This window comes from Tasmannia lanceolata, unplaced genomic scaffold (genome assembly GCF_043159265.1).
Source record: "Tasmannia lanceolata isolate RefF3 unplaced genomic scaffold, GAP_Taslan_0.1 ptg000015l, whole genome shotgun sequence".
Taxonomy (NCBI): Eukaryota; Viridiplantae; Streptophyta; class Magnoliopsida; order Canellales; family Winteraceae; genus Tasmannia; species Tasmannia lanceolata.
Genome location: NW_027518692.1, coordinates 39775315 through 39919493, shown reverse-complemented (window position 1 = coordinate 39919493; position 144179 = coordinate 39775315). Strand labels below are relative to the sequence as shown.

The 144179-nt window shown below is 38.6% G+C and overlaps 7 protein-coding genes and 1 pseudogene across 14 annotated transcripts; 2 read left to right on the top strand and 6 right to left on the bottom strand.

Moving 5' to 3' along the window:
* Positions 1–77, top strand: part of LOC143845468 (pentatricopeptide repeat-containing protein At1g08070, chloroplastic pseudogene) — a 2521-nt pseudogene extending 2444 nt beyond the window's left edge.
* Positions 78–17840: 17763 nt separating this feature from the next.
* Positions 17841–22119, bottom strand: LOC143847224 (inorganic phosphate transporter 2-1, chloroplastic-like). The gene is made up of 3 exons (XM_077355978.1): positions 21207–22119; positions 19130–19321; positions 17841–18844 (listed from the first exon to the last, which is right to left on the bottom strand). Exons 1-3 carry the CDS (start codon positions 21912–21914, stop codon positions 18026–18028), a joined length of 1719 nt encoding a protein of 572 aa, XP_077212093.1. The 5' UTR covers positions 21915–22119; the 3' UTR covers positions 17841–18025.
* Positions 22120–33718: 11599 nt separating this feature from the next.
* LOC143847223 (uncharacterized) lies at positions 33719–39801 on the bottom strand. 2 transcript variants are annotated; one of them, XM_077355976.1, is made up of 3 exons: positions 39547–39801; positions 39305–39421; positions 33719–34049 (listed from the first exon to the last, which is right to left on the bottom strand). In XM_077355976.1, the coding sequence occupies exons 1-3, from the start codon at positions 39580–39582 to the stop codon at positions 33870–33872; spliced, it is 333 nt and encodes a 110-aa protein (XP_077212091.1). In that variant the 5' UTR covers positions 39583–39801; the 3' UTR covers positions 33719–33869. The 2 variants fall into 2 exon arrangements, with proteins under 2 accessions (XP_077212091.1, XP_077212092.1); XM_077355977.1 differs by having other exon boundaries at positions 39522–39796.
* A 12771-nt stretch (positions 39802–52572) lies between these two features.
* On the top strand, positions 52573–54007 carry LOC143847222 (RAF-like serine/threonine-protein kinase PRAF). The gene is made up of 2 exons (XM_077355975.1): positions 52573–52877; positions 53413–54007. The coding sequence occupies exons 1-2, from the start codon at positions 52706–52708 to the stop codon at positions 53841–53843; spliced, it is 603 nt and encodes a 200-aa protein (XP_077212090.1). The 5' UTR covers positions 52573–52705; the 3' UTR covers positions 53844–54007.
* A 3042-nt stretch (positions 54008–57049) lies between these two features.
* Positions 57050–87672, bottom strand: LOC143847221 (cyclin-like protein). 2 transcript variants are annotated; one of them, XM_077355972.1, is made up of 12 exons: positions 87322–87672; positions 86389–86437; positions 76223–76669; positions 67472–67860; positions 67026–67223; positions 66737–66940; positions 64204–64278; positions 64043–64109; positions 62820–63933; positions 62666–62722; positions 57765–57836; positions 57050–57586 (listed from the first exon to the last, which is right to left on the bottom strand). In XM_077355972.1, the coding sequence occupies exons 1-12, from the start codon at positions 87646–87648 to the stop codon at positions 57553–57555; spliced, it is 3033 nt and encodes a 1010-aa protein (XP_077212087.1). In that variant the 5' UTR covers positions 87649–87672; the 3' UTR covers positions 57050–57552. The 2 variants fall into 2 exon arrangements, with proteins under 2 accessions (XP_077212087.1, XP_077212088.1); XM_077355973.1 differs by lacking the exon at positions 57765–57836.
* Positions 87673–96773: 9101 nt separating this feature from the next.
* On the bottom strand, positions 96774–97638 carry LOC143845544 (uncharacterized). Its single transcript, XM_077353922.1, has one exon. It carries the CDS (start codon positions 97440–97442, stop codon positions 96960–96962), a length of 483 nt encoding a protein of 160 aa, XP_077210037.1. The 5' UTR covers positions 97443–97638; the 3' UTR covers positions 96774–96959.
* Positions 97639–102203: 4565 nt separating this feature from the next.
* On the bottom strand, positions 102204–117037 carry LOC143847220 (AT-hook motif nuclear-localized protein 14-like). 5 transcript variants are annotated; one of them, XM_077355966.1, is made up of 8 exons: positions 116555–117037; positions 111489–111541; positions 108682–108748; positions 107231–107313; positions 106268–106399; positions 105350–105511; positions 104942–105233; positions 102204–102678 (listed from the first exon to the last, which is right to left on the bottom strand). In XM_077355966.1, the coding sequence occupies exons 1-7, from the start codon at positions 116937–116939 to the stop codon at positions 104949–104951; spliced, it is 1167 nt and encodes a 388-aa protein (XP_077212081.1). In that variant the 5' UTR covers positions 116940–117037; the 3' UTR covers positions 102204–102678; positions 104942–104948. The 5 variants fall into 5 exon arrangements, with proteins under 5 accessions (XP_077212081.1, XP_077212082.1, XP_077212083.1 ...); XM_077355967.1 differs by lacking the exon at positions 108682–108748 and adding an exon at positions 107904–107967; XM_077355968.1 differs by lacking the exon at positions 108682–108748 and adding an exon at positions 107904–107967 and having other exon boundaries at positions 107231–107292; positions 116555–117036.
* Positions 117038–120730: 3693 nt separating this feature from the next.
* LOC143845731 (BTB/POZ domain-containing protein At1g67900-like) lies at positions 120731–125959 on the bottom strand. 2 transcript variants are annotated; one of them, XM_077354141.1, is made up of 6 exons: positions 125849–125959; positions 125167–125370; positions 124455–124524; positions 122780–124021; positions 121609–122028; positions 120731–120959 (listed from the first exon to the last, which is right to left on the bottom strand). In XM_077354141.1, exons 2-6 carry the CDS (start codon positions 125223–125225, stop codon positions 120933–120935), a joined length of 1818 nt encoding a protein of 605 aa, XP_077210256.1. In that variant the 5' UTR covers positions 125226–125370; positions 125849–125959; the 3' UTR covers positions 120731–120932. The 2 variants fall into 2 exon arrangements, with proteins under 2 accessions (XP_077210256.1, XP_077210255.1); XM_077354140.1 differs by having other exon boundaries at positions 125786–125952.
* Positions 125960–144179: the final 18220 nt, after the last annotated feature.

Here is a 144179-nt window from a genome sequence, read left to right as displayed (position 1 = left end):
ATGCATCCTGAATTAGAGCAAAAGAGATAGGATTGTTCTTGAAGATAAATATGAAATTTCAATAAACCATTTTGATAGATTTTTCCACTTACGTGGGGAGTGTCTAACTATTTTGGTTGTCTAAAATTGATCCTTTTAAATACAAAGGGATCAATGTCAAGTGAATGTAAGCCATGAAATTTGAGTCTGAATATGTAATCCAATAGGATCTAAACTGTGGAGATACACATGAAGAAATTACACCCATAGCATGAAAGTGAGTCTGTAAGAGAAACGAAGAATTTGATTGTAACGTCGAGAATTACAATGAAAAGTGGCGGTGGAGAGGGTGTAATAAAAAAGTTGTCATTGATTATGAAGAGACATTTTCTTTTGTAGCCTTACTAAATTCTTTTTTTTTTACCTTACTAAAGTCTACAAGAATTCTTCTGTAGATAGTTGCACATTATGATTCTGAGATTTGTCAGATGGATATTAAAACTATCTTCTTAGATGGTTATGAAGAAGATCTCTATATAGACCCCTCAGAGGATTTTGAACCCATTGAATATGATAATAAGAAGGTATCGAAGTCATTGAGATTAGGAAATTAATATGGAGACCGAGAGTACCACTGAGCATGGGACCTGCAATGAGAAAATGCCATTTGTACAAGAAAAGTTTTACGTTTTCCTGATTTTCCTAAATCTAAAGGCTTGTTCACGTCACTTGGCATGTTGTGCCAATAATCAATTCGTTCGGACCCCTTTTAGGTCCTACTCTCGGTTTCCCTCGCATTACTCGTGAGATTAATATAAAATAAGCTTCTTGCTGTTAAAAATTCCATTTTGATGAAGCAAATCATTTGGTCTCTTACAAATTTTGGATATGCGTACAAAAAGATCAATATGGGTATAGTCACTTCTCTAATCATAAGTTGGTGAGAGACTACTCAATAAGGGTCTGTTCACTTGTTTTCTCGGGAAAGGAAAAGAAAAGGTTTCCCGAGAATCTGACGTGGCAAAAGGAAAAGAAATCCCGAGAAACTGTGAAGGAAAAGGTTTTCCACGCCTGTTCACTTGTGCAGGAAAATGTTTCCCATGCCTGTTCACTTGCCAATTAAACATTGGTAGGAAACCTAAACATAAAAAATCATTTTAAACATTTTAATCATTTTTGAAAGATACATGTTCTCATTTTCCTTCCTACTTTTCCATAGATTGTTGAAGAATTAACGCATATAAACCAATATTTTTCAAAATTACGTTACACCACGGATGATCCAAACCGTCCATTTGGATTACAACATAAATAGGAGGTTTCCCAAAAGTCATTTCCATGGCATGATCCTAACCCTCCGGTCTATAGAGGGACTGGACGTTGTGAGTCTGTTCTAGATTAGAGGGCTAGGATCATCCTGTCCAAACATTTTTGGGGATAAAAAGGGTCACATTTCTAACTCTACGGTTTGAGAATAAAAAGGGTGGTTCCCACCAAATATCACCCTTGATATTTGATCCAACGGCAGCCTCTTAAAAAGTGTGCTGCTGTTGGAACAACTATCATGGGTGGTACCCTTTCAAGGTACTTGATGGTTGGGCGCACCATATAAAAAATCGGTTTTTCTAACTCATCCCATCTTTTGTCTCCATAACAGAGTTTACAAAGGGGTGTTTTGTGTCATTTTAACACTTCTTGTACAGATGTTTTGAAGAATATGAGGAATCCCTAATGTGGTTCAAACTAGCATCTTCATACACTTGCCCCAAACTATTGCTTTGAGGCTTCTTATAAATCCGGGGAGCACTTTGCACCTAGAAGTAAAGAAATCATATCAGCCATCATCATTGACATTTCTATAAACATAAACCCAAGGGGGCATGCCATTATTTTAGTACATAAAATGCTTTAAAATGGTTACTGCAAGAACAACTTTCAGCGCTAAGATTTCAAGGCAACAAAGTAATTTTTTTTTTGGTAGGCAACAAAGTAATATTTCTATACACTAAATGGTGTTCAGGTACAATCATAAAAAGCAAGTGGTTTCTCATGATACCATCTCTCATTTCAGTTCTTGCTTTTCATCTCATTCACCACTAAATATTTCATTCATATGTCACAACGGCAACACTGGTCAAAACATTTGATGGTCAACATTTGTCAGCATAAGCTAACCTCCAAAACATAGACGTAAAAAAACAGACTTGTGTACTCCCTACATACACGAGTTAGCACTGAAGCATATTAGCCCACAACGAAAACTAACTACATGATGAACCCGTCACATCAGAACTTGTCGAGGAGTAGCTACAGGGGGAATCTGTCGGCCATATCGTCAAGCCCCACTGGGTCGCTGGAAGGAAAAGTACCCAACTCATCCTGGGAAGGGGCATGGCTGTCATCAATAAACTCTCCTGTAGCATGATCCTCCCCAAACACATACTTCCATTCTTCATAAAGGGGGCAACAGGTGTTAAAGAACCGAAGGTGTCCGGGAGTACTCTGGAAAAAAATGGTGTTATTGTAAGTAATGAGTGGAAACTGATTACAGAGAAAAACAAATCAACCACAAAAGTATTGGAGATTACCTGCAGGTAATCATTCTTCACTTCATCCTCAACACTTATTCTGCATTGTATTGTATCCCAACCAAAACCGCTGCGACTGAGGATAGTGTGAACAATCCTGTAATTGGTTTTCAGTCTTCATTCTGTTCCTCACATGATCTTTCGTGATATCCCTTCCAATTCTAATGGTAACATCCTGTGCCACTGCGTTTAATGCAAGCTCTTTAAACCCGTTAGCAATCTTGTTGCCCTCGGCAACCTGATGAGCTAAGCTTGTAACAAGTAGTCTATCCTCATCCTCTCCCCAGTGATTTTTTTTTCCTCCCCTTCGACACCCCTGAAGTAGACGCCATCTTACCTGTGACATTGTTCATGTAGGAAACATGATACCATCAAATAGAAGACGCAAAAGTAGTACTAAAAGCAAATACACATTCATCCCAAAGACAAAGTAATAAAAGCAAAGTGTAATAAGAGCAAAGTATTTGCGAGTGAACATAGTTACAACCCAAAGACAGATAATATAATGTAATACTAAACAACAGATCATCCTAAGTATGACCACGGCGTGCCTGGAAATCATGCCACAAATGATCCATAATGCCTGTACGGATCAGTCCTCCTGCTCTCACATCCTCGGCCCTAGAAATAGGGGGCAAAGGAACAGGTGGCGGAATCTCCTCCGGAGGGGCTACTGCCAACTCACGGTCAACCACTTCAATGTACCCATCATTTGGCATCTCCCTCCTGATGTGATTGTGGACCTAACACAATGTCCACCTGCCGTTTTAAAGGATACATGGGTGGTGAATTTATTATGGTGAATCGCTTCTTCAGGACCCCAAATGTTCGCTCGATTACATTCCTAACCCCGCCTCGGATTATGTCTAAGTTTCATAAACTAAAGGTAAGGTAAGGTGTAAAAAATAAAGTCTTAAGTACCGGGTGGACTCGGAATGGGTTACGCGAGTGATAAAGAGGATGCCAAGACCCGTGAGTTTGATGCCGACCCCTCCCACCCAGCTAACACGTAAGTGAACTTCATGTCGAAGTCACATGCAACGAGCACATTCTGAGATGGGTATCCCTTACGACACCAAAATCTGTCATTCAACTCTGCACTTACTCTTGCATGTATGTGAGTCCCGTCGATTGCACCAATGCAATCCTATAATGTACACATTTAACATCAGGATACGTCAGCATATGAACCTAAGGCCCTAATCAGTTACTAACAAATACAAAGGTAATGCTTGCTACCTTAAAGTAGGGCATCCAGTTCTGATTTCCAGCAATTTGATGTAGTGTCTCCGTTGAAAGAGGTAAGATGAACAAGTGCCGGATTTTTAGCACGGCATCCAAAACCTTGTTAAAATACTTCGAAACCGTCGCCCCTGACCGTCTAATTACTGCCCTAACACGGCGTTCCCATCGCTGTGACCAAGTATTTGTAAGAAAATTGCCACTTGTTCCTCGACACAACAGTGGATTGTGTCTTCGAGTAGGGCCATGTTTCTTAAGATGGCCACAAAAGTGCGGAAGCAGCGAACATTCATAGGAAGCACAGCGACACAGTGATTCTCTGCATGTGTGATACATGTAACATATTCCCTGTGGGTTAGGTACCCTGATTCGTAAGGGGCTCTTGTCCTGCGCTGAAGGTTTCGTCTAATCCTAAATAACAATGCAGACGCCGTAGCTATAACTACCGCGGCTGCTCGAACAATCATCATCCTCCTATTTACTGCTTCTCGCGGCATGATGGTAGCCCTACAACACCCACAATCCCCTTTGAGACAAAACATCCAAGCTCCCAACCACCAAAGACCCACAACCACCCATTCAAACATAGGCACCACATAGAAAGCAATCCCAAGCATAGATAATAAGAAGCCCCAAACACGACATGGAATGGGGCTTATAGGAGAAAAGATACCTCAAGATTCGAACAGTAGTAGTAGGAGTGAAAGAGGGAGGGAGAACAAAAACGCCGTTCGGTGCAGGAGAGAAGAGTCTACCAAAAAAAAAAAAAAAGATGTATGAGAAGGGACTTTTGAAACAACACAACACATATGAAAGTAATAAACAAATTGCTATCAAACAATATATAATTTTAAACTATCAAACATCATAACCAAAAGGAAAACAATATGACTGGTGATAATCACTATGCAGGCGACTACTGTTAAAGGAAAACTGGTGATAACCAAAAGGAAAACAACACTTCGAATTTGATTTACACTATCACTACTGTTAAAGCAGTTCCACAACTAGGAATGAGACAGCCTTTCACAGGACTTTAGACAAACACTATGCAGGCGACTTCCATTCACTAGTAAAAACTTCAAATCCTATCTAAAATACTAAATGGATCTACCTCAAAAATATAAGGGTGCAGTAACTGACCTAAATCAGTTCCACAGCTAGCATATACAAGCCATTAGCTATGGTTGGTTCTCATTTTATAATAGAATCATGGTTGCAATTTCTTTATAAATTCATGGTTTTACACAAACCAGTGAGCATATACAAGCCATGGGTTGAATTTCACTATAAATTCATGGTTTTACACAAACCAGTGAGCAATAACAAAGCCATGTCATTTAATTTTAGTATAAATTCATAGGTTTTACACAAAGCAGTGAGTATATACAAACCAGTGAGCATACACAAAGCAGTGAGCATATCCAACAAACTTAGCAAACCCTAGTTCACCCGATCCATAGCTAAAACCCACAAAACCCACAAAAATCCATAGCTAAAACGCCCACAAAATCCATAGCTAAAATCCATATCTAAAACCCACAAAAAATCCATAGCTAAAACCCAAAAATTCCATAGCTAAAACCCACAAAATATCCATAGCAAAAACCCAGAAAATCCATAGCTAAAACCCACAAAAAATCCATAGCTAAAACCCAGAAAATCCATAGCTAAAACCCACAAAAAATCCGTAGCTAAAACCCACAAAATCCATAGCTAAAACCCACACAAAATCCATAGCTAAAACCCACACAAAATCCGTAGCTAAAACCCACACAAAATCCGTAGCTAAAACCCACAAAATCCATAGCTAAAACCCACAAAATCCATATGGCTATACATCTTTCTCTACCAAAACCCAAAAAAAAAAAAGGAGAGGAAGAAGACGATGGACAGAGATAGAGCAGGGAGAGGATGGCCTACCTGATGCAAGCTGCGTGTAGGATCTCACCAAACTGAGAGAGAGAGAGAGCTTCATGGAAGGAGCGAAGACGATAGGGTTTATGCGTCTGGGTTGGTAGAAAGAAGACGAGAGTTTTGTGTTTTTACTTCTCTCACCAAACGGCTTTACTGTCTCACTCAACGATTTTAATTTTCTCGGGAAAACGAATCGCACCAATTTTATCGGATTTGGTTTCCCACTATTGTGAGAAAAGGTTTCCCTACACGTCATTTTTTGAATTTCCATGTCATTTTTTACTTTTTCCACCTAGGCACTATTACTTTCTCAGGAAAACAAGTGAACACCGCTATTTTAGCTTTCTCGGGAAAAAAAGGAGTGTTTTCCCGGAATTCGATTTCCCGAGAACTCAAGTGAACAGAGCCTAAGAGTAATGTAGGATTTTTATAAATAGTCAAAATATAATTATCAAATTATTTTCCTATAGAGGACCTTGGTGAGGCATCAAATGTTCAAGTCTCAAGCTTTACAAAGATGAAGAGAATCGAATGTTAGGGACTCTTAACATATGAATGACATTGATGAGATATTAGCTATGTTCAGTATGCAGGATTCTAAATTCAGTCTAATGTTATGACAAAAAGTCATTCCCTGGTTACATCTTTATTTTGGGCAAAGAAAAAATTAGTTAGAGAACTTTTAAGTAAGATAGGTCAAATATTTCCACATTGGAAATATTATTTTGCCTATTCAAAAAGATTCCTCCCATTCTGTGTTTTCCCACCCAAATTCAAATTTTTGATGAGTGCTCTTTACCTCCCAAAAGTTTAGTTCCACATTGAAAAGTGAAAGAAACTTTTGCATCCATATAAGAGGAAGTGGAGAGGGAAAGGCTTGGGCCTTTCAAGAGGCATTGGATTTGTTTGGGTGTGAGCTTTTTACAGACTTAAAATAAAAGGACACATGCATGCTGAGACGGGCTAGGTCGGGGCTTGGATGCGGGTGCAGGGTTTTTTTTTCTAAACCTATTTTTTCATTTTATTTTTTTTTGGACCATTGGATTTCCTAAAGTCATGTATGTTCATTTTCTTCCTCAATCCAACCCTTGAGAGCGTTTTTAATAACGTTTAGAAAATGGCTATCCTCTAATGGGGGTTTTTGAGGGGTGTCTTTATGGTTTAAAGAGAGATCGTGAACAAACAATTTTCTCTTATAAAAACAGAGCCATACCTGTGTTTTTTACACAGAAAAAATGAACATAAACTTTCTCTGGCTCTCTGGTTTTCTGTCTGTTACGATTACTGTTTTCATTCTTCTTCCTTCTCGTTTTTTATATTTTCGTAGGTAATCGGAGTGCTCCAGTGCATGGTTGGATCTATTCGATCATGCAGTTCAGATAGATATCGATGGTGCGTAGAGCTGTTGTATCCTGGGGGTGATTTTATTCGGAACTACTGCACCAGAGGTTCTGTCGCTGAGGCGCAAATTCACCTTAAAGAGAGCAACCTAGTTCGTGCCTCACCTCGAATAATTGAAAAGGTTTCTTTAACATCATCTACTTTCTATTTTTTTTACAGAATTTGGAGGAAAATTCTTCAACAGAAAGATACTATGAAACCACAAAGAAAACTCTATATGGTTTAGGTGATATATATATATATATATATATATATATATATATATAAAGCATAACTGGTGGCCGATTATATGGGATAGAACGATCAGGAGTAAACCCCAGCCAAAGTGGAAAGCACCGCCTTCGGGGTGGGTCAAATTGAACTTTGATGGAAGCTCAATTAGAAATCCAGGGAAAGCAAGAATTGGTGGGTTAAGCAATTCAAAGGGTCTCTGGAGGATTCAAGGATTAATTGCGGAAATTTTGGACTTAATAAGATTATTGGAGCCAAGGATTGAGCATCGTAGGAGGTCGGCTAATGAGGCGGCAGATATTCTAGCAAAGGAAGGGAGCCCTTTGGGGGTCCATGTTAGTCTTGTCGCCGGTTATCTCACCTATCTAACAGGCTTTGTAATGGGTCTGCAAACCACTTTTATGTATCATGTGTGGGATGTCTTGTCCCCGCCCAATACTTTTTAATAATAAATCAATATCAATTTTCACAAAAAATATATATATATATATATATATATATATATATATATATATATATATATATAGAGAGAGAGAGAGAGAGAGAGAGAGAGAGAAAAGGGTTCCTAAGGGTGCCCTCATATAGCTTATATGAGGTGGCTCTTTAAAAACATAGGGGCCCCACATTGTTAGGATGATCCGAAGCATTCATTTGAAAGGCCACATCATAGATATGGTGTGTACAAAAAATCAGCTCCATTGGATCATCCTAACACCTCCAAAAGTAGGGGCAAAAATGGATAGACACATTTTGTCCACAAATCTGCCCATTTTTGCCCCCACTTTTGGAGGGGTTAGGATGATCCAATGGAGCTGATTTGTTGTACACACCCTATCTATGATGTGGCCTTTCAAATGAATGCTTCAGATCATCCTAACAATGTGGGGCCCCTATGTTTTTAAAGAGCCACCGCAGCTAAGCTTAGCTGAGGGCACCCGCAGGAACTGCAAGCTCATATATATATATATATATATATATATATATATATATATATATATATATATATATATATATATATATATATATATATATATATATATAGAGAGAGAGAGAGAGAGAGAGAGAGAGAGAGAGAGAGAACATTTCCTACACACTTGTGTAGGTAAGTTACCTACACACTAGCTTAAAATACAGTGGGGGCCCACATTGTTTGGGTGATCCAAACAATTCATTTGAATGATCCTCACATAGATAGGGTGTCCACAAAAAATCAGATCCATAGGATCATCCTAACCATTCAAACTATGGAGGCAAAAAATGGACTAATTTGTGAAGGTTTATACACGTCCATTTTACCTCCACAAATCGTAGGGTTGGGATGATCCTATGGATCTGATTTTTTGTGGACACCCTATCTATGTGAGGACCATTCAAATGAATTGTTTGGATCACCCAAACAATGTGGGCCCCCACTGTATTTTAAGCTAGTGCGTAGGTAACTTACCTACACAAGTGTGTAGGAAATGTTCTCTCATATATATATATCTTGAACTTGGTCTGGCCTCTATCGAGGTACCAATTACTTTACATTGTGACAATAATAGAGCGATTTCTTGAGCATATGAACATTGGTTTTGTCAGAACCCCAAGCATAACGAGCAGGTATTTCATATGACACATAATATCATTAATAGAGGGAACATTGTGAGAGGGAACATTGTGATTACCAAAATTACAAAATATGTAATGTGGTGAATCCATTGACCACCACTTTGACCTAGAAGCTGTCTACAAAACATCTAGAGAAGATGAGGATTGAGGATCATGTACATGTATGATTGGCTTTAAGTGCAAGCTAAAAAGTGCAAGTGTAATGTGCTCTCTTGAGCAGAACAGTTGAAAATTTTCCTTTTATTTATTTGATATATTATTATTTGGCATTTCTTATTATTCAAAACGATGAGTATTTATAAGTATTTTAATTATAACATCACATATATTGTTGGCATATGGTTTCTTAGGTAATATTGTAGATATAACATGCTTATAATTAAGGAATCCATTGCAGGAGATATGGTATTTCACTCTCTTCGTGGACTTAATAATGTTCTCAAAGAATGAATATCTCTTTCAATTATGGCTGACAGATGTTATGTTGCTGTTTGATAGATAGAATGAATTATCTCGGTTATTTGGGGAGTGTGAAGCAACCAATTACTCCAAAAGCTTTAGTTTATACCTCAACTCTCCCACTCTTTTTTGGGTTGGCCGTACATGTGGCACATGCAGCCAGGACCTGCTGTGAGACTATAGCTATGATACAACAGTGGTTTAGTATTTTACCGTGGTAGTCGCGTATAATATCAAGGAGATGTTGTAGCCCCTTGACCACGTTCACAATTGGTAACCACGGTAGTCGCCTCTTCACGACAACATCAAGGATCAGTGGTGCACTCCGATGCCATTTCAGTGCAGCGGAAGAAGAAAGTAGCAAATCCTAAATATAACCCGCATTCTAACCTCTTCAATCTACGACTTTATGTAGCAGTAACATAAAAGAAAAGGAGAAATATTTCAAAACGTAAAATATTCTTGGGCGATGATAAATTTGCACCCCCTTAGGATAATTCGCACCCCTTTAAAGGAGGGTATGTGGCAGACTTTAACGTTTTTTGACGTCAATTCATGTTAAAGGAGTGCGAATTATCCTACAGGGGGTGCGAATTTATCATTACCCAAATTCTCTTTTTCCATCTCCTCAATCATCCAATATATACATTTTACAAAACAATACCAAAGAATATATTATTCCTAAACACTAACCTTAACCCTTCTTTATTTAACTCCCACTAAAAGCAAAACTCCAAAATCCAAAAAAGCTTGGAATCTTAAGATAAAGGTCAAATATTAGGAAACAGGTCGTTTCCTATCTTAAGCTGATTTTCGGCACGTCTTGCAAATCTTATAAGGATGCGCCTGATTCGTCAAGCTAGCTTAAAATCTCCTAAAGATCACTTAAAATCTTAAGATAAAGATAAAATGTTAGGCAACAAATCTTGAAGATGAGGTTTCTTATCTTAAGCTGAGTTTTTGGCACGTCTTGCAAATCTTCAAAGGATGAGCTACATCATCAAGATTTCTAGACAAAAAGAAAAGAAAATTCTCTGTACCACACAAAATTTAAGCACATCACACCACATCACACCATACCACACCACATCAGTCTCTATTATTCCATTTATTTCTTACTTAAAGGACACAACTAACATAGGTCATTCCTAATTTTTAACTTTTAAGGATTCTGTCCCAAGAAAATAACCTAACTTATTCCCAATCTGCCACAGCCCATTGAATACTTCATAAGAAAAGTTTCCCACCATAAAATAGGGAAGTGATATTTACGACCCTTTTGATCACCAGGGACACCCAACGTCAGTGTATCAATGGCAAAAAGGGAGATGATGTACTTTATGTCAAAAACATCCGGTGGCTTTGATTGCAAAGTACACTGGCAAATGGGTGTCCCCAGTGATGAAAGGGGCGTAAATATCATTTCCCATAAAATATTCACAACATGAAAAGCAAAGTAGCAATCCCAATGTCCAATAGAAAAAGGGGGAAATGGTATCAGCACAACCATATTTTAATAATTGCACAACCCCACCTTGTCATTTCCTTTTTTAATCGGCAGGAGCTTTTTGGGAACTGTAATAACCGTTGACATCTCTTTGAATACTAAAAGACAAGATGAGTTAGTGAAACTATCAATACATGGTTGTGCTAATATCATTTCACTAAAAACACATCACCAATGCCTACATGTGAACTCTATATTCTATAAGCCCATACTTTAATTCAGCCAATGTACATTGACTGACTCCAAACTCTTGGTTCATGGCCCCTATAAAAATGGCAGTTTCGAGTCTCTTCTTAGCAGCAAAGCAAAGAGAAAAACCAAAGATCAAGTAAGAAATAATGGAGTATGTGAGGAAAGCGGGAATTATACTGCTGGTTTTGATGGTGGTTTTGGGCATGAAGTTGTGGGTTCCAAAGCACAAGGCCCGTGTAACATGACAGAAGATGGTCTGGATGCTTGCAAGCCTTCAGTCACTAGTTACGACCCAGTTGAACCCTCGGAGGAATGCTGCTCAGCTCTTTCCAATGCCGACTTGGCTTGCCTTTGCTCTTATAAGTACTCTCCAATCTTGCCTGCTATTGGGCTAGATCCCACACTTGCAATGCAGCTCCCTGCCAAGTGCAATCTGCCCCTCCCACCAGCTGGAAGGAATTTTTCTTCTATCTCCTTTTCTTTCCTTCTTTTTTTTTAATACATCATCTTTGTTTGGCTGCCCATAGTGGCATTCTCAAAATTTGCTTTGGTATTTCAAAAAGGAACTGATATTCACATTCCCGTGAGACATAGGGATGCAACTCGGACCGGTTTGGGTTGCCTTAAACCCAACCCCAGATAGCATTCCCTCACCCCTAATGTGACTCAAATCTGAGCCTCGGGTTGAGGATGGTCAACCCTAAGTCCCTAACCCAACCTTCCTCTCAATCTCTCAGCCATAACCCAACTTGTCTAACCCATTTTTTGCCGTATTGGGATGAGTTGGATACTGGTTAGCCTAGGGCACAACTAGAATAAAATACCAAAAAAAAAAAAGAGCAGAGACCTAATATTTTGAAAATCACATTCAAATTAGATGGAGGTGACTTTCGGGTTGGCTAGGTTGCCCAAGGCCTCAGCCCTAACCCAACCTAAAATTAAACCGCGTTGGCTTTTCCTAACCCAACCCAACCTGAGGAAATGCTAATGGAACCCGTGCGGTGACTATGTTTAGTTGCACAAAATTCTGGCACCCGAGCTGGCATGTCTCCTAAGTACTTATTACATGTCTCTTGAAGTGGAATTCTTGTCCCTTGCTAATAGGTTTCAAACCAAATTCTCCCAAAAAAGTAGAATTTTGCTTGAATAAACTTTGGGAATGGTGCTCTTTCTCTCTCTATACTGGTAATGATGCCCCTACTAATTGCTCTACTCTTCGAGCCTATGTTGCGCAACCAAACACTAGTGTGTAAGTATTCTCCGAGGTAATTCTAAGCAAATCCAATTCTTTTCTACTCTCTTTTGACTTCCTATTCCACTACTCTCCGAGTTATTACCACGCATCCAAACAGGCCCAGGTTTGGGTTGAGCTCGACCCAAGTTGCACCAGAGAGAGAGAGAGAGAGAGAGAGAGAGAGAGAGAGCTTGCTAAAATGAGAGTTAAAATAATTCTGGTGATGTTTGCTTGTGCTAGGCAAATGAAAATATCTATTATGTCTTTTGTTTGTTCTATGTTGTTTTTGTCGTTTATGGTTGTTGTTATATGTTGTTAGCCCGTGGCTGCATAGAGTCATGTCTTTATTTTTAAACTTTTACCAGTCAGTATCCGCCCCTTTGGATTACTTGGAACACCAACAGCAGGGTACGTGGCAATCAGGCCCATTAAATCCATCTGACGTGACGTGAAGTACATCAACGCTCTGCAGTCATTGATACTCTGTTGCTGGGTGTCTCAAGTAATTAAAGGGGCGGATATATCACGACCTGTAATATGGCATTGCCATATTCCGATTCTTTATAATATGCGCGCATCGAATTATCTGAATGTCAAAATTTCAATAGCTTCCAGCGAATTAACAATGCATCACAGTTGCACATGGCCTTGTTTGGATTGTGGGAAATTTCTGAAAAAGTTTGGAAAGGAAAATATTTCTAAAATTTCCAACTTTTTTTTACATATAAAAGAGATAACTTGAGCCAATCCTATTCAATTTTTACTTAAAGGGGCCTCCAATTTATGATCTAATCACTCTAAATTAACCATAATCATATCAGTTTCCTCTGACTTGTGGAAAGAATAAATTTTCCAAAGAAAAAAATTTCCGTTAGAAATGTTATTCTTGCAATCCAAACAGGGCCATATGGTGCATCTATACAGAGAGGGAAAAAAAAAAGAGTCAAAATCTTTTGAGCCGACACGGTGAGGAAGAGAGATTGAGAGAGAGCTTTAGCAGTGATGTACCGGTTGTAGCCTAGAAGGGGGGATGGGGATGATATCACTGCCCTTATTTTTCCCCTGTTTTTCTAGCCACTTTTCACCCTATCCCCATTTATGCCCTCTCTCTACAACATGAAGCATTAGTGGGGCCCAACAATTAATTTGTTGAAATCTTTGAACAAGGTAGGCCCCACTTATATTTTTCAAAGTGAGCTGTACGGCTCACACTATAGGATGATCCAAACCGTCCATTTGATGGGCCACAATGTAAATAGGTTGCACCGCAAAAATATCATTTCCATAAGATGATCGTAGCCCTCTGATCTAAAGAGATATTGAGACCTCTATAGATTGGATGGTTGCGATCATCCTATATAGATGATTTTTGGGGCACAACCTATTTAGATTGTGGCCCACCAAATGAATGTTTTGGATCATCCTATGGTGTAGGTCATACAATAATATTAAGGCCCAATTGTAGGCCCCACCCATATTTTTCAAAATGAAGTGTACGATCCACGCCATATGATGGTCCAAGCCATCCATTTGATGGGCAACAATGTAAATAGGTTGTACAATGCCCCTTCACACACCTGCTGCTAGTCCGTCATCGTTGTACAGGGTCCCATCTCCCACTAACCGTCTAAGTGTCACCGTCTGGGCCCATACCAAGTCCCAACGCCTAGGATTGTCACCATCATGGACAATACACTAGCCTGTGAGACATGGAACCTCTACCTATGAAAGGGAACCCTCCAGTCCATTTCAAAGGTAATGGCTAATCGCTCCCCCAAGTGAGCACACCCGACACCCCACTCGGACAAGCGAGAACACTCTCTCGTCCTTTGTGCTTAGTTCTCATTCTATTGCCTCTGTCAATCTTATTTGTCAAAGGGTTTCCCCGGAGTTCCAACTCCGGATGTCCTTAACCTTCTGTTTGTTAGCGCAGGGCACAAAGGTCAATCGTCTACTCATCGTCTACTCACAGTCCGACCATGCCTTTACTGACAGCTGAGGGTGGGACCCGAGAGAGCACGACAGCCAGATTTGAGCAGCAACAGAATTGATGGAAGCAATACATTGTTTATCTAAGAACGTAAAAGTATGTAACATGGTTGGCTCATGTGAATAGATTTTTAAACAAATGAGAAGACAATAGGAAATTGGTGATACCACCCATAAAAGTAGGCATTTCACACTGAGTTTGTATTGTTCCATTTCTTTTACTTTTTACACATAGGACAACTAATATGGGGCCTGATAGCGTCTGAATTCGGGTCTGCAATCGCGCGGTCGGTAGAGGGCCTCCGCGGGGTCTGCAATCACAAACAAAGGGGGTCAGGGGGGTCAAGGGGTCCGGGGTGGGTCCCGAACGACCACTTCGACACCCAAGTCAGATCCTTCGACCAATCAATATAAAGGACAGCGAGAGGAGGAGGGGTTTGATCAGGGTTACCAAGGCCAACGCGCGGGTTCTTTTCTGGGTGTACGGATGAGTGGGTCGGAGGGGACTAGCAGGGAGAGTAGGATTAAGTTCCTAGTCTCCTCTGTTGTTGCCTCACCTCTTTCTCCGGTTGTTCTGCGGGAGCTGAGAATAGGGGAAGTCATTCCAAAAACGTGGATCCCTCTCTTCTTCCTTTCCCTCCCTTTTAAAGGGAGGTGCGCTGGCCTTTTCATCATTATGGAGAGAAAACCTTCCTTTGCAGGATTGGGCCGTCCCCCTGCTCCACCGGCGCGCGTGGCTTTGCCGGATGTTTCCTTCCATAACTTGTGATGATGAGACCTGGACGGTGAGAGGGCGACACGTGTCATGATCGTATGGTCTTTGCCGTTTTCCAACGCCTTTCTTCATGATAGTTAGGCTCTACTTGTGCATGGACAACATGTGGCGATATCTGAGAGCGACGCCGTATTTGTGTCCCATCAGGGGCTTACCTAACTTTTAAGGGATTCCATCCCAGGACGAGCTAATCTTACTCCCAATCTGTCATAGCCCATTGAATACTTCGTAAGAAAAGTTTGACAACAGGATAATCAGAGTAGCAATCCTAGTGTCCAATTAAAAATTGGTCACAGCACCAAATGCCCACCCGTGACCTCTATACTCTATATAGTCTATACTTTAATGTAGCCAATGTACATTCACGGACTCCAAACGGACCAAACTCTTGGTTCATGGCCTCTATAAAAGGGGCAGCTTCTAGTCTCCTCTTAGGTGCAAAGCAACGAGAAAAACAAGATATCAAGTAAGAAACAATGGAGTCTGTGAGGAAGTTGGGAATTATAGTGCTGGTTTTGATGGTGGTTTATGGGCATGAAATTGTGGGTTCCAAAGCACAAAGCCTGTGTAAGATGACACAAGATGGTTTAGTTGCTTGCAAACCTTCAGTCAGTGGTTCCAACCCAGTTAAGCCCTCGGTGCAATGCTGCTCAGCTCTTTCCAAGGCTGACTTGGCTTGCCTTTGCTCTTATAAGAACTCTGCAATCTTGCCTGCTTTTGGGATAAACCCCACTCTTGCCATGCAGCTCCCTGCCAAGTGCAATCTCCCCCTACCCACCAACTGCTAAGGCAATTCTCTTCTGTCTCTCTAGTAACCCTTTTTTTTTCTTTTGCTTTCTTCTTATAACATCATCTTTGTTTGGCTGCCCACATAGTGGCAATCTCAAAATTTGCTTTGGTATTTAAAAAAATGAACTGATATTTACACTCCCATATTTTGTCATTGGCGAAGGACACTTTTCAAAATATGAGAGAGACAGAGATGCTTAGTATAAATGATTAAATAAAACCAACTCTAGCGGCTTAAGCTTTTGCAGTAATTGTTTGTTTCACAGGAGAGAGAGGTGGGTGCAAGTGCAACTCGGGCCAGGGTACGTCCAGGGTACGTCGGGTTGAGGCCAACCCTAGGCCAACCCACTGTAGCATCTCCCAATCCTAACTTGATCCTCGGGTCCAAGAGGGTTAACCTTAACCCAACCTGACCCGTTCTAAATCTCTCAATCCTAACTTGACCCTTCTAGCCCATTTTTTTCCAAATGGAGTCGGTTTGGGTTCAGATTGGTTTAGGGAAAGACAGAAAATTACAACAAAAAAATTATAGCCCTAAGATTTTGAAAATTACGATAAAAATTAGAGGATGGTGTTGGATTTGGGTCCAGTGGCTTAATGCCTCAATCCTGAATCAAACTGAGCCATAATCTGGTTGAATCGGTCCAGTTTAGCCCGACCCAAGTTGCACCCACAGAGAGAGAGACTCTGATGAAAGTCCTAAAGAGATGTTCATGTTACACAGCAAGGTTTAAAATTTCGGTTTCGGACCCTGAAATTTCAAAATTTCGGTCGAAATCGTACAAAACCCAAAACCAATATTTTATTCAATATTAAATTTCGGTGAAATATTAAATTAATATTAAAAAAAAAACAGATTTTTTGGGTCAAATTTCGGAAAAACCGAAATTTCGGCCGAAATAAATGACCGTTTCAGTTTTGGGTGATTTCGGTGTCGGTCTCCACCGAAATCAGAAATTTCGGTCCGAAATTTAAAACCATGGTTACAAGTCGAATGAATTTGCTCTAAAAACTGGTTAAACTAAGAGTTCTAATTATTCTGGTGTTGTTTGTTTGTGTTGTTTCAGGGACGTAGGACTTGAAGTTGTTTCTGTTTTCAACTAGCTAATGAGGATTTCTACCGTGCCCTTTGTTCTATGTGGTCGTTAATTGTTGTTCTTGTTGTTATCGTTCTGTATGGAGTCATGGCTTTCTTTTCAAACTAAGGTGATTATCAATCAGTAATATGGCATCGTTATATTTTGATTATCGATAATACAGGCATCGAATTATCTCAATGTCAAATTTTCTATAGTTTCCAGCAAATTAACAATGCATCACATGCATCTGTATGGAAGAAAAAAAACAATCAATTAGGCAAAATCAACTAGTTAGTAATCAAACTCAACTAGTTAGAACTAAGAACACAGAATCTGCCTTTGAGTCAGTAGCTCTGAGACCATGGGAAACAACCATAGGTATTTTGGTCACAAATTGATGGCATGACCGGATTTGCAAAATTCACTCAAATGTATTGACTATTTTGCAAAGTGTCAAACTAGTTAAGACTTTCGTACAAACGTATGTCCATATAAGTCATAAAGAAGAGGTGACAAAGTGTAAGCCCCAACTTGGAACTCCTTTTTCCTAGAAAGGAATTTTTGTGCTTTCCCAGGGTTCTCTTTTATTTACATGCATTTGAGAAATGAGGTCTCTCCGATTCTCCCTCCTAAAGCATCCCTCACAATACCTGATAAGTAAATCTTTGCCAGAGACAAGCAACTCTGAGCAATCAGCAGCGAAGGGTAACCTTAAGGACCCTATTATCATAGGCTACCTTAAGGACCCTATTATCATAGGCTATGTGACCATCATAACCTCTGTTAAATTTACTTCCTCTCTAAGACAAATTATGAAATAAGAGAATGCTTGAAGGACATGTAGAGATAATCAAAAGAAGGAAACTTTCATTGAATCAGCAATTTGGAAAGTCTCATTTTGTTTTCTAATTACAAGCTACCAATCTGCAGCATCCCTGATGAATACCCTTTTCTCATGAGAGGAACTATAATGGATAACAAACATAAACCAGTCCACAGACCAATTCAAAAGAAGATACTCCTTGTTGCATCTCAGAGTAGATAAGAAAGAAGTTTGGTCAGAATCCATGTATAAAAAACGGACAAAACAGCCCCAACAGGAATGGTGACCGCCCAGGATGCTACAATCTCCTTCACAGTCTCAGCCCTAACACGGTTTAGCCCCCTTGCAAACCCCACACCCATGACCGCCCCCACGAGAGTATGGGTTGCAGAGATGGGTAGACCCAGTTTTGATGCCGACAGTACCACAGAAGCCGCAGCAAACTCAGCTGCAAATCCCCGTGTTGGGGTCAATTCTGTTATCTTCTTACCAATTGTGGCTATCACTCTATACCCCCACATGGTCAACCCTGCAACTATCCCAAATCCACCCCAGGCAAGAACATCAGTGGGAATAACAATCTCAGATGCAATATAACTACCTTGGAGAATTGATAACGCAGCAGCGAGTGGGCCAATCGCATTGGAGACATCGTTGCCCCCATGAGCAAATGACATGAAGCAAGCTGAAAGGACTTGCATGTAGCCAAAGACGCCATAGACAATCTCTAGTTGGGTCCCTGTGGGGCCGGCGATGTCGGATAGGAACCCAATATTTTGATTATGCGAGGTATCTTTTGATTTTATTTTTGTTGATTCTGAGGTTAGGAGGTGTCCAAGGTCTTTGTGGATGACTCTGCTTACTAGAAAGGCACCACAAGTTCCACAGGCCAAGGCTTGGGCTATGGCCAGAGGAAGAGTTTTGCTAAGTGGTAAAGCTGCGAAGGAGATGCCAGTTACGCCGAGGAAAACAGCAATGGGTGCGGCTGCAGCGGCGGCCTGTCCTGGGTTCGGAGCACTGTACACAAACTACAAAATATAACAGGAAAAATAAACAGATGAGAAAAGCAATTTAAAGGATAATTTTGATATTTTGTCAATTTTCGAGAATGGAGGTTCAGGTCGAGGTGTAACTTGGGTCTGGTCGGGTAGAGCTTTTGCTCAAAAATGAATTGGAATCAACCCGAACCCGACCTAGTTTTATAGTGAAAGCTCAACCCAAATTCCAAGAAATCAACCCAAGTTGCACTGCAGCCCTAGGTTCAGGTCATTCTGGAGGGTACGGAAGCTTTCATGTATGAAGTGAAAACATACCCTACGTATGCATTTGTAAACGAGATAGGAGACTGCTGCTCCGATAACAGGGGAGATGATCCACGATGAAATCACCCTTGCCAGTGAACTCCAAAAGACGGCGCCAACTCCCCCATAGACCAGGCCAAATCCAACCATGGCTCCTACTATACAGTGTGTGGTGGAGACAGGCCAGCCAAAATAAGATGCTATCTGAATAAAATATGAGTAAATTTGTCAATGAGATTGAAAATAGAAGGCATATAATTTGTGTAAGTACAGGTATAGGTGCATGTACATTCATGAATTCATCTTCCGTGAATCATAAAGAAAATTGTTAATAATAGTAAAGGCAGGAAATGGCAACCCAGATTACCATATATGCCAATAATAGTACAAGCATATTGTAATATGCATATTAAATGTAAGTAGCAACAAGTGCTTACAATTTACAAATAATGTACATTATTGTTTTCGGCTCAAAATTACAATCTCGGGCATGTCATTGAAGATGAGGATAGAACATTTCTCATTATTGCTGTTCTACTAAATATCACAATCTCGGGGGCTGCTCCTATGATCTGCACCTTTACAAGATTTGAAATGTATGATCAGGAGTCATAACTCAGAATGTCAGTTTACATATTGAAGTGGAAGTGCGTCGTATGACACATGGCGGAGTTGTTGGTTGCATCATTGTAGGGGTTATTGTTGGTTGCATCATTGTAGGGGTTATTGTTGGTTGCATCATTGTAGAGGCTATTGACATGCTTTATTCATCGACTCATATGCGAACAATACTAAGCATTAGATGTTCATTCTACTACTTGACCATGCCAATGAATTAAGTAACTTATTAGAGGTTGTTTGGGAAAGAAAGAAGAACAAACAAACAAAACTGACATCTCCTAATCTGGGTAATGTAGAGGTATCTTAATATCTTGTGTTGAACATGCTTGATTCTTTTTTGAATGGTCCACCATCTTCAAGAACTGCTCTGCAAAGACTTTAACGGTAACTTGTTCTTCCTTTTGTCCTTACATCAGTTTACTCCAACAAAACATCAACACAAGTTTAAGATAACAACCCTTCAACCATAATATAACGCATATAAGCATACACACTACTTTACATCATCAAAATCAAGATTTGCAATGGAATCCATACTAAAAGAAAAATTCTGCCTTGAAACTTAAATTGCAGAAAAAGTGGAGAATTAAATGAAAAAAGAACCTAGTGTGACACAACCAATTACATCAAAAGCTTAAGCTATTAGAGTTGGTGTTATTTCATTATTTATACTTTAACACTCCCCCTCATGTGCGACCCCTCCTTTTTGGGTTGGCAACCCAAAACCTGCTCTGAGGCAATGGCTCTGATACCACGTGAAGCAATCAATTACTCCAAAAGCTTAAGTTATTAGAGTTGGTGTTGTTTAATCATTTATACTTCAAGACTTCCCCCTCACGTGTGACCCCTCTTTTTTTGGGCTAGCAACCTAGGACCTGCCACGTGAAACAACCAATTACTCCAAAAGCTTAAGTTGCTAGAGTTGGTGCTATTTAATCTCTTATACTTCAACATTAACAACCAATTACTCCAAAAGCTGAAGCTGTTAGAGTTGGTGTTATTTAATCATTTATACTTCAGCAATCCCCCTGACATGTGTACCCTCCTTTTTTGGGCAAGCAACCCAAGACCACCTGCCATGGGAAACAACTAATTACTCCAAAAGCTTAAGGCCCTGCTCGTTTAAGATTATGGCAACAGCTTGCGAGTGCCAAACCGATTATTGGACTCAAATTTAAAAGTAATTTTGAGTCCAAGAATCGGTTTGCCACTTACAATCAGTTGCCATAATCTTAAACGAACAGGGCCTAACAACGCCTAAGTTGTTAGAGTTGGTGTTGTTTAATCATTTATACTTTTAACACTCCCCCTCACATATGACCCCTCTTTTTTGGGTTGGCAACCCTTAAACGAGCTCTGACACCATGTGAAAAGAACCCATTACTCCAGAAGCTTAAGCTTTAGAGTTGTGCATTATTTGATCATTTATACTTCAACAGTTAGAGTACTAAGGATTGAAGAAAAGCACCTGAAGCCAGGTACCAGCAGCGGCCAGAGAAGAAAGTAGGCCTGCAAATAGAACAGAGTCCTTCCCCTGGAACACATTTGCAACCAGAATTCCCTTCTGCATTGTATTTGTCACATGGGTTCCCAAAAAAAACGCGCCCGAAAATTCGAGCACCGCGGCTGTCAGCACAGCTTGCCGGAGAGTAAGCGCCCCTGAACCCACTGAAGTCCCCATGGCATTGGCCACATCATTAGCCCCAATATTCCAAGCCATGTAAAACCCAGAAAGCAGTGTAATATAAGAGAGCACCTTCGTCTTAAACCCTAACCCTAGCCCAAAAGATCTCATCAGAAATGGGAAACTTAGAGCGGCGAAAGCTATGCAGATGGAGATAGCCGAAGCTGTTTGTGAGGAGATATTGAAGGCCTTGGCCATTCCTGACACGTCAGCATCCGATTTGGCACCATGTTTTTTCTGGGTTTCATTTTCTTCCCCTTCTGCGTGGGCAAAAGAGGAGAGGGCTGATGGGGGAAGAAATCTAGGGGTGAATTTGGGAAAATGGGGGGTGGGTTTGGAATTTTTGAATTGGAGTTTGGAGAAGGGAACCTCACGCTTTGAGAAGGGGCATTCATGATTGCGGAGAGAGAGATTAGAGTTAGGGTTATGAAGGAGGAAAGGACTGATTGTAGCTCCTCTTCCATTTCTTAAGAAGCATGTAGAGGGAATCATAATATCTGAAGAATAGGAGAAGAAGAGGAAAGAGAGAGGAGAAAGAGAGAAAGGGATAAAGAGAGAGAGAAGAAAGAGAGAATCAACGTTGGATTTTCCGCCATGGAAGAAGATTCTTGAGAGAATTGTGGTGTTGCATTTTTGTTTTTGTTTTGGTTGTGGATTTTGCAGTTTATGGGGTGTGGACTGAATGAGAGGTGACGAGTCTTTGGTGAGAGTCTGCGACAGTGAAATAGCAACAATATCCACTCCCGCTCCTACCATTTTCTAAGCTACTTATATTCGCACTACATAGTTTTTTAATAACTAAACAAGCACATGCTTGTCTTTTCTTCTTTAATTGGATTCTGAGAGCTTCTTGGGAACTGTAACAAGCTTTAACTGCTGTTTAAGTAATAAAAGAAGAGATGAGTTTTTTCAATTATCAAAATATGGTAGTGCGAATATCGGTAGCCTTATGGAAATGACACTTGTCATTTCCACACTCCCTTCTTTCTATTTCTATAATAGTGACACTTGTCACTTACCAAAGACCCCTTTAATCTATCTCTACAAGCACGTTCCCTCTTTCTTATTCTTGTTCTTATGCTGTACTATTTGTTCGGAATTGAACAGTTAGGATAGAATAGGATACTAATTTAGATTAAGATAACCTTTAATTAGTTATATCTATTCTTATAATAAGATCTTTCTATGTTTATTTTTAAGTGCTTTATATAAGCACTTATTTTTTTTTAATGGAAATCAAGGAAGAAACTCACTTCAAAAACCGCGGGCTCGTGTTTTTTAAGCACCGAGTGACTTTACTTGAGATAAGACACTAACATATCCTAGAGATACCTGTTGGAATTCAAGTAGTAGATTTGGGGGAAGAGTGATAGTAGGATAGATGAAACTCCCAACTCATCTGCTGTACATAGATGGTTCATCAAGGAGATCTTAATTATCTAACGAATACTTTTTCTTTTGTTCAATGGGGAAGGCACAAGATTTGCTTCCAAGTAGTCCAGGTAGCAGATCTAGAGCATATTTGCGCTGCGAGAGAACTATGCCTTTGGAGTACATGGCTAAACCAATGCATAGAAAAGACCTCAACTTCCCCAAGTCCTTAATGTCATATGCAACTCTCAGCGGAGTCTAGCAGTCTTAAGTCCTTAATGTCATATGCAACTCTCAGCGGAGTCTAGCACTTATATGATGTTCATATGATCCCCAGTGACCACAATATCATCCACATATGCCAGAAGGAGAGCAATACCATGCCGAGTTGTCATAATGAATAGGAGTCAAGATGCCCTTTTGAATCCTGCAAGCTCAATTGCAGGCAAATTTGTGGAAAACCATTCCGGTTCACTTTTGCAGGAGAGATCACCCACGTCATATCATATGAATTAAATGAATAAGACAGAATCTGCTAAAGAGTGAGCCTGTGGAAGATCCTCTCCAAAAGTGAGCCACGAAATAATTTTCCACGGAATTGCTTGTCTAACTCTTCATAAAAAAAAAAAAGACGCTAAATAAAATAAATTTGGCCATGTTTGGAAATTTGAGCCAGGTAGATCCTTTCACCACATGACCTTGGATAGGATAAAATGGAAGAAATTGATCCATGTAGACGAACCCAACTTGTGTCAGGATTAGACTTAGCCAATTTGAGCCGGGTAGATCCTTTCACCTTCTTCATGAAAATTTTCTAAAGGCTTCATTAGCTGACCCCAACTAGTTTGGGAAGAAAGCTTAGTTGAGTTGAGTTGAGTTGGCCATGTTTGGAAACCTTTAAATTTTTTTCCATGGGATGTTAGTATAACAAGTGGTAAGAGAGGTTCTTTTCCATTGTACTTTGACCATCTCGGTCCTTCTATAATATATTCAGTGATCATTTAAAAAAAAAACCCAAGTGGTGAGATAGGGATGGGAGAGTGGGAGGAGAGATTTGAGGGCATGGGTAAGGAAAGGATAAAAAGTAGCTAAAAATAGGGGGGGGGGGGGGGGGGGGGGGGGATAAGTGGGAATTTGAGTGTAGTCATTTTTCTTTGCTTTTCAGCCTTTTCTTATCCTCTTCTCACTCAATCTGCCTCAACTCTCCCTTCCCGCTTGGATGACACATGAAGGGATCCTCAAACAATCCCTAAGCTAAAAATGCACCTTTTGGATTAGTGTTTGTTTGCTAATGTAACATCCAAATCCCTAGAGACACAACAACCATGTGTAATAATTGCATGTCTGGTGGCGTGCATCACTTCCCTTTACATATGAAATATCCCAAAAAAGAAGAAATTTATTTAGGTATCTCTCTCCTCTGTTAATTTGATTAATTTGATTCTAAACGGAATAAAGCAAATGGTTGTACTATGCTTTAGCAGGGTTTTAATTGCATCCTAAATCCCGCGCCCTACTTGGAATTTACTACCCAAGGAATGCTTAAGCATGCAAACATAGCTGTACTATTGGGTGAGCTAATATTTCATGGAAAATAGATTCATGGTTGTCAAACAAGTCCTAAGCTTTCTGCGAAGGGATGGACCCACCTACCTTCTAAGCACATAATAATATTTTAAAATCTCTCTCTCTCTCTCTCTCTCTCTCTCTCTCTCTCTCTCCCCGTTAAATAGTAGCTCTTGAGACAATATTTAGGTTCCTAAGAATGCTAAATTGAAGGGCACCCTTGTGAAAACCCAACTGCAAGGACACCCCATTGGAACCATGTCACCCTGCCACATTTATAACATCACTGAAAAATGCAAAATTAAAGGAATAACAATTACAGTTGGGTGAAGCAAATCAAATGGGTTGGGTTTTTGCAAGGATGGTCTTAAGTTTAGCACTCCTCTTTTGGTTCCAAAGGAGGACATGAGTACATGCAAAATCAAGATAGTTGATCATGCATAACATCACAAGGCATGGTCTTGCAGCTCTTGCTCTCATCTCGAACAAGTATCCCATACTTAATATATACTACAAAAACCAACAATTTAATATTTCTTGATGGAAAAACAAAGGTTTCATGAAATAGGGACCTATGATTATCCGATCAAGGTGTTGTAAATGGCATTTGGCCGAACTTACTGTCGCTTTGATCAACGAATCACATACTTAAGATTATATACTACTATCGGTAGCTCTTTCTTTTTTCTTGAAAGGTAAAAGCGTTTCTGTTTTAAGAAAAAGGACTACAGATATTATCAAAAGAATGGTTACAAAGAAAGGATTTGCTGGGCAATTTTGCCGAAAGCTATTCCGCAGCTTAATTTTGCAGGAGAGAACAGCCACACAAGCTCAACTTTTAGCAGATTTTGTCTTATTCATTTAATTCAGCTAAGGTGGCTGTCCTCTCTTACCAAAATGAGCCCCGAAATGGCTTCCCACAAAATTGCCTAGCTAATCCCATAAAATAAAGAGTGCCATTATCAAAACAAGGGGAGTGCATATGTCAAGGAAATGTTTTCATTTTGGGCAAATGATTAAAAAAATGCAAAGTTTATGCTAAATTGTGAATAAAAGGTAGATATTTAAATTTTGTAAAAAAAGGGTTGTCAGGTGAGAGAGAATGAGTTTTAGGACAAATATACCCCCACTTTCATTTTCCCACCATTTTTTATGCTCTAATTCCTATGTTCACGTTTTTCTTTCTTCTTCCTCACCCATCCAACATGAAAAACACCCAGTGCAGCCATTGGCATCATTTGGAAGCTCCAATCCCATTGTATTTTGTTAAAAAAAAACACCATTACTTGTGAGAAATTTGAACTTCGGTGATAAACATAGCTCCAAATAGGTCTATGCTCCTCTACTTGAATAGGGATTAACAGTTTATGAAGGTTTCATATTTTGTTGGGTTTTAACATTTTATGAAGGTTTTCAGTTTTGTTAGGTTTTAACATTTTATAAAGGTTTTCATTGTTTTCATTGTTTTGTGTTGAAAAAAACAGAGAAATTATCCAAGTTGTTCTAGGTTGTATAATTGTTTTCATTGTTTTCTTGGGTTTTAAAAGAAAGTTAGAACCATCATTTTCTCTGTTGGAAAAAGACCATTACTTGTTTCTACCCAATTTGGTTCGTACTGGTTCCGGGGTAGAAAATGTCGCTCCGCACTGGTTCCGGCGTATAAAATGTGGTTCCCTAGTGGTTCCGATGTATAAAATTTGGTTCCGTACTAGGTTCAAGGGTATAAAATGTGGTTCCCTAGTGGTTCTGGGGTATGAAATGTGGTTCCCTAGTGGTTCCGGCGTATAAAATGTAGTTCCCAAGTGGTTCCGGGGTTGAAAATGTGGTTCCCTAGTGGTTCCAGGGTATAAAATGTGGTTCCCTAGTGGTTCCAGGGTATAAAATGTGGTTCCCTAGTGGTTTCAGGGTATAAAATGTGGTTCCCTAGTGGTTACGAGGTATAAAATGTGGTTCCATAATGGTTGCGGAGTATAAAATGTGGTTTCCTAGTGGTTCCGGGGTACAAAATGTGGTTCCGTAGTGGTTGCGGGGTATAAAATGTGGTTCCCTAGTGGTTCCGGGGTATAAAATGTGGTTCCCTAGTGGTTCTGAGGTATAAAATGTGGTTCCGTAGTGGTTCAGGGGTATAAAATATGGTTTCCTAGTGGTTCCGGGGTATGAAATGTGGTTCCCTAGTGGTTCTGGCGTATAAAATGTGGTTCCCAAGTGGTTCCGGAGTATAAAATGTTGTTCTGTACTAGGTTCACGGGTATAAAATGTGGTTCCCTAGTAGTTCTAGGGTATGAAATGTGGTTCCCTAGTGGGTCCGACGTATAAAATGTGGTTCCCAAGTGGTTCTGGGGTAGAAAATGTTGTTCCCTAGTGGTTCCGGGGTATAAAATGTGGTTCCCTAGTGGTTACGAGGTATAAAATGTGGTTCCATAGTGGTTGCGGGGTATGAAATGTGGTTCCCTAGTGGTTCCGGGGAAGAAAATATGGTTCCCTAGTGGTTCCGGGGTATAAAATGTGGTTCCCTGGTGGTTCTGGGGTATAAAATGTGGTTCCCTAGTGGTTCTGGGGTATAAAATGTGGTTCCCTAGTGGTTCCGAAGTATAAAATGTGATTCCGTAGTGGTTCCGGGGTATAAAATGTGGTTCCATAGTGGTTCCGGGGTAGAAAATGTGGTTCCCTAGTGTTTCCGGCGTATAAAATGTGGTTCCGTAATGGTTTCGGGGTATAAAATATGGTTCCCTAGTAGTTCCGGGGTATAAAATGTGGTTCCCTAATGGTTCTGGGGTATAAAATGTGGTTCCGTAGTGGTTCCGGAGTATAGAATGTGGTTCCGTAGTGGTTCCGAGGTATAAAATGTGGTTCCCTAGTGGTTTCGAGGTATAAAATGTGGTTCCCTAGTGGTTCCGGGGTAGAAAATGTGGTTCCCTAGTGGTCCTGGAGTAGAAAATGTGGTTCCCTAGTGGTTCCGAAGTAGAAAATGTGGTTCCTTAGTGGTTCCGAGGTATAAAATGTGTTTCCCTAGTGGTTCCGGGGTAGAAAATGTGGTTCCCTAGTGGTTCCGAGGCATAAAATGTGGTTTGGTAGTGGTTCGAGGGTATAAAATGTGGTTCCCTAGTGGTTCCGAGGTATAAAATGTGGTTCCATAGTGGTTCTGAGGTATAAAATGTGGTTCCGTAATGAATCTGGGGTATAAAATGTGGTTCCGTAGTGGTTCCGAGGTAAAAAATGTGGTTCCCTAGTGGTTCCGGCGTATAAAATGTAAGTGGTTCCAGGGTAGAAAATGTGGTTCCCTAGTGGTTCCGGGGTATAATATGTGGTTCCCTAGTAGTTCCGAGGTATAAAATTTGGTTCCCTAGTGGTTCCGGAGTAGAAAATGTGGTTCTCATGCCAGGCCCGTACGGGCCGGGTTGACCCGCGTGTCACCCGGATTTTTGCCGTATTTTTTAAGATGTTTTTGGAAAATGTTATCCGCACTACCGTATTTTGATGAGGACACTCCTCACTTTATTAAAAGTACGGTATGGCCCGCACCATGGGATGATCCAAACCGTCCATTAGATGGACCACAGCCTAAATAGGTTGTGCCCCAAAAAGCATTTCCGTAGGTTTATCCTAACCCTCTGATTAGAATGTTAGAGGGTTGGTCCTAACCCTCTATAGATCAGAGGGTTAGGATCAACCTATGGAAATGATTTTTGGGACACAACCAATTTAGGCTATGGCCCATCTAATTGACGCTTTGGATCATCCTATGGGGGGCCATACCGTACTTTTAATTAAATGAGGAGTGCCCTCATCAAAATACAGTAGTGTGGATAACATTTCCCTTTTTTGTATGGGAATTTGCTAGCCACCTTTGCCGAGGCAACTTCTTGGCTTGTGGTCCATCCTTTGATGCAAAGATTGGCAGAAGTAATATGGGTGCAAAGGTGGCTAGCAAAAGCATAATTGCAAAAAATAGTAATCATTACTTGCAAAAAATAGTAATCATTACGGATTTGTGGCTGAAGTGCTAAGTTTTAAATGAAAAAATAAGAAAAATTGGAACCAAAGTATTAAAATTATGAAAAAAATACCAAAAGGATGCACTAACATATGACAATTACCGAACTACAAAGTTTGATTGTCTTCCGTCGGAAGTCCGAACGTTTGTTCGGAAGTCCGAACAAACCTTCGGACTTCCGAATGGAACCAATATTTTGGTTATGCATACTGGCTTTCATTCGGAAGTCCGAAGTTTTGTTCGGACTTCCGACGAAAGCCAGTAGAATAGGCATAATTCCAAAGATTTTTATTTTCAAATTGAGTAAAAATTCGAAGGATAATAGGGATATACATTGTGATCTTAGTGTCATGCAGGCAACCATAAATTGAAGCTTGATTTTGATGTTTTAGAATTAAAAAATGCAAAGAAAATGATTTTATCTTGAAAATGGGGAAAACAACAAAATTCAGTTTTAAGCTCAAAATTCATTTTCTTTGCATTTTGTAACACTCATTCGATAAGTTTATCATGAATAAACCCTCATGATTACCAAACCCTGTTGTAAATGGTAACCTTCAAAACCCTTCCATAGAGTTTTCCACGTTAGAAAAGTCTTGAGGAAGAAGAAGGTGGTAAGTGAGAAGGTAATAAGTGCATAGGGATAAGTGCAAAAAGGTGGAGAGAAAAAAGAGGTAGGAGGGGTATATTTGTCCTAAAAGCCTTCTTCTCTCACTTGACAACACATTTTTTATAAATTTCAAATCACTACCCTTTATTCACAATTTCGCATAAACTTTGCATTGTTTTAATGATTTGCCCTTTAATTTTTGAATGAAAAGGCATAAAATAAAGACAAGAGTGTCATTATCAAACAACTGAGTGGCCATATAACTACTTTTTCCATTTTTCTTTTTCTTTTTCTTTTTCTTTTTTTTTCCTCTTCTTTTCCGTCATTTTGCAATCAGGATAAGAGTTTAGTTACACTCAGTTCCAACACCAGATTATCCAAACCCATTAAGATTTTCTTTTTCTTTTCTTTTTTCTCTTTTGGAAGATTCTTTCGCAAGCTTATATGTTGACCTCAATGACAACAGCCAGGGGCGGAGCCAGGAATTTACACTTGCGGGGCCAGACTAACTTACACTGCGTTTTGGGAGGGCTGCTTACTTGAACGCTGGTATATGTCTAGAACGCCGGTAAAAACCTTTTTTTGGTTTTTAGTTATAAAATGGATTTTGCAAGTTATTGGGGGGCCGTGGCCCCCCTGACACCAACAATGGCAACCATAGATGTGGTTGTAGGCACAAATCTTCAGAGATTGAACATTTCCAAATACTGGATTGAATTTGGACCTTTGCTAGTCCAAGTGATTCGGAAGGTTTGAGTCCCCTCTAGAGTACGATCGTTGAAAGGTTCTCCCACACCATTTTGCCAAAAGATAAGTACGCGTAGGCAATGAGTTGGGGGTGCCAACGTAATGTTGATCAGTGGCTATAACTAAAGTACTTCACCGAGTACATAGAACGAAGAGGCAAGTGTTCAAAAAGTAAATGAATGGAAAAAGTGTGATTGAAAGTAAATGACTAAAATGTAAATGATAACTGGAATGTAAACAGCAACAGGAAAGTAGATTACGGTAAACTTAAATGACACTTCAGGAATGTAAATAAACGATCAGACCACCTAAGTACTTCATCTTCGAAACGAAAACACAAGATACCTAGGGGATGCCGACGGGTGAAATAGAAGATTAGGCCCGTGATCGGAGGAGCAGGATGATCGAGTGATACCCTTGTACTCTAAAGGGTCTGCTATTTATAGGTCACCAGGGAATGGCTTATAACTCCCCATAACACTTCTATCTATCGTGGCCTGTGGCCTGTTTCTTGGATCGTGGAGTCGTGAGCTATGTCGTAGTGGAGAAGTAGTGGCCATCAACTGTGTTGTTGATGTGGAGGCTTATAAATTGGAGTTCGTTCTCATCCTGACCTGACAAACACACTCTTGCATGTACGTGGCGTGCCTAGGATTGTTGGATTTGTCTTACACGTGTCATGACCCTAGCCTTCAAATCGAAGTCGATTTTTCCAAAAAACATTGTCCCGTTTTTGTGTTGGTTAAACCTAATCATAGTTTAGCTGACACAAAAACGACGCTTAAAAATCCAACTCATGACTTGCACCAGTTTAAGCTGTACCAAACTAGTTTGAAAGTGTATCGTAGAAGAGGGAAGATTCTGAAAAGATGGTTAATAGACTGGGTTATTTGATGTATGGTCGAGTTACAGATCAATAACAAACGTTATTAGATCAAGCTTCAATCAGGATTCCTCAACCTCCAACAAGCTTCAACTATTTTATCAGTTCAACCTCTTGGGAGATCGATTCAAATCGATTGGCAGACTATCCCAGAGACCGATTATCATCAACACTTACTGAAATGATCGATTAACCTCTTCAGTGGTAGATTTAAATTGGATAGATTCACATGGTACACTTATCCAAAAGTCAAGTTGAATCGAGTTTTTGAAGGCCCAGCTTTCAATCTCTTTTATTCTTCCTTCAAGGTGTGTTTTCTCTTATCTTCTGTCCCCTTGGAAACCTTTGAATTTCAACTACTGCTAGTCTCATTACTTAAATGACTTGCAGCACTTTACACATTGGAGAACACTTTCAATCTTTGTCATTGCTTTACTTCGATGTAGAAAGCTTCTCCTTGTCAAGGAACCAAGCCAATGACTTTGTATGATAGTATTACGATTGCTGAACTTGTTCTTGATTTGAGTAATAAAACTCCCCTCCACCACCTCTGCATTTCTAAAACTGAATATTGTAATATTTTGAGTTCATAACTCTAATTGTTGATGTCGCTAATCTGATCCAGGGAAACACAATCCAATCTGCTTGGGCAATGGTCAGAAGAACTGAAGAACCTAATATCCTATTTCAAGCATTCTGTTCCTTGGCTAACTGTTGAATTTTAATAACTGCAAATTTAAATAGTTTAAATGCCTCCAAATATCTGCTCAGCAATGCTAATGACTACAGTTTGGTTGTAGCAGAGCACTGATTGGAAAGAAAGTTCTGCTCAACAATGTTTCTCCAAGCAAGATGACCCTTAATTGTGGACTTCGAATGAAATTCAAGAACCTTCTGTTCTTCGTAGACGATTTTACATTTCTATAAATCATGAATTATAAGAACATATCTAGATTTTACCGCCCAACTGCGTATACATGACTGTATAACAATGGCTGCAGCGATCCAATCTGAAGAGATATTGTTTTATGAGTCAAGTTCATCTTAACCTGACCCGTAATTCTTTAATTGGCTCTGCAGGGTTCTGAGTGATTTGGTTTCTTCTTCTATCTATCTCATCAGATTTGTCAGGCACTGGTATTGGATTCCCATATTTTTACTGCATCACTGAAATTGACTCCCAACCATCATATGGGCATTGCTTCTAAATTGGGCCGACAGATCCTTTGGAACTCACTCTAAAGAGGTGGGACATAGATAAATGATGTGGGTCCATTGGAGTGTCTCAGGTAGGACATGGATGGGGCCCAGACACTGGCAAAAGAGTCTGAACAGTATCCCTGATCAGAATATATTTTTCCATACTAAAACAAAAGCCCTTCAAATTTTTACTTACACGCTCAGCATGAGGGTTCTTTTCAGTATATAACATTTAACAAAGCAAAACTAAATGAATTGAATCTATCAAACTAAGTCTCCATCCATATCTCTCTCGTTGAACCCTAAGACCTTAGAACCCATTCATTAGTTGTTGTCTCAATTCGCCAATCACCGGTTGCTTTTGGACGTGTCTCCATTCGTCGTTCTGTGACTGTGTTCGCCTAATCACCACTATTTGTCACCCATCTTAAACACAAATCAACAGTAAAACCACACTATATTCTCTTAGTTGAGGGCTGAAAATTCCAAGTTCCTATAAATTTTTAAGGGAAATGATTTCAGCACTCCATTGTTTTGATAAGATGCGCGCGGCATCTTGTCGTTTAGTATTTAAAGGGCTTATAAGAGCTTTTTGAGAACAGTAAAATCCCTCTGACAGCCCTTTCAATGCTAGACGATAAGATGCTTCGCGCATCTTATCAGAACATTGGAGTTTAGATATCATTTCCCAATTTTAATTATGTAAAATAATAGTAGGACCTAGGGTGACAGGCGCTCTGATTCCTAGCGAGACAGTGGCATAGATACAAAAAGTAGGATCAGCTGATTTGACGGAGTAAGACCCAACCGAGTTAGGATTCAAATAGATCATCACAGAGACAATGATGGATCCGATGATCGGAATTGGGTCCATGGACTATCAGAAATTCTCAAATCATGGGGGCCACTTTTTCTATGCTGAAGCTTTCTCTTCAAAAGTTATCGGTGAGAAGGGTGCTAATAAAGAATACACTTTTGAAGGATTCTTCTGTAAGTTATAGAAAGTAGGATCCACAAATCTGACAGAGTAGGACCAACCGAGTTCGGATGCAAATAGATCATGACAGAGACATCGGTGGATCCGATCCAAATTGGGTCCGTTAACAGCCCTACTTCTGAGTATCAGAGATTATCATCTCCCTAACTAGAGAATGTGGGGTACCAGCAGTAGGTATCATGAAAATTTAAGGATCAGTAAGGGTTATTCTTGTATTGTAGTTCGCCTTTCTCTCTCTCTTACATGGGATCTATGATGAAATAGCAGAATAGCCTGGGTCCCGTTCAAGTACCTTTGACATTGACACATGCCTATCATATGGTGGAAAAAGGGGGGGGGGGGGGGGGGGGAGAAGAGCAGGAAAACGATCAGATAAGGCGTGCAAGCAGTGAGTAGCATCTACGTCCGAGTCATCAACCTCAGAATAAGCTGCTTCTGAATCCGAAGCATACAGATTAGGGGATGCTTGATCATCGAGAGAAGCTTGGGCACCAGACCAGATCAGGTTAAGATGCCTGGCTAAAGGAGAGCCCCCTAGTGACGATTCCTCCTCCTATGGTTATACCCACTTTTGTAGCACAAAATCCCCACCCATCTTCTACTACTCCAAACATATCAGTCCTCGAGGTGGCAGATCCTCGAGAACCGCTCACCCCTTCACTGGAAACGACTTGCGCTACCCCACTCCATTTTCTCATTCATGGCGATAGAATTGCTAATAGCAGCACCAACCAAACAATTTCCAAATAACTTTTGACTTGCCTCGCTTTCCTTAGAAGTCTTTTTCTGCGGAAAGCACAAATTGATGGGAGTTTCTAGATGATTGTGTTCTGAAACTAGATACTGCCGACACATTTTGTTATAGGTCGATCTACAAATGCATGAATATTAACATCAGAAAAAACAATAAAAGTTACAAATATTAGCATAAGCCAATTAGTTTTAAACTGATTATTGTACTGATATGAAATAATACTGATGCATCACATTAGTGTCTATTCAGCAATAAACAAAGAAGGGGGTGGATGATCGCCGCTTGATACCTTCGTTGAATTCAATTGATGGTAAGATAAATGGGTTCATGATTGTTGCATCAGATTCTCAAGATACAGGTTTAATATATATCTACCAGTCGACTGCACATCAAGTCTCTTTTCACCGGGTTCGTATTTTCCCTTTCGAAGCTGGTACCGATGAATTACAGCCGAAACAGTGTAAGGTTGACCTTCTATGGTAACAGTTTCCCCACACTGCGTGTCCTGGTTCGAAAAATATTCGCCAATAACAACAAATCAGATAAGAATGAGATAGCCCAAACATTAGGTACAGATACATCTTAGTATTTCCTTTTATCGGAGGCACTATCGGCCATGAAAAACATTTCTTGAAAATGTATAAACACACACGCATATGGCTATAAATTGGTTTATCTTCTATATCCTAGCAATACGTAAGGGACATACAGCAAGAATTTTGTGTTAGTTTAGCATATTGTGATAGATTGATATATGAGATATGTCAGAGAATACATAATATAACAAGTACCTAAATCATCTGCACAGAGAAACATACTTAAAAAGAGTGGATAACACAAATCAATTCCAATTTCCATATCAAATTCACCATATCGCATTATCTCACTAAACCAAAAGAACACATTTTTCCAACCAAACCAATCTCTGGAAAACCAAAATGTCTCAAGGAAGAAAACAAATATCTTTGCTTTTTCCACCACCTATTTCAGTCTCATAACAGCACCAAATCAGATCATAAAAGCTTAACAGAAAAAATGAATTTTTCTTTGTTTTTTCAACACTGAACCATGGTTTTAAATTTCCACCGAAACCGATATGAAACAACCAAAATGTTTCTGTTTCTAGCCACACAGAAACGATACTGAAATCAAAACGTATACTGAAACCAAAATTGCAAGTGTAGTAGTGCTATACTATATCTGAAACCAAAATTGCAAGTGTAGTAGTGGTATACTATATCAATATGTTTTACAAAATGCGTTCATATGAATTGCATGTGAAATGAATTGTGTACAAATATATGTATGAATATCATATGAAATATGGTAAGTTCTGAATTATAAAACCTGTGTCACACCACATTTCACTAAGTATTCGATGAGATTAAACCATTATGGCTGGCAGTCTTGCTTGTGTGATGGTTTCTAATTGTGTACTTATTCTAGTATTTTCTAAAGTTCCATCTTAAATTTTTATCATTTGCATATGTTACAATATGTTTCCGTGATTTTACAGAATTTCCACCAAAATTTCCAACCGAAACTGAAACGTTTCTAATTCCATGGTGACGGAAATCAAAATTCAAACTGAAATTTAAAACCTTGTACTGAACAAGGTTTAGGGAACTTTGTGAGAAAGAAAGATTAAGACTTTAAATGGTCATTGCATTTGAAGAGCTTTGAATACGGCGAAAAATTAGAATCATATGTAGATATATGATTGCAATATATATCGATAACTTAGAAGTTTGTGAGCAAGAAAGATTAAGATTTTAAATGGTCACTGCATTTGCACTTTCTTATATATAAATATATAATACATTGGAAGCTGGCATTGCTACCCTTAAAGTTAAGCACATCCATCCCAAGTCATTTGTAGACTCTGTCAACAGCCAGGTGGAACAATAGTCGTGGTAACCCATTTATTAAAGAAAAAAAAGAGACAGAGAAGTTTGGAAATGCTTTCCACAACAATTTTTTTTTTTTTCCTCTTCCTTTAACTGGTCCCACGACATCTTTCTTCAACCAAGCAATTTCGAAGGGATCAGGACGGCTTCCATTTTCAACTTCAGTTCCGCGAAGATGAGTTACAACATAATTTTTTACAACTTCCACATCAGTGATAAGGTATCATAGCTATTCATTGATTGTACATCATGTGCAGAAGATTTTCTGAAGATGTGATTTAGCAAATCTTCCAGTGAACAAAGTGTGCCATGTTAACTGGATACGGGTGCAGATAACAACTGCTGTGAGGATCTGGTACAAGGTTCCTTCAAGTAATTTAATATTAGGATGCGGATATGGCAAGGATCTGATATGAGTTTGGGATATATGTACAGATATGACAGTGTATATGGCTCTCCATCATCGCTATCAAGATGGTTCTGCCACGCAGAATATTCATTCTAGTATATGAAGCATGGAATATAATCAAGAAATATTTGAACACATGAATATAATCAAGAAATATTTGAACACATGATTTACGTGTAGTACACTATGGCAGTCTGGCAGAGCATTAGAACTACTCCCAAACACAATTAACTGCTTCCAAGATGGATTGGTTGGGAGGCTCATGGGCTGACTTGTATTGGTCATATGGCCCATTGGGGATATATGACCACCTCCAACAAGACATCCTCTAACATGGGCCTATAAAGTCAGGATCCTTCAAAATGGATGGAGTACTTGTCTAGACAAGATAAGAATAAGGATAACGGTGTGGGATACGCATCCAATATGGATGATCCGGATTGCTATTGGTTAGGTAATTGGTCTTTCATATAAACATAAGATAGATGACCTTTTGAGCATAAATCTTCTTTATTCATTAAATATCCTCATTCCTCATCAAAAAGGAAATGAGAATCCTAAGCTGGAGAGACACCGGGGGGGTGTGTTGTGTGTGTCTCTAGGAAAGGAGCTATTGATTTTTTGTATGAGAGATGTATGTGCTTTTCAAAATTATTTCATAACTAGGAAGATCCTCGAACCAAATACTTGCATTAACCAATATATGCACTCACATCCAGGTAACATAGACATGAGCAACCACTTTAGACCTTCTCATCATTTGATCACCATACATGTACTTCCTTCCAACAGAGCTTCCAGTTTAGAACCTGATTATACGATACTAGCGACATCCAAATAGGTTGTAATGCAATTGAACGTCAAATACATAGTGACAAAGCCATATTGAACTATTAGTTTATTCTTCGATTCCAAAAGTACAATTCCAATTTGCTGACAGTAAAAGTCATTCATACTTCCTCCATCATTCGATTTCCTCGTCTGGACCATTGGTATTATTGATACAAGGTTTGTTTGTAATGTTCGAAGGAAATACCTTGCCTGACCTTTCTCATTTTGTTTCACCTAGCCATCTTGCTTTTCTCCTGATGCACCCCGATATGGCTTACAACCTCTCCTTTAAGCCAATGCATCTCCTTTAAACTTCACAACAATAATCTATGTGTAATGATTAGTTGTAGTAAATAGGTCGGTTGGGCTTCAATTGCCACATCAATGTTTCAATTCCTAGATGTCTCAACGCACAAGAAAAATTCTCAAGTAATCTTCAAAATAATAGCATTCACAACATTGCTCTTGCATCTCATGTCATTGAACTTAGAATTAACGATTCAAAAAGATCGTATCACTTTCTTGAAGTATCCAAGGATAATGAGAAACACCTCTTTGCCAACATACTATTACTGATTTGACTCCTAATTTCTTAACACATCACCTTGGTTTTCTCTTTGACGTCCATCCATGATATATAGACGAAAATCGTCTCTTTAACTTCCATCAATGATACATACAAGAAAATCACAAGTTTACATGAGGAACCCCAATCAATAGAAGCCACCCACTATGGATGGCTTGGATCCAAACATTTCATCGAGTGGTGAGATCCTAGACGTCTAAGCAATGGCTAACAGGCTAACAATTGTCAAGTGTTGATATCCAATGACCTTGGTCGCACATTGACAAGCCTCCTTTGAGGACATTCAACAAAGCAATCCCCTTGTTGATTGTTGCCAACGAACATGAGTGTGTAATAGATTGCGGCTGTCTTGGAAATGCATTAGAACTGCTCCAAACCCAATTAACCCCTTATGAGATGGGACTGGTTGTGCGGCTCATGGGCTGACTTGTATTGGCGATATGGCCAATTGGGATGTTTGACTACCTCCAACAAGACCTCTAACATGGGCCTATGAAACTAGATCGTTCAAAATGGGTGTAGTACTCATGTCAAAAAGATGCGATAAGGACAAGAGCGAGTGATACGTGTCGGATAAGGCCGATCCGAACCACCATTCGTTAGGTGCTCCATCTTTCATATATAAAGAAAAGATTGATGACATTTTGGGCTAAATCTTCTTTATTCTTTTTATATTCCTCATCATACAGGAAATGAGAATCCCACACTAGAGAGAGAGGTCTCTAACAAATAAGGTATTGATTTGTTGGAAGAGAGAGATGTGTGTGCTTTTCAAAATTCAAACCAAATTTAACATTTTGTTAAAGGATTCTTGGAATACCCCAGACTCACATATCGGATCTTTCCCGTAAATGTATTCTAATATTTCATAACTAGGAGGATCTTATGACCAAATCCTTGTTTTATTTGATACCTGCACTCGTATCCAGGTAACATAGACATGGGCAACAACTTCAGACCTCATCATTTGATCGTTTCCAATAAAGCTTCCAATTTAAAAGCCAATTAAATGACACTTGCAACATCCAAATAAGTTGTAATGCAATTAAGATTCAAATAAACAACCACAAAACCATAGACAGGGGCCCTAATGAAAGTTGCTTAGGCAAAGACTTGGGAACTTAATTTTTTTTGAAAAGAGACTTGGGAACTTAATAGGCAATCAAATACACCATCACCATGCTAAAAGTGCAAGCTCTATCCCATTTATTATTTAAGATCAAATCATCTGGCATCCATTTCCTAACCAAATATACTTATTACTTTGTTGAGTAACAACAGTCTGTTGACTCTGTTTGGTTGTGCAACCCAATTGCATTTCAGGTGTAATTTGTGAGCATCAATCACCCAAACTAATCAACACTTTTTGCTTTGTTGAGTAACAGTTTGTTTGGGTGTGCAGCAAATTGCATTTTCGGTAAAATTTGTGAGTTAAACTCTTTTTTGGTAGGTACGCTGGGATCGAACCTCCAAACTCAAGATTAAAGAACAAAGCCTTGACTATTGACCTAGAGGCTCAATTCCTTTGTTATGATATTAACTTGCTATCAACTCACAAATTGTGCTCAAATCCAATTGGGTTGCAGACCTGAGTGGACCTTAAATGTGGAAGTTTTCTTTACTCTTTACATTCTGAAATATGTTAAAATAAACAAATCTTTCCTCTATTTTAGTTGCCCAAATTATAAGGAAAAATTGGGAGTCTAAGAAAAGGCAACTACATGATTAATTTAAACACTAGCAAGACAAGACATTATCAAAAGATAAATGGAACCAACCCAATTCAATTTTTATTTAGACGAACCTTCAATTAATGATGATATCACTCTAAAGTAACCATAATCACATCATTTCCTTCTAAATTGTGAAGAAAATATTTTTCCCAAGAAAATTTTTTTCAATGTTTTTCTTGCAATCCAAACAGGGCCTAATAACATACCAGTCCAGACCCATTTAAATTAAGAACAAAATACCTAATAATAAATAAAAAAATTGAAAAAAAAAAATATGGGTAGCTCATTTTGTACCGAGGGGAAGCGACGAACGCCTAAGTTCTTGGGCGGTGGTGTAATTTCAGTGACTTTGTAGGGGTAATGATCTGTATCTCTCTCCCTCTTTCTGCAGAAAACTTGAAGCCCATATGACTGCAAAATTTAGGATTGATCAAAACAAGGGCAAATTTTCTATGAAAATAATTCATTTTGTATGCCTTTAAAAGGCAACGAGAGAGAAATGGACGAAAACCTTCATTAAACGCTGCTTTCCGCACCTTCTGAAATGTAATCGTGTTCCAAGCCATCGCCATTCTCCCTCTCTCCCTCTCTCCCTCTCTCTCTCTGAAAAGATAGAAACAACGGGGACCAGAAAATGGGTTTATTTTCAGCCAATGACTGGATATGCTCCTACTATATGAGATTTACAATCATATCCCAATACCTATGAGGAATGCTAGATTCACAGACGTTCTTGCAAAAAAAAAAATGGGGTAAAGGGTGTGCCGCTATAGGGCAAATTTCATTAAAAACAGTTATGACTTATGATCTTAATTTTTTGAACCATCTTAAATGGAATTTGACCAATGGAGCCGCCCTTTTGCCACTTTTTTGCAACGGTGCCTCTATGAGTCTAGTAGCATTCCTCTGTACCTATATAGAGGAATGATAGACTAAAGGGCGCCCTTTCAAATTATTGGCCCATATATAAGCAAAGTGCATTTATCTTTATAGTTGTTAATGTCATTTCCATATTTTTTATGCCCTTATTAATGCATTTCCTTGCAATGGATCAATGAGGGCGCCCTTGAAACTTGTTTTTACTGGGTCGCCTTTCTTTCTATCATTCCTCACTTATTTATATTATGGGAAACAATACAAATATCGAAATGATATAGCACAACCATATTTTGATATTTTAACTATCTATCTTGTCTTTTAGTTGTGCTCATAACTAGCAAAATGATATAGCACAACTCTCGCAAGCCAATTAAACAAGAAAAAAACTGCTGGGTTTGCGCAAATATCAAAATATATAGTTGTGCTGATAAAATTTCCCTATAAATAAGGGAAGTGATATATCCACCCCTTTTTATTACTAGGGACACCCAGCAACAATTTATCTGTGATTGCAGAGGGGCTGATGTACTTCATGTCAGAATGATTCAATGGGGCTGATTGCCACGTACACTGCTGCTGGGTGTCCCTAGTGATCAAAAGGGGCGGATATATCACTTCCCACAAATAATTTATTTTGTACATGCGCCCTCCTATTAACAGCTAGCTTTTAAGGATGAGTTCCACCCAGGTCTCAAGTCTCAACACCTAGCCTAACACGTTACATCAGCTCTAAAGCATTTGGTGTGCTGATTAGTACCCAACATGCATGCAGCCCACATGTTTCTTTTGGGTCAGGTCGAAGAAGGAAATGAAAATAAAACCAAGAAATGAAGGCCTTTATCAAGTGAGGCCACTTCCTGAGCTCATTGCAGAACATACAAATGCCCAATCGAATTGAAACTAATTGAGTGTATGGAGATTGTGTTTCCCATACCCACTCTCTATGGTATCTTATCCTAAAAAATACTTTTTATTACGATTTATTGCATCCTATCCTGAATAATCCATTAAATCATGATTGAGTTTAGGCCACGTTTGGATACCCACAAGATTTAGATTTGGATTTTTCACATTTGCAATTGAGATTTGGAACTAGATCAGTTCCTAAGATTTTCCAAATCAGCTATGCAAATCAATACTTGTGGCAATATTTTGGAAATCAATATTAGCGGCAATTACCTTCACTCTCGAGGCTCCTCGACCTTGCTGCTGCGGCAGCCAGACGTCTCTCTCTCTCTCTCTCTCTCTCTCTCTCTCTCTCTCTCTCTCTCTCTCTCTCAACATAAGCATCAGGATTATTGATGTATTTTGTATCCAAATCCAAATACAAAAACATGAGGTATCCAAACGTGGCCTTAAGGTTGCAACTTGGGTTGAGTTTTACCAAACCGCATCGACCCGACCCGACACGAAAATACGGGTTCAAAAATCATGGGCCTTGGGTTGGGTTGGTTTTCAGTTTGAAAACCCCGAGCCAATCTTGGGTTGAGTTGGGTATATAAAGAAAAAAAAAACCTGAAACCAGAAATCCGACTCGACTCTAATAGGTGTATGTGAAAAGGTGCTTTTCGTCAAGGTGATCAGGTTTAAAATGTGAAAAGGTGCTTTTCTTCTTAAAGTGATGCACTGGATAACTCACATGTAGAAGGAAAATACCCACATCTCTTGAATAGCATGAAAAATTATTTTCTATAGTTATTTCCATAGAGGTGATTGGGTTTGTAATGTGAAAAGGGGCTTTTCTTCTTCAATTCATGCACTTGATGACTTATATTTAGAGATTTTTGGTGTAAAGATTTGTTGTTTACCATCATCTGTGAAAACACTAGAGAGTGATATTCCCTCAATATCTTTGTAATCTACTAAAATTGATGGGTTCATGGATTATTTATAGATCTACTGGTGTCTTTCTCAAGCTGTAATGAACCATGTGAGCATACCTAATTAATCTGACTGTTAGATCACGCATAATCGTACCTTTCGACCCCATATCCATAATCGCATTTAGAATGCGTCTATATGTGAATTTGTAGACCAAATCGGATTGATTATTTGACCATTAGATCGTAATTGATTGTGAATCTGTGATTCAAATCATCCCAACTATTAGTCAAGATCAAGGTTTGAAATTTCGGTTTCGATTTCGGCCTCAGCCGAAAACAAAATTTTGGTGGAAATTTTGGTGGCAAATTTTAGTTTCGGTGTAAATTTTAAAATTTTACCCGAAATTTTTAATTTTCGGTTTTGGTTTTAAATTTCAGTCCTGGCTGAAATCCAAAATTTCGGATTTCGTCCGAAATTTAAAACCATGGTCAAGATCTAAACTATTGGTGCAAAACTGAGTGTGATCTAATCATATGGTTTAGATCACACTCATGCATGATCGACCTCATCCGATCACCATACAATCTCATATGATTGCATCAACCGATCAGGATCAACCTGATTATGATCAACAACCTGAATTTTAGGCGTTTTGTGACGATGCATACCTGTAGAGTGTGAAGACAAAATGCTTCATCGCCATACAACCCACGGTCTCTATTCTGCGTGTGCATGCGGTGTGTTGCACAGTCCTATGGCCCACCACAATTGCCAAAGAGTGCTTTAAATACAAATCTCTTGATTGGAAGGATACTTGTAAAACCTATCCAATCTTCATACTTTTCCTTCTCACAAGTTTTCTACAACTCATTGTCTTATTTCCCACGTTCTTCGTTCCTTTTTTTGGTAGTAAGCCAAAATAGTACGTGTTGCTTTTAGGTATCTCAGAAAACCTAGGTATAAAAATTCACATTGGACATGATCTAAGTGTAGCGGCTAAAACGAGAGGGGTTTCTTGTGTGTTCTTTGTAGCTACGCGAAATGGCATGGAAGGTGAGAGAGAGAGAGAGAAGGAAGGAGGAGAGAAAAGAAATAATGAGAAAGGTTTTGTTCTTGTATTCCTTGGGTTTTTCCTTTGGTTTTGTCTCGTTTAAGGTACAGCATTGGTTGAGAAAAGGGAAAGGGTTGTGATTTGCAGGTTTTCGGTTTGCATTAATCTATTGAAATCATTGTAATTTTCTTTTTCTCATAGTGAAGATCTTGTTCTCACCTGCTGATATAGGCATCTTAGGCCGAACCATGTGAAATCTCGATCTTCATCTTGTGCCTTATTTTCTTATTTTTATTTTTCAATTTATTTGTGCATGATCGGATCGGATTTGCCCTACCAACTATGATCATGTAGGTTGCCTAATGATGGCCTACAAGATCAATGACCTCTATTACACATACAAATGGCCTATAAGATAAATGGTCTCGATATCACATACATATCTCCCTATATGTGTATGTATTAAACAAGAGTGTTGCTAGCGAGACCAAGAGTGGAACTCCACAAATCCCCACATGACATATGGCATGGGAGGCGTAGTTTTGCTATTTTAAGAAACAAAAAGCTAATAAAAAAAAAAAAAAAAGAGGAACATTACTGGGAACATGTGAAGAAGCTATTTGTTCGGTTTCACTTTCTCACCCCAAATCAGTTCCCATATCATATACTAGAACTAATGATATGGTAACCGAGTTGGGGACACGGGAAGCCAATAGCAATCTTCTTCCTTGATCTTTTGCTTTATTTTCTCTAAATGGCAAACTACCCTCTAATGACATGCGGCGTGTGGGGATTTGCTCGGTTCCACTTTCGGTCTCCTTAGCAGCACTCATTATAATGATAGGACATGAGGACCTCACCATATCAAACTACATCTTGCGCATTAACATTTTCGGCCTGAAATTTTTTATTTTTTATTTTTTTTTATGGGTAATTTGGGGTTAGGCAGGACCCTACCAGAATATTATTAATATATTTTTTTGATGGGTAATTTAGGGTTCGGCCTGAAAGATAAGTCTAGCCGTGCCTCACAAGGGTGACCCACTTGTGTGCAATTGCAAGTATGAAGGTTCACCCACTCTCTCAAATGGAAGCTACTTGTAGAGGAGATTTTATCAAACGATGTGGCTTTTACAAAGCCCTTCTTAGGATTAATTCAACGAATTAGAGAGACGGAAAGAGAGAGGCCCACGTTCACTGGACCTTAAGGGGCCCACATGTAAAATTATGTTTAAGCCCGGATTTTTTTAGATTTTGATAATTAATTTTGTGTCCAAAATTAATTATTGGACTCGCTGGGCTTAATTCCAAGTCCAATAACCAGTTTTGGACTCAAAATCCAAAACAAACAGGTGGAGAGAGAGAGACCCAATTCAGTGGACCCAAGGAGGACCACATTTAGTGGACAAGTTGTGGAGGTGGAAGGCATTGTCGTTCTTTTTTCCACCCACTAGGAGATATTGTTGTTATGGACCCACTTTGGGTCTTTATGGTACATTTTAGGTATATACTCTTCTATAGTCTATACCATATTCTGGTTTCTGATTTCTGACCAAGACCAAGAGGCTCTTTTGTCCACCACCCATTCATTCCCTCCACCAAATTCAAAGTAAACAGAAAGCAGGAAAAATGAACCACGAATCCTACTCTCTTAGGTGGAACTTTCTAACGTGCGCATGTAGGGCTGTTAACAAATACAATTCAGGTCGGATCGACCATTTCATGGCCCATTTGAATCCTTACCGGGTCCTAGTCGATCATATTCATTTATCCTACTATTTGTATCACAGCCTTACTATTTGTTGGCTGTCTTGGAATTCTAAAACAGTAACCAATTGGGACCAAGTAACTTATTTGGGTTCCAGTAACTTGTTTTGGGACCAAGTAAGAAATTGGGTCCAACATCATTTATTTCTGGAATTGATCAATCCATAGATCAGACCCTACTAGACATTTATAATCTCCAACAACATGGAATGTTGATTTATAGAGTGGTGGTTGAGGGGGGCAAGGAGGGTGGGAGAGGGTGAAAATTGAGAGGACATCAAAGAGGAGAGGGTGAGAAGTAGCTAAAGGGAAAAGAAAAATTCTACTAAAAATAGAGTTTTTGTTTTCCCGATTTTTTTCAGCCACTTCACATCATCTCCTCACTCATTCTCTCTCACTTCTCTCCTTCTCCCACTGTTACGGTCCTGAGTGGCAGCCCACCTAGGTATGGGACCGGGTGGGACCCAGCCTGGTATGGGACAGGTTTAAAGGGTCTTGCTTAATGCGTTCCTCAGCTCTAGACTTTTGGCGTATTGGTAAGGTACCTAACATTTTGTATCAAAGCAGCCACCACGTCCCGTATTTGAATCATAGAAGGGGTGACCTGTGGAAAGGGCTACTTAGAAAAAAAGAATATAGTGCAAGCCGTCACAGAGTGGGCCACCGAGGATGACGGATGTGGAAGCGTGGTGGTTTGTTTCCGTCCTGAGTGGGAGCCCACCTAGGTGTGGGACTGGGTGGGACCCAGCCTGGTATGGGACATGTTTAAAAGGCTTTGCCTTACGCGTTCCATAAGCTCTGTAGCTTTTGGCGTATTGGTAAGGTACCTAACACCCACTCTGTCAGCCCCTTCTCTTGCTTGCCAAACATGGCCTTGGTTTGTATTTTGAGCCCCGATTTGGCGAATATAATCACATAAAAACAATGAAGATGAATGAGTGCTTCCACCCACAACCACCAAAAGGCGATTGAGGAATAGATTTTAGCATCCGATAAGAGAGAAGAGATGGATATTTATGCGTTCGATTCAATTCATTCAAATGAGATTTTTTTGGGGGAAAGTGATTTATTCTTCCCTTTTGATTACTCGGGACACCCAGCAGCAGTGTATCAATTGCTGCAGAGGGGCTGAATTGTTTTTAGTTCTGTTAATGTTAAATGATATATACCGAAACACCCCTGATGTTAAGTCTCTTGCTAAAAAATCTGAAGGGTATTTTTGTACTACAGCAATATATTTGAATGTGAGACAGTGGGAAGGACTTTTTAAATAGTATTTGGGTCTTCTTCAATTAAATAAGGGTTGTGTCTGTATCTCACATGAGACACTCCAATAAACCCACATCATTTGTCTAAGTCCCATCAATTATGAGTAGGATCCAAATGAACTGTCGGGCCCATATGAGTCGGTTGATAGGCCTATATGTGCACAATAAATTTCCTTGATTATCTCGTAGAAATGATCAGATCCACCTATGAAATGAAGATAGGGTCGGGTCCATCTATCATAACTTGATCTGATCATTTCTAACCCTCCCTCCATGGAAAAATAAATGAAATTAAAAGGTTTTCCAAATACGGAATTCCAGGTGAACCTTAGCAAATCCTCTCAATTTAGGGCAACTTTAAGTTTGCCCTGCATGACACCATTGTTAAGGGCAACTTTAAATCCTGTCCATTAATGTTCAGATCCTTTGGATCCAATAAATATTTGATGACCGGCCCGTATTCCAACTTGAATAAATTTTCTGAGGTTTAAATTTAGAGAATTTCTGTGTAGAAATATGAAGGCATTTTCACCCGAAACCCATATCTCCCAAGAAAAATGAATCCATCTAAATAGAGTAAAATTAAATCTTCACACAATTTATTTCCACCAAATGAATCCATCAAAATCTAGTAAAGTAAGATTTTCTGGCAATTTATTTCCACCACAAAGGTTTTACGTGCAACCAGACTCCCCACTAAATTGAAGATCCCTCTCCTCTAAATAGAATAATGTTGTGGTTCATGATAGTTTTCCATTTCTAATCAAACTATGGAAAAGAAAGAAAATTGGAAAAGGTATTCTTTCCCAATCTTTTCCAAAGAAAATTGTGCAATCCAAACACAGGCCTTAGAATGTCTCTATCTATGCCCACACATATTTCATCCGCGTCATAAGCCACCAAATAGATAGACGCGATCACCACACATTTGCTTGGAAAAGGTATTCTTTCCCAATCTTTTCCAAAAAAATTGTGCAATCCAAACAGGGGCCCTTAGAATGTCTCTGTCTATTTCATCCGCGTCATAAGCCACCAAATAGACAGACGCGATCACCACACATTTGCTTACTGGTCAAAAGTGAGATTGAAAGGAATGGAAAATTCCTGATGAGGAATTAGGCCATGTTTGGCAGCATTGAAAAAATATTCCATAGAATATTTGTGTGAGTCAGTTGTAAGAGATAGGAGGGAGAGGGCCAATTTTGGGAGATGGGAGTGAGAGAAGCATGAAAAGCTCCTAAAAATTAGGATAACAAAATACCTATTTTAAGTAGGTATTAATTTTTCACTATTTTAGTGATGTTCTCCTCCACTCCCAGCAACTCAAGTCTCTCATTCTCCCTCTTTCTCTGCCCCTGTCACATGCTTGGCCCCATGATTATTCCATGGAATATTTTTTTCATGATTACCAAGCATGGCCTTAGAAGAACTCTTTCTCCTTGGAAGTTTTTTTCCTTATAGAAGGGAAAGAAAGTAGACCAGATGTTGTGTGGATGCCATGAATGTCTTTACCAGCGATCCATGTGATATGTTCCCTAGTTTTAGGCCATGGATCTGATGGGTTTTGGAGCTCAAATATGGCGTGTTGATGGTTAGGCCATCTTGGCATGTGCTCAATCAAAACACTTTCAGGGAAAAATCTCTGTATCTTTTGCCCAACAATAGGTGTTTAGTAGGTGTGAACACATATTCTATATTGTTGGGTTTCCACGCAAAAGCAAAAAGATCCCACATCGGCAAAATGACAGAATGCGGATTGGCTTATGAGGATTGTTTCTGAAATCTTCCCTGAGGGACATTTCTAACCTCGGAGGCAATCCAGGGTTACCACGCCCTGAGCTCTGATACTATTTGTGGGGACCTAGGTAGAATTCACCCTTAAAAGCTAGCCCTCAAAGGGAGGGTGCCCATTCCATTATAATCCATTCACATCTATTTGCTTTTTACGATGTGGGATCTTGCTTTTTCCGATGTGGAAGCCCAACATATATGATTGAAGAAACGGAAATGATTCAAATGTTGGAGATGATTGCAATCCGACCGTTGAATATATTACTATTGAATACCGTACGCTAATTATTGGAAGGATCTTTCGATCTAGCCAAGTCAAGATGCTCAGATCAGTGGAATCTTGGGCTTTGCCTTGGTAGATCAAGTATCAGTCAGAGAAATCCTAATTCTGACCAATCCAAGAAACCCTATTCAAGTGTTGCAATCCGACGGATGAATATATTCCTATTAAATACCGTACCCTAATTATTGAAAGGATCTTACAATATAGCTAAGTCTTGATGCTCAGATCAATGGAATCTTGAGCTTTTCCTTGGTAGATCAGGGACTGTCCTAAGAAACCCAAATTCTGACTTTTTCACTCTTAGTGGGTGAGCTCTCATTCACTAATGACATGTATTTATGAATATGTGATGAGGGTCGGTTAGGTCTTTCAATATAACCACTCCCATGCTAATTATGGATCCTTCATGGGATTAGTCCTGATTACCTTAAAACCTTAGCAAAGCCTAATTCTAGCTAACTAAAAGTGACAATGTGGGCCACCTTAAGAGACACATCTCTAACAGGGACACATGCGAACATGGCTTCGTGGTACGTGGTAAGGCAAGAGAAGAAGAAGCTAGGGTGGGAATATAAACGCGTGTGTCTCTAGCAAATGGATTAAAAAGAGCTGAAACGGATGAAAGGAGTAGCAAGTTGATGGGCATGTGTATGTCAAGAGACAGAGCTCCATTATTCTTCCAAGAGGATAAGGAGATAAAGGTGGATATACTCACACCTCAGAAAATACCTCAAAATGAGAGAACGAATGAGGACAAAAGGAAAGCTTGTTTATTCCCAAAAGAATCCAAAACAAATACAACTTTGTTTGAGTTTATAAACAATCTAACCTCTTTTTCAACAAACAGAATTTAGTTTCCTTGTCCGTTTAAGGGTTCTGTTTCAGATAGAGTTGTTTTTCTATGAAAGATTACAAGAAGCACCCTCTTCAGATGACAAGACTGAACCAGTAGTAAAAGAGAACAACTTCAAACCAACTCATAATAAGACAACAAATCTTTAGATAAGTTTGTAGAAAATCTGATTGGTAAAATTGGATCCAGTCCAAATCCGGTCTATTAACAGCCCTAGAGATGACCCACATCTTGGGAAACTTATCTACAGAAAAGAAGGGTGTATTTATCAACTCCCCAACAATATTGTTCCATCATCTCTATCCTCCTTATCTTCATTATCATAATCATGATCATTATCATAAATAAATGCTATAGATTGGCACCAATTGCATTACATAAAACATTGATTATCCTTCTAATTTATGTCATAAAATAAAAATCAATGGAATAAATTATATAAATAATCGATCATCCATTGTTTCTTATTTCATAATAAGTGCAACTGTAAACCTCTCCTTTTATGTCGGCCCATTTTCCTTTGCCAATCCCAACACGACTCTATATCTACACTCCCTTCTGTTAAAAATGCACTCGTTTATATACTTTGTAATTAGATGTTAGAGCCGACAAAAATTATTAAGAAAAAAAAGGCTACCTATATCAGCACGACCATGTTTTGATAATGGAACATCTCACTTTGTTTTACACTTAGATACATGATTAAAAAGTGTAAGAGAAGATAAGGTTGTCCCATTATCAAAATATGGGCCTGCCAGTATTAGTTCCCTTTTAAAAATAGGAGATTTTATATTGTGTGTGAGTTCGCTCATTGCCACCCTAGATGTTGACAAAAGGATATCGTCAATCAAAAACTAGTTGTAACCTCTCAAAACCAGTAGAGTAAACTTCACGTCTTCACATCATTTCCCGTATTTTTATGTGTATTGATTTTTAGTTACAAAAACAGGTATCAAAATGTCACAAAATCATACCCACTGGCCACTGACCCAAATATATACACTAATTATGTTTGTTAGAAATTTTGAAGTAAAAAATGCACTTTTTGAACTTAAAAATTTGGAGGAAAGATTCAAATTCAAATGTCCCTATTTTTTCAAAATTTCTTGTCTTTTGTGGTAATGTGAGACTTGAACATAAGACTTTGGGGTGTGCGGAGTAGGTTTCAACTCCAATGCAAGAATGTTTAGTCCCACTTTGGAACTTTCAAGAAAGTTTCACCTCCTCATATTAGGTGGAGTGGAGGAAAGGCTTGGGCCTTTGAGGGCGCATTGGAATTTGTTGGGTGACCTGGTTTTATGTGAACCCAAGTTCATATAAACACGCGCGCGCTGGACTAGGCTATGGCCTGAGGTTCGGGTTTGGGTTTGGGTAAAAACTGTTTGGGTAGTTTCAAGGTGATTCGAAGTAGACCGGTCAACGAGTGCACATGGACTGGAGCCGGTTTGGGCTATTTTATCTTGAAACGTCAATTCGCAGATCCTGATTGCATTGTAGGGGGCTGATACGATTCTTAAGAAGAATGACCATGTGGTACGGCTCATCTTTCCTTCCTCTGTCATCTGATTTTCACAAAGCGTTTTGGTCAAAAACGATAAGTGCAATCTGTTTTTACAGTTTCATTTCAAGTCTACAATTTTCAACAATACACAGATTTTGGGTTCGAGTTGCACCAATCCGGGATCTAGTAACCAACTTGTGTTCGAGTAACCAATTTGGGTTCGACTTCCTTCATTTTGGGTTTGAGTAAGCTATAGATTAGTCCCTCTTTCATTATTAGTATCCAACAAGCTTAACAAACGTAGTATTCTGTTTATCAGATTAACTATTTTTCCAACCATATAAAAGATGAAGCAACAGATGAAATTACACCCAAAAGATTATGTTTTCTTTCATGGGAATAGAGAGAGGATTACCCTTTCTTTCACGAATAAGAAATGTTTGATTACGAGGTAGGACCGGTTCGCAAACAAATTTTAAGACCGTTCCCTTGAATAGACATGTGAAAATTTAATTTCCTCTTGGCCATGTTTCTATTGATGTAAAATGGGCATAAAAGAAATTTTACAACCATATTTTAGTGGACAATGAGTGTAAAATTTGTTTTACCCCATTTTACATTGAAAGAAAACAGAGTTGGTAAAAGTACCAAGTTGCAAAGGAACTTTGGCAAAACTGCAACTTGCCAAACATTGAAAGAAACTCCAAACACAATAAGCTTTGAGTTGAAACCTTTTCTTTCTTTCTTATTTTTACTTCTTCTTCTTGTGCATTGTTTTCTTTTTCTTTTTAAGAGAAGAAAAACAATAAGACGAAGAAAACAAAAAAGAAGGAAAAACATAAAAAATAACAAGTCTCCATAAAAAACAAGGAAGAAGAAGCAAGACAAAAAAAGAAATTAATACTAAAAATGAGCATTACCTTATTAGGAAGAATTCTTTAGAATAAAAGTAAAATTACGCTACCTTTAGAGTCAACATGCCCTACTATGGAACTAGTTAACATGCACTACTTTCACTATTAGGTTAGCGCATATTTACCCTTAGGCTCAGTTCACTTGTTTTCTAGCAGCAGGAAAAGAATCTGACGTGGAAAACTGGAAAAGAAAGGAAAAGAAATTGTGAGAAAACTCCGTTGTTCACTTGGCTGAGAAAGGAAAAGAAAGTATGCAGGCAAAGTGGTTTTCTCAGGAAAGTGATTTTCTCACCCTTTTGGTGAGAAAATTTAGAGGGAAAGTGCAAGAAAGTTCATTTTCCACATCATTATTTATATTTTCCACCTGTGTAATTATGCTTTCTCGAGAAAACAAGTGAACGGTGAAAAATGTCAAATCATGTCCAATCACGGATAATTTTGGCTTACTTTCTTCTCCTTTCCTTTCTCAAGAAGGCAAGTGAACAGAGCCTTAGGGTATTTCCTATGAAAGTAAAGCTCATTTTTTACATTTATTTGTTCTCTTCTTCTTTCTTGAATTTTGGTTATCTTGTCAGCACCATAGTTAGCAAAACGTGATTCGGCGAAAAAACAGGACGGCAAAAATTCGAGTTTAATACGACATTGGTTCAAAAAAAAATATAGTAAAAAAACAGAAATACAAGAAAATGAGTTTATAATTTTGTCATTTGCAAAATATGGTGCCGGTAAAATTGGAAAGTTGGCCAAAAAAACGTGTTTAAAACGTTTGTCTACAAAAACGGAGTTTTAAATGGCACACCAATAAAATGTGTTTTTTTCAAAAAAAAAAAAAAAAAAAAACCGTTTAAAACGGAGTTTTGCTAACTATGGTCAGCACCAGTAGTATTTGTTATTTTTTTTTTCTTCTTTATCTCCTCCAATCCTCCTTGCCCATTTTTTACTATTTTTTAATAATTTTTATTTTTATTTTTTTTCCTATTCTTCTTCTTGTTGCCTATGTTATCTTTTTTTATTTTTTGTTGATTCTTGGTCTTCTTGCCATTAAAAGAAGAAAAGTAAGAGAAAAAGAAAGGGTATTTCAATCTTTTCACCTTTCTAATTGAGTATGTTGGAAGAATCTTTAAAAGCTTGATAACTTTATAATTTCGTCAAACTTGCTTCACTTCTTGATACTTTTTTCTTTATTTTTCTACTTGTAAAAAAAAATGTATTTTCTTTCTATTTAAAATTAATTGACTAAGTAGGGGCCCAACAGATCAACGGCCCAGTTAGGATACACGTGTCCAACATGAATTGCAAGGAGAGAAGACGAAGTGGCCTCTCCGCGCGACTCTCAATAGATTCTTCTTTTGTAATAAAATGTAAAAAAACAGGTATTATCACTTTTTATTTTTAAACTCTGCGTGTGAGAAAAAGGCTATAAATAAGGGGTTGAGGGGGCTAAGAAGAGGCTTGAAGCAGTAGCTCTACCTCTTCTTCCTCTTTCTTCCTTTGTCTTATAGAACCTTCTTCGTATTTTTTCTAGAAGGAGACTCAGATCTTTTCATAACTATTTCAAAACAGTATGGTCGGATCTCCGATAATCTCTGACGATTTCACAATCGTAAGCCACAATACCGTCAAGTTTCTCTGTAGTTACGGAGGCAAGATCCTCCCCCGTTATCCCGACGGGAAGCTCCGTTACGTTGGTGGACTTACACGTGTCGTCTCCGTCGACAAATCCGTCCCGTTTTCAGGTCCGTTATCTGTTGGATTTTCCTTTTTCTTTCCCATTCTGTTACCTTTCCATTTGGATAAATCAGACGAGGCAAGGCTTTTTTTTTTTTTTTTACTTCATTTTCTTCTTTGTTGTAGATCGGTTGAATCTCGATTGGTTTGGATTTTAGTTTTTTCATTTTGTTCTTTGTTGAAGATCGGTTGAATCGTGAGGGGTTTGGATTTTAGGCTATCGAGTTTTTTTAGTGCATTTGTACAGAGCTTTTTTTTAAAGTTTTGTTCTTTGTGGAAGATCGGTTGAATCGCGAGTGATTTGGATTTTAGGTTGTTGTGTTTTGCTTGTGGATTTATACAAAGCTTCTTTTTTTCTGTTCTCTGTTGAAGATCGATTTTATCGCTAGTGATTTGGATTTTAGGTTATTGAGTTTTGTTTGTGGATTTGTACAGAGCTTTTCTTCTTCTTCTTCATTTTCTTCTCTGTTGAAGATCGGTTGAATCGCGAGTGATTTGGATTTTAGGTAGGTTATTGAGTTTTTTGCTTGTGGATTTGTACAGAGCTTTTATTGAAGCTTGGAGAACTGTACGGATCAGCGGTGAGTCTGAGGTGTCAGTTGCCAACCGAAGATCTAGACGCTCTGGTTTCGATCACTTCTGATGAGGATCTGATCAATCTCATGGAGGAATACGATCGAGCGAGCCGTGAGAGAGCAGATCCGTTAAAGATCCGAGCTTTCCTTTCAAGTAGATCCAAAATCTCTCCCCCTTCAACTCCTATGGCCACAGCAAAATCTCCTGCATCCTTCGCCGGATCTCAGCCGATTCCGGCGACCGTCCGATGCGTCCATGACGTATCTTCTTGGCCGGTGATATTTCCCGTCCGGTTCGAGAAATCTTCTTCAAATCTCTGTGGCTACGCTCGTTTTCCTACTGGAAACCCTAAGAACAGTAACATATACCTTGTACACAATGGAAATCACTGGCAATAACCCTACCTGAACCAGATCTAAGTTCAGTTAAAATAAAATTACCGAAATAGGAAAATCTAAGATCAAAGATCTTGATGTAAACGGACTGATCAACCGTCTGTAAATCGTTCAACGAAAGTATTTACAAATTCGCGGACGTTTTAATGTATTTTTTTCAGTCGCTATTTTCTCTGTTTCGCCTTTCGAATCCTGAGATTTTTTTTCCCGTAAGAGAGAGATAGATTCTCGCCGTTTATTAGGGTTCCGTCAACATCGCCGTTAGCTCCGTTAATCGTGCCACGTAATTCGGTAGATTAACCATACCTTTCTCATTTTTTGGAGATGCGTTTCTGGGAAGTACGTGTGGCAGAGTTGACACGTGTAGATTCGTTTCTGACGATTAGTTTACTCATGCTTTTGTCTTTTTCCCGTCTGTGCAGGTAACGGCTAAACTAACAGTGGGGTCTCCAACGCGGATTTCATTACCCTTCTTAATTTTTATTATTATTTAAAAGTATTATTCTGCTATGGAGAATTCTTTTAAAAAAAAATCTGTATGAAATGTGTAAAAATATTAAAAAATTTATTAATTATTTTTTATTTGATTTCTCAATTTTTATTACTTGAAAGAATTATTCTGCTATGGAAATGTCGATGATTTGATAAAAAATTTCTTTTTTGCCATTTTGCAGGCTAGCATTGTCTAATTGCTGGAGAGATGGCCGGAAAAAATGGTGGGAAAAAAATGGTGGTTAATCGACCGCAATGAAAAGGACAGAACTGTGAGAGAGAGAGAGAGAGAGAGAGAGAGAGAGAGAGAGGACAATCTCGTAAAAAATAAAAAAATTAAAGGGCTTTCTTCAGAAGAAACTTAGAGAAAGAGGGAGAGAGAGGACCATCTCGTAAAAAATTAAAGGGCTTTCTTCAGAAGAAGAAGTTTTTCTATTTTTAAAATTTTGGGCCGGGCTTACGCGTTAGTCGGTTGTGTAAAAATGGTGGGTCCCAACTATAATACATGGGTTTCGGTAGAGATGATGTGCCATGGTGGGCCCCACCCCCACCAATCACCATGGGAAAAAAAAATGATGAGCCCTTACCTTATCAAAACTTGTGTTGTAAAATTGTAGGAATTTACTATGAGATAAATTTCAATAAAATTTCTTTATTATAAAAGTTTTCCAATAAAAATTTTTCATGGAAAGAAAATGAATGATAGATAGGAAAGATAATATGGATAGATTTTGGTCATTTATGAGATAAACTAGGAAACTTATCCCACTCCACACCTATCCAACTTCCCATCCAATATCCTCCATGTAAGGACTGAATTTGCAAAATTCACTCAAATGTGATGACTGTATTTGTAAATTGAGAAACTATAGGACTCCACTTCCAAATAGGGAAAAAGTAGGAGACTTCCTTTGCAAAAACCCCAAAATTAAAACAAAAAAGTGAAGTGAAGGAAACCAAATGAGAGAATGAGAAGAGAAAAGAAATATACAAGGATGATAAAATAAAAAAAGGTAAGGACATTGAGTGTTCAAATCAAAGAATATCATGCTTGATAAATTAATAAAATAATAAAAAGTGAAGTGAATGAAACCAAATTAGAGAATGTGAAGAGAAAAGAAAGATACAAAGAGGATAAAATAAAAAAAGGTAAGGACATTGAGTGTTCAAGTCAAAGAATATCATGCTTGATAAATTAATAAAAGAATAAAAATTAAAAAAGCTTCTATATATTCCCCCTGTTTGGTTGCCAGTAAAAATTTTGTCCTAGGAAGTTTTAGTAAAATTTTGGTCCCATCTCATGTTTGGTTGCTTTTTAGCACTAGAATTTTTTTAATCCCACTCTTGTAATGAATGCCTTTTCATCCCATCCCAAAATAGTCCCAGGAACCAAAAATAAGCTTGAGAAGAATTTTTTTTTCTTCCCAACACTTCAAGCAACCAAACAAAGGTTTTTTTTTTCCCACGATAGTCCGGTCAACCAAACATGGGATTTTATTTTACCAGGATACTTCTAGGACTTATTTTTTCCCACCAATCTCCTTGGATTTTTTTTTCCTCCCACATAAAGGAGTGGAGACGGGTGTAAAGTTGAGATAGTTCAAAAGGCTTACCTAGGCTTTATTTTTCTCCCCTCAAACTCAAACCCAGAATCAGATTAATGCCGCTAGTTTGAAAAGACATTAATCTAACACATAATTTAAGATACTCTCACTCTCCGACAATGTGAAGATAATGTTAGTATACAATGAATTCCCAATAGTAGGGGTGCAACTCAAGTCGGTTCGGGTTGAGGCCAACCCGACCCAAGGAACCCATTTTTCCAACCCCATCCAACCCAACCCGAGTTCCAACCTGACGGGGTTCAACCCGACCCAACCTGAGAAACAATGTCCTCAATCCGACCCAACCCGACCTGATTTCCATATTGAATCATGGTTAGTAGACCACCTAAATATATTGGCCCCCCTTGTACTTCTACTTTTAGTGTTTCATTTTCTTATTTTGGGAATGATGGAAAGAGCCGAGCAGTATTTGTGACTTTCCCCAAAAGTCTTAAACTATTAAAAGTCTAAAACCGTAAATATTACTAAAATTTGAAAAAAAAAAAAAAAAAAACTTAGCAGAAAATGGTCGGGTTACAGTTCGGGTCTGATCGCCCGATACTAGTTGGCGAGCATCTATTATGTACAACCAAACTTATGAGACCTGGAAGCAAATACTTATAAACAGGTAAATAACGGATTAAAAAAGACAATCAATAATAATATAGGCCCTTTTGCAGCTCTTTATGCAAGGGATCCCTTGTATCTATGAGGAATGCTCATAGTTCTTTCATAGTTTCATTACATAAAAAACATAAGTCAAAAAAATATTGAATCATAAATCTAAAGAAAAAATTGGTTTGTAGGGGTATCATTCAAGGGTACCGGTTCTTTTGTCGTGTCATTCTAAGAAATTACTCTCATTATTTCTTGAGCCCAACTATGCATGCGAAAGCAAGAAATTACTCTCATTTGATGGGCCGCGATGTAAATAGGCCATGCCCAGAAATTAATTTCCATATGATGATCCAAACGCTCCGATCTATAGAGGTTTCTATTATATAGAAATGAATTTTTGGGATTACATCATGGCCCATCAAATGGACTGTTTGGATCATCCTATGTGAAAGCCATACAGTACTTTTTACCCAAATTTCTGAACAATTACCCAACTTAACATCAATGGTAACATGCTTCTGAACGTTTTCCAGCACTAGAGTTCTGTACATATAACCAAGAAACAGTGACACTCTCATAACGACACACAAGAACTTTGATCTAAACATTCTAATGTCTCTTCAAAACTACATAAACAAATCCGAAATCCGAAATTTAGTCACCTGGAAGATGGAGCAAGTTGGGCCAAAATACAATCCCCACAACAAAATTACAGCAACAAATCTGCGTACAAACTTGACCAAACCGCCCGAAATAAGCACAAGCTTTTTCTGCGTGACCAATTTCTGTTAAGTTCTTTAACCAGCCTCTGTCTGCATCACATGAATTACAAAACCCCTTCTCAATATAATTATCCCCATGCGCTTCTGAAGTTACCAACGGCAACAGTAGGCTGAATTTCATATAGAAAACCACCATAGCCATATTTCAAAAGGCTCCATTACTGAAAGTTCTCGACCGTTTGAAGTCCAAAATCCAACTTGTTATTACAACGCATATTAAGCTCTGCGCGAGCGAGATCTCGACCTCCTCCTGCAATAGATAGAATCATATTAGCTAAGATGGATAGGGCACAAGAAAACAATGGCAATACACTACCTAGCTTAGATCCGAAGAAACCCATGGTGGTTACTTCTATTATGATGCACTTATGCCTCATAAAACTTTCTAGCAATACAGTCTTGAAAAAATGTAGAAGTTGGCTTCTTACCTGGGCTTGAGAGAAGGATGGGGAGATTGCCTGCGTTGAGAATGCTTGCTATGTGGAGACCGTGAAACTTGTCTAGAAATGAAACATCATCATCCTGATCCAGTAAGTCTAAACAATTTCGAAATACAAACTTACCATTTATATAGTCAGTCAGAACTGACCTGTATAAATACCATCCTTGTTTTTTTTTCTTGTGAGATGTAATAATATGTTATAGAATGAAATGCAAAAAGTCCTAGCAATCGATAGAGGACAAGAAGAAATTACCTAAATACTTAAAGAGAGATGGTCCCAACAGAGTAGGCATACAAGTCCAGAACATCAAAAGCTGGCATAATATCTAATGTGTTTCCAACAAAAAAAACGGACTAATTATCATTCCAATAATTTTTTGTTTTCAGTTCCCTGCATAATCTACTGAAACCTTGCCTGGAAAGAAAACCCAGTAATAAAGAAAGAGAAAAAAGGAAAAAAATGATGCTTGAGAAGATAGTAAAGAGGAAGAAAAACAAAATGTGTTATTATTGGTTTTCAGTTTTTAGGTCTTGCAGCTTCGGCACACAGAGAAGTAGCAAAGACGATGTTTTCTTACAACATTGTAGCAAAGACGATGTTTTTTTTTAAACATTTTGACTTCTCTAAGACTTCGAGTTTAGCTCAAGGGATTCAATTCACCCAGTTTTTTACACATACAATCAGGAAATGAACAAACAATGAGCTGAAAAGGGAAAAAGTCGCAATATATGAAATTCTTCAACATAGCGGCAAGGTTGGTGACGAGTGAAGGACACGATGCAAGAGGCATATAATTGCTACAGAAAAGAAATGTACAAATGGCGCCAGAGAAACATGTAACCCACACGGAAAACTAATGAATATGAGAGGATAGCAGATAAAACAAGAGGAAAGTGTAAAGTAAATACGTGGTAGATATGCAGACGAAGGGGCTACACACAAGTGAAGGATAAGGAATTAGGCAACCAAACACCAAAATTATAGCAGTTACAATTATTTACTTCCCACTCTCATGTGTAAACTCCCTCCATAATTACATGCGGGCATGGTCAATATGCGCAGACAAAGGGGCTACACACAAAGTGAAGGATGAGGAACTAGGCAACCAAACACTAAAAATTATTGCAGTTACAATTAGTTACTTCCCACACTCGTGTCACTCCCTCCATAAGTAGCCTTTTTGAGTTTTTCCAAACATATCTACCATCTCAGTCTCAAATTTACAAAAAGGTCTTCGCATTAAATCATCAATTGCATGAAGAACTGGTGCAAGATCAAGGATACTCACCACAACATCATCCGAGGACTCTTTCATAAACAAATCCTCGGATTTAATGTGAAACTTCACCTGACAACCATGGTTAACCCTAGGTAAACAATTTAGAGTAGAAACAAGTCACTTCGGGGCAAATCTGCGCACTCAAAACATCCTGGGAATAATTTCCTGAGAACAGGCCAGATTAGCCGGAACGGTCGACCGAGCCAGACAATCGAAGTATTTCCAGATTTCTGCCAATCGGGTTCGGTCGCTCGACCCTGCGAATTTGGATTTTTCCAGATCATGGTTCCCTCTGGTTTATGTGATTTTCTACCCGAAAACCCTCTTCTTCTCATGAAAACCCCATGAACTCCATGGATCCATGCATTGATTGGGTCTTCCAGGTCTTCCAATCACGAGATTCGATGGAGATCTTTAAAAGGAAACGACTAAGAGATGCTCAATTCTTTCGTGCTCTTAGAGTTTCATGGAATCCAGCCTCACTAAAAGAAACTTGACGATGAAAAGAAATCTCCTGAGAAAAGACCAGATTGACCTTCTGTAGACACCCCCATTTTGCAACGCCTTAACCGACAATATTCCACGAATTATCCGTGGAAAATTCACTAGTTTTACCTGATAAATTACGGAAAATGACATTTGATGACTTGAGTGTACTAAATCATGTGAGAGGCCCTCGAACACTTCGGGTCATCAAAACACTAATCCGACCGTACCAATCTTCAATCGGGTCAAAATTACCTAGGGTTGCTTTTCGACCCAACGACCGATAACCTACCGAAGCCCAGTTTTCGAAAGGACCCTAAATCTAGGGCTAAAACTGATTGAGGAATTTTCATGATTACTCAAGGCTGCTAGGTCAGTACCAAAGCCCTTAGGATCAAGGTTGGGACTCGATTAAAGTCTTGTGCGATCGAATCGGAAAAATCCAGTTAATAGATCCACAGATCAACAACGGACCAATGAGAGCCATTGAGATCAAAAGGGCCAATTTACACATCAGTGAATTACCCATTTACCCATTTAAAGAACTTAAATCCACCAATTAATAGTTTAGATCATCAATTTGGAGTGAGGATAAGTCACAAGCTTCAAACGGATCGAAAATACCATGATTCGATAGAGGATCGGACCGCCCGTGAAATCGATAGCTCTAATTTAACAAGGAATAAAAAATTATTTCTCCTTTTTTCAGACCCTAAATGAGAGCCACCTCAAACTTCGCATAGCCACCCCACCTTTTCACCTTTTTGCTTAAATTTTGGGAGGGCCACATCACCCAAACTTTTACCCTTTATTTTTGTCTTTTGCACACATATCCCCTCCTCAACAAACCACGTTTTTGCTAGCCAATATTTCACCAGATCTCTTAAAAAAATGTTATTTCCACTCCTCCCAACTAACCCACAAGCCTTGCTTACCAACTCACCCCAATTTTACTTTTGCTTTTTCAAAAGTGATATCCCCCCCCCCCCCCAACACGTTTTTTGGCTCCACCTCATCCCTCATTTTGCTTTTTGTTTGGATTCTCCCTCCCTTAGTTGGTTGTGGTGCAAGCTTATCTCCATATTGCATGGAAGCATCCAAGCCACCCAATAATCATTGATGTCATCCCCATCGTTGATTTCAGAGCAAGTTGACCCATGCCAACAACCTTGGGGGTTACATGGCAAAACTATCCAATAGTAGCCACAGCCCTCTACCACCCTCTTTAAGCTAATCAATTTCCTACTAACCCACCACCACCCTTAGCTCATAACCAATTAGATCTAAACCCTCACTTTTGCTCATCCCCAAACTACTCCCACTCTAGCCTATAAATAGGGACCCTCACCCACCATTCAAAACACATCTCAACCCCAAAAAAGCTCCTAGCTTCCCCCTCTCCAAAATTCGCTCTCTCTCTCTCTCTCTCTCTCTCTCTCTCTCTCTCTCTCTCTCTCTCTCTCTCTCTCTCTCTCTGTGTGTGTGTGTGTGTGTGTGTGTGTGTGTGTGGTCGTCGACCTCCTCCCCTTTAGCCTTAGTTGAATTCCTAGCCCACCATTCTTAGCCTACAAACAAAGTTGATTGAACCCCATAGGGTTCTTCTTCCCAACAAAGTGCGATCAATTTCTACTCAAGCTTACGTTTCTTCCACCCCAAGGCTAAGGGAGTGGAGGTCGACTAGCACTGAGAGAGAGAGAGAGAAAGAGGAAAGTTGGGCAAATTTTGGAAAGGGGGAAGCTAGGAGCTTTTTTGGGTTTGAGCTGTGTTTTGAATGGTGGGTGGGGGTCCCTATTTATAGGCTAAAGTGGAGGTAGTTTGGAGATGAGAAAATGGGAGGGCTAAGATCTAATTGGTTATAATCTAAGGGTGGTGGTGGATTAGTAGCGCTATGTCACAAATACCTCCGACATTTTCAAAATATAGGATCAATTGACTCATAAATCCAGTATACACTTTCCCCCCTTTGCACTACTTTTTAGTTTGTATCATTGCATTAGAGCAGCAAGATTTTGTGGGCTCCTAAGGTTTCCATAGGGTACCCCTCTCTCTCATATTGTCTATTTTTTTTATCACTCCATCTTGACCTCATTCCTCTCGATCTCTTATCGTTTACTTTTTATCTCCTCACTTCCAATATCTCTCTCTCTCTCAACCCATCATCTCCTTCCTTTCCCATTCCAAATCCCATCTTAGAAATCTCTTCCTTTCTCTTCTTTTATAACCTCTACACATGTTGAGCTTCTTTCTCAGCTAGGCAATGTTTATCTTAATGGTACCAACTTTCTTTTATGGAAAAAGTAAAGCTGCTTCCCTAGTTAAAATTTGTCTGAACTCAACATTCCTAAGGATGATGCTCCCTTATCCAAAGATGATGAACATGAATATTCCGCCTAAGCCTAGACATTTAGAATGGGTTTCATGACTACAAGAAACTCATTCAAGTTCTAAGGCCGTTTGGGAATTTAAATGACAACAGAAGTACTAGGGCTGTTTGGGATTCTCTTGATCCAAGAGGCACAAATTATGCAGTTATGAGTTCAGATTAAGACTTGCCCACACAAATTAAAGGGATCATGGGATCAACTAGCTGCCATCAACCTCCAGTTATATAAATACTCCACTGGACCCCGCCATTGACCACTAGGTTCCACCCCAAAAGCTCAATGATCTGTGACCTCTCCTACTCACATGAAGTTATGCTCTCCTCTCCGACTCTGTTGCAACCTTCAACAAATGTTTTTTCAAGATTGTATGGCATTTGATTGCCTTGCAGATTATGGCGGCGTTAGAAAAGGGGACATGATGGTGGTTATGACTTCCTCATGTTTCTTAAATACAGCTTGGAAAAGTGATAAATGTCCCAATTCATGCATAATATTCCCAGAAAACCACTTCCATTGTTTGTTTAGAGAAAAAAAAAAGGAAAAAGAAAAACATGCATGTTTTAACAAAATAGTTATGCAAACAAGAGCCACTCATTGCAACCAACCGAAGAATTAAAGATGAGTTCACTAGAAAATTTTGATAACGTTATTACTGGTAACATGAAAGTTCAAACGTAGGAAATTCAAATTTGAGTAAAGAAGTCTTTCTAAATAATCATCAAACATTGTAAAAGTACCTCCTCCGAGACCTGATGGGCGACGGTGACAAGCTGCGCCTGCCCGACTGCACCCTCCTGTGGTATCCAACTCAAGATCAACAAAAGAAAAAAACAAACAAGAAAAATACAAGGAAAGCACAAGGATAGAAGAAAATATGTTTAAGATGTGTACTTTTTCCTTGAATTCTCAGAAACTTCATCACTTGAATCACTGTCTCTGCTATTTCTACCTCTGCTAACTGATGAAGAGTGCTGCCTCTTATACCTACTCGAGTCCCTTATACCTCTATGCCTTGATAAGTCTCCCTTATCGTCCCTTTCTCTTTCTCTTTTCTTGTTACTACTATCTTCTTTGCCATCAACCCTTCTGAGTTTCTCAATTTCTTTCCTCCCATCTTTAATACCGACATGACTTCTTGAATCAGATTCCTTAGATTTTTCAGCTGGTTTAGCATCTTGATCTTTCATCTTCTCTTTAACGCTATTTCTTTCATCAGTCTTTTCCTTTCTCACCTCTCTGTCTGCCCCTCTCCTAGAGTCAACAGAATCACAATGCCTTTGGTCTGCCTTCGCTTTAACCCCATCTCCCACTTTGATTAAATCTCTATGGATAGGACTCTTTTTACCCTTGTGTCCATCCTTCTTCTCGGATATGTTTCTCCCTTCTCTGCCACGAGGATCATTGGTGATTGGTTTCTCAATAATAACACCACCACTAGCTGCTTGAGGTTTCGTATCGGATTTTTCTCCCTCAAAACTAACCTGGTCATCAGAATTTCTATCTCCAAAAGCAGCTGAAGCCCCTGCACTATAAGAATCCAATTCGTTATCTAATCTTGGAGACGCTTTTACTGTCATATTGGGCACGCTACTATCCATTGCATGATGGTTTTCCATTGCCCCACTTGGGCCAGTACTGTTGTCATCACCATCCATACCAGTTCCAATAGGCTCTTGAATTTCTGCTCGTGAATTCCCCTTTTTCACGGTCTTAAGTATGTGTTCTGAGATCATATCAGAACTTAACCGCTGATCATCACTAGCACTGTTCTGCCTAGTAGACAACAAATTGGAGCTTTGAACTTCATTATCATCATCATCAGAGGCATAATTTGCAAGACCCAATACATCTCCAGGAGAGCTAGAACTAGACTTGTCGGCAGCAGCCGCAACTTCAGCATCCTTAGCTTTAACAGGAATTAAAACCTTGGCAGACGCCTTGGGTGTTGGAATCGCAGGGGGCGACGAGGAAGACTTATTGTTTGCAGCGAGACTACTGTCATCAACTGCAGCATGGAGATAAGATTAAGGTACAATACTAAAATTTATAGGAAAAATAAAGAAGTCAGAATGGTTCAACTGCATCACTACAACAAACTAACATATAAGGTTTACCTTGGACCATCAGATCATCTTCACTAACAACTTTAGTGGCAATTTCTTCAAATAGCTCATCAGTAACCTGTTCAATAAAATAATATCAGCACAGAGAGAGAGAGACAGAGAGACAGAGAGAGATTATATGACAAGAAAATTACAACATAAGCATTTACAACCTTCAGAAGTACTTCAGTTAGGATACGCTTTATTTCCTGGTTGATTGCAGCTGATCTTGCTGCTTCCACATCATCCTACAGAAAGATAATACAAATTGAACCACATCATCCTACAGAAAGATAATACAAATTGAACCACATCATCCTACAGAAAGATAATACAAATTTACATGGTTTAGATGCATTTTTTGAAGAGTTAAGTGTTTAAAAGTAGTCACGGCATTCCAGAGTTAAAGGAACCAAGAGAATTCAGCTGAATGCAAGACATCACCATACAGATGCAACCAAACAAATTCAAGAAAATATTAATGATTTTCCAAATTGGCCATCATCTAAACTCATTAGCCCGCAGAGATAAGGTTACTGAACCCTAGAATTGAGCACCGGAGGAGATCAGCAAACGAGGAAGCGGATCAATTAGCTAAAATGGGAGTTTTGAGAGAGGAAATGTTAGTTGTAAGACCTTTGTAAATCCTTAACAGGATAGCTATTGGATCTGGAATCCTTTTTGTAATATGGAGGGGAAAACTTGTCCCAGCCAATATTCAATAAAATTGTCAATTTTCAAAAAAAAAAAACCTTGAACACACCTGATAACTAAGAATGAGGGGGAAATGAAAGGGGTTGGGGCTCCGATACTATTCTCTTTCTCGATCTGATGCCGTATTCTGTGATTTTTCAGGAACATGTTCACCTATCCAAGGCACACAAAGGGACCACAGGAGGGATGAGCTTTCTGTATCCTACTCGAAATCATCTTCGACTCTTCCTTCACTATTAGATTCTGGCTAGAAAGATAACATGCAAATATGCTGCCTCACCCTCAAATAGGGGTGTAAACGAGCCGAGCCGAGCCGAGCTTGGCCAGGCTCGGCTCGGCTCGTTAAGTCAAAGACTCGGCTCGGGCTCGAACCAGGCTCGGGCTCGGCTCGGCTCGGTCAGGCTCGGCCAGGCTCGCGAGCCGCTCGCGAGCCTTATCGAGCTTGCGGTGTAAAGTTTCGCACAAGGCAAATGGCGGTAGCAAAAGCAGAAAAATAAGAAAAAACAGTAATCATTACAACCAAAAAAGTAAAATCGGTAAGTTATAATGTTTTAAATCAAAAATTACCAACAAAAAGTTATAAGTTATGACAATTAAGAAGAAAATACTAACAAAAAGTTTAAAGTTATGACAATTACGGGGAAAAAATTAATTTCTTCGCTGCCATCTGTGCGTTTTTGCTTTTTCGTGTGATGATGTTGACGACACAGCTGCGTTTTTCTGCGATGATCTTGACAACACAGTTGAATATTTTTTTATAAAAAATGTGGGTTTCTTAACGAGCCGAGCCGAGCCGAGCCTGGCCTAACTCGGGCTCGGCTCGTTAAGCTTAACGAGCTTGGCCAGCCGGCTCGGCTCGGCTCGTTAAGGATTCGAGCCGAGCTCGAGCCGAGCTTTTTTCGAGCCGAGCTCGAGCGAGCTTCCGAGCCCGAGCCAAAATTGACACCCCTACCCTCAAACATTCAACTATGGTCAAGCCCAGTATTATGGCTATGGCTTGCCCCAAACCCAATACCCAGGTGAAAGCTTCCAACTTCAGCATTATCCTAGAGAGTATGTATAAAATTCAGCATTATCCTAGAGAGTATGTATATGACCCTTATGGAGGATAGGGTCGGAATCCGACACAGGTATCGAGCGTGGGATTCGTCAAACCTCAAAAAAAAAAACAATTAGAAGAGTTGGCATGTTTGCCAAAAAACTAAGATGTGCATGTCATCAATAGGCAGTGTATTGGCAAATACACATCGCATATTTTTGCTCCTCTGACATGTCTAAGAAATTTAAATTTTTAAACTTAGAACAATCCTGACAAGTCAGAAGATGACATTCGATATAATAAATTGCAATGGTCTTGCTCACAATGTCATGAACTCCAAACCACGAAGAATGAACCAAACAGAAACATATATAACCATGATAGAGACCAATAAGAATCTCACTAAGTACCACATAGACAAAACTAGTACGCCCGGGTAAAATGACTCAGCTGTAGGCTATGCAAAACCTGATGGAAAATAAGAGCCATATTACTGTTGCTGCTGAATTTTATCTATGTCTAGCATTACTAAATGGCGCTTCCTATAACCCCAGGCTAGTCATGTTCCTGTTGAAGAAAATACTTAAAGCAAAGATCCTAACCGTGAGTACAATGTGACGTTCAATAGTTGAATATATGACGTTCAATAGTTGAATATAGTAGGAAGTAGCATTTTAGCCCCATATAGTTAGCAGTGGCATTTTAGCTCAAAACAGCCAACAAGCAGATTCCAGATGAGAAAAAGACATATGGCCATGTTCTTGTACACAGAACAGAATGTTGAATACTTCGATTTGTGAGCTCCACTAGAAAAACACTAATGAAAAATCCAAACAAAACGGCATGAGACCTTGTACCGAGTAATTATATATGAAAAAGCTCTTCAAAAGAAGTTATTAATGAATGCCCCATAAGCATTATTATCAAGGACTAGGATGAAGAGATGAACAAACCTCATCATCATCCTCATCTTCAGTTGACTTATTAGAATCAATACTTTTGCTGTCCGCATGATCGGCTTTTCGAAAGGATTTATCCACACTTTCATCTCCAATAGAATGAGACGAATATTCCACGAGGTGATCCGGAGCAGAAGAACTTGAAACGATGGCCCTGTTCTTAATTATTTCCTCTCTAAGCCAATTAGGTACTGAAGCCTGAGATGATTTTCATAATGCTAAATTTAATAACAAATTTATATTTGCTCAACTACAAGAAACTAAAAAAAAGAAGCAAGGTTACCTTCTTAGGACGCTCAGAAAGATTAAAAATTCCATTTGTATCAGAAAAGGGTGTTGTAGGATGAAGAGCAGTTCCTGTACCTAAACCAAAGGGTGCACCGACTGGAGGAATAGTGGGACGAAAGCTAGGTCCAGGGACCCTTCCGAAGATAGGTGCAGGATGTCCAGGAAGGGAAGGAGTGATAAAGGAAGGATCAAACTGTACACAACACATATCAGCACTTTCAAACCAATGCCACCATACATGCAAGAAATATGTACTACATCGGAAACTTGGAAAGATGCACATGTACAGAAGACCAATGTTTAAAATTTCGGTTTCGGTTGCAGCTTCGGACATAGCCAAAACCAAAATTTCGTCCGAAATTCGGTTTAAAAAAACAAATTTCATTATTTGCCGAAATTTCGGTATTTCGGCCAAAATTTAAAACCTTGCAGATGACTGACCTGTGGTACTGACGGGACTGGGGGGATTGAGGGAAAGACGACCCCTTGTGCAGTTGCTGGTGTCCAAGCATTAACAGAATTTGCCGCTGCAAAATGGTCCGGGCCTCCTACAGGGGCGGCATGATCAGGATGTGTATACTTCATGACCTGGTGTGGGTCATTGTGAACAGAACCATGCCCAAAATCTAAAGATTGATCGCTCGCAATATTTATAGGTTCAGTAGACAGATCTCCATGATCGAAATGAGGCCGTTGATCCACAGAAATTGGTCTCCCAATAGCAGGCAAGGTGGGCGGATGTGAATGATGTTGTCCTTCTTGATGTGAAGATATGGGTAAGGGCAATGGCATGCGCAACTGCTCATTTTGATTCCCAGATTCCTCACTACCTGTTAGAGAGAAAAAAGTCAAACTGCTAAAATGTAGTATCACTGGCAAATATCACCACCTGCTCGGAACGTATGTAGACAATTTTTATTTGTTTTTGCAATATCACCTCATTCCACCATGATATCATGTACTGAATGAAATGGTCTGTCATTCTATGAAAGACAAAAAATTGAAACAACAGACGATATATAACTAATGCCTACCAATACATAGGCTTATAGAAACATAGCTTTTAAGCCATTCAAAAAAAAAAGGAAGCATAGCTTTTAATTCATATAGAACTTCCAAAAATTTTAGGGCACGTTTGGCCACCCTGAATTTTTTTTCCTGGAATATTAGCTTATCCAAAGATGAGGGAGCGTGGGAGAGGGATATAAATAAGAGGGACTGAGTGACGAGAGGGTAAGAAAAGCTTGAAAAACAAGGAAACAAAAACCTCTACTTAAAATCTGATCAACTTTTTCCAGATTTTTTAGCCACTTCACACCCTCTAATCAATCTGTGCCCTCTCAAGCCTCTCCTCCCACCCGCCCTACACCTCTCTCACCACTATGAGAAACTGGGGGTCGAGCCAGTTTTCACTTCCTCTACCAAAGACTTTTTTCCCTACATTCTTATTCTTTTTCTTAAGACTAGAGAAGGTTTGCACCTGCCATGAAGAAACCCTTTACGGGAGCCTTTGATTAGTAGGGGATGTTGACCGGTCACGTTTTCATCGGCGTCTTGCCACTGAATACACTCTGACAGTCCTACTGAGCCTGTATGGCTACTGCACACAATTCTTGATAGGGAAATGATAAATGTGCCCCTTTTCATCACCAGGGACACCCAACTGCAGTGTACGTGGAAATCAAATCCGCTAAATCCTTCTGACGTGAAGCACATCAGCCCCTCTGCAGTCATTGATACACTGCTGCTGGGTCTCCCTGGTGATGAAAAGGGGCGCATATGTCATTTCCCTTCTTGAAATTGCTATTTCTATCATAACCACAGTTCTTTGGTTTAAACTTGAGCAATATATATAGACTTAGAAAGTGGTACATAATGTTCTCATATTCTTCTAGCAAATAAAGAATTGAAATGCACAATCCACTATGAAGGACATCCACCATAGTAAAACTAGAAGCAAGTATTTCAAACAGCACAAACACCGATCCTCAAAAAAGTCATAAAAACCAGATGATTCTAACCAGAACTTGCAAGATTTGGGGCAACTATTTGCTGATTACTATACAAATCCAACGGACAAAAAAACAAGTGGGAAGCTTGCTATATGTGACTACATAGCGTCCTCTCTTTCTTCTAGATAATAAAGAATTGTAAATACTCAAAATGGACTTATCAAGCACATCCGCTAGAGTGAAACCATTCTGCAAGTAGTTTCAAACAGTACAAAGTACAAGGGATTTGCTAGCATCCATCGCAAAAGGCATTTCGCAGATGGCCTCTTGCATGTGAGAGCAGCCACACAGGCTCACTTTTCAGCAGATTTTGTCCTCATTCATGAGGTGGCTCCTCTCACATGCAACAGGCCATCCGCGAAATGCCTTTTGCGATGGACGCTAGCAAATCCTAAACACCGATCAGACATTCACCATGGTGAAATCAGAAGCAAGTAGTTTCAAACTATGCCACAAATATCTCTGATATTTTCAAAATATAGCGCTTTAATCGCGACATTTTGATAAAACGACAAAATCTCGAAATAATCCTGAGAATAGTGGAAAGCTTGCCATATATGACCCCCAAACCTGACATTGCTTATGCTAAATGTAGTCAATTGATATACGGAAAAAAAAACTGATGCTTGTAAAAGGATCATCATGAAGAGGAGTTATATATTCATCCAAATTTAAAGTCAAAGTGCATATTTAGCTTATGCAATACTTGGGAAGAAATGACAGGCCGTATGCATATTTAGCTTGGTGACCTTTGTTAGCAAAACTTTATGCTATTGTATTAGTTTTAGCCAATTAAAATAAGTAAAAGTTTTTAGTCATTACAATATGCTAAATTCAACAAAAATTTGAAATTTATAAAATCCTTTGCCAAAATATTAATGTTGTATTGTGTAAATACCAGTCTAGTAATTATATATGAAACTCTTTGAATCCCATAGATCATTAGTAAAAATCAAGGTTCAGTAAAAGTTATCCACAACATCCTACCACATCCCCAACCAAGGATCAAAATATTCAATTTTTGTATTTAGTGGCCAAACCAATACATATCAACCTATCAGGCCTATTGGCCAATACGCCCAAGACATCAGTGTCAGTTGACATGCCTGGAATTACTAATTTATGTCTTTTTGCCAAATGGACCCAGAAATAAACAGCAACATATGTTTCAACCACAAATTTCCAGTTTAGTTTTTCTTTTGGCATACTTTCTTTAGCAAATATGTATTTTCAGATCAATTAATAATGGATAACCTTCCTCGTATATTTGCGAGCCTTTTAGGCCATTATAACATATATGTAGGGGAGCTCTAGAACATCAGAGTAGGTGTCTGGTGTAGGGGCTACAGGTCAGTTGCAGGTAGTTGAGATTGTAACAGAACAATGGATACGGACGACGCCGTTAAGAAGGTCCTTAAAGTTGCCTGTGGCCCTTTCTAGACAATCACCCCCTACTAACCCCGTCTTTCGCAAATAGGCAAGTAATGTCTTTGGCATCTCTAAGAACAAGAGTTAAGTACACATCTGATGGGGATCATAGACGTCCCTAGAGGGTTTATTCTAGGCGGGGGTGCACTCATGAGCCCAAGTAGGGATCTTTTTATTAGTTTTAGGGTTATTTTATTGTTCTCATGGATATTTTTGGGATTACTTGATGTTGTTAGGGTTATTTTAATCTTTATTGCTTTTAGGGTGGTTTAGTCTTTTAGGGACTCTTAATTAGCAAGTTTCTTTCTTTTAGGGACTCTTAATTGCTCATTTATAGGCCAAGCTACAACTCTTTTGTTAACTTTTGATGATTAATTGAATTGAATTGAGATTTGAGTGCTTCTTTCTCCCTAATTTCTTCTCTTCTAGTTCTAATTCTTCTCTGCTTCTTCTTCTTTCTTCTTCTTCTTTCTTCTTCGTCTATTTCTCTTCCCTAGACTACATCAAATTTGGTTCAAAGCAGAAGATCCAAGCCTCCGCCAACACCCCGCACGCAACTTTCAACTTACAGAAACCAAATTCAAACCTCGGTTCTTTCTTTTCAGTCTCCAACGAATGAACAGAACCCACCATCATCAACAGTTCCCATCTTCTCAAGCTTGTCCCCAATAGATCTCTGCTTCAATAATAACCTAACCTTTTCTACCTTCCATATTCCTTCAAAATAGATCCTAAAACAATCCTGAACTATCTTGAATCCTCCACCACGGACATTTTCCTTCTCCATACCCAGAACTCCACCTAACCCAGAATTCCACCTAGCCCTAACCCAAATCAAACCTAGCCCTTTTACCAACTTCTTGAAACCCTTTTTTTCCAGAACCATCCCTCCATCAATTATGTAAAACAAAAAAAAAAAAAATAGAGGAGAAGAGAGAAGTCCTCAAGCCAGCGCCGTCTGCCGGAGCTTCCCCCTTCATCCACCACCACCTCTTCTCTCCCCGCGCCCCCCTCTCTGTTTCTCACGAGGAACAAAAACAGAAACCCTTTTTTGTTCCTTCGATTGAAAAGAAAAGGAAAGACATAACCAAACCCCCCCCCCCCTCCCTCATCTGAGCACCCCCCACTTAAGTAAATTATTACTTGACCCCCTTCCTTCCCTTGGGCACCCCTTCCTCATTTAGAAACACTAATTAACCCCCCCCCCCTTCTTTTATCTTTAGGCACCCCCCACCCAAAAAAATTAGAAAAAAACAGAAATAGACTTTTATTTTCTCTGTCTTCACTTTCTTTCTCCCCTTTCCAGTTAATTTCTCTCTACTTTCGGGTTATTTCAGCTCGAAATTTGCCGACGTCCTCAACACAGAAGTCGTTCCGTGCAACTAGCATAGCTCATCCATCTCAGTTTCAGTAGCAGACAGCAACTTTCAACCCAGTTTCAGGAGTCATCTCGATCGTCGATCGCATTCCATCATCTGATCAGCAACTTCCCGACATCTGATCGACGATCTACGATTGGTAGCCACTTTCAATCGTCATCAGCAGTGAATTGGACGGTTGGATCGTTTTGTTTCCAGTCCATTGGCTTTGTGTTAGTTGCCCATCAACGATACCGATCTGAGCACGCACCGTCTTCGCCACTTCTAGTGCAAAACAATTGTCACGAAGACCATCAGGACTTTTTAGGCAGTTAGAATGCTACCAAGGTACGTATCTTCTTTATTGAATTCGTGATTCACTATTTATATTGATAGATAGGCTGTTAAATTTGCAAAAAAGGGACCACATACATCTTGTTTTCATCAAATCCTTATTTCTTCTCCATTGAAACCCCCTTTTACTTGATTTTCCATACCCCTTTCTATACCAACCTCAAGTAGTTTCCTTTATTACTTGTTTCCTTGCATTACATTAGCATAGTTTAGTTGCATTACTTCAAGTAGTTTGCGTCGTATATCAGCAAAACCCCATCCTTCTTACCCGTAGTTCATGAGCATAAAAAAACTCGTGCCCAAACCAAGATGGAAAACCGAGTCAAAACCTTGGAAGATGAATTAAGCACTCTTAGGGAAACAGTAGAAGGAATCGAAGTAAGAGCGGAGAGAATGGAAGGAAGTCGACTGCGAATCGAAGAGAGTTTTAGGCAGTTGAACATATCCATGGGCAAACGCCCTGTTGAGAGTCAGTTGGGTGACAGGTCTACCACTCACGTGGATGAACCTGGGCTCCAAACAGGCCAACCCGGTAATGCTCTTGGACATCTTATCGGTCCAGGTGAGGAACAATTCCATGAAGACAACCCAAAGGAGTATGTCCAGCCACCTCATCAAGCCAGGTATCCAAATAGGCATCTCGCAATTCGACCTCAGAGACAGGGTCCAGATCATCATTACACTAAGCCCATGGATATCACAAAAAAAGTCAAAGTTGATGTTCCTGGTTTTGATGGAAAGTTAGACCCCAGTGCCTTCCTCGATCGGTTAGCAGACCTGGAAGACTACTTTGAGTGGTTTGGAATGTCTGACTATCATCGTGTGCAGTTTAGCAAAATTAAGCTAGTGGCATCTGCTCAGAGGCATTGGTAGAATGTCCAAAGGAGCGTAGTGCGCTTAGGACCGCCTTACAATATCACGTGGGATGAGACGAGGACCAGGTTAACGCATAAGTACATCCCCACCTTCTATAGACAACAACTAATGAGCCAGTTGATAGGTTTGAGGCAATCGACCTCTACGGTCACTGAGTACTTGTCTCAGTTTGAAGAGCTTTCGATGAGATGTGATATCTCTGAAGAACCTTCAATGACTGCCGAAAAGTTCATATATGGGTTGAAGAACGAGATTAAAATAGCAGTTGAACTCCATTCTCCTGAGACCATGGAGGCTGCCTACCATAAGGCTCTTGAAATTGAAAGATATCTCAAGTATCCCAACCCCAGAGATGGAACGTCCCAAATGAGAGAGGCCCAATCAACTAGAGCCATGTCATCACAACAAACTGGTAGAGTTGTCCAATCAGAACCAGTTGCCTCAAGAAGTAACAACAATGTTTCTAGGGGTACCAACAACTTTGGCCAAGCAGTTAGCACTATTCAGGATAAAGGACCTGTAACTTCAAATTCCCGTCAAATTCAATAGGGTCCTGAGTGTTTTAACTGCCACAGGAAAGGTCACATTGCATCCCGTCAAGTTCAACAAGGTCCTTGTGTGATGGTCCCTACTATGCTGACAGATGTTTCTACAAGTCGGACTCATAGCTCTTCTATTCCAACCCCAGTACCAAAGGTTCCGCCAATTCAGCCACTTCCTGCCGACCATATTGATGTTATACTTGTCGATGAGATCGTTTCAGCACGACATGGTGGTTTTCAACGCTATCTTGTCAAGTGGCGTCGTCGACCAGATTCCTCTGACACTACTTGGCTAACTGAGGAGGAGCTTCGTCGTTTGGACCTCAACATTTTTTAGTAGTACCAGACTCTTCACTCTTCGAAGGAGAGTTCTTTTCAGCAGGGGGTGTTAGTGGGGATCGTAGACGTTCCTTGAGGATTTATTCTAGGTGGGGCTGCACTCATGGGCCCACGTAGGGATCTTTCTATTAGTTTTAGGGTTATTTTATTGTTCTCAGGGATATTTTTAGGATTAATTGATATTATTAGTTTAGTCTTTATTGCTTTTAGGGTAGTTTAGTCTTTTAAGGACTCTTAAATTAGCAAGTTTCTTTCTTCTAGGGACTCTTAATTGCTTATTTATAGGCCAAGCTAAAGCTCCTTTGTTTGATGATTAATTGAATTGAATTGAGATTTGAGTGCTTCTTTCTCCCTAATTTCTTCTCTTCTTCTTCTTCTTTCTTCTTCTTCTTCTATTTTTCTTCCTTAGACTACATCAACATCCTTTACTCTTGAAAGGCTTGCAATCTCATTAATATTATGGCCCAACCACAAATGCTCCAAATTCTATGTATCTTGGGAGTCCCCTTACACAATGGGAGGAGTGTGAAATTTGATAGAAAACATACAAGGACCAGAAAGGAGAGCTTTTTGCCTCTGCCACATTAGAGTCCGCAACTCCAATGTGACCCAAAAACAACCATAAAATCTCTCTGACAGCCTCTAAACACGCCTATTCTGGCCTGACCAGGGGTCCCTACTGAGCACCCATCAAAGTCAAGTTTGATGAAACCATGGGAACGTAGCATTCTGCCACCGTTTTGCCAAATGGTCTGCTATATCACTTTCCATTTCCTGAAGAAGTCAAAGGTCAGAGACTTCCCAAAGTCATCTTTCCCAAGGGGCCAACTCACAAGCAAGAATTTAACTTCCCAAAGCATACATTTGAGTGAAAAGCAAGTCTCATTGAACATGTGTTGCTTCCTCTTTTGCCACAAAACCAAAACAACTGCACAAAGAACCACAGCAAAGAGGAAAGAGACCACCTTCGTAAGATGGGGCTTCCACCAACTCTGGAATAAAGCCTTTTGAGAATGAGAAAAGACCCACTGAACACCAAAAAAACAGCAAAAAGGACCTTCATACATGGGAGGCCAACAGGCAACGACCAAAAATGTGTGCTGACTCCTAGTCCTGCTTGCATTAAACAGACATGTTCTCCAACCGAAAGCCTTCTGATTTTAGCAAATCATAGTAAATTTTGAGTTGATTTTGCGAGGCTGATTGATGCTGTTGACTCTGACAAGAGATAGAAACTAGCATAAGATTATTAGAGGCCATTTGAATCTTTCTTTGCCTATTTTCTGATCCTCTTGTAGTGGACTCTGATTCTAGTAATGTTATCAAACGGGTTATAATAAAAATTACCGGATGTGTAGGAGCAGATTCTTGATCTATGCAGTCTCCTTTGGGTTTTATGTAATTTTGCCCATTGGGAGGCTAACGAGTTTTTGATTCATATGCTCAGATTAGAGTTTTGGACCCCTCAAACTGATGTTTTTCTCACTTTACATTGAACTCTAGATTTTAAACCATGGGAAAAGCATGAGCTTTGGTAACAATATAATTTAAAGCTTAGAGCTCATCAGATGCATGGCAAGTTTAGGTATCACCTGATGCATTGAGTACCATACCAAAACTTTCGGCCCTGGAAACAAGATCTGAAGAGTTTACAACTTTACATAACCACAAATATCGAGGAAGTATAATCAACTCAGAGTTCAGCACCATTCTTCTAATTCTCAATAAAGCAAAGAAACTTTTAAGAGAACATACAAGATTAATAGATTTTACTCAGTGACGACAAAAATAACTTAGCATCCATTATTAAGAAGGAAGCACAAACTTATTCGTCTAAAATTTGGAAATAGAGTACCCCTTTATAGTTATTGAATAGCAATAACGTAAAAGTAATTACAACCCAAACAAAGGAAAATCCTGATCATATTTTATTAAACCTACTAATTGAAAGACTGGGCAAGAAAAACACAAAGTATCAGGACGATCAACAAGAACCATAAAAACAATGAGGAAAAAGGAGAATTTGAATGAATACAGATATAGATCCTAACCAGACAGCATAAAGGTGGAACTTAGTAACGGATACGGAGAAAGATCCAGTTCAAATTAAATTTCCAAAAGCTTAGATCAGTTATACCTGGTCTAACATAATTCAAAAAAGATACAATTAATAAGGATAACCAAGTTCGATAACAACCATTCATTAAAAAAAACCCAAGTCCAATAACAGAAGTTTGAGCACAAGGCTTCACACGCAAATGAATATGCCAAATGAAGCATTACCTGGAATGGAAGAATAACTAGAAGGTACCTCCTGCTGATAAACGGATGAGCTTGTAACAACATTTCCATGAGGAGGAATAGAATTTGTATCCACGGCAAAAGCACCATCTCTAGCAGTGTAAGACGTGGTCCCATCTGAAGCATAAAAAGACGATTCTCCAGAGCTAAAGGATGTGGACTCTTGCAAATGATTCAATGGTGGTCGATGCGGATTTGCAACAGAAATTGGCAACTGTTGGTGGCTCAATGGTGGAAGCGAGGAATGTTGAATATCTGTAAAACGAGAGTCAACAGGTTGCTGATAGTGATCGTGATAAACATGCTCTTCCCTTCTGTCAACAGGTGTAAACTGTGAATGCGTATATTGATTCTCCATAGCATCTTTAGCTGCTGCCCATGCTCTGGCCCTGGCAGCCCAATCTTCCTCATTATGGGGAATGTTTCTACCTGCCATTACAGAGATCCAGAAAAGAAAACGCAAAAATATCATTTGTCTATTGGAAGCAGAGTAGAAAGGAGTACAAAGAGTAGAATAAGCAATCCATGAAAAATAAAAAACCACATTATCCATGGTTTTAAATTTCGGCCAAAATACGGAAATTTCGGATTTCGGTCAAGTATAAAGATTCGGTGTCGGCCCAGATTTTGGCCAAAGTTTATTTTTAAATATTTTTCAAAATTTCCATTTTTTGCTGAAATTGCAGAAAAAAATCGGCAAAAGCAGAAATATTTTTTTTTTTTTTTTTTTTTTTTACCAAATTCCGGCCGAGACCAACACCAAAACCGAAATTTCAATCCTTGTCGTTATCTTTTCGGCCAAACAGACACGTGACTGCTGAATCAAGTAATACCCATGTACACAATCCCCAAGAAATAACCTTAGAATACCAGAATGTGACAAGCTAAAAACAACACTTGAAATTTAAAACAACCATGGATATGGCACTTATATGAGACAGGGACATGGGATTATGGGGTATTAGAGGCCCAGATAGACACAGCATGAAGATTTTGAGCCTCCTCACAGTTTAATTTTGATTAGACATAACTTGTCTTCCTACATGGTATATTATGCTATATTATACTTGGTAGTTTCTACTTTCAATCAAATGGGCAGTTTGGATCATCCTATGGTGTAAGCCGTACGGTACCTTTTGAAAAATACTGGACTATACACTTTTGAAAAAATACTGGACTATACGGCCTACACCATATAAGAACTCATGATGTGTGTGTGTGTGTGTGTGTGTTTCCCAAGTTACAAGTTCATTTTAGAAGATCAAGTGTCCTTCCATTGTAAGATAAAAATACCTTCCATATTCCTGAAAAGTTAAATTTTATTTTTATTTTTGAAAATTAAAAACTTCAATTTTTAAGTGACTCAAATGTCCAAGATCCTTAATACTGAAGGACCGAATTGCTTTTATTTCACCTCACCAACTGATTATATATCATCAACTATGACAACAATATCAAATACACAGACAAAAATCTAAGTAAAATGTCATATTGACTTCTCAACAAGCAAACTTTTAATGCTTTCATCACTGAATTTGGACAACATACCTGAGTGGTTGACTGGCGCAAGAGCAAAAGGGAAGAAAAGTAGAAGGTGGTCTAGGGTTTGATGTTAAGTTGATGGATGCAATATGCAGGAAGAAATGAGGTTCAAGTAACAGATATGACGTGCTCTGAACGAAATTAGGGTTTCCCATATGCAAGGTTTTAAATTTAGGTTTCAGTCGGGTACGAAAACATAAATATTTTGGTTTGGGTTGAAAATTTCAGTGGAAATCTTGTCAAATCACGGAAACGTATGGAAACATATGCAAATGATAAAATTTTAAGATAAAACTTCAGAAAATGCTAGAATAAGTAGAAATACATACTTAGAAACCATCACAAAGGGCGGCCCAGTTAGGGGTGCAACTTAGGTCAGGCTCAACCCGAACCCGACAGGTTCAACCCGATTTTGGCTCAGGTTGGGTTGGCATTTTCTCAAGTTGGGTTGGGTTAGGGTTGGGAAAAGCCAACCCAATTTAATTTCGGGTTGGGTTAGGGTTGAGGCCTTGGCAACCTGATCCGACCCGAACCCGACCTTTATCCTCTAGTTTTTGCATGTTTTTCTAGGATTGTGCTTTTTTTCCTTGTATTTTTCTATTTGTCCCGAGATGAACCCAACTCGACCCGAACCCAACCCGACCCGATTTGGAGGCGGGTTGGGTTAGGGTTGACATCCTCAACCCGAGGCTCGGGTTGGTTCGGGTTATGGTTGAGAGAATGCTATCTCGGGTTGGGTTAGGGTTGGCCTCAACCCGACCCGAGTTGCACCCCTAGGCCCAGTGCATGAGGGTCCAGCCATTGCGAGGTCTGGGGAAGGCTAGATGTACGCAGCGCCTTACCCCTGCTTTGCAAAGAGGCTGTTTCCATGACTCGAACCCGTGACCATCAGGTCACAATGGAGCAACCTTACCGTTGTGCCAAGGCTCACCCTCTTACTTAGAAACCATCACACCAGCAAGAAAACCATCCATAATGAATGGCTCAATCAAATCGAACACCTAGTGTTGTCGCACATATCTAGAATAATGAAGTCAATAAAGAAATACAATGTAATGAAGTATAAGAAAGTACAACGAGTGAACGACCAATCATCCCTCCAAAGACCTCAACTCTTTGTCAATAAGGCATAGAGATATGAAGTGGTACTGGTCCCATACATAGAGTACGAGGTGTTACTGGTCCCATGTCGATTTGACATCCCATGCATAAGATATGATTACTTTGTTGTGCAGTCCAATAATGTTGTCTCCAATAATGTTGTCTGCCAACTATCATTCTCTACATTAATGAAATGAAATAAAATGTAAAGTGAAATAGCTTACAAAAGACATTGCTCCTTTGTTTATGCATTTCGGTCGAAATTTCCACAGAAATAATGAGGGAGGAACCCATTTAGATTTCGTTTCAGTGGGGATGGAAACGGAAACATTTCGATTGTTTCATGTCGGTTCAGTGGAAATTTAAAACCATGCTCATGAGCTTCAAATGAAAAGAATGGGTGAAGAGTTCAAAAGGAGAATCTAGTGGATTTTTATTTTTTTTTAATGGTAATAAATCATTCATAAAAGATAGGATTTACAAAGCCGACTGAGCAAGTCAGCAAGAAAGATACAAGACAATGAAAACAAAACAACAGGGGCCAAAAAACAACTCCATCATAGGGGGAGGAAATCAAAAAGGACAAGCTCTCTTCTGACAACTCCTTCTCTAGCCAACCTATCAGCCACCAAGTTTGCCGACCTTCGAACATGACGGAAGGTAACACTGGAATCTCACAGCCTATCAAGGATCTCGTCAATGAAAGGGAGAAAGCGCCAAGGTGGCGAACTGCCACCCTTCAGCCATCTAATAACCTCCACAATCGCCCTATCTATACGGGACGGCTCAATCATCCTAACTCTGTGTAAAACTGCCCTCACCTCAGCTTCATTAGAATCAGCAACCCCAATAGGGCTAGAAAAAGCCCCTAATGCAGTGGCGAACTCATCTATCAAAAGGCCACCAATCCCAGCAAGAGAATCTAGTGGATAAAATTAAACAACGCAATGTAATGGCATCCAATGGTTCAAAATAAGAGATCTACTATTCCAAGATGCAAACAAAATGAGATTAAGGTTACTTAAATGATTCAAATGCAATAAAATGTACAACAACCTAGATCAAGTTGATTGGCAGATTAGAAATGAAACCCTAAACCCTACATGATTTATATATTTAAAAAATGAAGATATAGAAGAACTAATAGATGGATAAAGAAGAAAAACAAGAACTAGAAATAACAGTAGATCTAAATACCATAGATAGAAGAGAGGAAGAAGAATAAATGGGCAACACAGTGATATTCTTCCTAGGGCAACACATTGTAAGGTTGTCAAAGCATCACACCAAGACAAAAGGACATCGCATCCATAGGTTACAAACAGCAAACTAAAATTGTATTCATAACTCGCCATCATGCTTTGCCCTAAGGCTTACACACGCACAAATAGATCTCCCATATGACTTCTGGAGTCCTCGCCTTAAAACACCAACATATGAACTCTTTTATGACTAAAAACCTAACTCTAGAAACTTCTAACTTTTTTTTTGAATGGTTAGAAACTCCACTTAAAGCCCATGAAAATAAAAATTAATAGCATGCGAGTGAACAGTGACCAACTGAACCCTAACTAAAACAAACTACTAACCCAGCTTGATAACATTAAAATTCTCAATATGGCCAATATGCACCAGTGTAAAGAACAACACTAAACACTTCTAATAGGCACCATTATCATAAGTAGTCTTTTTTTTTAATTGAAGGATGGTCCCCATCATTTTTTTCTAGATTGAAAAAATACACGACTCCATCGAGTCTAGGGATCAAGATTAAATCCTTAGAACTCTTCGGCAATGATCAACCTACAAGTAAAGAATGGTTGTCCTTTCCATTGAAGACATTTCTTAGTCACTTCTTCTAGTAGCCATAAATTTGGTGGTAGACAAAAAGCTTGCTCATCCCTCTATGAAGCATTTATCGAACCCGTCTTTTTCTTCCGTGATCATGTAAATCGGACCCATTTTTTTTCTTCCTCAACCATGTAGTCGGAATACTGAGGCTTTCCTTTCAATTCTAAATAAGAAAAGTTTGTATCACAAGACTTCCCAATGTAAGGTGATTTGTAAAAGTTATGGCCATGTGTAAGCCCTTGTAAACTTGTCCAGAATCTGAACCACATAAATCTTTTGTTTCTTGCTTTGTGTGTCTGTGTTTATGGCATCTCGTCTTATCATTAGCTGCACATCGAGTCCGATCCTATTTAGAGGGAGATTAGAGATATCTTGGTTTTCAACATTTCGAAGGTAAGAAATCTAATTGCTAGAAATGCAAAGTATTTGTCTTCTTAGCATTATCAAAAGAGTCACGCATCATATTTGGATGGAATCCAATTCAAAATTGGTCGTTGATATTATAAATGATGAGATCACTTTCCCTAATATCGAGATAGTAAAACCCTCTTTTCCCATGGACATAGGCACGCTTCCGAACCACACAAATCTTTTGTTTCTCGCTTTGTGTGTTTGTGTTTATTGCATCTCATATTATCATTAGCTGCACAACGAGTTGGATCCTATTTGGGGGGAGATTAGAGATCTCTCGGATTTTAACATTTCAATGGTAAGAAATTTACTTGCTAGAAATGCAAAGTATTGGTCTTCTTAGCATTATCGAAAGAGGCATCTTTGGATCGAATCAAATTCAAAATTGGTTGTTGGAGATCTCCAGCCCTTGGAAAGATCGTTCCCTCCTTGCTGAAATTATGATAAACCTTTTTCAATTCATCTACTAGAAGGTTACCCATACTTGGAGGGCAGCAAATACAGTTGCTGACTTTCACTTTAAAGCCAACTGGCATGGCAAAGGGATGGACAGCCCTCTTTCTTCCATCTTCTTTGACCTCCTTTTACTAATTCATGAAGATTGTAATGGAAAACAATTCATCAAATTGTAATGTAATCTTTTCTTTTTAATGAAATCTGGCCGGCATCCGCCTAACCCCAACTTGCTTACCAAAAAATGGACAAGGTTTCTTTGGCTGAGAGAAGCGACTAATGGATGGTTTGTTGCAGGTGTACTCGGCAAGGCAAAGAATAGAAACCCTCAAGAATAACCGGTGGTGGGGAGAAGAGAATGGTGGAAGGGCTGTTGCAATTCGAAGGAAAAAAGGATAGATGTGCTGATTTGTTGAGAGAGTTAAGGTAAAAGCATCATTTTGCTTGAGGGAGGGAGGGAGTGAACCTGATGCAGTGGCATATCCAAGTGGCACCGTAGGATAATGCCATTTGTCATCCATGTGGCACATCCATGTGGTTTGACTTGGTCTTGGGTTTTGCATGGGAATTTAGATAAGCAATTACTATGTCTAGTTTTTAGTATGTGTTAGTTAAGTCTTTCTTTAATGATTTATAGGGACTTTGTTAAGACTTATTGGGTTTGTATTTGACTACTTAGGAAATGATATTGGCATGAAAATTGTCCTAGAAGTTATTATAGGGTATTGAGAATAGGTATAGAAGTTATTGGTAAGTCATTTTCCATGTATCTCATTTACTTCTTGTATCTCCAAATATATCAATGAGAATGAGCAAAGAGGGGATGATAGTTTTTGGTTAAAAAAAAGAAAGCTTTTCTAAGCATTTAGCAAGAGTTCTACTTCTTGTGTTTTTCTTCCACAACCCTAAGGATTGCGATCGTCGATCCGAACGGTATCAAAGTTGTATCAGAGCATCTAGGTGTAACCTTACGATGGTGATCATGAGGCGATCCTACGCTAGTGCTTACCAACGAGAAATTTGCGCTAGTTCAAGTTTCTCAATGGCCAATTGACGTCGCCGAAGTCCGATTGAATGAGAGGCTCCTAATCGAGAGAGGGATCTTCGTGATATCGAGATTGAGGAATTGAGGCGTCAAGTCCAAACCCTCACCGAGAGGTTAGCTCTTCAAGAGCCTCAAGATGAGGTGGAGGAAAACAATGGATTGGAGTCGGACGTCAACCCTTTCGCTCGGCCACACCAACGCCAAGGAGAGAGTGACGGTTCTTCTTCGAGACATCCCCCTTTACATCAACGCTTCACCAACTTTAAGGAGGAGGTTTCCGAGTTTGAAGGAAAGATACGATTGGATATCTTTATTGAATGCCCTACTTCTGTTGTATTGAATGTTCTAGATGAACAACCACATTTTGATGACTACAATGATGAGGAGAGTGATGAGATCATTTGGAACAATCGTAGCGAGGTATTAGTTATTCGGCATGCTATGAATACAGCCAAAGTAGAAGAAAATCCTCACGGGTTGTCGCATAATGTTTTTCATAAAGGATATATGTCAAATGAAGAGTTGTGCAATCTTATCATTGATAAGGGGCGTTGTGAGAATGTGATGGCACAAGAGATAGTCAGCAATGTCAATCTTGAGACCAAGATGAAGCCTATGAATTTTGAACTTGCATGGTTCAAGAAAGTGAAGGAGAGTAACTATCTTCTTTACGAGAACAAATTTGATCAAGAGACCAAGGGTAATGGCATATCTTATGCTCTACTTGATGTTGAAGCTAATGAAGAGCACAAGGAACTTCTTCGACAATTTAATGAATTCATCACCAAAGGAATTGGATTGGACAACATATTAGGTGAACCAATGGATATTGAAGAGATGGGTAAATGGAAAAGAATTACATCGATTTTTTCATCCAATTACACTGATCCATTTTTATTCGATCCGACATCGAAGGCTATAGCATTTTTTCATGAATTCAAGCATATTCAAGATGGAGACATATTCTATATTCGTCTTTGGAATTATGTAGTAGGATTTGTTCATCAAGAGTTTAAGATTCTTCAACACATCAAAACTCGAGGACGAGTCTTCTTGAACAAGGGAAGTTTTGCGAACTTCAAGATCATGCGGATGGTTCGTTTCGAGTTCAATCACCTGAAGATTATGGCGTTTCAGCTACTCTCAATATTTTTTATCTTATTCCATATCATGAAAATGGCCCGATCAACTCAGGGACGAGTTGACGTTCAACCGGGGGAGAATGATGCAGTGGCATATCCAAGTGGCACCGTAGGATAATGCCATTTGTCATCCATGTGGCACATCCATGTGGTTTGACTTGGTCTTGGGTTTTGCATGGGAATTTAGATAAGCAATTACTATGTCTAGTTTTTAGTATGTGTTAGTTAAGTCTTTCTTTAATGATTTATAGGGACTTTGTTAAGACTTATTGGGTTTGTACTTTGACTACTTAGGAAATGGTATTGCCATGAAAATTGTCCTAGAAGTTATTATAGGGTATTGAGAATAGGTATAGAAGTTATTGGTAAGTCATTTTCCATGTATCTCATTTACTTCTTGCATCTCCAAATATATCAATGAGAATGAGCAAAGAGGGGATGATAGTTTTTGGTTAAAAAAAAGAAAGCTTTTCTAAGCATTTAGCAAGAGTTCTACTTCTTGTGTTTTTCTTCCACAACCCTAAGGATTGCGATCGTCGATCCGAACGATATCAGAACCAATAGGCTTTATTTAGTGAATAAGAACAACGAGCACCCACCCCCACCCCCCATCCCCACCCCAACCCCCGGTTGGTTTGGAGCGCTAATCCGGGTCGCTCTAGTACTCTCGATATATAATTTCATAAAAAATTTCAAGAATATGATTCTATAGTCCATACTATATAAATTTAATAAACAAAATCAAAAACCTCATGTATACCATTCATCATTTTTTTTTTTTGAAAAGAAGTATGCCATTCTCAACTCAACTCAACAGAAGTATGCCATTCATATATATTAAAAAAGAAAATTCCAGTTCGAATCCAATCCATAATATATAAAAGTTGAAGATCTCCAAATATCACTAAATTAGTACTAACATAAAGCAAACAGAAATTAACTACCCAATTTTAGTTTTACAATAAAAACATAAAAACATGATCAAACGAATAAACTATTGTGCAGCTCTCTATTCCTGGTCCACCGAAGTGCTCTTTCTTTATGTGCAAAAGCAAGGAAGTAGGGAAGGATGTTTTACAATAGTGTACATGCAACTGAAGATTTTGTCGAAAAAATATATGTTTCGGGTCATTCTCTTTACCTCTTCTCTATTTCTTCCTTAGATTAAAGCTGAGAATGAGAGTTGTTCTTTTGGTCTCTTTCCCCCTTCTTTCCTTTCTCTCTCTATGCATCTATTCCTTCCCCACGGGTAGCCCGGGTTGCCATTTTTTGGCGATCCGGGTAGCAAACAACCCACGTTTGGGGTTGTGCGACCCCGGATCACGGGTCGGAGGGTGGGACCATGAACCCGGTAACATTGGTAGTCCTTTTGCAAACATCTGAGCATGCATTGTTCCATATATGAGTTGTGTCAATAACTTGCTCAGCTGACCCTTTTGCAGCCTCTTGCTTCTTTATCAACAGTACTTTAATTTGCCGGAACAAAAGTTGCACCTCATGTAAAGCAAATTCTAGTTTTGCATTTTATTATGTTTTGGCTTCCTCCATATCAGCCTTCGTGCATTTCTCCAGACGTAGTTTTTTTTTTTATCACATAGGATATCCCCACCCCATTGTAGGATGGGATTAATCCATATGGATGCATGCAATCACCCATAACCCACGTGCATCGGTAACTTCGAGGGGACTCGAACTCGCGTCTATGGGGAGCAAACCTATGACGCTAGCCGACGTGAAAACCCCGTCCGGGTACATTTCTCCAGATGTAGTTGCCATGTAAGTTTTTCAACTTGTCTTACCAATTTATTTTTGGTAGCTTGAAGAGCACTAGTTTGGTTAACCGGGATCTTAAGCTTTTGTAGCTCTCTTCTAACAACTTTTCCTCACCAAGCACACTTGGTAGTGATTCCCGCCTACTTTATCCTAAAATAATACGGCAAGACAAGTATTGGCGGAATCACTTTTGGATAGCAATTGCAGCCTTTGTCCGTCACCTGAAGCTAAGCCCTTTATAGGCGGGCATCCCACGCAAACGAGATTGAATAGTAACATTCGACGGGTTAGAAGTGTGCCGTCTTTGCAAGATACATCCGTGATTTTAGAGCATTGCCTTGAAATCCCAAGGGCCAAGTAGGCTTTTCAAGTAGACTAGGCTCGTATGGTAGGCAAAACTAGCCAATTAAACATAAAATACAAAGTGGTTGGTTGACTTGGCACCAACAAGTTGGATCCCATAACTAAGTCACCAAGACAACTTTATTGCACTTCTCATAGAAGTGACATCATGATTTTAACTGAGACTCCCTACTAGTAAAACTAATATAAAGTAGAAAGCGGATATGAATATGTTGGAAAAGTCACTGTCGAAAAATAATGGTGCCTGATTCTAAGTTCCGGTGAAGAAAAATCAAAATTCATCAGTACATAGAGTGTGCATCCAATAATCAGACGAGTTCTTTAAAAAAATAGATAGATAGATAAAAGGACATCCAATATTAATAAGTAATCTAAATAAAAAGATGGAAAAGAAATGGCATCACATCGATATGTAATTCTGTAAACAATGCAACAAGTGGACAATGGAGTTGAAAATCAATACTAACCTGGATGTTCCCAACCTTGATGGCGAGGCCAATTTGGATTGTCCCATGACTACAAGGATCCAGGCAAAAAAAGAAATTAATGGTCATGAATACAATTGATGAAAAGAACTACCTACTAAAAATTGCTTTCTTCCACATTATTCAACATGTCATTTGGAAAAAGAATCAAAGCGTTACTTAATGTCAGAGCTCATGCAACATATAGGTACCCAGTTCCCCATAAGAACTAATGATCCTTTGTTTTAAATTCATTAGGTTTGGAAGTTTGGACTTATAAAGATTTTATAAATGAAGAAACCTGGGAGGAATATTAAATTCATTAGGTTTGGAACTTTGGACGTATAAAGATCTTATAAATGGAGAAAGTTGGGAGGAATATTAAAAGGTCACTCTATTTCTAGATTACCACATTAAATTTCATCAGACCAATTCAAGTTAAGCAGAAAATATTTTAGGACAACCTACATGATAGTAGAATTTGTCGCAACAATAAGACTTGCATAAGATAGTAAAATGATCCCACAAGAGTATAATGGAAGACATCACCAAATCCTATGAGCTAGTAATGCAATGCCAATTGTTCAAGATTGTTGATAGACATATGGGAGTGATTGCCTTTTTCTATTATTGTTACTTTCCCATATGTGCTACTTTCTTAGCCCTAGTTAGTTTCTACTTAAGCTCATTGTTTTAGCTAAAAAAACTGATCACGTGAGGGCACTTCATTTCACAATTTTCTTCTCAAATTGCATCTTCACTACAGAGTATCAAATGAGTACAATTAAAGGGGGGTTGATTAATCTTTGGGGGGGGAAAGCCAACATTGATTATCTTTATTTCCAAGTGTTGAAAAGAAAAGGAACAAATAAAACCCTAGATAAGCACGGATGAATTCATAAAACAGCGAAAAAGGAAAGGGGAGGAAAAAATTACCTGATTGGGGTGAGGGTAGGGTTGTTGTTGTTGTTGTTGAGGAGGAGGAGGAGGAAGATGAGGGTTAGGGTTAGGGTTGAGATGGTGGGGAGGTGGAGGAGGAGGGTAATGATGGTGGGGTGCAGGATAAGGGGGTGGTGGGAAGTGGGGTGAAGGATAAGAGGATTGATGATCACCCCAGTTAGGGTTTGTAGGTGGGAAATTGGGGGAAGGTTGTTGGTACTGAAACTGAGGACCTGAGTACCAACCCCCTGGTGGAGGAGGAGGAGGAGGTCTCTGCTGATTTTGTTGAAAATCGCCCGTGGGTCTCGCGAACCGACCATCCATCTCTCTCTCTCTCTCTCTCTCTCTCTCTCTCTCTCTCTATTCGTTAGGGGTATTATGATGGACAGGGAAGTTGTGAAAACGAAAGAGAGGGTAGAGATAGAAGAGATGAAAAACGTTGTATGCTCGTTTCGATTGGGTATTGCTTGTGTTTAGCTTTGTATCACTCGAATTGATATGGGTCAGTGCGCGTGAAGTCCAGTATTTTTTAGAAAGTACAGTGGGGCCCACTTCACAGGATGATCCGAACCTTACATTTGTTGGGTCATCTCCATAGGATGATCCTAACACTCCAACTTGTATAAGGACTGCAAATTATAGAAGCCTCTACAAATCGGAGGGTTAGGATCCACGTGAAGTCTAGTATTTTTTAAAAGGAGATGATAATTTCACTTTAACGCTTTTTGACGTCAAAATCACGTTATAAGGGGAGCGTGTGCGTACTGTAGGTGGAGTGAAAATATCATCGCCCATTTTTTTAAAACATACAATGAACCCACTTGACAAGATGATTTAAATAAGGAACAATTATCAATGGGAGACAAACATTTGGCAAAATTATCAACGGGACCCATGCTTTTCAAAAATTATCAACGAGGGACAAAAAAGGTCTTGTCAGTAAAAACTGGACGAAAATGCCCTTTGGCATTTACAGCACCTTTTGACCTTGTTTTTTCTTTCTTCCCTCTTCTTTTACTTTTCCATTATCACCGTTTTGATTTTTTACCCTACTAGTCATCTTCCTCCTTGTTCAGCCATCATTGTTGCTGGCAAATCTTGAAAAACTTGAATGTTCAGTTCTTACTATCTATCTCTCTGTATCTAGGTTTTGTTTTTGTTTTTTTTAGGGTTTTGCACTATATTTCATTCCTCTGTTTCTGAGTTATCTTTTTTAGGGTTTAAGCGGTTTGTATTTTAGGGTGTGTTATGGAGATAGTGCATGGATGACTTCAATCACTTTTTGGAAGACAAGTGGTTGTATAAGAAAAAGTTGATGTAATATATGAATGGATGGCTACACATTTTTTTAATTTACTTAAATTTTTTTTGTAATACACAAATTGGGATGTAATATATGAAGCACATTTAATGAAAACAACATCCATTTCTTTTGTTATTTCTATCATTAGCATAATTGTAATGCCATTAGAAGAGTTGCTATAGGCAGGTGGTTTTGTAGCAGAAGGGGTTTATTAGCTCTTTGGAAGGGGGGGTTAGAAACTCTCAAAAGTAGGGTTACTAATTTTCGAATGGGCTTATCAAGTGATTGAAAATTGGCTGAGAGGGTACAGGAGTTTTGAAAGGGGGTTTTCGAGTCTCTAGGATTGGAGTTATCTAATATAAAAAATTGGGTTACCAATTTCCAAATGGGGTGATCAAGTCCCTGAAAATTGGCCAAAGCAACTGGAGTTTTGGAAGGGTTTTTTTTTTCAAGTCTCTGGGATTGGGGTATCTAATATAAAAAATGGGGTTACCAGTTTCCGAATGGGCTGGGCTTATCATGTCCTTAAAAATTGACCGACGGTACTGGAGTTTTGGAAGAGGGTTTTCAAGTCTCTGGGATTGAGGTTATCAAGTATCAAAATGGAGTTACCAATTACCGAATGGGCTTATCAAGTCCCTGAAAATTGACTGAGGGTACTAGAGTTTTGGAAGGGGGTTTTCAAGTATTTGGGATTGGGGTTATCTAGTATCAAAATGGGGTTACCAATTTACAAATGAGCTTATCAAGTTCCTTAAAATTGGGCGAGGGTACTGGAGTTTTGGATGGGGGTTTTCAAGTCTCTGGGGCTGGGGTTATCCAGTATCAAAATGGGGTCACCAAATTTCGAATGTGCTTATCAAGTCCCTTTTGAACACGTATTTACTTCCCGTTTTTGTTTTCTCTTGTTCATTTTCACCATTTTTTTCTTTGTACCCTACGATTCATCTTCCTCATCCTCCATTGAAAGGGAGAAGGATAAATGCAAAACCCTAAAACAGAACCTAGATATAGAGGATAGATGGGAATGAACTCACGTTTCAAGTTTTGGAGCTTTCCCGCCTCCAATGGTGGCTAAATGATGAAGAAGATGACAGGTAAGGTAAAAAAACAAAGTTGAAAATGAAAAAGTAAAAAAAAAAAGGAGAAGAAGAGAGAAAAGGGAAAAGTAGAAAAGCAAAACATGTTGCTTAAGGAAATGGCATTTTCGTCAAGCTTTTAATGACAAGACCTCTTTTGTCCCTCGTTGATAATTTCTGAAAAGCATGGGTCATGTTGATAATTCCGCCTAATTTTTGTCTCCCATTGGTAATTGTTCCTTTAAATAATTCATTTGTTGGGTTGCAACGTCAAAAGTTACCCCACAGATCATCTACATAGGATGATCCTAAACCTGGGTTGAGCCTCTAGCTTAATCGGTAAATGACAAAAGGCACATTATTATCCATTGCGAAAAATCATTTGCTTTGTTTGAAAGCTTTTGTAGCATTGTGTGGATATTTAGCCTCGATCGCATAGCAGCAACAAATGGACGGATAACTTTCATTGTTGTATGGGATTTAGCCTCTACCTCAATGGTAAAGACGTCATTCTTCAACCTTCAGGTCAGAGGTTCAATCTCAGCTTACCTATGAAAAAAACTTTCGTTGTAGGATAGATTCCTAATATTTTATGCAGAAATACACCTAGCTGAAAAGTCGGATTCCAACATTGTTGATAGGTTCCTGCTTGTTTTGAACTATAGTAAATATAAAGTCGTAATCGATTTACAGCATGATGAGTATCTGCAGTAGTCGGATGGATGGTGCCGTTCTTCTGCCAAGTCAGTTGATAACTTAGTACGAGAACGTGTAAATTAATGGTAGTGGGTGAAATATGGTGAGTTATCATGTTACCGTAAGAAGAAATATCTTTATTTTATTTTGAAGATTTTTTAAATTTAGGTGTTTACATTTGCCTTTCTGTGTCACTTGTATGCGTTTAAAAAAAAATTAACATGATTGCATTTTTTAAAACTTAAATTTAAAAAATACTTAGATACATAAAAAAAAAGATATTTGTGTTTATTATTATTTTTAAACAACATATCTATTTCCTTTTTTAATCCTACAATAATTTTATTTTAAATTAAAAAATATTTTCTTACCTCTAAGAAATCGAATCAACTCAACTCTCTCTCTCTCTCTCTCTCTCTCTCTCTCTCTCTCTCTCTCATAGGGGGGCAACTCGGGCAGGTCGAGGCCAACATGAGGAACCCTTTTTCCAACCCGACCAGACCCAACCTGAGTTTTTAAGCTTACAAAAACAAATTTCATAAAAAATGTCGGGCTTCACTTGGATCAGGTTGCCCAAACCCCCAACCGATCTGACCCGAATTCAACCCAGGATGGCAAAACTCAACCTAACTCCAGCCCGATTTGACACGACTTTTTTTGGGGTTGAACCCGACCAGAGTTGCACCCCTACTACTACATCTCTCTCTCTCTCTCTCTCTCCAATATGTCACACATATTTTAGAAACCCAAAACATGCCATTTTCCCTCTTAGCTATGTTTGGTTGCTTGGAGTCGCTCGGAGAGCAGTGGAATAGGAAGTAGAAGGGAGGAGACAAGCATTTTGATTTGCCTAGAATTACCTCGGAAAATTGTGTAGTAGTGTTTAGTTGCTCAAGGGAGGAGACAAGCATTTTTGATTTGCCTAGAACTACCTCGGAAAATTGTGTAGTAGTGTTTGGTTGCGCAGCAAATACTCGGAGAGTGGGAGAAAAAGTAGGGGGTGACATTACCAATATAGGGGGGAGAGAGAGAGAGAGCATCATTCCCTAGAAAATTCAACCATAATTATTTGCTTTTGGAAGAAGGGGACAAGAAAGAGACAAGTAATTATTACATGAGAGAAATCCAAGAGAATCAATGGGAGTTCAGTGTATTTTGGCAACCAAATGTGGAATGTCATGCCAAATCCAAACCAAATTCCGATGGCTGCCGAGCTTTTGTGCAGCCCAATGAAGCATTAAAGAAAAATAAAATATCTCTCCTCCCCAAGCGTTAATTTTTCCATTCTCTATAAAAAGAGAAAAAATCTCTTCTCCGGAGACTTTGTTTCTTGCTCTCACGCAGGCCTCAATAAAATCTTCATATGTACATGGCCTTCACGGTCACGGTCCATCTCATTTCTCCTCCGCTCGCGTTGGATTTGTCACCAACAACCGGACTAACAAATCACATGAATTGGGGAAACATTAAATCTTTTTAATTATTTGTCTTATTATTCTTTATTTGTTCTTATTTATTTGATCTTATATACTTCACCCGAACTTTAATCACCTACCATCTGCTTCACACTTGATTTATTTCATTACGTCATCCGTGATAAATATTTATTTAAAGTAGATCATCTCATTTATTTCATTTATTTACTATTTTATATTCCATTTATTAATCGACCATATTCAATCTTACACACAAAATATCATGTACTATATTTATAGGGAAGTGATATATCCACCCCTGTTTTTACTTGGGACAGCGAGCTCCATTGTATCTATGACTAGAAAGGGGCTGATGTACTTCACGTGGGAAGATTCAATGTTCTTGATTATCATATACATTGGAGCTCACTATCCCTTGTAAAGAAAAGGCGTGAATTTATCATTTCCCTATTTTTATTGTTTTCAAGAGGTAAAGGCAAGAAGAAACGAGGTAAGAACCCCGAACATTTCAATGCTATAAGATGAACTGCCACATCTTCCTTTCTAGCGAGGCTGTAGAGAAACTTAAGAGAAGAAGGTATGTCAAAAAAATTATTTTGAGGAGACACCCTTACTATGAACCCTTTTTCCATTTAATGCGGAGGCATGTCTGAACGCCTTACATATTAGAGGCATATGGTTGTATAATGTTACCAAGGTCAATGGCTCTGATACCAAATGTTAGTGCCTAAATAATTCAAACAAATCTACATTACACTAGATGGAAATAAACATTTTCCTAAATCTAAGCAAGCCTAGTCATATCGTCTGTCACAATTATTCAAAGTTTGGAAGTTATTTTTCATGGATTTTTCCCCAAAATTGAAAATTTTTGCCCTAATTTATTGGAAAATTTCAACCCGGCAAAACCCTAGCGAGCACCTTTTAATTTGCATAATGTTTCCTTGATTCCAAACAATTAGTAAGGTTCTAGAAAAAAAATTATCGTGATGAATTTTTAAATTAATAAAAGAAACTTATCTACTTACGAACAACATAAATTACTAATAATGTTTGGCATATTATTTTTTGGGCAATGATATACACACTCCATTTGATATTGACTCTTCTTTCTTTTTGTTTTGCAATTCCCTAATTAGTTGTTAAAATAAGTAAAAGGGATCTGCTAGGGACCATCACAGGAGGCATTTCACAGGCCAGGTCTTGCATGAGAGAGCAGCCACCTCAAATGAATTAAATGACTAAGACAAAATATGTTGAAAAGTGAGCCTATGTGGCTGTGAGAGAGCAGCCACCTCAGTTGACTTAAATGAATAAGACAAATATGTTGAAAAATGAGCCTATGTGGCTGCTCTCTCATGCAAGACGCAGCCCACGAAATGCCTTCTCCGATGGTCCCTGAGCCTACGTGGCTGCTTTCTCACACAACGGTCCTTAGCAAATCCCATATTTTTTTGTGTGTAAAAAAAGTAGGAAAGTTTACAAAAAAATTTCCTTTCAAAACTTTTCCACAAAATTCCTGCAATCCAAACACAGCCTACTTATTCCCACATGTCAGCTTGTTCTGTGTTAACAAGTGTAACAAGTAGGAAATGCAATACATTACGAGTGGCAATATCATCTTCCAGTGACTAATTTAAAGAGTGGCAATATCATTTTTCAGTGTCTTTATATGGAGTCATCCGGAAGTGACTGTAATTTGGGAGCAGAAAAGAGAAGGTTGCAGATGCCAAAGAGATGAAAGCTTACAAAACCATCCTTTTCAATCTGAAGATACATAAACCGAAGATGATTCGAAAAAGATTCCTCTCTCACTCCGAAAACGAAAGCCCTTGGATTGGTTGCATAGGGATCGGATTTGAGTCGAGGGTCGTTCCCCCAAGATTGCAAGGCATGTCACGACTTTCAAGATATTTCTGACAGTGTATAAGCCAGAAATAAAAAAAAAGATGATTTTTTCGCCCCCTATAGGATTATGAGCTCCACTTTTACGTGAATTGTGGGCAGACTTTAACGCTTGTTGCCGTCGAATCACGCTAGAAGGGGGAGCGCATAATCCTAGGCCGGCGGGGGGCAAAAAATCATCACCCCGAAAAAAAAGGTATTTAATATAGGGAAATGTTATCAGCACAGCCATGCTTTTCGAATTTCAGGACTGCAGCATATCTCTACTATTTTCATTGGCTTGTAAGTTGTAACGGTAATGACCTTTGACAGCTCTCTAAATAATAGAAGATAAGATGTATTTGTGCAAATATCAAAAAATGGTTGTGCTGATAACATTTCCCATAGGGCGTTTGGATTGCCGGAATCAGAAAGAGGAATCGGCATTTCATTCTGTCCCAGCCAATTTCTGCATTTGGCTGCTCTTACACGGTGCAAAAGGAATCACTAGGGGGAATATCGACCGGAATTCCGGGCGGATTATGATAGCGCCCGAGCTAGGTGGTATTCTGATTCCCACACACCAAAAAAACCTATTTTGGCATAGAGAAAAAATGTGGAGAAAATTTCTCGCCGGTGATTTGAGGGAGAAAATCTCTCTTTCTCTCTATCATCTAAAAAATTTGGGCTCTCTCAACTGCTCTACCACCTCTCCTCCCCTCTGCCACGTTACCTCTTGTTAGTATTTTAATGGTTTAGAAAATGAGTTTACCCAATTCCTTCACAAAGGCAAATAATCCTGTATTGGAAGGTGGGGAAAAGGTTCATAGCCTTATATAGCTATCTACTTCTCTAGCCTTACGAATGAGAAGAGGAGAAAGGGGGGCCTTCGCGAATGAGCCACTAAGTGGACTCGGTAGGCTTTTGGCTATACCATAACTGTGCGCTGTCCGGCCGTGCATGTGAACCAAAGTTTTTCCCTTTCCCTAAATTTACCTTTTGTTTGGCCTCACCTTCGCCGTTCTCACCCTTAACTTCGTCGTTCTAGGTTATTTGAAAAATAACTTCGAGGCTCTTGGGTAAATAACGTCGCCATTATTTGAGTAAATAGCTTTGTTTTTCTGACGAATAACTTCGTCGTTCTTGCGTAAAGTGGCTTTTGGGATGCAATTTTTCGCATCTGTAACGTCATTTAAACAGCTCTTCCTTAAAGGGTGCCTTTACTACATTAAAGGGCATGTTTAACATGCATGTTTGAGTCCTAAAAAGAAAAAGATCTCTATATTTTAGATAACTACGAAAAACAAACACATAAGTTTTCTGTTCTTTCTTGTTCTTCGTTTCTTATTTTGAACAGAGTTATTTCTCTTCTTCTATCTATTTTACGTATTTTGTTGGTCTATCTGAGTGCTCGTGTGATTTGAATCTCTTGGATCGTTAAGTTCTTAGAGATCGACGGTGCGTCGGGCTGTTGTATCTTAGGGGTGATTGTGGGCAGTAATCTGTTGCATCGGGATAAGTTTCCACAAAGGCACAATTCACCTTAAAGAGAATGACATACTCCGTGTCTCATCTCGCCGCATCGAAAGAGGTTTTTCTAACTCATCTACTTTCTATTTTTTTTTTTTTTTTTACAAAATACATGTACGCCGGGGCACGGTTTATAAAATTAGGGCTTCTAGGCAAGGTGCTAAATGACATGTGTACCTTCGGTTACAGCTTTGATTATCTGAGGCATACGACCATCTCGACGCCAAATGTCAATGTCTTTCGGAGGTCGGATTTTCACCCGAATTCCCCAACAATTCCGGTACATTTTTTAGAATTCGGGTTGAGATTTTACCATAAAATTGGGCCGTGTTTTGGTTGATTTCAATTCATTTTGAGAATTCGGATTGAGATTTTACCATAAAATTGGGTCGGGTTCAGGTTAGGGTTGATTCCATATCATTTTTTAGCAATTGCACACCTAGCTTGCACATGTTGCTAAACTATGTGAAAATTAAAATCTTTTGCTTGTCATAGACAAGAAATGATAAACAAAATGGTATGTAGTGGCTAATTAGGAGGGTGGAAATATCAGCTGACCTTTTTTGTAGTAATAAGCTTCATTTATTGCTGGTAAATGATATATTGGCCCCATTTTCTTCCCCAGCAACCCATTTAGTGGAATCATTTCATGACTGCTCATTTTACACTAGAAGGGGTTGGCGGGGAAGGAAAGGGGGTAAAGTTATGACACCCTTTATTGCGTTGCCAATTAGGACCAAAGCTTAACACTTAACAGAGACGTCACCCTTATTTCTTCTCCTCAAGAGAATAGTACACTGAAATCTGAATGTTTCATAAAAGCACTGCTACCTAACCATTTTCTCCAGGAAACGGGAATCTGAGGATTTTGTTTTACCAAAACAAGAAAAAAATAACAAAAATGGAAAAATAACCATGTTTTAATAACTGCACCAACCCAGCTCGTCTTTTCCTTTGCAATTAACGGGCTTGTGAGAGCTGTAGTTATCTGTTACAGCACTTTAAATAATAAAAGACAAGATGGACTAGTGAAATTATTAAAACACAGTTGTGCTGGTATCACTCCCCTGAACAAAAATAAGAAGCCGAGTCTAATGTCTAAAATAATGAGCGTATTATCCAGTATTTTTTTAAAAGTACTGTAGGGACCACTCCATAGGCTGATCTAAACCGTCCATCTGCTGCACCACAACGTAAGTAAGTTATGCACTAAAATTCATTAGGATGATCTTAACCCTCCGATCTATAGAGGAATTGCACATTATGGAAACTTCTATAGATTGGAGGGTTTTAGGATCAAATGATAAGTTGTGCCCCAAACAAATGGACGGTTTGGATCATCCTATGATGTGGTCCGTACCGTTTTTTTGAAAAATGTGGGTTTATATGCCCAACGCATCATATAAATTATTTATTTTAAACAATAAAATACAACATGAGTTAGTGCAATTATTAAAACGCACTTGTTCTGATATCATTTCCCTAGGAAGCTAGTTTAATGTCAAAAAAGCAGATAAGAAAAATGATAAGAACAACAAAATTAGGCATTTCCAATGTCCCCTTACAAAAAAAAAAAAATCAAAATTACATTACTAATTTTACAAAACAACAGAGAATAGATCAGATCAGATCAGGGAGGAGGAGGAGGAGTCTCTAAATCCCTCACTCCTATTTTTCATTACCAAACCCTAAATTAGGGTTTGAGAGTCAAAAAACTTCTTCTCTCCTTCGATAAACAAGGGCGAGAAAGCTGAGAATCGCGCAAACAGCGGCAACAAGATTTCCTTCTTTGAGAAGGATCTTGATCGCAAATCCAGTAATATCAGCGGTGATATTCCGGCCTTCTAAAACGAGAGATCGGCGAGGTTTTCCGGCGAAGGCGAGGAGAACGAGGACGGTGATCCACGTAACGACGGTGGCCGGAACGGCGATGGCGAGAGCGGTGGCCATGGATAGGAGGCCAAAGACTAAGCCGAAAAGGAGAGAAGCGTAGAGAGCGGGCCATGGAGAGGAGGAAGAGGTGCTGGTGGAGGAGTACCAGGAAAGGATTGAATTGATTAGGTTCCAGGTGGAAGAAAGGAGGAGAGCATAGACGAGGACGAAGAGGGTTACCCATGTTCTTCTCTTGCGAACAGCTTTTTGAAGAAGGGAGGCCCAGGTTGAGTTAGGATGGTCCTCTAGATCTGCCATTGATTTACGGTAAGGTAGCCCTCTCTCTCTCTATATATATATATCTCTACTGTTCTATCTCTCGTTCTCTCTGTGTGTAGAAGAAGGGGCTTTGGTGGGGGGTTTCTTCTCTTTTTCCATCGGGTCTGACCACGGCTCCGAACTTTGTTTTTTTGGGGAAATGATATATTCGTACATACTGTAGTATGATTCACACCTTCAACGCTTTTTGACGTGTAAAGGGGTGCGAATCATCTCACAGTGGGTGCGAATTTACCAGCTCCCTTTTATTTTTTCTATTGGAGTTTGGTCTTGGCAAGGCACATAGGATACTTTTTGAAACTACGAAACTACCCATGTCAGACTGCTTTATTGACTACAAGGAGATGGCTAGGGAGTTTAGCCTTAGCTCAAGTGGCGAAGGATTGCCTGTGGTGTAAGCATGGTTTTAAATTTCGACCGAAATCGAAATGTCCGAAATTGACAGATGATATTTTCACCCCTGCATTACTCATGCGCTCAACTTTAATGCTTTTTGACGTCAAATCACGTAATAATGGGGCGCATGCGTAATGCAGGGGGTGAAAATATCATCTCCCTTTCGTCTAAAATTTTGAGAAAGTATTTTTTTTAATATTTTACAGAATTTTGGTCGTGATTACCAAATATCGCCCCAAAAAATCATTTCAGGGCTTTCTACCGAATTTTGGTTTTGGCTGAGCCCGAAATTTAGAAACCGAAATTTAAAACCATTCTCTAGACATGGTTTAAAATTTCGGTTTCAGTAACCGTTTCGGACCCCACCAAAAACCAAAATTTCGTAATTTGGTTCCAAAATCCGGACCCAAATTTCGAAATAATTTCGGCCGAAATTTTGTACTACTTTTTTTTAATAAATAATCTAATAAAATTGAAATTTCTGACCGAAATTACCGAAAATTCTGACCGAAATCCAAAATTTGGTAAATGGCAAAAAATTGAATTTTGGAACATTTCGGTTTCCGTCCGGTCCGAAATTTAAAACCATGGGTGTAAGCACTTATAGTGTCGTATTTTTCAAAAAGTACTAGTAGGACCACACTATAGGATGATCCAAACCGTCCATGTGATGGGCCACACCGTAGATAGGCTGTACCTTTAAAATAATTTCTGTAGGATGATCCCAACCCTCCGATCTGTCGAGGAACTGCATATTATATTATGGAAACCTCTGTAGATGGCAGGGTTAGGATCATGCTATGGAAATGATTTTTGGGGGACAACCTACTAACGTTTGTTCCATGATGTGGTCAGTACTGTACTTTTTGAAAAATATACACCATATACATTTTACATGGTGTGAGTCGTGTGATCATATGAGCCCGTATTTTTCAAACAGAAATTATATGGTGGACTACAGTGTGTGCATGTGCAGTCCAAAAATTCATTGGGGCCCACGTTATCTGGGTGATCCAAACCATTCATTTGTTGGGCCTAGATAGGGTGTGCCCATAAAATCTTCTTCATTGGTTGATCCTAGTTGTGCTGTCCATTTTAAACCTCAACAAGTCCTAGTGTTAATATCATCCCATGGAGAAGATTTTTCTTGGCACACCTTGTCTTCGTCAGCACTCAGCTCCCAACAAATGAATGGTTTGGACCGCCCAAAAAACGTGGGCCCAATTGTATTTTTGGACTGCACCGTGCATGGGCGGCCGTCCACCATATAAATTCTCTTTTTCAAAAATTATGGTAGAGGACCACATCTTACATCATAGGATGATCCAAACCGTCCATTTGCTGGGCAGGTCTCCGATCTATATAGGGAAGTCCCTCTATAGATCGGAGGGTTAGGATCATCCTATGGAACTGTTTTTTTGGGGCATAACCTATTTACGTTCCGGCCCAACAAATGGATGGTTTGCATCATCCTATGGTGTGGGCCGTACCGTATTTAAAAACAAAAGAAAACGAGTTTATACAGCCAGCCAGCCATCATATAAATTCTCGGGTTTTGAACCTTGGGGTTGGAGGTTCAATCCCGGCTTACCTACCAAACAAAAGGCTTACCTTCGCACTCAGACAATGCTCTGAACACGAAATTGTGCAGTTCAGCCCCCTTAGCGAATCAAGGAAGGACTACCTCTCGGACCTCTATAGGCTTCTATAGTGCCTCCTAAAAAAAGTTCCTTAAGCCCCGAGCCCTTATTGATCCGGTAGCCTGCTCCTCTGCTAAGACCAGGATTTCATCTCGATGCCCCCATCAAGGTGAAGTTTGAACTCACCAGCCCCTTACTCAACATAGGGGTAATGTCAGACTTCTTGGAATGAACACAGGTAGGATACCTCCTGCTTCGTGCGCCGGGTCTGTACGCCCCAGACTGTCTACTACTCTTTTTGGGCAGTAGATAAAATCTACACCTCTTGCAAAAAGCTTCTTTGCAACTAGAGATTGCCATTGAATAAGCATAGACAGCTCAAATCTTCAAGATTCTAATGAAAACTCAGAAAATGCACTTATGTCGATATCAAAATATAATAATAACATCCTTTACTAATTAGAAAAAAAAAAAACATGTGAGGGTAAAATCCAAATTCAAAATTACAACAGTTACTCTTGTTACCATATGTAACATGGTAGACATCTAAGCTTCAACCTTCAAGTGTCATCCAACAGAATGCACTTATGTTGATGCCTAATGAGAAATAGTGATCTTCTGTAATTTACAGGCTGGGGAAGGTAAAAGGAAAGAGAACAAGGATTTTGGATGCCTAGTGAGAAATAATGATCTTCTGTTATTTACTCTGTTGTTACCATATGTAACATGGTAGCTATCTCCTGTGATTGCCCGAATCAGGCACTGGAATTGGGATCTGATTTCGATTCCACCTGAGTCCGGTGCTTGGTTACAAAAAAGAACAGAATCAAGGGGTAGAAGTAGATGGTGAGAAAATGCTAGAACCCACGACTTCGTATTCTGATTCCACTCCAATTGGAATGAAATTTTTATTAGAACTAATAAAAATTCCAGTTTAAGTAACTAATTACATTGCCCGTTTAATTTTGAGTCCAGTATTTGGTTTTCGAACAGGGCCTAAGTATGATGTATCTTGTTAACTAGATCATAAGGTCTTAAATACATGAGGACAATCAATACAATTACAGTACAACTACAATATAATCTCTCACTAAACCTTGTGTCTCGACATGGAGGTATTCTTTGAACCGCATCACAAATTAATGAAAGTTTGGACAAGCTTCAGAGGCCTAAGGCCATGATTGTCCCTCTATAGATGGGGAGGTTAGGATCATCCTATGGGATTGAATTTTTGGGCACAGCCTATTTTCATTGGGACCCAACAAATGGACGGTTTGGATCATCCTATGGAGCGGGTTCTACCGTACATTTTGAAAAAATGCGGGGAAATTTTTTTTTCTAGCAAAATATATTTCACCCTGACAAAATACATTTCCGATGAAATTGGAGATGTGTTGATTCGTTACTTCGAAAAGGAGGGTAACATGAATGAACTTTTAACGTCTTTTTACAACAATTCATGTTAAAAGGGTGTGAATAATCCTACAGCGGGTGCGAATTTATCATCTCCCTTAGATTTTAGCAACTATTATATGAACCCATTTCTAGGAGTTCGGCTCCTTCAATTAGTGAGTTTAGCTTGCTCTAAAGTCGTACTCGGCCAAATCTTTGCCCGTCATACTATTCCAATTTTGGCGTTTGGTTGAAAAAAAATATAGACAGCAGGGGGAATATGTCACAGTGGAAGAGTGGGAAATGCCTAAATCTATTTCCAGCCCCAAGAGATGTTAATGCTAATTCTCCCTGAAATTTTTAATTTGTTTCCATTCCGTTTTATAAGGGAATCAAAATAGAATGCCGATTCTGATTCCAAATTTCGGTAATGCAAAGGCAGCCTCAAATCCCTAATACATAGAATTGGGGAAAAATGAGTCACGTTGGGTTGTAATTCACTAGCTTTGTTGAATTACCATGGACCATATTTGAATCAACTCGCAACACAGTGTCCTCTAGCAAACCAGGTAACTCAAGATTAGAGAGCTTTATTGTCACAAAGTGCAGATTATCAAAAAATAGAACATAAATAGTTCAAGAAATATAGAGTGATACCTAAATATAAAATTATTAAGAACATTTTAGCATAGGTCGTTGATTTTTTTTTCTCTGGCCATCCAATTTTTATTTGTAAGAAGCTGCACTCTTGCCTCTTCAATAATGTGTCTGGATGGGAGCAAACATGCGCCCAAAGCAAATAATACCATAAGGACCATCTTCCAATTCCATGAGATTTAATATGTTAGCCCTTTTAGTCCAGTAGTTTTTCAAAAAGTACTGTACGGACCACACTATAGGATGATCCTAACCGTCCGTGTGATGGGTCAGAATGTAAATAGGTTGTGCCCAAAAAATCATTTCCATAGGATGATCCTAGCCCTCCGATCTATAGAGGAACTCCATATCAAATGAGATTACCCAATAAAGGCAAAAACAATACCAGTGTGCTAAGCAACAGGGTGAGAATCTGCATTCGACATGTGGGCCTTGCTTCTTTTGACGTAAAATGGGCATAAAACAGAGAAACAAAACTAGGGTACAACTCGGGTCGATTTTCGGGAATTCAGGTGGAGCTTTTATCATAAAATCACGTTGGGTTGAGGATGATTCCAATTTATTTTTTAGCAAAAGCTCAATCCGACCCAAGTTGCACCCCTAAAAACTATGAACTGTATTAAGTGGAGCACTTTCAAGCCTAGAAAATGGGAAAGAGCAGAAGATTTTTTTCACCTTAATCTGTTTCCCAGCGGCTCCCAAACTACAACACAAGAACAATAAACTGTTGTAGAAAGTACACGAGTCCTCAAAACAAAGGCAAGGAGGTTGTAGCTACCTTTGCTATCCTTTTTACAGCAAGTATATATAAATAAATGCTCACGTGTTTGGGGGGTATAAGATGAGATATTTACTTACCAGAGATCGATTGCCACTGAGTACTGAGTGGACACCGGATTTTCAGACGTAGAAATCCTAGCAGCGCCAACGAACCATGAATCGAGTAAGCCCAAGTTTAACAGCAAAAGTGGCGGAAAGATGAACAGAGATGTCATGTTATGCTCTGACATAAAGAGCTGTACATCCAATGCTCTCAGAAGATAGATATTACATGGGAGATTTCAAAACCAAACACCAATCCTTAATCTCAAGTATTCGCTGTTCTTGGAATGATTGGCCATCATTTCATCCTGCAAAACAAAAGGTGTGCGTGAGAAATATTGCAAATTTTACAAAGGAAATGCCAGATTGTTAGCTACCCATGTCTGATTCACACGCAGCAACACAGGTTATTTTGGAATAAGTGGTTGTCTTATTTTTTTAATTTTTTTGAATAGTGGTCCTAATGTAACATGGATTCTACTGAATCGGTGTCAGATGTGTCAATTTACAACTTTAAGACATGTGTCAGATTCCAATACGATAGGATTCAGTGTGACACTTCAAGATCTCTTTAATCTATTTGTTTTCTAAATACAACAGATTTACAACTATCACAAGTGAGTTTTTATCTATCCTAATAGTACTTTATGATATGAAAACAAAACATTATATTTACTCAACCTACCAAAATTCCAAGTATATACTTATTATACTGTTAAAGAATTAAAATTAGCTGAATCCCTGAATCCTTTTTAAGGTTAGCCGAATCCGACACTAGATACCCGTGTCGGATGAATCCAAATCGTATCTGTACTCATGCAACATAAGGTGTGTCAAAATGCCTATTCTAAAATCATTAGAGAAACAGATATGCTAGGCCTCCCAACTCCAAGAAGGACATCGATTTTGTAGTTTAAAAGCACTGCTCGATTCAGTTGTGGCCTTTCTTAAGAACATATTTGACTTCTGAGTCAGAGAAAATTTCCTCGCCTCAATCATTGACTTACCTGGGCCGACATGGTTTTAAAGTAACATCAATAATAGTTAGTGTTCGCCTCAATCACTGAGTTCAGTAGAAAACCTAATAACTCTTAACAGTTACTAAAATGCTGTGGCCTTTCTTAAGAACGTATTTGACTTCTGAGTCAGAGAAAATTTCCTTGCCTCAATCATTGACTTACCTGGGTCGACATGGTTTTAAAGCAACATTAATAATAGGAGTGTTTGCCTCAATCATTGACTTCAATGGAAAACCTAATGACTCTTAACAGTTATGCTAAGCTACGTTTCTAGGCATGTCTGGTTTCACACCATAGACTCGGAGTAGTGGACAAGCACATGGAACTTACCGTGGAGAATAGTAGTAAGTAGTGTTTGGTTGTCAACCTAGTATAGTGGCAGGTGTCATTACCGATATATATATTTTGCAAGTGTCTTGCATGAGTAATATAAAGTAGTTCTTTCATCATTGTCATATGTAGGTACCCTGGGTCGGTACTTTTCGTATGTAGATTACGATTTTGCCCTCAAATAATGTTTCATAGAGATAGATGTTAGATATCAGCAGAGGGGTTAATGGTAAAAGAGTAATGCTGATGTGTAAATCTCACAGAAAAAGAAAAGAAATTCCTTTTTTCACTAGCTATATATATATATATATATATATATATATATATATATATATATATATATATATATATATATATATATATATATATAGAGGAAAATGATTGTGAGCTTGAAGCTCATATAGCTTATATGAGCTTGAGGGTCCAAACACATGGGTCCCACATTTTTGTGGTGATCCAAACCATTCATTTGCAAGGCCCCATCATAGATAGGGTGTGTACCAAAAATCAGATCCATTAGATCATCCTAACCCTTCCAAAAGCGGAGGGCAAAAATGGGCAGATTTGTGGCAAACGGTGTCTGTCCATTTTGCCCTCCACATTTGGATGGGTTAGGATGATCCTATGAAGCTGATTTTTTGTACACATCCTATCTATGTAAGGGCCTTTCAAATGAATGCTTTGGATCATCCTAACAATGTGGGCCCACATGTGTTTGGGCCCTCAAGCTCATATAAGCTATATGAGCTTCAAGCTCACAATCATTTTCCTCATATATATATATATATATATATATATATATATATATATATATATATATAGAGAGAGAGAGAGAGAGAGAGAGAGAGAGAGAGCATCATGCCGAATAAATTCAAACAAAATTCCACCTTTTTGTGGTTTTGGGCTTGGATATTATAGCGAGGGGACAAGAATGACACGTCAGCAAACATGCAATGATTAACCATGAGACATCCATGGGAGTCTCGAGAGATTTCAATGCTATATTGGGAACCAAACAAGGAATTTTGCACCCATAAGCCAGACAAACACACAAGAGGTGGATACCACAAAATATTCAACACAGAGAAGGAGATGGATACAACAGAATCAAAGTCCTCTCCAGAAGAGGAAGCAGCAATATAGGACCTAGCAGATAGAAGCATCCAGAAAGTTCTATGAGGAATCCTATTAACCGAAAAAAATACAACAGTAGGAAACACACCTGTAAATTAAATATCAACATCGCTTCTAGAATCGGGATCAATATGCCCACCCCTCCAGTCAGTTGACCGTGAGGGCATCACATGCATTGCCCGAGATTGGAGCATGAAACCACTTCCCCCGGTATTTTGATGGCTGTCATTTACTCTGGCTGAGATTCTAGTCGAAGAGTCGGGGGCAGATCTGAAACCAACAGCTGAGACTGTTTGGCCAATTACTGGTGCAGAACTCTCAATATTGGCAGCGCCACTAAAATCTTTCTTAGGGTCAACCACGAAGGAACCAGCAATTACCTAGGGCAATCAATCACACAAAACATTTGATGCAACAAAAATGGGGACAGATGAGTTCTCAAAAATATATATTTTTAGAATAAGTTCTAAAAAATATTGCAAATTACAAACACTACCTGTACTGGACCTGCAGCCTTCAGAGGTCCCCCAACTCCGCCACCAACTATGCGACCATCTGCACCAGATAGACATATACTCAGCCCACCAGTTATTGAGGACCCTCCTCCAACTTCCGTACGAATGAATGATCCAGAGAGAGAAAGAATCTCAAACCGTCCCTGCAATGAAAAAAGATAATGAAAATACTAATAGTGAAGCAATAATGAATGAAGAGAGCATGGAGATGTGTTACAAAACAAACACACTGATTAGTGGGCAGAATCACTGAGGATCTAATCAGTTCTTTGCACCAAATGTGGAATACTGGCCCAATTAAAACCTTTTTTTTCTTGGTTTTTGAATGGTGAACTGGGTCAGATAAAACTGTGGAGAACAAATACGAGATGACTTGTTTTTTCTGGCGTCGATACTTCAGGTAGCATAAATATTCCTAGGAAGACAAACCCCATTAAAAAAATAATTCTGAAACAAATGAGAAAACATTACATAATTGAAATTATAGCAGAGGCAAATCCTAGTCAAGACCAGATAACCAAGTAAAAATCTAAATCTCTTGAGTATCACTCGATTCAACAGATTCCATAGGCTGCACAACCAATCAAAATACAATTCCGGATACATTTCTACAAGTACCCTGAGATTTCTCACAACCTCCACCAGTCACAAATTGATTACAACTTGCTCCAACATCAGAAAAGTAGAGCAACTTTCAGAGAAAATGCTGATGATCATATTATTGACCTACATGGCATTTCATGCCCTTCCTACAAGGATGCAAGTAATATATCTGACAGCAGTATCCTACTAAAGTAGTACTACTACCTTCATAAATCAACTCTTTTTTCCCTTGTTTCTTTTGGAGATGTTACAAGAATAACTAACCTCATCTTTTTTTAATGGCAAGAATAACTAACCTCATATGTCACATTGCCCCCCAACATGGCTGGCTGCCGGAGAGATGCATTAGATATAGAACCAGATGCTGAGAGAATACAAATTGCACGCTTGAGTTGTTGCATGAATGACATGATTTTCTGACCTACATCCTATTGAATGAATGCCAAATATTAGGAGGGGATAATGGAAAGACACAAACAACTCCGGCATCTAGCTTGTGTAAAGTAAAACAAAATCTGCCAAAGTAACAGAATGATAGTCAACCGACTTGAGATAGACTAGATCATGAATTTTGACAAAACACGGAAAAACAGTACAAGAAACATTGGCGATCATTTTCAAAAAAAAAAAAAAAAGAGGAAAAGAAACATGGAAAATAAGGCAGTAAGCCAGTAACACAATACAAGAAAAAATGAGACCAATAATGAGAGGGATCAGTTCATGTTCAAGATACTAAATCATTTTTAAGCATAGCTACCTAGCATCATGTTTCATAACATGTATTCTGTACATGTCATCTCCATACTGGGGACCAATACAAAAAGTTTCTGGGGCATAGTTGAGATGTATTTTAGTTTCAAACAAGTTTCAACTTCTTGAAACAAGTTTCACTCTTTTGTTTGAATTTTTCCATCAGACAATTGCAGCCTGCATGGAGTTAACCTGCCATCAAATCATCTTTCTTGTTCTTTTCGTTAATCAACATTACTGACAGAAAAGTGAATTTATTCACATAATGGCAGGAAAGTAGCAAGAGGAACACCTAATAAAAACTTGCAGTATAAATATATATTATCTGAAACATGTATATTTGTACTTAATTATTTGTCAACCTACGAAATGTAAAACATATCTAGACCGATATGAAGTAAAATCTTAAGAAATATAACTTATACATAGTTGAGACATACCAAAAACACACTCAACATGGACCAAAACATGCCTACGATATCCGTAGAATGTACCTAAGACATACTTACATCACACCAAGACTGAATCAAACATGCCTCGCAGACAGTCCAAACACGTCCCAAGAACATACCTAAGAATTTCAGGCAAACGTCTGAAGAACACAGCCAAGAATGTCATAAGAACTAACCAAAAAAATGTGTCTCCAAACTACCTATCCCCCTTGTCGAAGTACTCATTACCAAATCCCAGCAAATATAGTTCAGGAATAGATGTCTATGGAAATATAGACAAAGGAAACAAACTTCAAAATGAAAAATCTATAAACTTTCATGAATAGAAGGAAAATGAAATGCATATACAAAATTTCATAGACAATTTAAAAGAGACACCTAGAATTTTTTTAAAAAAAGGAAAAAAAACATTGATATGAAAAATCACCAAGGAGCCAGATGTATCCAAAGGAAATAAACCATTCAACAGGATGCAGAATCTGTCCAAGGTCAGTTCCAAGTCCAACTACCCATTGACTTCTCACACCACGTTTATATAGGAGCTTCATTGTATCATATAAATTAATATCAGTTTAAATAGACCGTGGCATTAATATGGGCTTTTGCTGAACTTTTTGAAACCCTTAACCAGGAAATACTATTCGAATGTTCATAAAATTAAAGTGATAGCTCTATCACTGGAACAGCAAAAAAAAGCATAAGTTAATTAGAGTATTCTTCAGGGGTTTACCATTCAAAAAAAAAAAGTATTCTTCAGGGGTTTCAATTTGATGCGGCTTGAGTGTGTGACCTAACTGCTTCCGCAAAACAAATAAAAGAATTATATGATTCAGATTCAATTCGTGTCGAATAGACGGTGGAATTGCAGGTATAGAAGAAGTATACGATCTACAATTCAAATTACAGAATCTAACAAAAATGTAAAATTCTATTGAAGTGGTAAAAAATTGTGAGTTTCCATGTTTCACTATTTATTCCTTTTGATTTTGTTAAAGATTATTATTATTATTATTGTTATTATTAGGGATTTGCTAGGGACCATCGCAGAACGCATTTCGAGGGCCGGCTGTTGCATGAGAGCAGCCACATAGGCTCACTTTTCAACAGATTTTGTCTTATTCATTTAATTCTTCTGAGGTGGTTGCTCTCTCATGCAACAGCCGGCCCACGAAAGGCCTTTTGCAATGGTCCCTATTGGTATAGTTGTAATTACTTTTCAGTTCACTTATTAGTGGCATTATTGTAATTTTGCTTTGAGATTGTGAGATACATAAACAGTAGAGGGGATGCTTGAGGTGATTTTTTTCTGAATGGCAGGATGCTTCAGGTGATTTGTCGCCCGGCCTTTCTCCACACATATAGGTCCTTGTTTCATCTTTCGTTCTCCCTATCTTTGTTTCTTCTCCTCCATCTATGGTTCCAAATGTCGATCAAAATGTCGGTTTTGGCCGACGTATGTCAGTTTCGGTGGCCACCAAGACAAAATCAAGTGGAAGTGATTTCGTTACCAAATTTCAGTTGAAATATCAGCCATGCTGGTCCCATGTCGGTCATTTCGGTCACGTCGACCAAAGCCTGGTTTGAATACAGCCAACAACAATCAAGTGTGTGTTCATAGGAAATAATCTAATATGTAAAACAGTAAGAATCAAATTGTTTTGTTGAAGGCAAAAGTCAAGCCATCTTAGCAGTAGCTAGTGAGCTTAGTTGGACCAAAAGGGTTTCTTTCTAAGCTAGCAATCAATACAATGAAGGCCAATATTATGTTTTGTGATAATCAGTACAATGAAGGCTATGATTTAGTTGACATCTTGAATTTTCAGCAGAAGCATGTCAACACGTGTTGACACTTCTTTTGACACTAGTAAATGTACTCAGACTAAATGTGAATGTGTCGAGATGTTATTGTACTCTAGCAAATGAAATAAAGTTTATTATCGAATATAGTGTTATCTCCTCTTCTATTATTAACTATTCATTTTAACCATTCTTGAAGTAATATTTTTGCTATCCCCTTCTCTAAACCTGAAACACTGAACAATTACTTCTTCCAATATTATATTCATTCTATCCTGTTAGTTTCTCTTTCTCAATACATATTGGAGACCAGATGATAACCGATTAGATTGATGAATGCATTGTTATTTGATTATTTCATGTTCCTTTGAGGACTTATAGTTGCTTAAGATTTATTAGTTTGTTAAATGAATACCAAATTTTTTTGCTTCCAATTATAATTAGTAAATAGTAATTAGTGATTTTATCAGTATTCGTATGGACACGTCGCTGTTCCTAAATTATTAGGGGTTGTCGTGCCGGACGCTCATATCTGTGTCGACACTCGATACATGAATCCGTGTCCATAGATCATACAATGAAGGCCAAATATCAAGCTATTTAGGCAATATCTAGAAGAGTAATAATCTTGTTGCAGCTAATTATTTATTTCAGTATTTCACAAGCCAACAATGCATATCAAGATAACTTCACTTTGAAAAGGTTTATGCAGGAACCTTATATTGAGAGTGAAGATCAAGTGGGAGTTTTACTTACAAAGGGAATTAGTGGGAGCTATTTAGTATCTTGTTTGCAAGCTAGGAATGAGGATCGTCACACCTTACATTGAGAACGACGGTCAAGTTGCAGATTTACTTACAAAGGATATTAGTGGGAGCTATTTAGTATCTTGTTCACAAGCTAGGAATGAGACTCTCCCCCCCCCCCCCCCCCCCAAACACACACACACAACTTGAGCGGAGAGTTTACATTGGTATCCTATTCAGATAGATAAATAAAAAAAATAACAGGAACAGGGCTGTCCAGAACGCCTGGGCGTTTCCTATTGAAGCTTGGGTGCCTCCAACTCATGGGATTCTAAAGCTGGACCTCAATGGATCAAGTATGGGAAATCCTGGACCATCGGGTATTGGAGGCCTCTCGAGGAATGAAGAGGGGGTGGTGATTTGGGCCTTTAGAGGCCCCATCGGTGTAGCAGATGCAAACGAGGCGGAGGTACACACCATCCATCATAGCATCAAGAGGCTCCATAATGTTGATATGAACAAGGCGGTGGTGAAAGGGGACTCTCTCAATGTTATCAGATGGATTCGAGATGCAAAGGCATGCCTTGGAGATTTGCTGGCTTTTTTGATGAAGTTCAGGATAGAATTGGGGCGGCATCGGTCTCTTTTATGTACGTGAGGTGGTTTGCCAATAGCGAAGCGGATAAATTAGCACGAGAAGGGGTTTCCAAAGAAAGTAGAAAGTGTCAAGCTCTTCGACTTTCTTCCTCCCAGTTTCTTTCTTATGTATATTGGTTTCTGTTTCTTGATTGTACATCTGTAGCCTATTCAGGGACCTCCTCGGTCTCGATTTTTTTAATGAAATCTATTTGCCATTCAAAAAAAAAAAGACACGAACAGGGCTGTCGTTTTCAATGTGAAAAAGTATTTTAGTCCTATTTGTTAAGTTGTATATGTATAACAGCTATTCATGAGTGCTATTAAAACAGCTATTAATGAGAAATGAGAATGCACCTTTAGTGAAAACACCCTATTGGGTTAATGCCAAACCTGTTCTCACTCTATTTCCATCTTCTTCAATCAGAAGAAAAGTTGACTATAATATCACTTATCTAAGCAATCAAAATCACCATGATGTAAGATCCCTATCTTACTCAAATGATGCTTAGGATTGTAAACCTTGAGAAAATTTTGACATAAGATGCTATATTGAGTGTGTGTATATATATATATATATGAAAAGTGTTGCGTGATCCAAACCATTCATTTGAAAGTCCCTTACCTAGATAGGGTGTCCACAAAAAATCAGACCCATAGGATGATCCTAACCCATCCAACAGTGGAGGGAAAAATGGGCAGATTTGTGGACAAACTATGTCTGTCCATTTTTTCCCATTTTCCCCTTCACTGTTGGATGGGTTAGGATCATCCTATGGGTCTGATTTTTTGTGGACACCCTATCTAGGTAAGGGACTTTCAAATGAATGGTTTGGATCACCCAAACAATGTGGGCCCCCACTGTATTTAATCCGAGCGAGTAGATAAGCTTAGCTACAAGACCGAGTAGCAACACTTTTCCGTATATATATATAGAGGAAACTGTTGGTGTGCTTAAGCTCACCATACTTATGGGGAGCTTAAGCGCACCATAGGTTTGGTGCGCTTAAGCTCACCAACAGTTTTCTCATATATATATATATATATATATATATATGTGTGTGTGTGTGTGTGTGTGTGTGTGTTTGTATCTTCAAGAGAATTAAACAATTTCAAAGGCAACTGAGAGTGCACACTTCTCCAGCAGCGACTGTAATGACATGTGGTGTAAATCCTTGCCCTGCATTCCCTGCACTAAAAAATTAAAGAATGAGTATCACATGTATAGCTAGCTAATTATTCAAACTCATACATAGCTACTAGAATGTCACACTTCTAAGTTAGCATCAATACAAGAGATTAAAAGAAGCAATAGTTATGCTTATGTAGTATCATGATATAGCAAATTCAAAAGATATATAGTTCAACAACTTTATAAACGTTGCCGTTAAAAAAAAAAAGAGTCAAGCCAAAACCTTTATAAAGAGCAGGAGTAAATGGAAAACCAAAGAGTAAGACATCTTCTCTTCAACCTGCAAAGGGTATGAATGGATTTCTGTAACAAACCCGAAACACTACAGAATAGAAGCATCGTGAGCCCAAAGACTATATGCCCGCCTGCTATTAGCAAAAATGGACGCTAATTAACTCTACAGTTAACTATGTTGCATTAGTAGAATAGTTGTTGTGGGTCATAATTGTGCTTTAAGTTTCCTAAAAAATCATATCCCCCATTTTTTTTTTGAATGGTGAAATTCATATCCCACTTCCCCATCAATATCTTCAGATTCTTCAACTGAGCCCGCATAAGCCAAAAAACGTTCAGAAATGACAGCCCCAAAACTGGTCTGCCTATGTTTTCCAGTGTCATCGTTAATAGTTCTACAACATCCATTGACGTTGAGCTTGACCAACACACTAGAAGCTTTTGTCAATCAGTAGGAGATTAAGAGCTCGAAAAAAATCTATATAAACTCAAATCCAATCAACAGATTTTAAGAGGAATTTCTTTAAAACTTAAAGCCTTTCTCCTATTTACTTAAAGGACAGAACCACCAATTCCAAAAAAATTGCGGCATTGCTAAAGCTGGAGAGATCAGAGAAAATATTGATTAAACCAAAAAAGAATATCCAAAGTTGAGAGGACCACAGGATGAAGTAAGAAAATAACCCACAAAATTTGCATTAAATCATTTGACAAATTCATTTTTTCTCAAGCTGATTATGGCCATACGTAAGGGGATAGGATACCATATTAATGAAAATGGTACTGATTATTTGGAATTCCAACAAATAGTCGATGATAAATCTACCAGAGCGGACATACTCCCATTTGACATCATTGTTGTATATAAGGGGAGATATAATTGAGTCGATGAAAAAATTAGACAAGTCAACTTGGCTAGGCCCTCGGCAATCCGAGTTTCTGAACATCAAGGATGACATCCAAGAAACGAAAGAACATATAAGGGTAAAAACTGAAATGCAAGATATGAAACCCTAGATTGAGTTTCTCTTGATACGATAGAAGTACAACTGGAGAGATCAAAGGCACAAAATATGACTATACCATGAGATGGTACTCATGGGATGTAGAATGAATGCAACTTCAACCAAAACACAGATGCTTCATAATGGCTATCATTTTCAGAAAAAAAAAAAAAAAACACAGATGCACAATGGATATGCGTTTTATCTGCAATAGTGAATCATGCCAAATGGGTGTTCATGAGATAGTTCCCAACCTCCCAAGAAGCATCAAAGAAAGATCTAAATAGAAGCAATGAAGGCCAAGGTTTGCGCACTCTAGTATGAGGTGAAGCTTGTTGAAGAGATCTTGAAAACAACATATAGGATTGAGACTAAAGCATGATTCAAAATATGTATATTAATGACTAAAGAGTAATCTCATTCGACATTGATGGTTTATCACTAACTATTGGTGATGAGGTAGATTGTTCCCTCATTCTATGTTAGCTCTTGGCAGAATTTTCAAATTCATGAACAAGCAAGCAATCTGCCCAAAAAATTCTACTCATAGAGTAGGCTGTATTATGTTAACAACACGAATCATATTCCTAACTTGTAATTCAATTTTTTTGTGATAACTGATAGATGATATGTATATGGCTTTCTTGTGTACTAATATCTCCCTTTATATATGTGTATAGATATATGCGTGTGTGCACATAATGCCATGCGTCAACAACAAACCTCAGTGGGTACCTAAAAGATGATAATATCTAGATTGAGAATGATCAAAGGAAAAAAAGAAAGAATGAAAGATAAAGTTTATGAAAACCATTAAAAGACAAGTGTTATCTTTTATCAGTGATGATCAAGTAATCAAGAAAATACAACAGTACACGCTGTTATTTACTCATAACCAAAGTAAACAAGTGCATCAAGTTTGAATTCCAAATAGCTCAACAAAGTCAACATCTAATGAGGTCCCAAGCCCAAAACATGGATTAAACCAAGCGATTTGAAAAATACAGTAATTTGTGTATGACCAACTACATGAACCACTTCATTTGAATTCAAGTGTTGTCATTTGAGGCCATTCTTTGCATGGAGTCTAACCCAGCAAAAACGTTTGATTGTGTCCCTCCAATAAGCTGAATTTGCAATGACGTGTTTAGAGTCTAAAATAAAAGAACAAAAGGAAGTTTCCAGGGAAAAAACACCATCACTTCGGCATGCTCTAAATCAAATTTCTAGCTCACATAGAACAAGCTCAGATATATCAAACTAAGGATTTGAACTATCCTTCTCTAGAAGTCATCTACACCAAGCTAGAGGGTCTTCAGATTCAAGCATCACCAGATTTAAATCGTCCCTCAAATCAGCGAAATGGCACATGTCTCCTCCAATGCACTGGTACAAAATATGCCCTGTAAGTGGATGGTGGTGCTACCATAAATTCATGTCCAACAAAACTTACATAACCACCCTAAGCATGGAAATTGAACTATATGTTCTTGGGACCTTTATCAGCTGAACTAGTGCAATGTTAAAAAATGGAAAATCCATGCACTTGAAAATCATCGTGAAACATCGCCGATAAATCACATGGATAAGTACATAACATAGCGTAAATCCTAGGAACTAATCAAGTAATATACATTTGCAGTAAGCCTATAGACGGGGGTTCCCAAGCCAGTTTGGGTAACCCGGGGCCAGCCAGCATTTGGGGTGTGGGGTGCTTAGAAATGATCAAGGGAATGTTGTTTGAATATTCACATGTACTATTGGGGTAGCAGGCGCTTCGGAAGCAGAGGTTTGTGCCGCTCACCAACGCATAAAGTTTTTAGCATCAAAGGGTCTGGTTAATGTGGTGGTTGAAGGTGACTACTTAAATGCCATCAAGTGGCTGGGAGGCCCTCAAAAAAAAATCCTTAGAGGTTCGATAGATAGTTTGATGAGATCTCAGATTGCTCCAGAGATATGGATTTATCATTTAGGCATGTTCGACTCGGCTAACGAGGTGGCAGATTGTTTGGCTAGATCAGGGGTGCCCAAATAATCTTCGCCTTATTCGATTCTCTTCCCCCTTGATTGCTTCCTCTTGTTCTTTATATTGATGTTCTTCCTTATCTTTGTATTTTGACCATCTCAGTCTCATCATTTTTAATAAATTGGCGACCATTATCATTATATATACAGACACTTGCAGTAGCAGTAATCATCTACAACAAAGCTAAAGGGACTTCAGATTCACACCTCACCGGATTTAACTCATTCCTCAAATTAGCTCAATGACACATGGCGCCTCCAATGCATTGGTACAAAATATGTCCCGTAAGAAAAGTGGATGGTGGTGTTATCATAAATTCATGTCCAACAAACTTTACATAACCAGCCCAAGCATCCAAATTGAACTAACATGTTCTTGGGATTTTACCTTTATCAGCTGAACTTGAGGAATGTTAAAAAAACGGAAAATTCATGCACATGAAAACCATCGCGAAACATCGGCGATAAATCACATAGGGATAAATAAATAACATAGTGTAATTCGTAAGAAACCATGTTACATGGATTCTTTTGAATAAGTGAAGTACTCGTGTCGGAATCCAATACTTTAGGATTCACCATGACAATTCTGGATATCTTTAACCTCTTTTTTTCTAAATATTTCTCTATATATTACAAAAAACTTACAATTATCACATGTTTTGAGTTTTCTCTATCCTAGTAAGTTTTTTATATGGAAATAAAATATTATATACACTTAACCTAGTAAAATTCTCAATATATAACCATATTATCACACAAAAGAACTAAAATTTGCCGAATCCATGAATCCATTTTTTAGGTTATAGCCGAATCTAACACTCAGTATCCATGTCAGATTCCAACACTCGCATCTGTACTCATGCATCATAGCTAAGAATTAACAAGTAATATAAGTAATGGGGTAACACATAAAAGATGAAAACGAACGGATTGAAGAGAGAGGGAGGGTGTAGAAATATGATAAAAAGCAATGAGAGATCAACCGTAAGACATGATTCTGCCATGCTTACGCAGCCAAATGGAGAGAGAGAGAGAGAGAGAGAGAGAGAGAGAGAGAGTAATATATTTGAACTAATTTAAATAACCAGCCCAACAATGGAAATTGAACTGATATGCTCTTGGGAATTTACGCTTATCAGCTGAACTAGTGCAATGTTTAAAAAAAAGGTACAAAATATGTTCCGTAACGAAAGTGGGTGGTGGTGCTACCATAAATTCATGTCCAGCAAAACTTACATAACCAGCCCAAGCATGGAAATTGAACTAATAATATTTTATTGGGATTTTACCTTCATCAGCTGAACTAGTGCAATGTTAAAAAATGGAAAAATCGATGCACTAAAAAACCATTGCGAAAGTCGATAAATCACATGGGGATAAGTAAAACAACAAAGAATAATTCCAATGAATTAACCAAGTAACATACATTTGCAGTAGCAGTATTGGGGTAACAAATAAAAAGAAGAAAACAAATAAGAAGCAGTGAGAGATCAACTGAAAGACATGATTCTTCCATGAATGCATTTCCAAATGAAGAAAGGGTTAACATATAAAGTATGAGGTGAAGATTCTTAATGAGATGTTGAAAACAACATAGAAATAGAAGCAATGAAGGGCAAGGTTAGAGGACTCTAGTATGAGGAGGTGAAGTTTCTTAATGAGATGTTGAAAAGGACATGTAGGACATAATTCAAAACATGCATATAATAATGAGTAAAGATGAATCTAGGGTTTGGAATCTCACCTAGAGCGTCCAATTGAGCTTTTTTGGAAGAAGAGGAAGATTCTTTCTTGAGAGAAGAAGGCGGTGCTGATGTGGGGGCTTTATTGGTGGAGGGAGAAGCAGAGGCAGAGGAAGAAGAGGCATCGTTGGTTCCGCCGGGGCCGTACTTTCTCGGCCGCCCGCGTTTCCTTCTGATGGTTTCAGTCACAGGGGGTACGGCGGAGGGTCGAATGGAAACGGAATTTGGAGGGAAAAGGAGGGGATTTTGGTCGTCTGAGTAATGGGTGTTAGGGTTAGGGTTTGAGAAGAGGCCATTTGTGGTTGTTGTGTGGTGGTTCTGTTGATGTTGTTGTTGGTGGTGGTGGTGGTGATAGTAAGAGCTTAGATCGCCCTCGTTTCCCTCCATAGGGTCTCTCTCTCTCTTTTAGGGTTTTTTTTAATTCTCCTCTCTCTCTCTCTCTCTCTCTCTCTCTCTGGTTGGGGATTTTTTTATTCTCTCTCTCTCTCTCTCTGGTTAGGTTTATTTTATACTCTTCTTTCTCTCGTGCTTTCCCCGTAAAGTAAAAATAAAATAGAGTCTGGAAGATCAGGTTAACTATAACTTTGTGGGTCCCACTTTTGAGTAGAAGTACGGACATTACTTATGGTAAGTGATATATTCCCCCCTTTTCTTCCCTGCCACCCCCTTTCTACTGTATTTTTATGATTACTCGTTTTTACACTACAAGGTAACAAGGGTGTGGAGGTCTCGATGTCTCTTGTGATTCTTTAAAAATAAAAAAAATAGAGTGTGGAGGATCAGGTTAACTTTGTGGGCCCCACTTCGAGTAGAAGTACGTACTTTGCTTACGGGGAGTGAAATACCCGCCCCTTTTCTTCCCCACCACCCCCACTAGTGTATTTATGATGACTCTTTTTAGACTGTATGGGGGTGGAGGAGAAGAAAAGGGCTATATATATATATATATATATATATAATTTCCCCCCGTACTCTTAGTTTGTTTATTATTTATGGGATATTTTGATTGAACTCCCAATTTGAATAAATGATTGAAGGGGACATCCCAAGTGTGCATCGTGATGAGGGCAGATAATACGTTAATTGGCGTGGAGGACGTGGCCATAGTTTCTTGTTGGATCTATCATTATAGGTAAAATCAATAATCAGGTTCTTCTTATTTTTTCAAAAGGATTGTTTTGGATTTTTGAGAATTGATTTTGTGTCCAAAAACTGATTATTAGACAAGGGCCTAAACGAGGACAAGGCACGCTTTGTTTCATTCAATTGTACCCAGGCTTTTTTTTTTGTGAGGAAGTCTAGACTGAAGGGAGCCCTTGCAAAAAAGAGGTGAAAGGGCTCTCCTATTGGCTACACATCACCATCATACATTAATAAAGGCTGAAAAGTCAAATATGATGGTGATGTGTAGCTAATGAGAGAGCCCTTTCATCTCTTTTTTGCAAGGGCTCCCTTCAGTCTAGCATTCCTCATTTTTTGTTTATCCATTTTACATCTCATGGGTTTCTTCGAGGGGACCTAAAATGGGTGTAAAAAAAATTTTACACCCATTTTTCCACATTACAGTGGACATAAAATTTGTTTTATGATCATTTTAAGTTAAAGAAACAGAGCCTAAGGGGATCCTTCCAAATGAATGCTTTGGATCCCCCAAAAATGTGGGACTATATGTGTTTTTTTAGCTCGAGCTCAGGAACACTTTCTCGTTGGAAAACGAAAAGTTTTTTCTTTGGAAACAATTGTTTTTTGGAAAAGAGAATAGAAATGTGGTGGGGAAAATATTCCCACTTTGGAAGTTTGAAAAAGGTGGAGAGGGGTTAATATACTCAACACCCCCCCCCCCCACCCACCCCCCCTACACACACACACACACACTTTTCTCCTTCCTGCTCTGTAGCACCAGTGGCTTTTGGAAACAGTGGACCAAAGCACCGTCCGTGCGCATACATAGGTTGTGGGATGCTTTTTGGCGCACTTTGCATTTCGCATCGTCACGATTAACGATTGGAGGACGGGGGTTTTACACAATCAAACAGTCACTCCAGGATTGATCTAGACCTTAGAATCGCGGAGGGGCGCGATCTAACAGTCGGATTTCAAATCAATCCAGTAAGGTGCCCTGTAGAAATGCTTTTCACAGAGAAAAGACATTGGTGGCTCTATAAATAGAGCTGATTGGAACCATTCCATTAGAGAATTGAATTCACAAACTAGTGGTGCATTATGAGAAGTCCATACCATTTTTATTCTCTTTCAAAGTCCCTTCAAGTTGTTTTTTACTCATGTTTTCACCATTTTCCTTCTCTAATTACTATTATTCTACAGAAACAATTATTAGATCTTTCTCTAAGGCTTGCTAATTCTCAAGGTCGTTTTGGATTTGATTCCGCTTGTGCATAGTGTCATCAAATATTAGTAGGAAATTCCTACTAGGCTTCATTATATCTTGGAGGCATGTTCACAGATCCCCTTTGCACACAATTGGTGGGTGTGTGGGTGTGAATTTTGTCTTAAGGAAAGTAGTCTCATGCCCTGAAGCAAAGTAATTTCTGATTTCCCACCACCAGTAGATTCTCCTTTTCTTCAACAAAAGCTAGCCATTGAAGGAAGGGCGCCCAAATCCTCATAAGCCCATCCACATCCTTCAACTTTTCCGATGTGGGATTTTTGCTTTTGCGTGGAACTCCAAACACCTTGGAAGTAGTGCCATGCTCTATTTCTTGGTTTCTGAATTTGCCTTCTTTCCATCTTATTGGATATTCTGTTAATGGCCCTAATCTTAAACGAGCGGGGCCTAAGAGACAAAAAAGAACAAGGTAGCAGAATTTCCAGACAATTTGGAGGAGTTTCTTCCTTATTAACCCATTGGGTCTATCAAAGTTTGCTACTCTTGCGTATGCTTAGTTTTCCAACTGATTTAGCATTGAATCCTCCGTCGATATTCATGCATCTACATACTGCAAGCCAAGTTACCCGAGTAATTTGCATCCTTGGAAGGTACCAAATAGATCATGATATAAATCATTGAAAACTTGCCGAAAATGTTTTTGTTACATGCAAGGGACGAGAGGTTATATGCTCATATTTAGAAGATCAGATAGCCTTGAGGTGATTGACTATTCTGAACTTTGTTGGTTGTCGGGAGACTCAGGACAACCAGAGATCCACATTTGATCATATTTTTATGTCTTGCAAATCATATTTGGAAAGAACAATAAATCCAGTGATGGGCTGAATGACATTAATGTGAATATCTTGTTATTGTTATGATAGAAAGAATTCAAAATCAGCTTATTTCTGTGCAGTACATAAGCACTGCATTTATGTTGGAAGACCCATGACTAAAGAATTGGTACTTACTCTTTAGAGAGCATGTTGTGTGCATGGGCTTGGTCGATGGTTTTGATTGCCTTTCATAGTGGGACTTTTCAAACAGATATTTACACACTGTAATCACCTATGAAGCACGGGTATGGGGTGCGGGTACGACACGACACGGGTACGTGGGTACGTGATTTGCCAAAAAAATCAGGTGCGGGTACATTCGGGTACGCCGAATATAATAATATATTTTAATATTTTATTATATATTTATAAAAATTAAAAATAATAATAATTGTAGAGCAATCAAATAACAATAACATCACCAAAATAAAAAATTCTAATATTACTCTTCATTTCATAAGTGATTAAGTTCCATATTTCATAACATGAGGCATCAATACATCATTCATTAGAAAAAAAAGTCTGTGACCAGTGTGTTGACCAGTGCCTGACAAGATGAATAATTTTTAGAGAACAAATTATGAGATTTTTTTTACCGGACTTTTGGGATTTAATAATGTTTGGACAAAATAGATTTTATGAATTTTTAAAATTTGAAAAATACCCCACCGTTTGGAAGTTAAGAAAATTAAAATTTTGACCCGACCATTTTTCTTTGAATTTTGTACTAAAACTGGAGAGTTGACTTTTTTTCCTTTTAAATTTGGGTGTTGAAACTATTTTTAATAAATCCAAAATGGGGGTATTCCGTTATTTACATGTAAATCTTAAGTAAATGGACAATAAAATAGTAAAGACATTTATGTGTCGGGTGCGGGAGCCCCGGGAGAGTACCCGTGCTTCCTAGGTGATCACTGTGATTATTGATCCAATAGATTTTTATAAGAGATAGAATGCATGTGATTGACATTTTCATGGACCATTTTATGTTTTTTTAATCATATTGATGAGAGTCTTAATAATGTAACAGTGGGGAGGCTATTAGGTCGAACAACTGAACTAATAATTACATGATTTGTGAACTAATAATCACATTTCCTTGAATCGTGAAGTGAGTAGAAGATCCAAGGAGTACGAACAAACATTCCTGAAGCTTTACATCATCCAAATGGCGGCCAAGCACTGGAAAAACACACCAGAAAACGAACATGTCAACAGGAATGATTGGAAAATTCCAAAACCATGTTTTTCAAAGTTTGATTTTCTTCAAAGCATTTATAAAGATAAAAAACACTAATATGACAGTATTCTCTCCCTCATGATGAATCTTAAATCTCTCCATCACATATTTTTTGGGTTTATCAATTAATCAGTCAATGGTTTTCTTTCCTCTTTTGGGTTTATCAATTATTGCTCATAGTTTCCTTATTTTATCTTTTTTTCTTAAAATATTTCTTAATTTAAAGTTTGTGCATCAATGATAAATCGTGAAAGGACAATACATTAGAAGCAAGGATTGAATTTGAAAGCTACATATGAACATAATTCACTTAAATATATTAGAGAACAAGGACTAAAACCAAGTACTCAAGCAACCATGGAAAACAATGGGATTTTGGCATGAACAGATTTACAAACAAAATTTGGGTCATTTACAAATGTGAGTGCCTATCTAGTTTTCTCATTTGAAATCCGTAAGAGACATTTGGATGTTTATTAGGATACAGTATACCAACAATGCAGAATGGAGATAATTTCCTAAAATTTAGTGGGCATGGCCAAAAACAGAAAGGAAACAAAAGAGACAACTTGAATTGAATTCTTCACTTACACTTCTATTCATAGACAGCAATTTGCTAAGCACTCTTTTGGGTCTAGTGGACCTGATCTTGGAAGGCTTTTCAGACCCATCTTGGTTAAGGACTTGATCATCAACGTCCGAGTCATCTTCAGCTAATTTCATCCTTAGTGTGATCTTTGGCTTTGAGGATTTAATAGCACTTAGTTGCCCGTCCTTTGAGGTTTCATCTTCACGAGTAGCTAGAAGGGCACTTATATTGCTAGGTTGGTCCTTCACTTGGCCAGCGGCCATGGTCACACGGGCTTGTTCAAAAAAGAGAACTTGCACTACCACCCTTAGTGGCAGTAACTCGTTTTGAGCCGCGTGCATGCAAGTTTCCACGGATAGCTTCTTGCAGTCTAAGAGCCGACACAACCGCTTTCTCTCGCTCTTGTTAAGGTCTGGGTGAGACTGGATAATCAAAGATTAGGACTAAATCAAGAAAGGAAATTTTGTCACGCTCAACATTATTCTTCTTAGATGAAGCGGTGTAATTCACATACCCTATTAAGGGTAGTCTTCACTTTTCACATGGCATCAGAGTAAAGGTCCCGAGTTCAAAACTCCTTGATAAAAAAAATTTGCATGTAATGGCCAACCCAAAAAAAGAGGGACCACATGTGCCACATCTAGGCCAACCCTAAAAGAGGGGCCACACGTAAGGGGGAGTGTTAAAGTATAAAAGATTAAATAACGCCTTCTCCAACAGCTTAAGCTTTTGGAGAAGGATTTATTTAATCTTCTATACTTTAACAATTCTCACTATCTTTACACAATTGATACTCCCACAGTCCCACCCTCTTAACCCCTGTTTATTTTAAACTTCCGTCATTGGTTATTGCATATCCAAGAAGTATATCATGGCCAATTAGAGAAGTTTAAAGGAAAGAGGTGTGAAAATAAAAAATGTGAGGCATGAAATTGTAACTCTAATGATGTCTACCTGCACATTTGTAGATCAAAATCACAAGTGTAGGATGATTCTGACCATATGAGGAAGAATTTGAGCATTAAAAATGTGCAGTTAACAATAGCAGTTGAGAATGGCTCACATTCACCAGTTGAAAGTAGTCCCACCGAAGATTCATGGTCTAAATAAGGGGTTTTTTGCAGATCATACTTGGAAAGAATATGCTAATAATAAGAAATAAATCTAAATTACCTTGAGATAAATGTCAATAACTCTGTAGATATCATCGTGGTCGGGCCTTGCATAATCTGGTATGGCCTCAGCAAGAGCAACCATCTTTTGCAGAGGCAAATTCGCATCTCGTGCAATCTCTTGAAGATAACCATCGATGATCTTTGCAACCTTCAGTTTTGAACTATGGGACGCCGAACAAGACCTTCGACCCTCTTGAAACTCAAAATCAACGTACTCTGCCGAGCAAGACCTCCTCCTCTCTAACCCGGCCTTCGCTCTAGGCGGGCTAGTCGGTGGACTTTGCCTCTGGACCATAAATTGCTCCAATATAGTCATCACTATATCAACATCATACAACGTTTCATTCGTGTAGGACAGTGATGGAATTAACAGATCCCCAACCGTAGCTTCCTCTAACTGAATTCCCACTCTCCTAGCCAATTCCATCTTGGACGAAGAACAAGCACTAACTATAATTGCGGCCTTTAAAAGCTTAAGTAAAAAACTCCAAGAAACAGAACCCTTCTTCATTGGAAGTAATGTTACTATTGACTCCAAAACCATTCGCTGTTTTGAAGTTATCAATCCAACTGGGTCTGAACAAGAGTCTGGTATTTGTTTATTTTCACTGTCATTAGACATGTTGGGCAGCCAGCGGCTTGCGTAAACTTGCAATGCCTCTCCGATAAGTCTGGTGGAGAGTTTACCTGAAGATTTAATGGCCACCATGATTCTCCAATAGAGATCTATGCCCAATTCTGCAATATCTTCAGCCCACCACGCTCTCTGAATTGGTTTGTGTTTTTGGCTCTTTGTACCATTACAGAGAATATCATCTCTAGAGCAATTGTAAGACCAATTCACCTTTGAAGGGTGCATTAGAACTTTTGAGGCAATAGTGTCGACACATCTGCTTGTTATTCCAAGATCTTCGGACCATAGAGGGAAAGATTCTGTGCTCTTTAGTGTCACTATTGAATCTTTCCAACCATGAAGGATGCATGAGTTTAAGAAGATTTCAAGTTTATGGATGAGATTACCCTTCTCCGCATACTCTGTCATTTCAAGATATTCGGCCGCACATCGAACTGACACAATGTTTAAGGCACTAACAGTTAATGTCATGCCATAGCAGAATTTTGCACAGATTTCAAATGCCTCTACGCCAGCTGGGAAGTTCTGGAGATGGATTATGTGCTCAGAGTCTGTTGATTCGGAGCACATGCGTTGTAAGCGCGAGCATTTTGAGAGCAGAGGAGACTGTGTGACAAGAACATAGATGATGAATTGTAGTGGGAAAGTGATTTATGGCTGAATGCTGAGCTATCAATTTTTTTACTGCAATTTGAGATGGTTAGAAATCTTGTATGGTTCTTGGATGCTAATGATCAAATATGAAAAGTATCTGACAAAAAACTAAGAATTTTTTTGAAATGGGTTTCTAGATTGTCATTTGGACAGAGAGGAAACTGTGTGACAAGAACATAGATGATGAATTGTAGTAGAAAACTAATGAATCACAGCAATGCTGAACTATCGAATTTCGAACTGAAATTTGAAATGGTTGGAAATATCGTATGGTTCTCGGATGCTTAGGATCAAATAGGAAAAAGTATCTGGCAAAAAAACTCAAAAAACACCATTTTGAAATGGGTTTTTAGGATTTCAAATAAATGGATTTTGAGGATTTTACCTTGTGTAGTAGGTATCTGCTGCTCTTAACCTGGATTATGAAATCACTTGAAACTTCTGTGGTAACACACCTGTATCCAAAACAGGACACTTTTACAACATCAAGAACATAATGATCCTTCTACACCTAAAAACAGATCCATTCATTCTTCCCAAACTATGTTGCATGGATCCTTTGCCCCCTATGCCGAATCCATGTCGACACAGTTGTAGCCATGTCCCGCACGAATCCTACTTTTTTGGGGTGAATCCGACAGATCATTGCCTCTTTTAAAATGCAAATCCTATATATTTTCCCTTTAAACACATTTGCTTCTTACCTTTTTAATAAAAGCACAGCCCGTCCTCTCTTAATATAAATCCTAGCACCTCAATGCCCCACCCTTGAACATCGATCTCCTCTCCCCTTCTTCTTCGACTCTCTTAGGAAAAATCTTAATGCCTCGACCCTCAAATTTTTCATGAATATTATATATATATATATATATATATATATATATATATATATATATATATATATATATATATTTATTTATTTATTTATTTTATTTAATAAAAGTTATCGAATCCACAAATCCTACTTTTTGAGGCTCGCCGAATCTGATACCTCGAATGCGAATTCAAGTCCATGCCACAAAATTTCCAAACAAGAAAAAAAAAAGATTTAAAAAAAAAAAAGAACAAATGAAACCTTTCCAAACTATCCATATTACCTTACAGCCTCTTCAGTATAGAAAGTATCCTGCTGTTTTCCAAGCTTCATAAACTTCATCTCTGACTATCTATTCGCTCTGCAACTGTTGTTGTCATGGAGAATTCCTCAATAGGTTAACTGTGGCAGGAAATCTCGTAACCATTTCTGTTCAGAGCTTTCCATTTACAGCCTCAGAATCATCATTTGATGAGACTGCCACCCTCTGTTTCACACAATAAATTGATAAAAACACCCATCTACTGCATAGAATTCTCAACTGGGTCAGCCATAATATCAGCAAGGATCTAAGTACTTTTGTAATGCAGAGAGAATTGGGCACATGAATGTGGAAAAAACAAGAGGTGGTAAGCCACAAAAATCAGTTAACTGACTGACAAACCAAGAAAAAAAATGGCATGAAATGAATATAATTTCAATCAAATCCAACAACAAAATTTCAAATAAACACATCAACCCATTTCTTAAAAATGAGAAAAATTAGAAAGAAAAAAAGGAACCCAGAAAGAAATAGTGACACCTGAAAATAATATAATTATATCTATCAAAAAACTAAAAAAAAAACAGAAACCATGAAATTGGTTGTTTATCTAGACTGAAATGTAATGTGTTCATGCCACCTGTTGTGACTCTTCTCAGAATCTATACTTCAAATTTTAGTGAAGTATCAAAATTACACGCACTTGCTTATGCCTGCCCCATTCTGCCATCTTTTCTCAGCCTTTGCAATTTTCTTCTTCTTCCCAGAGCTTAATTTAGTCAAAACCTAGTCTATATACAACATAGTACACACCTTGGATGATAAAAAAAGAAGAAAACAGGAAAAACAGATATAAATATTAGTGAGAATCTTAACTACTCTGTGAGTGGTGGGTCGTGTAACAGTAAATAATAATAAATGAGCCATGTGTTGGATATTTAAAAAAAAAATTATTAAATTTTAAAATATAAAATTGATTTATTAAAAAGAGGTACTTCTTTTTTTTGTTGTGAAAGGGTATCTTCTTTATTCAAAAGACACTTGTTGTTAAAGTTAATTTTAATGAGTGCTTAGATATTTTTTCATTTCTGTTTATAAAAAGAGTGTTAGAGTCCCATTTTTTATTAGTTAGATCTCTTAGCCTAATTTGTTTTGGATTTTGAGAATTGATTGCGAGTCCAAAATTTCGAGCCCAATAATTGGTTTGGAGGCTCACCATCGGTTGTCATAATCTCAAACGAACAGGGCATTATTGGATATTTCCAATAATCAATTTTGGACTCGCAATCGGTTCTTGTAATTTTGAGTCCAACAATCAATTTTGGACTCCTAATCAGTTCTCAAAATCCAAAACAGACAGGACTTTAGAATTATCTACGATTCAGAACTAGCTCTACCTTGTCCCTTTGCATTCTCTCTTAGTGCGGGCATACTGGTTTCCTAAAGGACTTGCAGTGCAATCCTTGATGGATAGTTGTGGGAATTTAGAAATTTCAGATTTGAGAATAATTTGACTAGACAAGTGATCGAAACTATCCGGAAATGTTTGGGAAGATTTTGTGCATACATTCATATATGAGGACTGTCCTATCGAGTGTATGTGTTTGCCACATTAGGACGTGAGTTTCACTACAATGTTTTTTCTCTATGTTTCATTGTTTCATTTCTCATAAGATTTACAGATAATGCATGTGAAATTGACGAATTATTCATCAATTTTTTGTTTAATTTGGAAAAAAATTGGGTTTAATTCAAAGTTTTGCATTTAATTCGAAAGTGCAGTTTATTTTTTAAATTATTAAAGAATTTTTTAATTAAAAAACAGTGCATAAAAAATTCATGATTTTTTTTCAATCACTCAGAAATTTTATATAAAAAGAAAATCCGCACTCCCTATAAGCGCATGGCACGTGGCACCTAGTTAAAATGGGAAACCGAATGTGTCTCTCAAGATTATGAGTGCAAGCAGGACTCCCCATCCCTCCAATTTAGTAATGCCGCCCAACAGGAAAGTCCCTATTAAGAACGGCAACTCATGTATAAGGTTGGTAGACCAATATAGAAACCAGTTCCCATGAGGAAACCTTGTAATTATCAAGATAAGAATAGAAACAAACTCCGATGGAAGTCGACCAATAAGGAAAGACTCCCGTTAAGGCAAGTCTCCTAAACTGCCTTGGACTCTCTTCTATAAAAGGACCCCATGCTCATAGGTATGCATCTTCAATCACCCACAATAGCTTCTAGCCTTCCAGTATCATTATTCTCCTATTTGCTTGGATCTCTTGTGTGCCGATTTCTGCGTCGGAGTGGGCTGTCGGAGTCCACACTCCGGGACCCCTAATGCTTGTTCTTTGAGTGCAGGACAAGCATAGATTGGAGCTCTACCATTCATCAATCCTTGAACCAGATTTCCTCATCAACAAATATATAGGACGTTGACATGGTTTTCATTCCTAATTTTAATGATATTTGTAGTGGCACCCTGACCTAATACATAAGGCTTTTCATTCTAGCCCGATTAAACAGGGAGAAAAGGATTAATGAAGCGACTCTTAGTTGCTCTTAAAAATCACATTTATTAGTCAAAATAGAACATGAAAATTGAAAAACAGGCTTTGCTGCGGTCGGATAGCGGAACGGGATATTCAAGATTTTTATGCATACCCTTCTCATTCTCCACACTTAAAAAAGCAGAAGAATCCCATTAAGTAATGGTTATAACGAAAAAGTTGTATTTATTGGAAACAAAGAGGCTTATTAATGTGACTGTTGATGGCTTTGATTTCTTCTTCTTCTTTTAGACTTCTTGTCATTGTGTTTCCTATCGTAATCAAAGTGTTGTCTAACACAAAGATGATCGCAACCCTGATTGAGAAATATAGGGAGAGGATATATAGTCAATCCTAGGAACACCTTAACCAAGGATAAATTGAAGATAAACTTATTCAAGGATTTCTATCTTAAACCACCCCAATGTGCAGACAGCATAGTACTAAAACCCAACAAGTTGACTCGAATGTTGGCCAAATCAACTTGACTCAGGAAAAAATCGGGTCGAATTATTGAATCACTCGACGAGTAACTTTCTAACATAATTTTTAGTATTCAGTAGTAAAACCCACTAAAAAAATTTGTTGGGTATGAAGCGATCACCCGGTCAAGTTTTCGAGTTTTGGAACCGTTGAAGTATAAATGATTAAATAACACCAACCGTTGATACCGCCGAAAGAGGTGGTAGAAAATACCTCTCTCTAAATTTAGGGAGAACATCTCTCCCTGTTTAACGATTGCCGATTCTACTCCTTACCAAACAATAGGATCGGAATGGATATTCGGGGAAATGGAATAGTATTAGAATTTTATTTCATTGCCGATTTATGATTCCTGTGATCCAAACACACCCTTATAGCTTAAGTTTTTGAAATAATTGGTTGTTTCACACCCTTACGGCGAACCCAACAAAAGAGGGGCCACACCTGAGGGTGAGAGGGAGTGTCGGAAGTATAAATGATTAAATAACACCAACTCTAACAGCTTGAGCATTTGGAGTAATTGGTTGTTTCAGAGGAACTTTAGTTGAAAGGCACAAGACATGTCTAAATGTTAGGGGTGTCTTGTCTAAATGTTAGGGGTGGATATGGTGTTTTGGATATTTTAGCAAATCATGAAAGAGATTTGGTTGCAAAAATGGAAGGGCCGTGGGTCAAGACATTGCCCAACTGCTTTTGTGAGGGAGCCATTCTCACGTATTAGAGGTCGCCATCAGTGCTAGCCTCTGGGGGTGGGAACCGACAAAGACAAAGCGCGCTAGACGAGACCTTTTCTTCTTCTTCTTCTTCCTCTCTGGGGTCCACCAGGCAGAACGGCTAAACCACCACCCTCTTGTTTTTCAAATCTCAAATCATATCTAATAGTCTATAATTCCACCTCTTCCTCTTTTTCATGTAATTATCATTAGATTATCCTCTCTCTAATCAATAAAAAAAGTCTAGCTTTTTCAAGAATTGTATGATAATCTTTGGGAAATGAAATGTGGCAGCTAAGTATGGCAAAAGTATCCATTAACAGGTTTTATTATGGTGTTGAGGAAGATAATATCATAATATTGATGCATTATGGATTTATGATTGAGGAATTTTTTAATGTATTCTTGGTTATCAGTTTAATTTTTAAAAACTACAACAATTGCACAAGTGGGTAATGTTGGGGTGAACCAGAAAAGTTTGAGTAGACCCTGATCTAAGTGTTGGCTAAGAAAGCTTACCTTAGTAAGAGGAGTAGCTATTGGACACTTCTTCTCTCAAGTCTTGTTGATGGCTTTTCAGAAATTATAACTGCTTTTAATGGCTAAATTTAAAAAAGTGTAAAATGCAGAGGGGTGAAACTAATAAAAAATAGGGAGTTTGGAAATCAATTTCCACTACAAGAAATTGGGTTTTTACGATGACCGCCTGTAAAAGTTCGCCGGTAAATCCTAGTTTCTTGTAGTATTCAGTTTTATTTATTTATTTGATACAAAATGCCCTATGAGTTACTCCAAAAGCATGCTCTTTTTGCCTAAACTCTTTGTTCTTGAGTCGATATTAAACTTGGTGCAACTTAGGCAGACTCTCGGGTTGGGTTAGTTTTTCCCAACCCGATTTAATTTTATGTTGAGTTAGGGTTAAGGCCTCGGACAACCCCACGCCACTGAGGCCTTGGACAACCCTACCCCACGCTGCATATGACCCTTTTCTCCTAATTTTGTTTTAATTTCAAAATTGTAGGGTAATTTTTTTTTCTTTTGTATTTTTTCTATTTTCATCACAGGTCAACCTGAACCCAACTAGTCCCACCTAACCCGATTTGTAAAATCAAGTTAGGTTAATGTTGAAAGATTTATAGGCGGATTGCGTTAGGGTTGACCTTCCTCAACCCAAGGTTTGGGTTGGGGTTTTGGGTTCTCGATTTGGGGTAGGGTGTGCCTCAACCTGACCCAACTTGGCCCAAGTTGCACCTCCTAATTAAACTTAAATCGTTTTAAATATGAGAAATGAAAACATAACAAAGATTAGACAAAGCAATCATGAGTCATAGAAGCTACTGTGGTAAAAGTAAAGTTTAGTGCAGTAATTAGAGGCTTTTAACAAGTGAAACTTTTGGACCATTCTATAACTTTTAATGACTAATGATGAAATATTTTGCATTGGAGGGAATATTATAGATTAGAAAGAGTTCAATCTGGTGAACCCAAGTCCAAGAACAATAACAGATTATTGGAAATTTCCATGAGACTTACAAATATTTGAAGGGTTAGGATTATGTTGATGATTTACGGGGTAGAACCTATATACCTTGTGGCCCAGAAATGAACGGTTTGGATCATCCTACGAAGTGGGCCCCACAATACCTTTTGAAAAAGACTGACTTCACACACACAGCATATCAAATCTCTCAAAAAATGTACTGTATCGAAAATTGTACAGTAGTGAAAGAAATTAGGGGTGCAACTTGGGTCGGGCTCAACCCGAACCCGTTGGGTTCAACCCGATTTTGGCTCGGGTTGGGTTAGCAACTTGGCATTTCCTTGGGTTGGGTTGGGTTAGGGTTGCGAAAAGCCAACCTGATATAATTTTGGGTTGTGCTAGTGTTTAGGCCTTGGCAACCCGAACCCGACTTCCGTCCTCTAATTTTATTTTGGTTTTCTATAGGTAATTGTGTTTTTCTATTTGGCCGAAGGTGAACCTGAACCAACCCGACCCAATTTTGGTTTGATGGGTTGGGTGAGGGTTGAGAAGTTTAGAGGCACGTTGGGTTAAGGTTGACCCGATTTTGGTTAGATTGGTTGGGTGCGGGTTGAGAAATTTAGAGGCGGGTTGGATTAAAGTTGACCATCCCCAACCCGGGGCCAGGTTAGGTTAGGTTAGGGTTGAGGGATCGCTATCTCGGATTGGATTAGGGTTGGCCTCAACCGATCCAACCCTACTCGAGTTGCACCCCTAAAAGAAATCCAACGGAAATGTGAGTACTCCAATTAAAAGGGTGTCTAATTCCATATCTTTTGGAATCTTAGGAAACATGAAGAGCTGTGTGTGGCCCCACTGGCCGCATGGCCTTGAAGCTGAAACCTGTAATTGGACAATGAAAAATCAGAGTCCTTTTCAACCTTTTGAAGTGGACCTTGTTTCATAAATTCCTTCATAACAAGATCTAATCATATGATCCTGCTGTAGGGCACATGAAAAAGAAGCAGCACTACGTTTTAGGACAATTGTTGTACGTTGTTTTGCTCTCTAGTGACATGGTGCCCTGCATACACGTTCAGCCCAACAATACAATGGGGCCCACATTGTTTGGGTGATCTAAACCATTAATTAATTTGTTTGGCACTGATGTAGATAGGCTGTGACCCAAAAATCTTTGCCATAAGATGATTCTAACCCTCCGATCCATTGAGGTTTCTATACTATGTCTTCCATTTAAACCTTCACAAATTGAACTGTTAGGGTCATCCTATGAAGAGATTTTTGGGTCACGGCCTGTCTACGTCAGGGCCCAACAAATGAATGGTTTAGATCACCCAAGCAATGTGGGCCCGCATTGTTGGGCTGCACATGCACCGTATAAATCCTCTTTTATAAATACATTATGGGATTTGCTAGGGACCATCCCAAAAGCCATTTCGCGGACAGTCTGTTGCATGAGAGAGCAGCCACATCATGAAGACAAAATCTATTGAAAAGTGAGCCTATGTGGCTGCTCTCTCATGCAACAGACCATCTTATGCAATAGGTTTTGTCTTCATGATGTGGCTGCTCTCTCATGCAACAGACCATCCGTGAAATGCCTACTGCCATGGTCCCAAGCAAATCCCATATATTATAAATACAAGTAAGAATTTTTTGCCAACTAAATATAGCAAGGTGGTAAAACGACCAAAGAAGGTCGATTTAAAAATAACACCCATTTAGGGTTGTCGTAAGGACGTGCAAAAAGGCCAAGATGCCGTTTAAACATGATTTACCCATATAGGTTTCTTTCTCCCACTTTGTAACTTCTTGACTATCTACTCATGTAACTATTCTTGTTCTCCTTCCATCATTCATCGGTCAAAGGTCACCATTCTCCTCTTGTGGGTTGCTTGCTCCCGTTCCCATCTTGCGGGTGGTCATCATTCTCGTCTTAAGGATTGTTCCTGCCCAAATATGGCTGAGTGCATGAACGATTGTTGTGTAGAATTGGGTCCCGCCTTCTGTCTGGTTTGGATGGAAGGGATGCCTAGCCAGTGACCATGCTCACAGACAAACGGTTAGGGACACCCGCAGTGGGAACTCCAGGGGAACCTTTCGATACTCAACTTAGACAGAAGGAACAAAATGAGAGCTGAACACAAAGGAAAGGGGGAATGGTATTGCTCGGAAGTTCGTATGGAATGTACGCACCTCTGGGATTAAATGGGCAGTTGCACATTACACTTGGAGTGGAGCATAGGGTTCCCTTTCATAGACGGAGGTTCCGTGACTCGCGGTGTGAGTGACAACGACGTGACACTGTGTGATTATCGGTTCGGGCACTGACACTGGCACTGGACGAGTACGACTACCAAGGATGTCGAGTCCATGATGTGATGTATCATAAGGCAATCTGCTGTTGATAGTGATTGATCAAGAGATCGCAGTGATAACCAGGAATTTGTGGTGATGGAACCGCGTACGGTGTCTAACAGGAATGGGGCTTGTGAATGACAGAACCTTGTACGGTTTTGGTGAGATTAGAGTGAGGATTGGATGGATGTACAATCCTTGGAAGTAGAGAACTGGCGGATCGGCAGGCTCTGTGGCGATGTACGACCCCTGAGTGCTTGTTGTCTGACCGAGGGTTGCGAGGGTCTCGGCATGTTCTAGCCTTTGGTCCTGTCTCACAGTGGCAGTCAGCTGTAGGTAGTCGATCGCCTGCCGGCCAAGGGCTCTCCTCTCAGCCAAGGTATCGATGAGGCCGTGTGGCGGCACTCGATTGTGGACCTTGGCCACCGAGGACCTTTATCGGTTGGGCTATTATGGTTTGGGACTCTGCGAGGCGGAGTGGCTAGTGGTACTCGATCAGGGGCTGCGAGACGGCCTGACTGGTTCAGGGGTCTGTGGGCCTCCCTTGAAGATCTTCTTCGATTTTCTCAAGCGAGGCAGGTGCACTGGCTGAAGTAGGTCGCCACATGTCATCATGCTATTGACGGGTCCGATTTTATCCCCAACAAGGATTATGTAAGTACAGAATAACCACATATGTGATGTTTAAGCTTAAAAGAGTCAGGTATTGAAGTACTCTTACCATGCTTCATAAATTATAGGATCATTGACCTTGCTATAATCTTTAGCATTTGCCATTTATTCTACATTGCTGGTTGTGTTAAATGGTTTGCATGTCATCATGTGAAACCTGTTAAGTCCACATCAACGGTCTCTTTAATTTAGTCTGTTTTTAAAATCTTGTATCTCACATCTGTCAGTCCTTGTGATGATAATATCATCCACATACACCACCCCCTCCGAGTGTATTGACAAAGGAGGAGTTATCCGACTTGGTTCTTCTGTATCTCATATTTTTAAGTGCTTGGTGGCATGGTTCTAAATATCAGCTTAAAACAACACAAAATGGTTGACATGATTTCGTTTTCACCCCTACCGAAATGAAATTCTTTGATTGACTTGCATAGATTTTTTATAATGTTTTGGTCATTTTGACCAAAATGTTACCACTTTGGTATGAAAATTCCGGAATTTCGGTCGACATAACAAATTTATAACCCAAATTACGTATAGAAACTTGGGTTTGCACATTTTTGTTTTATGTGTGTATTTTACATTTTCTGACTTCAGTTATGTGTGTATTTTTCCCATTAGATTCCATTTTTGGTTCAATATATTCAAGGGTACAACTCTCTAAAGAGAAGTGTGATTTTTTAATAGATTATACTCCATGCAATCAATGCTGATCTTGGTAGGGGATGATGAAGCTTTGGTGGAGATGTAAAGATGATTGATGCTTCAATGCTCGTTATTGATGTCACTTAAGACAAAAATTTGCCCCCACTACTTGAATAATTGATGTGCGTCCGGATTCGCAAATTTTCCTTCAATATACAATCAAGCCCAGTAGACCAAATCTACCGATGTCTAATGGATGTCTACTGACGTTACGCGCTAACAAAAATTGACTCGAAGGACCCTTGGATTTTGGCAAGTCTGATATATTGGTTTCTGTTTTTGTGAAAAACAAATAACCAGAGAGAAGAAAACGAAAATGGAATAAAAGATAATTTAGAAATCTCTAAAGAGGGATTTCTAAATTATGATTTTAGAAAATGGCATGTGTGCTTGGTTATGATTATGATTTTTATCCTTAGATTCTGTTTTTTATTCTGATTATGATTTCAATCATGTCTGGTAACTTACATAAATAATAATTTTCATATTTTTGGAATAGAATCACATTTGGTCGATAAATTTTTTTTTATCAAATACAAGTAGTAGAGAATGATACTTGTCCGAATGATATTGATATACACATTGTTGGAGAATTTTGTTAAGAAATCTATCTTTAGGAATTTCTGTTAATATTAATTAATATAGATCTAATCTATCAAAGTAATTATGTAATGACTGTGATTAACTTTTCTTTAATAACCCTAAGATTTAGGCTTTGGATCGATGGATCTAAATTTCAAGGGTGGGGATCAACGATCCATCGTTGATCAACCCTTGATCGTAAAATTTAATCACTCTTTTCCCTTCGATTTGCCTAGATCCGTAGATCTTAGAATCTATGGCTAGTGAAGGTTAGATCTAAATTCTCTAATTAAAAGAAGAATATAATTTCCGTGGAAAATAGCACTTAAAAGGTGGAAATTTTTTGAATTTTAAAGTGGAGGGAAGAAACCCACGTTTTTCCTCGTATGGAAAAACGTGCATATATATATATATATATATATATATATATATATATATATATATATATATATATATATATATATATATATATGTGTGTGTGTGGGTCCACCTACAAATTCTTTCAAAAATCCATTATAGTATACTATACTTTAATTAGAAATAGCATTTTCAAAACTACTATATATATATATATATATATATATATATATATATAATTAAGGTAAGTATCAATGAGTGTATGAAAGATAAGTTAAGAATGTTGGGGAGGGGAAAGTTTCCTTTTCTTTTTAGAGATTTGATTTCCACTTGAAAAGGAATCTTGAACTCCTTCTTTTGGTATGATTGACTCTCTTATGTAAAATTCAAATCTCAAAATTTTAGGAGATTTCTTAAAGGATAAAATCTAGAAATTTTTGGGAATATGAGCAATCAAATTCCAAATCAAGGGATTTGATTGTGAGCAACTACCATAACTCTTTTCCCTCTCTTTTATATATTACCTATATGGTAGTCATGGGAAATCAAAGGAATTGATTGATGGCAACTTATCATAACCTCTCACCACACCATAATTTCCAATCTTAAATTAAGGAAAGTAAAATAGTATAAGAAGAGTGATGCACTCCTCCCATTCTTGCACAAAAACGTGGGAATAGAGAGAGAGGGTCACTTTAAAACAAAAAAAAAAAGGAGGAAGAAGGGAGAAGAGAAAAAGGGGAAGGGAAAAACCCTAGTCATCTTCAAGCTTTGTAGCATCACAAGTAAGTATAGTGTACATATTTATATTTAAATCTCTTGCTGTTTTAATACCAAAACCAGGACAGCTATAGTGCTGTCTGCGTGATATATACTTGCTGTTTTTAATACCTAAAACCAGGACAAGTGCTGCCTGTGTGATATTTAAATCTCTTGCTGTTTTAAACACCAAAACCAGGACAGCTATAGTGCTGCCTGCGTGATATATACTTGCTGTTTTTAATACCTAAAACCAGGACAAGTGCTGCCTGTGTGATATTTAAATCTCTTGCTGTTTTAATACCAAAACCAGGACAGCTATAGTGCTGCCTGCGTGATATATACTTGTTGTTTTTAATACCTAAAACCAGGACAAGTGCTGCCTGTGTGATATTTAAATCTCTTGCTGTTTTAATACCAAAACCAGGACAGCTATAGTGCTGCCTGCGTGATATATACTTGCTGTTTTTAATACCTAAACCTGAACAGCTATAGTGCTGCCTGTGTGGTATTTGTACCTTAGACAGGGCAGCAGTTGTATCGTTGCAGGTACCCTGCTGACCCCAAAGCCAGGGGCTCCTCCCGATAAAGAAAATATGAAAATGATTAAAAAGGACCTAGACCAAAATAAGTTGACCTATTTCACTTATTGATTTGCCTACATGAGCCATCTTGTCCTACTGCGATTATAAGATTAAGCAGGTGATAGCTAAACTTTGCTCGTATGGCTTTCAAATTATACAACAAGAATGGTGAAGTATCTAAATCTTTATGTTTTCGAAACTATTCTATGATAAATGAAATTTTGTCTCTTGTATTATATATTGGAAATGGAATCTGATTTCTAATAAAGATTTATCCGTTTAATTGTATTTGTCAAACACATGAAGCAGTTTGGAAATATAAGAAATATCCAAAGAGGAAATGGGAAAGGGTGATGGGAAACCTTGAGTTATCCCCGTAATAAAAGGTATACAACTTGGGAGAACCGCGCAACTCCTAGTTGATGTTGGAATCCTACGGAGACCAAGAGTCCCTAGGCGGTATGATCTATCGTAATAAGTCCCCGCGGAATCGACCGTGTTGGCAAGGGCAACAAGCTAGTGGGAGCTGGAGTGCCCTGGGTTTAAATGAAATTGTTATGATAAAAATGTGGTAAATTTATAATTGTTCCAAATGTTATTGAATTATTATCTTTCAGTTATTAGTACATTTGATAATCCGAAATGATTTTACTATTCAGTTGCAGAAGATTTTGGCAAAACATTCTTTTGTAAAATTTCAATTGTCTTATCTATAATATGGATCTTGATATGTTATTTTAAATTGAATTCTTATACTGGTTCAGTTTCTATCATTCTGCTGACCTTATTTTCTCCCCAGGACTAGAGAATTCTAATGAGGGTGCATTTGCGCACAAGGATGTCTAGGAGCGTAGGATGATGGGAGCAAATAATTATGGAAGACGATACCCTTCGTCAACCCCTTTGAATTTATTTTAAATTGGCTAGTTCGAAACTTTACTTAATTGAGTAATTGGTTTTAAGTTAAAGTTATTGTAAGGAGACATTTGGAAATGGAATAAGAGCGATGGCTATTTAATTTTCATATATGGTTTTAAGAAAAAAAATACTATGGGTATTTTGGCAGGTGTTCGCTTGTAGCGATCCGGTCATGGAAATCGGGTTGTTACAAATTAAAATATATAGATCAAGAAAAGGTTAAAAATAGCCTGTTTTAATGGATCGAGGCACGTAAAAAATGACGCTATCTTTAGAGTCAAAACACCCCCGTCTGCACTAGGTTCACCTGCGTTTGGCTCCTAAGATTCAACCATCCTTTATGGTCTCTTACGTGCAGAGAATTGATCCCACGAACTCGTCAATTACCCGTATCGCAAACACAATAAAAGATAAAAATATAAAATATGAAATCAAGAACAATATGTAGGGGGTTTTAGTTTTTTTTTCTTTTGACAAAGAGAGTTTTTTGGAAGAAAAGGACGCTTCCTTTTTTAAGAGATAAGAGAGGGTTGAGATAGCCGTTACAAAATTTAAGGGGTGAGACGTTTCATACGTTTCACGCTCCTAAAATCTCTCCAACTCCCCCAAAATATCTCTTAACGTATAGTACCTACTAAGTTTCCTAATAAATAGGAAAAGATAAAACAAACTTGTCTTATTAAATTTTAAATGACTAAAAATCCTAACAATCCCCCACATGATTTAAAATTTAAAATAAACAGGCAAGCGACTTTACTGTGCAATGGGCGCAGGTGTCTTCCGAACTTGAACCTACACTTAGTGTTAGTAAGTTTCCGTCTGAAGGAGCCTTAGTGAACTAAGTCTTGAATTAGGTCATTGAGTTCAGACTTCATCTTACCACACATACAGTACAGGCAATTACTTGAGTTCTAGTTGGTTTGGCCCTTTATGGTCATGAGCCCATATCTTGTTTCATGAGTGTCTTTAGGGAGTAGCCCACCTTCCCACAGTAGCGACCTTACTACCACACTCACATAGGTGAGTCCTCCAAGGGTGCTCTGTGACCTACACCCTGCAGAATTCTGCCTTAGACTGATTAAGAGATATATTCAACCTAAATACCGTCACAGTCATGAGCACTGTCACCATAGGAATGAGACTAGGGAATACCCCTCAAAATATTCAGTGCTCTTCCCAACCACCCTACAGCTTCGTTTTTACCCATTGAACCTCCTTCATGGGATCTCCAATCATAGAAGTTGGGTGTCCACTGCGGTGACTATCTTATGGGCTTCAGTCAATCCCCTCGATGAATTATCACTAGCCTCCATGCTAGTACCTTCTTTTTTTTGTTTTGCTTTCAAACCTTATAAGGTCTAAAGCCAATAATCTTTAACACGGTAATCAATAGTGTCCACAATACCCTTTCACATTGTGATTTTGTCAAATATATGTCCACCAATTTATGCACGAAATAATTTGGAATACCCCAACATGTATGAGGAGTTACCCCTACATTTGAGCAGTTGATAAACATGATAACCAATTATATTTGTGCTAATGTGCATCTCCACACAACTTACAAAACAGTAAGTTTTTTCATAAAGCAAAATATAATCTACAAATCATGATTTTTTATTTTTTTTTATCATAATAGAAGAAGCATACACAGATCATCAATTTACACAAATATTGATCAGTATTTATTTCATGAAGTTAATCATTTAATATATGAGTGAGATATTTCCTTTTCTAATGCTATGGTATTCTTCAATAATTTTGATGGGGGGTTGGACTAAGATGGCGTGGCCAGTCATAAGTTTAGGTACTTCAACCTATGTCAGTAAGTCCAATTTCAATACCATCCTCCTCTTCTAAATGTGCCATGTACATCTAGACGTGTCTTTTATAATGATGTCCTAGCAATAGAATTGACAGGATATTATATTGCACTATTGTGCAAATACACTAGCAGGGCATCCATGCACTTCATTGTTCTACTATGAAAATTCAAGGAAGGACAATTCTTCAGTATATAGTATCATTAAGAAAAATCATATAGGCATATCTGCAAATATGACGGTCGTGAGAATTGACAGAAGGGTATCTTTGTACTCATGTGATGTAAATCCAAGCTAACAACAATGCATTTAGTCTTGCTTGCTAATAATGGTTCTAATATATTTATATCTTAGTTTGGCCTAAGGTCACCTTTGTTAACAATCAACTGACAATGAGACATAGTTATATCTAGGGCTGCAACTCTGCTCGGGCAGGTTGGGTTCTGAAGAGCACAACCCTACGAGAGAAATATCTCGGGTCGGGTTGGGTCAGGTTTTTCCCGGAAAACCCACGATTCCCAAACCCGGCCTTACCCATGATAAATCTCGGGTTGGGTCCGTTTTTTACGTTGACGCAATTTTTTAAGAAAAACTCTTGTTTGGCAAGGCAACTCAACTCATAGAAGTAGAAAAACTCAAGCACGGCAAACTCTTTAGTGCATTAACTAATAACTAGTCCAAAGAGAATAAATTGACGCATTACCAAATGAAAATTATTATACTCATATGAGATAAAGAACAAACTATTTAGTGCATTAACTATTTAGTTGAAACTTGAAACCCTAGAGCAAAAGGGGGGAAACGAACAAAAGATGGAAAGAGTCGCTGTGATTATGTGCGTGAGTTTTACTTTTAAGTTTTCACTTTTAAAGTAACAAAGTTTTAGAAAAAAAAATACATACTATAACTTAAGTAACTCGGGTCGGGTCGGGTTGGGCCGGGCCCCTTCAAACCCGGCTCGAACCAAGATTCATGCGGGCTTTTGGATCGTAGACCCGGCTCGACCCAAAACCCGAGAAACATGAACCCAACCCAAGCTATATTTGGGTCGGTTCGATGCGGGTCGGGTTTTACCCGACCCAAGTTGCAGCCCTAGTTATATCTTGATGGTATTTCAACAAACACTTGTTAAGCATCAAGTTAAGCATTGAAAACTCAAGCAGTGGTGGGGTTCCTACACACCTTTATTTCATTATTTGTTAGCGGGTGGAAGTATCAAAAGGTAGTGTGGTGTTTCAGAAAAGCACAATCAGAGTCTTCTAAACACCTCTCACACATTCTTTTAAACACCTTTCACACATATAGAATCGTGGAAGAGTCTCACTCGACAATTTTTTTTTTCTTCTTTTCTAAAAAAATGAATGGGTGGACATAACAAAAATCCGGGGTTGTTGTTTTCCTCTAATAATTTGCCTCCATCTAAAACTAGCAGAAATCAAAGTCTTCTCCAAACCCTAGAAACAATACTGTTTTTAATCTCCAAGTTTCTAGCATTTTTCCATTGGTGACAGAACGTATAAAGGATGTGTAGTCTATTATTACCTTATTTGGCTTTTGATTTGGAAGGGTAATTCCCATTATATCTATAGCAGATTTGGGGCCATATCCAAACCAAGATGGACACACGGTATGGACGGTAGAGATCGATCAATCCATCCACAGAATAAAGGCATGTCATTTTTAAAAAAATGTCATCCCTACAAGTACAACCAACGGATCACACTCTTGAAACCGTTGTAATTTATGGCGGAAAGAAAGAAAGTCAATCGCAAAAATAGCAACTAGTTCCGAGTGTGCTTCAATGTGTTACGGTCCTAAGTGGGGGCCGCCTAGGTATGGGATTGGGTGGGACCCAGCCTGGTATGGGACAGGTTTAAAGGGCCTTGCCTAACGTGTTCCATCAGCTTTGGAGCTTTTGGCATATCGGTAAGGTACCTAACATTTGGTAGCAGAGCAGCCACCCGTGTTCGAGTCACGGAAGGGGCGACCTGTGAAAAGGGCTATATGGAAAAAAGGCAAGAGTGAAAACCGTCATAGAGTGGGCCGCCGAGGACGGCAGGTGCGGAAGCGTGGTGGTATGTTACGGTCCTAAATGGGGGCCCACCTAAGTATGGGACTGGGTATGAGACAGGTTTAAAGGGCCTTGCCTAACGCGTTCCATCAGATCTGGAGCTTTTGGCGTATCGGTTAGGTACCTAACACAATGGCTTGGTTTTAACAATCTAACATAACAGCTAGCAATGAAATGATCACAACAATCTAATATGTAGTTGTTCTCATCAGTCCTACCATATACATGGTCTTGATCATCTTATATCATAGCCATTTTTTTCCCCCTTTATCAAGAAGACTTTACCTCTTCAGTAACTGTTCTGATTACTTTAATTTTTTTTTTTTACTATTAATCATTTTAATACTGTATCCGTTTTTGTTGGTCCTTTTTCAAAGGAGAAAATCTCTTCTTTATCGTTTAAAAACTTAAATTGGCATGGGCGATAATATCTCAAAAGATCCTCTCCTAAAAAACAGGAAAAACAAGATCTCAAGGAGGAAACAGATTTCGATCATGTTTTTCTTTGTGAAAGCAAAAGGAATATGGCAAAAACAGACTAATTTCCTAGGAGATCGTTTAGGGTCTAATTTGCTTCAACCACAGAAACTGAAGTTTCAGAAAAACATTTCCGAAAAAGTACAATTTCATAATACTTGTTAGAGTAATTAGGTCAAGCAAAAGGTTGCTTGAAGCATTACACCCAAGGTATCTAATTTGGAATACCAAGTTTGTTGCCTCCAGCCCCTATATATAGAGATACACTAGGGTTTTAATATCGGTCCATTATCTTATTGGGCTTATATTAGAACATAATAGGGTTATATTATATACTCAACAATACTTACACACCAGTATATTCACAACTCTTTAAGCTAATAATTTTCAGAAGCAACCATATCAATTTAGACATGATAATTTTAACAGAAAATTCCTTGGCGTTTTTTTTACTCTAAAATTAGAACTGTGCTATAAGCTACCTTTCATTTTATATTCAATATTAAAAGAAAATTCATGGCGTTTTGACTCTAAAATTGTTGAAGAATTTTGACAAGAAATCTATCTTTAGGAATTTCTGTTAATATTAATTAATATAGATCTAATCTATCAAAGTAATTAAAATATATAGATCAAGAAAAGGTTAGAAATAGCCTGCTTAAATGGATCGAGGCATGTCAGAAATGACGCTCTCTTTAGAGTCAAAATGCCCCCGTCTGCACTAGGTTCACCGACGTTTGGCTCCTAAGATTCAACCATCCTTCATGGTCTCTTCCGTGCAGGGAATTGATCCGAACTCGTCAATTGTCCGTATCTCAAACACAATAAAATATAAAATATAAAATATGAAATCAAGAACAGTATATAGGGGGTTTTAGTTTTTTTCTTTTGAGAAGAGAGTTTTTTGGAAGAAAATGAAGTTTCCTTTTTTAAGAGATAAGAGAGGGTTGAGAGAGCCGTTACAAAATTTAAGGGGTGAGACGTTTCATACTTTTCACGCACTTAAAATCTCTCCAACTCCCCCAAAATATCTCTTAACGTATAGTGCCTACTAAGTTTCCTAATAAATACGTTACAAACTTGTCCGAATGATATTGATATACACAGAATAGGTGGCATCAAATTAGTCAAGATCTTATAATTTTGTTTTTTAAAATAGTGAGGATTCATTGATAAAAAACCAACCACGATCAAGACAGCCATGGAGGCAAATACAACAATGCAATGAAGGTGAAAATTACAAGAACCAAAACTGTCAAAGGGGGAGAAAATCGAAAATCTCTAAAGCCACTCTAGAGACTCCTACAATTCACTGATGGGGCTAATGGCCTCATCTGCCCATCAAAAGGTTTTGGTCTGTTACATGACCTATTGGTTCATCTGCCTTTTTAATGGACTGTTCAGGTCTCAGTAAGCTCTTAATAGTAGATTATGAACTCCTTCAATTCTGCTAGCTCCTTAAGCTCAAAGCTGATGGATGTTCTCTGGGAAACCTACAGCCCGCTGCTAAATGGGATAATGCAATGGAGATAAGAAAGTACTGAGAATCTTATTACCCAATATTTGGGTTTGTTCATATGGAATTAGATTTGTTGAGTGTGACTTGACTGACGTTAACAAATTTCCATGGAGAATTGCAGGCTTGTTGGAGCATTATATATGGTATAATCCAGTTATTTGTTCATTATGTGTATAGAAAACTCAAACTGGAGTTTGATTTATTAGGAGGAGGTGTGGGAAGGAAGTCATTAGTTGTGTATGCTCAATTCCTTTCCTTTGATGTAATTCCCGACTTTGTCATGGTTTTTAATAAAATCTTCCGTTACTATTAAAAAAGATTGCTCCACGTACTCGATCCATCTACTCTGCCTCATAAGAATTATGTTGGAACTTGCTGTCAGAGTATGCCTCGGGTGGGCCGAACCGAATTGTATTGGAACATTTCAGTTGAAATATTCCTAAACAATGTTGGGTACGTTTCATTTTAGAGTAAGCCGATACCAATTTGTATGGCACATATGAAAAAATGTTATAATGGAGTCATGGAAAGATGCATAGATTGTCCGGAATCTATCACACATCTTGTCCATAAAATCCTTGTGTCCACCTGTAGTTAAAACTTGATCTCAGGATACGACTCAGATGGGGCAAACTGAGTCGTTTAGTAATGTTTCGGTTGAAATTTTCCTATACATGTTCCATTTTGGGGGAAGCCAAGCCAAATTGTATTGGCCGAAATGACTTATTGCTGGCCAAAAGGGGTTCTGTGGCTGGGCTGGTCTGTCGCATGTCAGACCAGCGACCTCATGAATGGAGACACTTTTGTCCCATTCACGAGGTGGCAGCCGCGAAATTCCTTTTGCGATGGACCCTAGCAAATCCCTAGTTATAATAATCAAAGATGTAAATAGCACCCTCTAACTTTTAATAGAGACACTTTGTACAAATTAAAGCAACCTCTGTATTTCAAAGGGCTTGTTTTGATACCGGCACCTCATCC

What these genes read in the sequence shown, in the direction of transcription:
- LOC143847224 (XM_077355978.1), bottom strand. Translation starts at nt 21,914, where the DNA reads ATGATTCCCTCTACATGCTTCTTAAGAAATGGAAGAGGAGCTACAATC. An exon ending in CTGCTGGTACCTGGCTTCAG is followed by an intron (nt 19,322 to 21,206) that starts GTGCTTTTCTTC and finishes TATTTTATTCAG; the next exon opens with ATAGCATCTTATTTTGGCTG. An exon ending in TTTACAAATGCATACGTAGG is followed by an intron (nt 18,845 to 19,129) that starts GTATGTTTTCAC and finishes TATATTTTGTAG; the next exon opens with TTTGTGTACAGTGCTCCGAA.
- LOC143847223 (XM_077355976.1), bottom strand. Translation starts at nt 39,582, where the DNA reads ATGGCGATGGCTTGGAACACGATTACATTTCAGAAG. An exon ending in ACACGATTACATTTCAGAAG is followed by an intron (nt 39,422 to 39,546) that starts GTGCGGAAAGCA and finishes TAAATTTTGCAG; the next exon opens with TCATATGGGCTTCAAGTTTT. An exon ending in GCGTTCGTCGCTTCCCCTCG is followed by an intron (nt 34,050 to 39,304) that starts GTACAAAATGAG and finishes TTTTCGAACCAG; the next exon opens with GACACGCAGTGTGGGGAAAC.
- LOC143847222 (XM_077355975.1), top strand. Translation starts at nt 52,706, where the DNA reads ATGGTCGGATCTCCGATAATCTCTGACGATTTCACAATCGTAAGCCAC. An exon ending in CAAATCCGTCCCGTTTTCAG is followed by an intron (nt 52,878 to 53,412) that starts GTCCGTTATCTG and finishes GGATTTGTACAG; the next exon opens with AGCTTTTATTGAAGCTTGGA.
- LOC143847221 (XM_077355972.1), bottom strand. Translation starts at nt 87,648, where the DNA reads ATGGATGGTCGGTTCGCGAGACCCACGGGCGATTTTCAACAAAATCAG. An exon ending in AGATGATCTGATGGTCCAAG is followed by an intron (nt 63,934 to 64,042) that starts GTAAACCTTATA and finishes TCCATGCTGCAG; the next exon opens with TTGATGACAGTAGTCTCGCT. An exon ending in CCCATCAGGTCTCGGAGGAG is followed by an intron (nt 57,837 to 62,665) that starts GTACTTTTACAA and finishes TTTCATTTCTAG; the next exon opens with ACAAGTTTCACGGTCTCCAC.
- LOC143845544 (XM_077353922.1), bottom strand. Translation starts at nt 97,442, where the DNA reads ATGGCAGATCTAGAGGACCATCCTAACTCAACCTGGGCCTCCCTTCTT.
- LOC143847220 (XM_077355966.1), bottom strand. Translation starts at nt 116,939, where the DNA reads ATGGAGGGAAACGAGGGCGATCTAAGCTCTTACTATCACCACCACCAC. An exon ending in AGCTCAATTGGACGCTCTAG is followed by an intron (nt 111,542 to 116,554) that starts GTGAGATTCCAA and finishes TTTTTAGTGCAG; the next exon opens with GGAATGCAGGGCAAGGATTT. An exon ending in GGGGCAATGTGACATATGAG is followed by an intron (nt 105,512 to 106,267) that starts GTTAGTTATTCT and finishes TTTTCATTGCAG; the next exon opens with GGACGGTTTGAGATTCTTTC.
- LOC143845731 (XM_077354141.1), bottom strand. Translation starts at nt 125,225, where the DNA reads ATGAAGTTTATGAAGCTTGGAAAACAGCAGGATACTTTCTATACTGAA. An exon ending in GCAGATACCTACTACACAAG is followed by an intron (nt 124,022 to 124,454) that starts GTAAAATCCTCA and finishes CTTGTCACACAG; the next exon opens with TCTCCTCTGCTCTCAAAATG. An exon ending in TGCTGTCTATGAATAGAAGT is followed by an intron (nt 120,960 to 121,608) that starts GTAAGTGAAGAA and finishes GTGTTTTTCCAG; the next exon opens with TGCTTGGCCGCCATTTGGAT.